The sequence below is a fragment of the Coregonus lavaretus genome, assembly GCF_964263955.1.
Source record: "Coregonus lavaretus genome assembly, chromosome: 25".
In the NCBI taxonomy this organism is placed as follows: domain Eukaryota; kingdom Metazoa; phylum Chordata; class Actinopteri; order Salmoniformes; family Salmonidae; genus Coregonus; species Coregonus lavaretus.
In genome coordinates this window covers 14,445,860-14,590,038 of record NC_140012.1, presented here as the reverse complement: position 1 = coordinate 14,590,038, position 144,179 = coordinate 14,445,860, and the positions used below count along the sequence as shown (strand labels likewise).

The 144,179-nt window shown below is 44.1% G+C and overlaps 2 protein-coding genes across 3 annotated transcripts; one reads left to right on the top strand and one right to left on the bottom strand.

The window, feature by feature from the left end:
* Positions 1-52,702: 52,702 nt before the first annotated feature.
* Positions 52,703-53,732, top strand: LOC311100792 (multiple inositol polyphosphate phosphatase 1-like; the record flags this gene model as incomplete). Its single annotated transcript, XM_084141754.1, has 1 exon — positions 52,703-53,732. The coding sequence occupies one exon, from the start codon at positions 52,703-52,705 to the stop codon at positions 53,717-53,719; it is 1,017 nt and encodes a 338-aa protein (XP_083997880.1). The 3' UTR covers positions 53,720-53,732.
* A 16,083-nt stretch (positions 53,733-69,815) lies between these two features.
* Positions 69,816-132,183, bottom strand: LOC311101061 (wings apart-like protein homolog). Of its 2 annotated transcripts, none has more exons than XM_084142101.1 (20): positions 131,905-132,183; positions 130,594-131,078; positions 111,362-112,088; positions 110,881-111,242; positions 108,290-108,423; positions 97,720-97,812; positions 92,797-92,964; positions 90,070-90,206; positions 89,494-89,605; positions 89,025-89,258; positions 87,595-87,706; positions 85,627-85,724; positions 83,089-83,165; positions 77,417-77,595; positions 76,755-76,870; positions 76,003-76,167; positions 75,610-75,829; positions 74,028-74,116; positions 72,337-72,432; positions 69,816-72,098 (listed from the first exon to the last, which is right to left on the bottom strand). In XM_084142101.1, the coding sequence occupies exons 2-20, from the start codon at positions 131,054-131,056 to the stop codon at positions 72,033-72,035; spliced, it is 3,648 nt and encodes a 1,215-aa protein (XP_083998227.1). In that variant the 5' UTR covers positions 131,057-131,078; positions 131,905-132,183; the 3' UTR covers positions 69,816-72,032. The 2 variants fall into 2 exon arrangements, with proteins under 2 accessions (XP_083998227.1, XP_083998228.1); XM_084142102.1 differs by having other exon boundaries at positions 110,905-111,242.
* Positions 132,184-144,179: the final 11,996 nt, after the last annotated feature.

Genomic DNA, 144,179 nt, shown 5'->3' with positions numbered 1-144,179 from the left:
GCACTCTACCAAACTTCAGACGGGCCTGGACATGTACTGGCTTAAGCAGGGGGACACATCTGGCACTGCAGGATTTGAGTCCCTGGTGGCGTAGTGTGTTACTGATGGTAGGCTTTGCTACTTTGGTCCCAGCTCTCTGCAGGTCATTCACTAGGTCCCCCCGTGTGGTTCTGGGATTTTTTCTCACCGTTCTTGTGATCATTTTGACCCCACAGGGTGAGATCTTGCGTGGAGCCCCAGATCGAGGGAGATTATCAGTGGTCTTGTATGTCTTCCATTTCCTAATAATTGCTCCCACAGTTGATATCTTCAAACCAAGCTGCTTACCTATTGCAGATTCAGTCTTCCCAGCCTGGTGCAGGTCTACAATTTTGTTTCTGGTGTCCTTTGACAGCTCCTTGGTCTTGGCCATAGTGGAGTTTGGAGTGTGACTGTTTGAGGTTGTGGACAGGTGTCTTTTATACTGATAACAAGTTCAAACAGGTGCCATTAATACAGGTAACGAGTGGAGGACAGAGGAGCCTCTTAAAGAAGAAGTTACAGGTCTGTGAGAGCCAGAAATCTTGCTTGTTTATAAGTGACCAGATACTTATTTTCCACCATAATTTGCAAATAAATTCATTCAAAATCCTACAATGTGATTTTCTGGATTTTTTTTTCTAATTTTGTCTGTCATAGTTGACGTGTACCTATGATGACAATTTCAGGCCTCTCTCATCTTTTTAAGTGGGAGAACTTGCACAATTGGTGGCTGACTAAATACTTTTTTCCCCCACTGTATATCATCACTCGCTTTCCTTCTGCTAACAAACACGCTTCTGTTAGCCCCACAAGTTCAGCAAGTTGTGCAGACACAGGCTGTGGTATTACTTCAGCCTTTTCAACAACAAATCTAGTTCCTTGGGCTTTAACTACTGCATAGCCAGCACACAATTTATCTCCCACACGATAACAAGACCCATCAGTCCAAAACTCCAGGTCTGCCTCACGTAATGGAAAGCTTGCAAATCTGATCTAAGCCTCAAGTATTTTTCTGCTTCTTGAACACAATCATGTGGCTCACCATCCTCTGAAGTTGGCAAGTTCTCGGCTGGATTCACCGTATCACACCTCACTAGGGTGACATCTTCCTGCTATAAGAGCCTATGATAGTCTCTGAGCCTAGGCATAGTCAATGTATATTTTCCATAGTTCAGAAGATTTCTGAGACTATGATGGGTAAGAATTGTTACTGGGTAACCCATCGTAACAGATTATGCTTTGTCATACATTGAATATACTCCCACCATTGCTCTGTAGCACAGTGGTAGCCCTAGTTCTACTTCTGAATAGGCATTAGAGTAGTAGGAAATAGGCTGAGGATTCGTCCCTGTACCTGTCGGCTGACAAAGAACTGCACATGCATATTTACCTCCAGTAGAAGTAGACACATATAGCAAAAAATTCTTAGAGTAGTCTGGTAGTGTGAGTGCAGGTGCCTCCTGTAGCCTCTGTTTGATCGTTTCAAATGCCACAAGGCCTTCCTGTGTCCAGGAAAGATTGCTATGGATTTGACCACTCCCAGTATCTTTAACCATAGCTCTCAAAGGTCCCTACTTCATTCACTGCTCTCAAATCATGAACCATACGATAAGTATCATCGGGTTTCTTCAAAGGCAACAAAGGTGTGTTACTCAGAGGATTTTTTATTGTCTTCAAAACACCTGCTTTCGAAAGTCCTTCAATTTGTGGTTCAATCCCTTGGATTGCTTCATCTTTCAATGGATACTGATTCTTCCAAGGAGGTCTGGCTCCTGGTCGAAGTTCAACTTTCACCGGTTGGGCTGATTTCACAAGTCCAATATCGGTACTGTGTTGAGACCACAAACATTCTGGAACTTGTTGCAACATCTCCTCTTTCATAGGGTCTGAGTCCATCTTCGCACTGCAAATAGATTCTTGTGGCTGTCTTGTAGCCACGGCTTGTGGCTGTCCTTGTCCTTGAGCCGAAATCATGATTTTGAGAAATCGCTGATCTTCACTCCTCCAAATTGCCAAATTCTCTTTCATTGGTACGAAAACAGCTTTCTCTGCTTCTGTCATCATTTCTCCTATATGCTTCTGCTCATAGTCTTCAGAAACCAACAAGGTCACATGTGGCACACTCTTCTCTCAAATTCTTTATCCAGATAATTGTCTGTGTTTAGCTTCATAGCTGCTCCTTGTGGTCCTAAAATTATGCAACATGAGCTGACTTGAACTTTCTTTGGTTGATGACTCAACCATTCATTTACATTTACATTTACGTCATTTAGCAGACGCTCTTATCCTGAGCGACTTACAAATAGGTGCATTCACCTTATAGCCAGTGGGATAACCACTTTACAATGTTGATTTTTTATTATTATTATTATTATTTTTATTTTTATTTTTTGGGGGGGGGGGGTTGGAGTAAAGGGTGGGGTGGGGGTAGAAGGATTACTTTATCCTATCCCAGGTATTCCTTAAAGAGGTGGGGTTTCAAATGTCTCCGGAAGGTGGTGAGTGACTCCGCTGTCCTGGCGTCGTGAAGGAGCTTGTTCCACCATTGTGGTGCCAGAGCAGTGAACAGTTTTGACTGGGCTGAGCGGGAACTATGCTTCCGCATTCCTCTGAGTTCGATTGGGCAGCATTCTTGAAATACTTGAGCGTACAATGAAATTGATATTCTGGAAGTCTCGCACCTGGCATGTTTGCCACAATGAATTTCTCCCATATCTCTCTTCTGAATCGCTCTGATCATCATCATCATCATCTTCAAATTCCATCCTCCTGAACTTCACTCTACCCTTAGTTTCCAGACATGTCGTTTTCTTCTTACTTTTGGAGTTTGGATTCATCTTTATGGTCGTTTCTGCTTGTCCTCTCTCTATTATTCGTTCATCTTCATCGCTGATGCAATAATCACTCTCCTGAATGATCATTGGAAGCTGAGGATAGACGTCCTTAAACTCTACTTTTTCCTCATAAGGTGGGGGCCTTTTTGCTGAATCCGTATGTGAGAAAGGTGTATTGACTTCTGCCATTAGTTTTTCTGTTACTTTCGCCTCTTTTGCCATTTTCTCTATACCTCTGTCTCTTTTATCTTTTGTATCTTTTATCAGTTTTTGTCCCTCATTTTCAAACAACTTAAGATCCCCCAGCTCTCTTTGTCTCTTTTCTTTACGTTGTTCCCCTTTTTTCTCCTTCTTTTGATCTGCCTTATACGTCGACACAAGCACTTACATTATCTTGATGACATCTGGGTTAAGAGTCCCTTCCACTGGCCATGGTTGTTCAATGTCAGGCCAACGTTTATTCCATTTTCCAGATAACCTTGCAATACCATTAACTAGAGGATTACTATTTTGTACTACATCAACAGGAGTAATTACTTTCATAGTTTTTATGTCCTTTTCCCCCACTGTAGCAACTATTTTATATTCCTTTATTGTGAATTATTTATTTATTGTATTATTATTTATTTTAAACTAATTAATTTGTAAACCAAAAACTACTTTAAGCTATGTAGCTCATCTTTCCCTCCTATTTTTTTTAAATTATTATTATTAATTTCCTAATTAATATATATATTTTTTTTATTTTAAATAAATTTTTATAATTTTTTTAATTATATATATTTTTTATTTTTTTATTTTTTTATTCTACCAAGTTATTGATTAGTGGCAATCTTACCACATCCGATCAGGAAAGGTAAAAGAAACTAGTCAACTTCAGAGCAATCAAAAAAGAAAGACCTGCAATCCAGCAACACTACAGCACCCACAAACCAATTGCTTAATAAGCACCCAATCACCTTAATTTTACAGAATAATCTCAGTGCTGGATTTCCAACACAACTCTAATCAAAACAACTCATGCACAAAAACAAAAAAAAACCTGGTGTGCAATTCTCAATTACATCAATTGATCAGTCTGTTGCCAAGTCCCTGCTAAATGGTCACAACATGAAATATTATATGCATACACAATGTATCTATTATATCCTGTAAGGGAAAGTAAGTTTGTGGATAGAACAGTACTGGCCTTAATTGGACTGGATCCGGAGCAGCACCTCCTCTCTCTCTGTCTCCTCCTTCTCGTTTCTCACATCACAGAAGAACAAAAGAAACAGACAATAATTTAGTATTTTATGCACTCACTGGGTTATTTCAACCATATAATATCCTTTTAGACATACCTATGTTCACATTCGTGCTAAGAAATAAGCAAACAGCTTAACTCAGGAATATTATAAATAGCGCAATAATATTTTATTTTATTTTTTTATTTTTATTTTTTAATCCGTCAACATAACTCTTAATTATAAATTAAATGGATCTCAATCAAATAGTTTCATAATTAAGCAACAGCCAATTAACAAACAGAATACTTTACCTGTGTGTACTCAAAATCCCCCTTCTTTTTCAGCTCTAACTCTGCGTCTCCCAGCAGCTCAGTGCAGGCAGGGGAGTGGCATATTTGCTCTGTGTAATTCTAAACTCATAAAATCCCACGCATACGCAGCTCATTTGCTAGTGCGATTTCAAGGTGAGAGGAGCTCTCCCGCAAGTAACTTTTCTCTAAATTAAACAGCAGACAGACCAGCTGTCCCTCCGTTCTTTCTAACACAGAACAAAACGCACAAACCAACACAAAACATAGAACACAAATCCTACTTCGAAGTTTCTTATCTTCACTTATTCTAATCTGCAGATTTATAGTTATTTTCTTATCCATTACAAATCATCTCTATACAATCATAACGTCCTCATAGTTTTTTTTTTTTACAATGTTTAAAACGTTCTCTCAAATAGAGACTCATAAGGTTTTAACCGTAACGTCCTCCCGGGGGGCTCATATATTTTTAACAATTCTGGAAATGTTCTCTCAAATGGAGACTCATAAGGTTTTAACCGTAATTAACATATTTCCTTACAAAAACTAAAACCCCTGTTCTCAACCAAAACATATATATGTATATATCTTTAACATAAATCTTATCATAGCATGAGTCGACACACAGCTGAAACACAACAGAGACCTCTTTAATTTTGCGCAAACACACACACTCTCTTTCACTCCCACACACATGAAAAGAATGCATCCATTCATACAGTCCTTACATTTACATTTACATTTAAGTCATTTAGCAGACGCTCTTATCCAGAGCGACTTACAGGAGCAATTAGGGTTAAGTGCCTTGCTCAAGGGCACATTTACGTCATTTAGCAGACGCTCTTATCCAGAGCGACTCACAAATTGGTGCATTCACCCTATAGCCAGTGGGATAACCACTTTACAATTATTATTATTTTTTTTTGGGGGGGGGGGGGGGTAGAAGGATTACTTTATCCTATCCCAGGTATTCCTTAAAGAGGTGGGGTTTCAAATGTCTCCGGAAGGTGGTGAGTGACTCCGCTGTCCTGGCGTCGTGAGGGAGCTTGTTCCACCATTGGGGTGCCAGGGCAGCGAACAGTTTTGACTGGGCTGAGCGGGAACTATGCTTCCGCAGAGGAAGGGGAGCCAGCAGGCCAGAGGTGGATGAACGCAATGCCCTCGTTTGGGTGTAGGGACTGATCAGAGCCCGAAGGTACAGAGGTGCCGTTCCCCTCACTGCTCCATAGGCAAGCATCATGGTCTTGTAACGGATGCGAGCTTCAACTGGAAGCCAGTGGAGTGTGCGGAGGAGGGGGGTGACGTGAGAGAACTTGGGAAGGTTGAACACCAGACGGGCTGCGGCGTTCTGGATGAGTTGTAGGGGTTTAATGGCACAGGCAGGGAGGCCAGCCAACAGCGAGTTGCAGTAATCCAGACGGGAGATGACAAGAGCCTGGATTAGGACCTGTGCCGCTTCCTGTGTAAGGCAGGGTCGTACTCTCCGAATGTTGTAGAGCATGAACCTGCAGGAGCGGGTCACCGCCTTGATGTTAGCGGAGAACGACAGGGTGTTGTCCAGGGTCACGCCAAGGCTCTTCGCACTCTGGGAGGAGGACACAACGGAGTTGTCAACCGTGATGGCGAGATCATGGAACGGGCAGTCCTTCCCCGGGAGGAAGAGCAGCTCCGTCTTGCCAGGGTTCAGCTTGAGGTGGTGATCCGTCATCCATACTGATATGTCTGCCAGACATGCAGAGATGCGATTCGCCACCTGGTTATCAGAAGGGGGAAAGGAGAGGATTAGTTGTGTATCGTCAGCGTAGCAATGATAGGAGAGGCCATGTGAGGATATGACAGAACCAAGTGACTTGGTGTATAGGGAGAAAAGGAGAGGGCCTAGAACTGAGCCCTGGGGGACACCAGTGGTGAGAGCACGTGGTGCGGAGACAGCTTCTCGCCACGCCACTTGGTAGGAGCGACCAGTCAGGTAGGACGCAATCCAGGAGTGAGCCGCGCCGGAGATGCCCAGCTCGGAGAGGGTGGAGAGGAGGATCTGATGGTTCACAGTATCAAAGGCAGCAGACAGGTCTAGTAGGACAAGAGCAGAGGAGAGAGAGTTAGCTTTAGCAGTGCGGAGAGCCTCCGTGACACAGAGAAGAGCAGTCTCAGTTGAATGACCAGTCCTGAAACCTGACTGGTTTGGATCAAGAAGGTCATTCTGAGAGAGATAGCAAGAGAGTTGGCTAAAGACGGCACGCTCAATAGTTTTGGAAAGAAAAGAAAGAAGGGATACTGGTCTGTAGTTGTTGACATCAGTGGGATCGAGTGTTGGTTTTTTGAGAAGGGGAGCAACTCTCGCTCTCTTGAAGACGGAAGGGACATGGCCAGCGGTCAAGGATGAGTTGATCAGCGAGGTGAGGTAAGGGAGAAGGTCACCGGAGATGGTCTGGAGAAGAGAGGAGGGGATGGGGTCAAGCGGGCAGGTTGTTGGGCGGCCTGCAGTCACAAGTCGCAGGATTTTATCTGGAGAGAGAGGGGAGAAAGAAGTCAAAGCATAGGGTAGGGCAGTGTGAGTAGGACCAGCAGTGTTATTAGACTTAACAAACGAGGATCGGATGTCGTCAACCTTCTTTTCAAAGTGGTTGACGAAGTCATCCACAGAGAGAGAGGAGGGGGGGGGGGGGATTCAGGAGGGAGGAAAATGTGGTAAAGAGCTTCCTAGGGTTAGAGGCAGATGCTTGGAATTTAGAGTGTTAGAAAGTGGCCTTAGCAGCAGAAACAGATGAAGAAAATGTAGAGAGGAGGGAGTGAAAAGATGCCAGGTCGGCAGGGAGTTTAGTTTTCTTCCATTTCCGCTCCGCTGCCCGGAGCTCTGTTCTGTGAGCTCGCAATGAGTCATCAAGCCACGGAGCTGGAGGGGAGGACCGAGCCGGCCGGGAGGATAGGGGACACAGAGAGTCAAAGGATGCAGAAAGGGAGGAGAGGAGGGTTGAGGAGGCAGAATCAGGAGTTTGGAGGGAGAAGGATTGAGCAGAGGGAAGAGATGATAGGATGGAAGAGGAGAGAGTAGTGGGAGAGAGAGAGCGAAGGTTGCGGCGGCGCATTACCATCTGTGTAGGGGCAGAGTGAGTAGTGTTGGAGGAGAGCGAGAGAGAAAAGGAAACAAAGTAGTGGTCGGAGACATGGAGGGGAGTTGCAGTGAGATTAGTAGAAGAGCAGCATCTAGTAAAGATGAGGTCAAGCGTATTGCCTGCCTTGTGAGTAGGGGGGGACGGTGAGAGGGTGAGGTCAAAAGAGGAGAGGAGTGGAAAGAAGGAGGCAGAGAGAAATGAGTCAAATGTGGACATAGGGAGGTTGAAATCCCCCAAAACTGTGAGGGGTGAGCCATCGTCAGGAAAGTAACTTATCAAGGCGTCAAGCTCATTGATGAACTCTCCAAGGGAACCTGGAGGGCGATAGATGACAAGGATATTAAGCTTAAATGGGCTAGTGACTGTGACAGCATGGAATTCAAATGAGGAGATAGACAGGTGGGTTAGGGGAAAAATTGAGAATGTCCACTTGGGAGAGATGAGGATTCCTGTGCCACCACCCCTCTGACCAGATGCTCTCGGGGTATGCGAGAACACATGGTCAGACGAGGAGAGAGCAGTAGGAGTAGCAGTGTTTTCAGTGGTCCTTAAAAGCATGCTTACGTCGCTCCTATTTCCTTTATATTCCTTCCTAAATTTCTGCTACCTTGAGTTGCAGATATTCAATGAGAGGCTACATCGGACATATACCTCGTCAACTATATTCCGAGAGGTAACATACAACTGAATGTATATTCTACAATCTCACAGTTCCCAGAACTGACCCGAAAGTCAACCTAGTGACTTTCCTAGGATTTGCGGCCCATCATAATGATCGCCTCATTTGAGGGCTTCCGTAGATCAGCGACGTCCTAACAGTATACGTTTTTCCTTATTTCCTTGTCTTATTCCTTCATTCTATTCCAGGACACTCTTTTAATTTTATTCAAGCCAAATATCCCTGTGCCCAGTGTTATCAATTCCTATAGACACTCCCCCCTGTTTGCGTTGTTTTCAACGCAAACAAATTTAGAAATTTAGAACGGATTGTCATCCCACAGCAAATAACAGCAAGGCGCACACACAAGTTCTCTAACGGTACATCCCCTCAACGCACACACACAGCACACGAACTGACCAGTGCCCAAAGTTGTGAGAAAGCTCACCTTATCTGCCGGCCTCTGTAGCGGGAGTCAGCTCGCAGCCCATGATGAAACATTGAACAGACACAACACGTCCCAAAAATCCTCGTCGCCAATTAATGTGGTGTCAAGACAACGATGCTGATATGCTGTGTAGACAAGGAATCCGCTGACACTGTACCTGATTATAAAGGTTTATTAAATCAAAGGTTCCAGCGTCAATTTACAGATTTCTGCAGAAAACCCGGAGAACAACTAACCCAATCTAAAAATGATTATTCTCCCAGTCCTTTGTTCAAACATGGTATTTATCCTATGTAACATAATGTGGGTGTTTTGAATAGACCAATCCCTGGCTTCCACATATCCAAGTCTCCTCTGTTTCAGGGGGCCCCTATAGTAATGCTTTCCAGATGTTTCAGCAAGGCAAAGTAAAGTTCATCTAACACACCATTTGCAAACGTCAGCCAAAATTATAAACTGTTCAGATACTACACTACTAAATACTAATTGAGTGTATGTAAACTTATGATCCACTGGGAATGTGATGAAATAAATCATTCTCTCTACTATTATTCTGACATTTCACATTCTTACAATAAAGTGGTGATCCTAACTGACCTAAAACAGGGAATTTTTACTAGGATTAAATGTCAGGAATTGTGAAAAACTGAGTTGAAATGTATTTGGCTAAGGTGTATGTAAACTTCCGAATTCAACTGTATGACATTTATGCCGCTCGTAGCATTGAATGCAAGGGAAGCCAGCGAGCATTTGGCCTCCCTTGACAAAAAAAGTATAAAACATTAGCCAATCAGCGTTGAGCTAAACTGAGCGAGCTCAACTGTGAATGGTCCTGGAAAAAAAATATGTGTCAAGGGAAGCCAGCTGGGATTTGACGTCTCTTCTATCAAATTGCTTTGAGAGCATACGTCATTAACAAAATCAACTTGAATTGTTGCATCTCGTTGTGTTGTTGTCCTCCGGTGGCTAGTTAGCTAGCTAAAATTGGCCATGGATGGAGATAGGAATTTGGACTTGTGGTTTTATTTAATTATCTTTACTGGCCAATGATTATAACGGCGATTCTGATCCAACCGTTATTTCATACATTGTTGTGCCCCTGGCCTGAGAGGATGGAAGTTCAATATGTACAGTAGCTAGATGTAGAAGGCTAATGTTAACTAGCTAATGTTGCCCATTAATGGAAGTTAGGCTAGCGAGCAAGCATTTTAACCAGGTAGTGTAGGACAACAAAAAATAAAAGTGTGTACTGAATGACAGAGTGATAGACCGTTTCGTCAACATGAAAGAGAGGATGGCATTGGCGTTTCTCTATAAGTAGTCAAAATGTTTTTCTACTTGCACAAATTCGCACGCACGCACGCACAGACACACGCACGGGCTCAAACAGAAATGACAGCCACATCATATTTAGCTTATGTTGATTGGACTAAATAGTTTTTGGTATCTTTTAGTTGTCACTGTATTAGACTAAGCATAAGTGATTTGATGATGTTGAAATGTTGAAGTTGAAATGGTCCTGGAAAAGTGGAGGCAGCTCCTGTTATGTTTCACTATATTGGATCAGTCCAATATATTGGTAACACTCCGCGGCGGAGGGATACATCCGAGGTGAGGATTTACAGATTTACTCCTGTGTACACCTGTGTCACGGCTGGGGTCCGCCCCTATTTATAGACCCCATGGCTGCAACACACGTTCTCTTTCATTTTCTCGGCGGACATCCGTATGGTTTGAGGTACAAACTTTCTTAAGTTTGCTTGGTAAGTCACTGTTAAGTGTAATATCTTGCGTGGAAGTATACTCACTGGCTGTTTGCAGCCTGGAGCAGCTGGCCACATGGCCAGCCCCTCCTCTTGAGTGCTCCACTCGCTGCGCGCGGTTGATCTGTGTCTTCCGCCCTTGTTTTGTCGTACTTGTGTTTCGTTAGCGTTACACTACGACTACGTGTGCATCCATTATTCTGGTGGCTCTTGCTGCACAAACTGTAATTTACCTTACAGAACTGACTGGCTTGTTCTATGTGTGTGTTGTGAATTGCTTTAACATGCTGGTTCTCTGCTAATTACCCTGTAGGGTTTTTTCTTGTTCTTTCCCCTGCAGAGTGTTAGAGTATCGTAGTGGGCTTTCCACTTTTTACTCCATCATATGGTGCTGTTTTTACTGCTTGGATATTAAACCGGCTAGGTAACATTGCAAAACAAAAACAAAAAATACAAATAAATCAAATTCATTACCTGGTTGCTGTTTTCTTTGTCTTCCTGTTTTTACCACACGTGTCTTCCTGTTTTTACCACACGTGTCTTCCTGTTTTTACCACACGTGTCTTCCCCGGTTTTTGCAGAAGTACTGGGTAATTTATCCCTCACCGGGATCCTATTCCTCCAAACGGTTCACGACATAAGTTCTCCCAGAGTGTAGGACCCCTGCTCTGTGGCCTTGTTGGCTTGGCTGAGCTTATGGTTTCCCTTTGTGACAGGTGTGATGGTGGCATTTATATTTGGATTTCACAAAATAGTCCAAATTGGTGAAGTGAAATGAAAAAAATGACTTGTTTAAAAAAACTCTACAAAATAAATAATGGACAAGTGGTGCGTGCATATGTATTCACCCCCTTTGCTATGAAGCCCCTAAATAAGATCTGGTGCAACCAATTACCTTCAGAAGTCACATAATTAGTTAAATAAAGTCCACATGTGTGCAATCTAAGTGTCACATGATCTGTCACATGATCTCGGTGTATATATACACCTGTTCTGAAAGGCCCCAGAGTCTGCAACACCACTAAGCAAGGGGCACCCCCAAGCAAGCGGCACCATGAAGACCAAGAAGCTCTCCAAACAGGTGAGGTACCAAACAAGTTGTGGAGAAGTACAGTTCAGGGTTGGGTTATAAAAAAATATCAGAAACTTTGAACATCCCACGGAGCACCATTAAATCCATTATTAAAAAATGTAAAGAATATGGCACCACAACAAACCTGCCAAGAGAGGGCCGCCCACCAAAACTCACGGACCAGACAAAGAGGGCATTAATCAGAGAGGCAACAAAGAGACCAAAGATAAACCTGAAGGAGCTGCAAAGCTCCACAGCGGAGAGTGGAGTATCTGTCCATAGGACCACTTTAAGCTGTACACTCCACAGAGCTGGGCTTTACGGAAGAGTGGCCAGAAAAAAGCCATTGCTTAAAGAAAAAAATAAGTGTTCACCAAAAGGCATGTGGGAGACTCCCCAAACATATGGAAGAAGGTACTCTGGTCAGATGAGACTAAAATTGAGCTTTTTGGCCATCAAGGAAAACGCTATGTCTGGCGCAAACCCAACACCTCTCATCACCCCGAGAACGCCATCCCCACAGTGAAGCAAGGTGATGGCAGCATCATGCAGTGGGGATGTTTTTCATCAGCAGGGACTGGGAAACTGGTCAGAATTGAAGGAATGATGGATGGCGCTAAATACAGGGAAATTCTTGAGTTAGACCTGTTTCAGTCTTCCAGAGATTTGAGACTGGGACGGAGGTTCACCTTCCAGCAGGACAATGACCCTAAGCATACTGCTAAAGCAATACTCTAGTGGTTTAAGGGGAAACATTTAAATGTCTTGGAATGGCCTAGTCAAAGCCCAGACCTCAATGCAATTGAGAATCTGTGGTATGACTTAAAGATTGCTGTACACCAGCGGAACCCATCCAACGCGAAGGAGCTGGAGCAGTTTTGCCTTGAAGAATGGGCAAAAATCACAGTGGCTAGATGTGCCAAATTTATAAATTTATACCCCAAGAGACTTGCAGCTGTAATTGCTGCAAAAGGTGGCTCTACAAAGTATTGACTTTGGGGGGGTGAATAGTTATGCACGCTCAAGTTTTCTGTTTTTTTGTCTTATTTGTTGTTTGTTTCACAATTAAAAAATATTTTGCATCTTCAAAGTGGTAAGCTTGTTGTGTAAATCAAATGATACAAACCCCCACAAAAATCCATTTTAATTCCAGGTTGTAAGGCAACAAAATAGGAAAAATGCCAAAGGGGGTGAATCCTTCGAAAGCCACTGTAGGTAGGTTCTGCTCCACTTATTTTGTGGTCCCAAAAAGGGATGGAGGGTTTCAACCGATTCTGGTATTTTGCAACCTAAATGAGTACTTGAAGGTAATGAGGTTCCACATGCTGTGTCCAGCCCACGTGTTGCAGGCCGTGTCTAGGGACCAGTGGTTTGTGACGCTGGACCTGAGGGATGCGTACTTCCATGTTCCTGTTCACCCAGCTCATTGGCAGTACCTCCGATTCGCTTTCGAAGGGACGGCTTACAAGTTCATGGTTGATCCCTTTGGCCTCTCCTTGGCACCCCGCACTTACACAAAATGCATGGACGCTTTCAAATCAAATCAAATCAAATCAAATGTTGTTGGCCACATGCGCCGAATACAACAGGCGCAGACATTACAGTGAAATGCTTACTTACAGCCCTTAACCAACAGTGCATTTATTTTTAATAAAAAAGTAGAACAAAACAAAAAAGTGTTGAGAAAAAAAGAGCAGAAGTAAAATAAAATAACAGGAGGGAGGCTATATATACAGGGGGGTACCGGTGCAGAGTCAATGTGCGGGGGCACCGGCAAGTTGAGGTAGTTGAAGTAATATGTACATGTGGGTAGAGTTAAAGTTACTATGCATAAATAATTAACAGAGTAGCAGCAGCATAAAAAGATGGGGTTGGGGGGGGCAGTGCAAATAGTCCGGGTAGCCATTATTAGCTGTTCAGGAGTCTTATGGCTTGGGGGTAGAAGCTGTTGAGAAGTCTTTTGGACCTAGACTTGGCACTCCGGTACCGCTTGCCGTGCGGTAGCAGAGAGAACAGTCTATGAGTAGGGTGGCTGGAGTCTTTGACAATTTTGAGGGCCTTCCTCTGACACCATCTGGTATAGAGGTCCTGGATTGCAGGAAGCTTGGATCCAGTGATGTACTGGGCCGTACACACTACCCTCTGTAGTGCCTTACGGTCGGAGGCCAAGCAGTTGCCATACCAGGCGGTGATACAACCAGTCAGGATGCTCTCGATGGTGCAGCTGTAGGATCTGAGGACACATGCCAAATCTTTTCAGTCTCCTGGGGGGGAATAGGCTTTGTCGTGCCCTCTTCACGACTGTCTTGGTGTTTTGGACCATGATAGTTCATTAGTGATGTGGGCACCAAGGAACTTGAAGCTCTCAACCTGTTCCACTTCAGCCCCGTCGATGAGAATGGGGGCGTGCTCAGTCCTCTTTTTTTTCCTGTAGTCCACAATCATCTCCTTTGTCTTGGTCACGTTGAGGGAGAGGTTGTTATCCTGGCACCACACGGCCAGGTCTCTGACCTCCTCCCTCATCGTTGTCGGTGATCAGGCCTACCACTGTTGTGTCGTCGGCAAACTTAATGATGGTGTTGGAGTCGTGCCTGGCCATGCAGTCATGGGTGAACAGGGAGTACAGGAGGGGACTGAGCACGCATCCCTGAGGGGCCCCCGTGTTGAGGATCAGTGTGGCAGATGTGTTGTTATCTACCCTTACCACCTGGGGGCGGCCCGTCAGGAAGTCCAGGATCCAGTTGCAGAGGGAGGTGTTTAGTCCCAGGATCCTTAGCTTAGTGATGAGCTTTGAGGGCACTATGGTGTTGAATGCTGAGCTGTAGTCAATGAATAGCATTCTCACGTAGGTGTTCCTCTGGTCCAGGTGGGAAAGGGCAGTGTGGAGTGCAATAGAGATTGCATCATCTGTGGATCTGTTGGGGCGGTATGCAAATTGGAGTGGGTCTAGGGTTTCTGGGATAATGGTGTTGATGTGAGCCATGACCAGCCTTTCAAAGCACTTCATGGCTACAGACGTCAGTGCTACGGGTCGGTAGTCATTTAGGCAGGTTATCTTAGAGTCCTTGGGCACGGGGACTATGGTGGTCTGTTTGAAACATGTTGGTATTACAGACTCAGTCAGGGACATGTTGAAAATGTCAGTGAAGACACTTGCTAGTTGGTCAGCAGGAGTACACGTCCTGGTAATCCGTCTGGCCCTGCGGCCTTGTGAATGTTGACCTGCTTAAAAGTCTTACTCACATCGGCTACGGAGAGCGTGAGCACATAGTCATCCGGAACAGCTGGTGCTCTCATGCATGCTTCAGTGTTGCTTGCCTCGAAGCAAGCATAGAAGTGGTTTAGCTCATCTGGAAGTCTTGTGTCACTGGGCAGCTCGCAGCTGTGCTTCCCTTTGTAGTCTGTAATAGTTTTCAAGCCCTGCCACATCCGACGAGCGTCAGAGCCGGTGTAGTACGATTCAACCTTAGTCCTGTACTGACTCTTTGCCTGTTTGATGGTTCGTCGGAGGGCATAGCGGGATTTCTTATAAGCGTCCGGGTTAGAGTCCCGCTCCTTGAAAGCGGCAGCTCTACCCTTTAGCTCAGTGCGGATGTTGCCTGTAATCCATGGCTTCTGGTTGGGGTATGTACGTACGGTCACTGTGGGGACGACATCATCGATGCACTTATTGATGAAGCCAGTGACTGATGTGGTGTACTCCTCAATGCTATCTGAAGAATCCCGGAACATGTTCCAGTCTGTGCTAGCAAAACAGTCCTGTAGCTTAGCATCTGCGTCATCTGACCACTTTTATATTAACCGAGTCACTGGTGCTTCCTGCTTTAGTTTTTGCTTATAAGCAGGAATCAGGAGGATAGAGTTATGGTCAGATTTGCCAAATGGAGGGCGAGGGAGAGCTTTGTATGCGTCTCTGTGTGTGGAGTAAAGGTGGTCTAGAGTTTATTTTCCTCTGGTTGCACATTTCACATGCTGGTAGAAATTAGGTAGAACTGATTTAAGTTTCCCTGCATTAAAATCCCCGGCCACTAGGAGCGCAGCCTCTGGATGAGCGTTTTCCTGTTGACTTATGGCCTTATACAGCTCATTCAGTGCAATCTTAATGCCAGCATTGGTTTGTGGTGGTAAATAGACAGCTATGAAAAATATAGATGAAAACTCTCTTGGTAAATAGTGTGGTCTACAGCTTATCATAAGATACTCTACCTCAGGCAAGCAAAACCTCGAGACTTCCTTAGTATTTGATTTTGTGCACCAGCTGTTGTTTACAAATATACACAGACCGCCACCCCTTGTCTTACCGGAGTCAGCCGTTCTATCCTGCCGATGTAGCGTATAGCCCGCTAGTTGTATGTTGTCCATGTCGTCGTTTCCTGGCACCTCTCACGTCCCGAGGATTGTTGATCCTCAATTACCTGGACGATTGGCTGATTTGTGCCCCAACCAGGACCCTGGTCATGTCAGACAGAGACACGCTCCTGTCCCACATCGGCGGGCTGGGCATTACTGTTAATGACAAGAAGAGTCGTCTGACGCCCACCCAGAGGCTGGTCTTCATTGGCATGGAACTGGACTCAGTCCTCATAGATCACGCCTGCCCACCAGAAGGGTTCAGGCGACGTTATCTTGCCTCAACCACTTTCGGCAAAGGCAGGTGGTATCCGCCCTGACCTGCCAACGCCTATTGGGCTTGCTGACGGCGGCCTCGTTGCTGATTCCCCTGGGCCTTCTACATCTCCGGCCTCTTCAACGGTGGTTCAACTCCCACCGGTTGCACCCGAAGCGCCACTATCACCGGCAGCTACGGATGACCGCACAGTGCCTCAGGGCATTGTTGAGGTGGTGCTGTCGCTCCTTTCTCTCAGGTGGGGTGGAGATGCTGAGGATGTGTCGCCTGGAGCTGGTCAGCACAGAAGCCTCCCAGATCGGCTGGGGGGGTGTGACCAAGGGCAGGTCGGCCAGCGGATGTTGGCTACCACCTTGGAGCAGCAGGCACATCAATACACTAGAGCTCCGAGCTGTACTGCTGGCCCTGCGGTCTTTCCTTCCACATCTGAAGGGAAGACATGTCCTGGTGAGAACGGACAACACCACAGTGGTGGCTTACATCAACCATCAGGGTGGACTGAGATCCCACCGTCACCATCTTATGGCACGGGAGCTCCTTCTCTGGGCTCAGGGACGTCTAGCGTCTCTACGTACAGCGCACGTACCTGGCATCCTGAATGTGGCAGCAGATATGGTCTCGAGGGAGGGCCCGCCACCTTGGGACTGGAGCCTACATTGGGCAATGCACACTTCCCCCTTTGATTCTCCATGTCGGAGCCACCAGGGCCTCTGGGCTTGGATGCTGTGGCTCACGATTGGCCAGGGCTGGAGCTTTACGCATTCCCCCCTTTTCCCCTGATCCAGGCAGTGCTGGACAGGACCAGGATGGCGGAGCATCGTCTGCTGCTGGTGGCCCCATACTGGCCCAGACGACCCTGGTTCAGCCTTCTCCTGTCCCTGTTGTCTGGGACACCTTGGCAACTGCCCCTGAGACCCGACTTTACGCCTTTACGCCCTGCTGTCACAGGCCGGGGGAACTCTGTGGCCTCAGTCTGTGGGCTTGGCCGCTGAACGGCACCAATGGTCCATGTTAGGACTACAGCAGGGCGTAATGAACACCATGCAGAGCGCAAGGGCACTGGCTACAACCGCGGCATACCAGTTGTGCTGGTGGTTGTTCTGCTCTTGGTGCACTGGTATTGAGGTTGTGCCCGAGTCATGCGGGGTACAGTATGTCCTCCAATACCTGCAGTCTCGCTTGGATGAGGGCTTGGCTGCCTCTACACTGAGAGGGTATTTGGCCGCTATATCTGCCTGCCATGTGGGGTGGATGGACAGGCCAGTGGGGCGCCATCCCTTGGTCTCCAGGTTTATGAAGGTTGCCTGCGTCCAGCTAGAACCCACTCAACCCATCATTGCACACACACACACACGTGTCTCCCAAGTGGCGCAGTGGTCTAAGGCACTGCATCGCAGTGCTAGCTGTGCCACTAGAGATCCTGGTTCGAATCCACGCTCTGTTGTAGCCGGCCGCGACTGGGAGACCCATGGCGCGGCGCACAATTGGTCCAGGGTAGGGGAGGGAATGGCCGGCAGGGATGTAGCTCAGTTGGTAGAGCATAGCGTTTGCAACGCCAAGGTTGTGGCTTCGATTCCCACGGGGGGCCAGTATAAAAAAATTATGTATGCACTAACTGTAATTTGCTCTGGATAAGAGTGTCTACTAAATGACTAAAATGTAAATGCACAGGCACACATGAATGCACACACATGCAAATCATTATTACTGTGTCCTGTACATGCAGAGAGGAGGTGGAGGTTCAGCATTTCATCACATGATGATTGAACCCCATTTGCAAAGGTCAGCCAGTTGGATATTAAAGCTATGATAGCTGCTCATAGACCACACAGCTGAGTTCTTCCTCTCTCTTTTCCCTTTCCCCACACTCCCACATTCCCTCTCCTCATTACTCCTTCCCTCCACACCCTCCCTGTCCTCACACGACTCCCCCTCTCACTCTTCTCTCTCTCTCTTGCTCCCCCCCCCGCTACGCTGACTCATACTCCAAAGCCTGCCAGCCGTGCCACTCTGCCCACACAGGCTCCCTCCGCTCTGCTCTCCTCTTGCCACCTGCTGCACAACCAACCAGGAACACTGCAGCAGATAATTACGGCGACTCCCCAGGCAGAATCCGACTGTGAGCCCAGGTTTCCCAGATAGCAAGCACATGCACAGATAGGAGTGGGATGTAGCTCAGTTGGTAGAGCATGGTGTTTGCAATGCCAGGGTTGTGGGTTCGATTCCCACGGGGGGCCAGTATGAAAAAAAATAAAAAATAATAATAATAATAATGTATGCACTCTGTTGGTGAAACCATAATTAGGAGAGGAAGTACAAAACCATCGACGCTAGACAGAGAGGAATTTGCTTAAGCAAAAGACAGTTTATTAAACACAGAGATATCTGTTACTGTTAGCTAACATGCATGGGATCCTGCTAATTAACATGCATGGACCTAATCATATAGCACTCTATTAGTGTCAGCTGAGAAGGATGGATAAACAGAGTTTACAGCATTACTTATACAATGTAACATAAAGGAAGGGGTCCTTCTTCTAGTCCCTTGATTGGTTCCCGAGGCGTAGGAGGCGGGTCTGCTCTGTCCAGAGCAGATGCCCCATTGGTGCACGGCAGAGTCCTCTGCCCTTGGCACCCGACCAGTAGACAGGGGAGTTGAGAATGAGTGTGCGTCCACAGTGAGATGTGTGTGTGTGTGTGTGTCTCAAGGGAAACTCGTGGGGAGCAACAAGTGATTGTGGCCTGTGTCGTGGGTGTTGTCCTTGGCCACCTGGTAACAAGATATGTTCCTCTGTCCATTGTTCTTGCATAGGAACAGCATTTATTGAAAACAAGCTCCTGACCCTAATAGGTCTTGCACAACATCTTACACAACATATATTCAGATCAATCTATAACAGTTTATATTTACTACGACAACTCACTAACTGTAAGTCGCTCTGGATAAGAGCGTCTGCTAAATGACTAAAATGTAAATGTAATAGGAGTCTGTCTGTGCCGAGCACACACCCCTTTGCCCTCCCACTCGCCAAGTGTCCTTTTGGGTGGTGGTATAAATTGTATTTTTTTGTATACAGTTTTTGTCATTGTTGTTCTGAACCCACTGCCTGCAAGTCCTTGTGACATCGTCAAGTTTGCCACTCCCCACCCCGTCCGTTGGTTGCGCCTGTTGGTCAAGAGGTCTGCCCTGTACTGAGCTTGCGCGCTCCCGGGTTGCAACTGTTTCCCAGTCTACTCTGTACGGAGATTGCGTATGCCCAGTATCCAAACATGCATGGCTTAAGATGCGGTCACCGGTTGAGTGTGTGTAGCTAGCTAACTAGCATATTTACATAAATGATCAACATCAATGATCAGCTGATAGCCCACCCTCTTTTCCCGATGTCAATCATGTCTTTAGGAGGCACGGTAACTAGCTTGCTTACATGCAGCCTTTATTTTCATTTTGACCACATTTTAATTCTGGCGCTGCCCTACCAGATAGGCAGGCTGAGGCAGGCAGGATGCCGAGGTTCTGGAAAGCCCATCTCTGGTCCATTCGGATCCAGGTCTAATGAGTCAATTAGCTCCAGAATTAGCATGATTAAATACCAAAGTGACTAACCAAGCTGGTAGCGCCTAGCAGACCCAGAGTAGCCAAGGGAGGTGATAGGTGGAATTGATGAGGACCCATGGTTGTAGAAAACCCACTACTAGAGTTTTCATGTGAAGTGGCAAAGATACTGTATAAAAGGTTATCTATCAATGGAGCATCCCTCCCTTCATGTCCAATATGGAACAACCCCTTGTTTACTGCAGGGAGAAAGACATTGGCTAATATTATATGGCAACGCCAAAACATCAGTCAGATGGGACAGGTCGTAAGGGATGGTGATATCAAATAAGTTAAAGAGTTGATAGCAGAGTTTGGCCTGAATTATATGGCATTTCTACCCTATTTGCTGCTCAAATCAATAATAAAAGGTATTTCCTCCAGGGGTATTGATGTGGGATCTAAAAGTGTGATAGACAACAAACTGAGGGGTGCTGCTAATGAGAAAGGAACGGTTTCCACCTTATACAGGCTGGTTGGCCTCTCCTCCCCAAACAGCAACATCCCTACTCAGTTATGTTGGGAACAGGACTTGGGTGTATCTCACCGCAGTACAGTGGGATGCAATATGGAAAGCACAACATCTATATCCAGCTGTGTAAGGCATAACATTATTCAAATGAAGGTCTTGCATATGGCTTATATTATACCTCACAGATAGAAAAAAATTGATCTAAGCCTTTCAGATTTATGTTAGCATGGCTGCGGTGTGGTTGGTACACTAATGCATCTGTTATGGAAATGTCCAGCTGTCAAAATATTTTGGACTGAGGTAGATGATATGTTGTCTGGAATTTTGAATGTATGTATCCCAACTGGGGGGGGGTACAGTTCACAATTGAATACAGACAGTTAATATATTAGGCTATGCTCTTTGATCTACATATGTTCTTATAATGTCCCAGAGACCCTCTAGACCATTGTCATAGTCCTGGAGGGCTGATGCCGTCTGTAACCATGTTTGTAAGTGACAGTCTCTTCCCATTCAACTATTTTTGTTCAACAAAATGTTCAGTAATAGACACATGAATCCAGTTCATATTGCGAGGTTTGTTTTCTTTGCGCAATTCTCTCTCTCTCTCTCTCTCTCTCTCTCTCTCTCTCTCTCTCTCTCTCTCTCTCTCTCTCTCTCTCTCTCTCTCTCTCTCTCTCTCTCTCTCTCTCTCTCTCTCTCTCTCTCTCTCTCTCTCTCTCGACTTAAAGAAGAGTAAAGTTAAGACATAAATACCATTAAGTCACATTTTTGTCATTTGAATAATGATTTAGTCAAATCAAATCAACTTTTACTGGTCACATACACATGTTTCGCAGATGTTATTACGGGTGTAGCGAAATGCTTGTGTTTATAGCTCCAACAGTGCAGTAAGATTTAACAATTTACAACAATACACATAATACACACAATCTAAAAGTAAAAGAATGGAATTCAGAAATATATAAATATTAGGACGAGCAATGTCGGAGTGGCATAGACTAAAATACAGTAGAATATAATACAGTATATACATGTGAGATGAGTAAAGCAAAAATATGTAAACATTATTACAGTTTTTCTCGATTGCTAAGACACATTTCTTGAAATCTGCTCTCCTTTTCTCTTAACTGTGAACACAAAACCCAATTTTCAAGCTACATTCACAAAACCACAGACTCTTCTTGCAAAACCAAACTTTCACCTCAAAACAGTTCAATCTGTGCTCAAAACTGAACTATGTTGTCAAATCGTGCCCTGAGTCAATCAAAATAAAAAACACTACTGAACAGTCACTAAACACTACGTAGAAAAATAGAAAACACAATGCTCAGGACATGAAGCTGGATAAATAAATGTTTATTGTTCACTGTAGGCTAAATGCATGTTGCAAAACAAAAAAAAAACCTGTGCATTTAGCACTTGTACAAAAAGACAAAACAGAAATCTTGTGCATTTACATGTAGCACTTGTAAAAACAAACAGAAATCTTATGCGTTTGCCACTTGTGTACAGTAAGCCCATGTAAAAATACAAAAGTACAAAAATATACAAATAAGTGCATTACTCAGCCACAGCATCATGTCTCCGTACTGGGTCAGGCCACAGGACTACATCCACATCACAGGCCACATTTTGTCTGGCCAGGCAACGGGGGAAAAAAACCCTGGCATGCCGTATCCAGGCTTGGCATGCCTCCACACCTATGTCACCACAGGCAAGTCCCATGGCTTGCAGGAGATTTACCCTGGTGTAAGGTTGGCGTTCATATACCTTCCACCGCCATGAGGTGAAGAATTCCTCAATGGGGTTTAGGAAAGGGGAGTACGGTGGAAGGCAAAGATTGATAAAACCTTGGTTCATATTGTACCACTCTCTAACCTGGAGGGCTCTGTGAAAACTCACATTGTCCCAAACAACAACATAGATGGGATGCTCATCCTGCTGCCCTAATAAAGCATCTCGCATGTGATTGAGGAAAATGAGGAGCTGGTGAGTGTTGTAGGGCCCCAGGTTGGCATGATGGTGGACAACCCCATGATTGCTGATGGCAGCACATAATGTGACATTGCCACCACGCTGCCCAGGAACACCAACAATGGCCCGATGGCCAATCACATTACGGCCTCTCCTTCTCCTTTTGGTGAGATTAAACCCAGCTTCATCCATGTAGATGTATTGATGGGGTCTTTCCATTGCATCCAGTTGAAAAACCCTCTGTAGAAATAGATATAGTTTTGTAAGTGATACGGAAAAAGTGATTTAGGCCACTACAGTAAATCACTACTTAGAGTAATCAACATTGAATGTGTCTGGATATATGCCAACCTGTACATACTGGAATCTTTGCTCTTTGACTCTGTCTGAGTTGCGATCAAAGGGCACTCTGTATAGCTGTTTCATGCGCAGTCTGTTGCGCTTGAGGACACGATCAACATTAGAGAGGCTGACACTGTTGATACCCTCAAAATGTAAATGGTCCTCAATGATCTTCTGCTGAATTTCGCTCAGTTTAATGGCATTGTTCTCACGGACCATATCAACAATTAGGGTCTCTTGGTGTGGGGAGAACATACCTGTCCTCCCACCCCCATGTGGCAGTCTTTCAATTCTACAAAAAGAGAACATGGAGTTACAAAAAATATACATGGAATACTAGGCCTACAAACAGTTAGACCAACCCTCCATTACAATACTACAGTACATTGGTACAGTGATGTACTGAAACATATATTTACTTACAGTATACTGTGGTACAGTATATAGTATGTCATACAGTAATTGCTGTCAACATTTACATACTGCACTATAATGTCAAAAAAAGGTAATTACCTGTTCTCTTCTCTAAATCTTCGGATTATGGTGGACACTGTGAATCTACTGATGTTTGGTTGTACCCTTTGTCCAGCCTCCCTCATGCTCATACCATGGACAAGAACATGGTCAATCACAGTAGCTCTGATTTAATCAGATATTACTGTTCTTTGTCTTCGCTGACCACCTCGACCACCTCGACCTCCTCTCACACGAACTCTTCCTCTCAGATTTCTATCCATTGTAGGGCCTCACAAACCAGTGCTCTCTGAACTGGCTTACTGTATATGTTTCCTCACATCATTAGCCACAAGTGTGATCAATTTAAAGTTGTTGTGTTCAAGTGGTGACACCTGTGCTCTAATTGTGTTTGACTTTTGTCACCTATGCTCACCATTATGCAGCACGGGTGCATCACAATGAAAATGTGTTGGCAAGTTATGTCTAAACAGGTGAAAAGTGCTTATGGTTTTGCCAAAAGAGTGATTGATTCAATCAGTGGGTTCAGGCAACTGAGCATTTGGTTCAGACAATAGGGTTTAGTGTTTTAGCAATTGAGAAAAACTGTAAAGTGACTAGTGTTCCATTATTAAAGTGGCCAGTGATTTCAAGTATATGTAAATAGGGCAGCAGCCTCTAAGGTGCAGGGTTACATAACCCAGGTGGAAGCCGCCTAGTGATGGCTATTTAACAGTCTGATGGCCTCGAGATAGAAGCTGTTTTTCAGTCTCTCGGTCCCAGCTTTAATGCACCTGTACTGACCTCGCCTCCTGGATGATAACGGGGTGAACAGGCATTGGCTCGGGTGGTTGTTGTCCTTGATGATCTTTTTGGCTATCCTGTGACATCGGGTGCTCTAGGTGTCCTGGAGGGCAGGTAGTTTGCCCCCGGTGATGTGTTGGGCAGACCGCACCACACTCTGGAGAGCCCTGCGGTTGCGGGCGGTGCAGTTGCGGTACCAGGCGGTGATACAGCCTGACAGGATGCTCTCAATTGTGCATCTGTAAAAGTTTGTGAGGGTTTTAGGTGCCAAGACACATTTCTTCACCCTCCTGAGGTTGAAGAGGCGCTGTTGCGCCTTCTTCACCACACTGTCTGTATGGGTGGACCTTTTCAGATCGTCAGTGATGTGTATGCCGAGGAACTTGAAGCTTTCCACCTTCTCCACTGTGGTCCCGTCGATGTGGAAAGGGACGTGCTCCCTCTGCTGTTTCCTGAAGTCCACGATCAGTTCCTTTGTTTTGTTGACGTTGAATGAGACATTATTTTCCTGGCACCACATTCCCAGGGCCCTCACCTCCTCCCTGTAGGCTGTCTCGTCCTTGTTGGTAACCAGGCCTACTACTGTTGTGGCATCTGCAAACTTGATGATTGAGTTGGAAGCTTGCGTAGCCACGGGTGAAGTCATGGGTGAACAGGGAGTACAGGAGGGGGCTGAGCACGCACCCTTGTGGGGCCCCTGTGTTGAGGATCAGCGAATGGAGGTGTTGTTTCCTACCTTCACCACCTGGGGGCAGCCCGTCAGGAAGTCCAGGACCCAGTTGCACAGGGCGGGGTTCAGACCAAGGGCCTCGAGCTTAATGATGAGCTATGGTGTTGAATGCTGAGCTATAGTCAATGAACAGCATTCTTACATAGGTATTCCTCTTATCCATATGGGATAGGGCAGTGTGCAGTGGATGGCGATTGCATCGTCTGTGGATATATTGGTCCGGTAAGCAAAATGAAGTGGGTCTTAACTAGACTCTGAAAGCACTTCATGATGACAGAAGTGAGTGCTACGGGGCGATAGTCATTTAGTTCAGTTACCTTTGCTTTCTTGTGTACAGGAACGATGGTGGACATTTTGAAGCAAGTGGGGACAGCAGACTGGAATATGGAGAAATTGAATATACCGGTAAACACTCCAGCCAGCTCGTCTGCGCATGCTCTGAGGACGCGGCTAGGGATGCCGTCTGGGCCGGCAGCCTTGCGAGGGTTAACACGCTTAAATGTCTTACTCCCATCAGCCACAGAGAAGGAGAGCCCACAGTCCTTAGTAGTGGGCCGCGTCGGTGGCACTGTGTTATCCTCAAGGCGGGCAAAGAAGGTGTTTAGCTTGTCCGGAAGTAAGACGTCGGTGTCCGCGACATGGCTGGTTTTCCCTTTGTAGTCCGTGATTGTCTGTAGACCCTGCCACATACGTCTCGTTTCTGAGCCGTTGAATTGCGACTCCACTTTGTCTCTATACTGACGTTTTGCCTGTTTGATTGCCTTATGGAGGGAATAACTACACTGTTTGATTTCGGCCATATTCCCAGTCACCTTGCCATGGTTAAATGCTGTGGTTCGCGCTTTCTGTTTTGCACGAATGCTGCCATCTATCCACGGTTTCTGGCTAGGGTAGGTTTTAATAGTCACAGTGGGTACAACATCTCCTATACACTTCCTGATGAACTCAGTCACCATATCCGTGTATTCGTCAACATATCCCAGTCCGCGTGATCAAAACAATCTTGAAGCATGGATTCTGATTGATCAGATCAGCGTTGAATAGTCCTTAGCATGGGTACTTCCTGTTTGAGTTTCTGCCTATAGGAAGGGAGGAGCAAAATGGAGTCGTGATCAGATTTGCCGAAGGGAGGGCGGGGGAGGGCCTTGTAGGCATTTCGAAAAGCTGAGTAGCAGTGGTCTAATGTTTTCTCAGAGCGAGTGCTACAGTCAATGTGTTGGACTTCGGTAGCGTTTTCCTCAAATTTGCTTTGTTAAAATCCCCAGCTACAATAAATGCAGCCTCAGGATATGTGGTTTCCAGTTTGCATAAAGTCCAGTGTAGTTCTTTGAGGGCCATCGTGGTATCGGCTTGGGGGGGGGGGGGGGGGGGGGGGGTATACACGGCTGTGACTATAACCGAAGATAATTATCTTGGGAGGTAATACGGTCTGCATTTGATTGTGAGGTATTCTTGGTCGGGTGAACAAAAGGACTTGAGTTTCTGTATGTTATCACAATCACACCATGAGTAGTTAATCATGAAACACCCCCCCTCCTTTCTTCTTCCCAGAGAGTTCTTTATTCCTGTCTGCGCGATGTACTGAGAATCCAGCTGGCTGTATGGACGAAGACAGTATATCCCGAGAGAGCCATGTTTCCGTGAAACAGAGTATGTTACAATCCCTGATGTCTAGTTATTGTCAAAATAATGAATACAGTGTCCATTTTAGTCAACTAAATACCCTTTCATTTTAGTCACATTTTAGTCACATCACATTTGTATTGCCTCATGAACCAATAGTAAACATAAATCAGTGACTTCCATGTGAACAAACATATATAGCCTTGTCTGACCAACATATTTTTCTGCATAACATCCTATTCTCTGCCCAACAGAATAAATATTATATTATGTTATAGAAGAATTATCTGGCGAGAGAGAGAGAGAGATAGAGAGAGAGAGAGAGAGAGAGAGAGAGAGAGAGAGAGAGAGAGAGAGAGAGAGAGAGAGAGAGAGAGAGAGAGAGAGAGAGAGAGAGAGAGAGAGAGAGAGAACTATGTCTGTGGAACATTGTTATCAATGTTCCACAGATGCCGCAGCCACATTGATGTCCAAAAGTAGAAAGGGGGCTAATGACTTTGAACGGGAGCTGCTAATGACTGTTTCACCCAGTGATGTAGTTGAGTCCAGTGAAGGCTGCTGAGGGGAGGACAGCTCATAATAATGGCTGGAATGGAGTCAATGGAGTGGTATTACCCACATGGAAACCACGTATTTGATATGTTTGCTACCATTCCATTGACTCCATTCCAGCCATTATTATGAGCCGTCCTCCCCTCAGCAGCCTCCACTAGTTGAGTCACTAAACCTTGAGTCCGAATCAAGTCTCCTGTGCTCGAGTACGAGTACAAGTCCGAGTCACGAATGGTCAAATCACGAGTCGAGTCACGAGTCCCTATGGCTGAAGTCCGAGTCCCAGTACTCAAGTCTGAGTCACTGGGTCCACATTAACTCAAAATAAAGTTATTTACCCAGTTAGATATAGCGTGGTTTAAGCATCAGTTGTCAGAGCACCTTACCGATCACTGCACCTGTACACAGCCCATCTGAAATTAGCCCACCCAACTACCTCATCCCTATATTGTTATTTATTTTGCTCTTTTGCACCCCAGTATCTCTATTTGCACATAATCTCTTGCACATCTAGCATTCCAGTGTTAATACTATTGTAATTATTCTGCACTATAGCCTATTTATTGCCTTACCTCCATAACTTGCTACATTTGCACACACTGTATATATATTTTCTGTTGTATTTCTGACTTCATGTTTTTTTACCCCATATGTAACTCTGTGTTGTTTTTATTGCACTACTTTGCTTTATCTTGGCCAGGTCGCAGTTGTAAATGAGAACCTGTTCTCAACTGGCTTACCTGGTTAAATAAAGGTGAAATAAAAAAAATAAAAAAAAGTGGTGGCAAGAGGGATTTAGTCAATAAATTGCTTGCTATCCATTTTCCTTTCTTTCTGTTTGCATATAGGCTACTGGTAATGTTACCAGGGCCACGTTCAACAACCCTGTGTTTGGGCACAGCAGACCTCAGATATGCCCTTAAATATTTGTATGTGCAACCTTTGATGTGCAATTATCACAATTTTTTTTATTTTTTTATTTCACCTTTATTTAACCAGATAAACCAGTTGAGAACAAGTTCTCATTTACAACTGCGACCTGGCCAAGATAAAGCAAAGCAGTGCGATAAAAACAACAACACAGAGTTACATATGGGGTAAAACAAAACAAAGTCAATAACATAGGTTGTAATATGGCTTTTATCCTGGCTTGGCTCCCCCAGTGATTTTACTGCTTTCAAAACGCAGGGCTCCCGGTTTTTCAAATTACTCTATGTCGGGGTCTCTTTGTCGGGGTCTGGAAGCGCAGCCTGGAGAGAGCACACACCTGTCATTTCATAATCTGAAAAGGCTTTGATCCATTTTTTTGAGGTGTAATATTTATTTTTTTACAAAACATTAGGAACACCTGCTCTTTCCATGACACAGACTGACCAGGTGAATCCAGGTGAAAGCTTGTGTCACTTGTTAAATCCACTTCAATCAGTGTAGATGAAGGGGAGGAGACAGGTTAAAGAAGGATTTTTAAGCCTTGAGACAATTGAGACATGGATTGTGTATGTGTGCAGAGGGTGAATGGGCAAGACAAAATATATAAGTGCCTTTGAACGGAGTACGGTAGTAGGTGTCAGGCGTACCGGTTTGATTGTGTCAAAAACTGCAACGCTGCTAGGTATTTCACGCTCAACAGTTTCACGTGTGTATCAAGAAGGACATCCAGCCAACTTCACAGAACTGTGGGAAGCAATGGAGACAACATGGGCCAGCATCTCTGTGGAATGCTTTCGACACCTTGTAGAGTCCATGCCCCAACGAATTAAGGCTGTTCTAAGGGCAAAAGAGGGTGCAACTCAATATTAGGAAGGTGTTCCTAATGTTTTGTACACTCAGTGTATATATTCAGTGAGGGAAAAAAGTATTTGATCCCCTGCTGATTTTGTATGTTTGCCCACTGACAAAGAAATAATCAGTCTATAATTTTAATGGTAAAGGTTTATTTGAACAGTGAGAGACAGAATAACAACAACAAAATCCAGAAAAACGCATATAACATTTTTTATGAATTGATTTGCATTTTAATGAGGGAAATAAGTATTTGACCCCCTCTCAATCAGAAAGATTTCTGGCTCCCAGGTGTCTTTTATACAGGTAACGAGATGAGATTAGGAGCACACTCTTAAAGGGAGTGCTCCTAATCTCAGCTTGTTACCTGTATAAAAGACACCTGTCCACAGAAGCAATCAATCAATCAGATTCAAAACTCTCCACCATGGCCAAGACCAAAGAGCTCTCCAAGGATGTCAGGGACAAGATTGTAGACCTACACAAGGATGGAATGGGCTACAAGACCATCGCCAAGCAGCTTGGTGAGAAGGTGACAACAGTTGGTGTGATTATTCGCAAATGGAAGAAACACAAAAGAACTGTCAATCTCCCTCGGCCTGGGGCTCCATGCAAGATCTCACCTCGTGGAGTTGCAATGATCATGAGAACGGTGAGTAATCAGCCCAGAACTACACGGGAGGATCTTGTCAATGATCTCAAGGCAGCGGGGACCATAGTCACCAAGAAAACAATTGGTAACACACTACGCCATGAAGGACTGAAATCCTGCAGCGCCCGCAAGGTCCCCCTGCTCAAGAAAGCACATATACAGGCCCGTCTGAAGTTTGCCAATGAACATCTGAATGATTCAGAGGAGAACTGGTGAAAGTGTTGTGGTCAGATGAGGAGGAATGCTGCCTATGACCCCAAGAACACCAACCCCACCGTCAAACATGGAGGTGGAAACATTATGCTTTGGGGGTGTTTTTCTGCTAAGGGGACAGGACAACTTCACTGCATCAAAGGGACGATGGACGGGGCCATGTACCGTCAAATCTTGGGTGAGAACCTCCTTCCCTCAGCCAGGGCATTTAAAATGGGTCCTGGATGGGTATTCCAGCATGACAATGACCCAAAACACACGGCCAAGGCAACAAAGGAGTGGCTCAAGAAGAAGCAGATTAAGGTCCTGGAGTGGCCTAGTCAGTCTCCAGACCTTAATCCCATAGACAATCTGTGGAGTGAGCTGAAGGTTCGAGTTGCCAAACGTCAGCCTCAAAACCTTAATGACTTGGAGAAGATCTGCAAAGAGAAGTGGGACAAAATCCCTCCTGAGATGTGTGCAAACCTGGTGGCCAACTACAAGAAACATCTGACCTCTGTGATTGCCAACAAGGGTTTTGCCACTAAGTACTAAGTCATGTTTTGCAGAGGGGTCAAATACTTATTTCCCTCATTAAAATGCAAATCAATTTATAACATTTTTGACATGCGTTTTTCTGGATTTTGTTGTTGTTATTCTGTCTCTCATTGTTCAAATAAACCTTTACCATTAAAATTATAGACTGATCATGTCTTTGTCAGTGGGCAAATGTACAAAATCAGCAGAGGATGAAATACTTTTTTCCTTCACTGTATATATATATGCTCAACAAAAAAATAAATGCAACATTTAAAGTGTTGGTCCCCTGAACAAGAATATAAACGCAACATGTAAAGTGTTGGTCACATGTTCCATGAGCTGAAATAAAAGATCCCAGAAATTTTCCATATGCACAAAAAGCGTATTTCTCTCAAATTTGGTGCACAAATTTGTTTACAACCCTGTTAGTGAGCATATCTCCTTTGCCAAGATAATCCATCCACCTGACAGGTGTGGCATATCAAGAAGCTGAATAAACAGCATGATCATTACACAGGTGCACCTTGTGCTGGTAACAATAAAAGGCCACTCTAAAATGGGCAGTTTTGTCACACAACACAATGCCACAGATGTCTCAAGTTTTGAAGGAGTATGCTGTAGGCATGCTGACTGCAGGAATGTCCATCAGTGCTGCTGCCAGATAATTTTATATGAATTTCTCTACCATTAGCCGCGTCCAACATTGTTTTAGAGAATTTGGCAGTACGTCCAACCGGCCTCACAATCGCAGACTACGTGTAACCACGCCAGCCCAGGACCTCCACATCTGGCTTCTTCACCTGCGGTATCATCTGAGACTAGCCACCCGGACAGCTGATGAAACTGTGGGTTTACACAACAAAATACATTCTGCACAAACTGTCAGAAACCGTCTCAGGGAAGCTCATCTGCATGCTCGTCGTCCTCACCAGGTTCTTGACCTGACTGCAGTTTGGCATCATAACCGACTTCAATGCTAAGCTTCAATGGCCACTGGCATGCTGGGGAAGTGTGCTGTTAACTGATGAATCCCGGTTTCAACTGTACCGGGCAGATGGCAGACAGCATGTATGGCGTCGTGTGGGCGAGCGGTTTGCTGATGTCAATGTTGTGAACAAAGTACCCCATGGTGGCGGTGGGGTTATGGTATGGGCAGGCATAAGCTACAGACAACGAACACAATTGCATTTTATCGATGGCAATTTGAGTGCATAGTGATACTGTGACGAGATCCTGAAGCCCATTGTTGTGCCATTCATCCGCCGCCATCACCTCATGTTTCAGCATGATAATGCACGGCCTGATGTTGCAAGGATCTGTACACAATTCTTGGAAGCTGAAAATGTCCCAGTTCTTCCATGGCCTGCATACTCACCAGACAAGTGTCCCATTGAGCATGTTTGGGATGCTCTGGATTGCCGTGTACGACAGCGTGTTCCAGTTCCCGCCAATATACAGCAACTTCGCACATCCATTGAAGAGGAGTGGGACAACATTTCACAGGCCACAATCAACAGCCTGATCAACTTTATGTGAAGGAGATGTGTCGCGCTGCATGAGGCAAATCGTGGTCACACCGGTTTTCTGATCCACACCCTTGCCTTTTTTTAAGCTATCTGTGACCAACATATGCATATTCCCAGTCATGTGAAATCCATAGAATACGAACTAATACATGTATTTCAATTGACTGATTTCCTTATATAAACTGTAACTCAGTAAAATATTTGACATTGTTGCATGTTGCATTTATATTTTTGTTCAGTGTATCAACACTAACAGTCAAAAGTTTGGACACACCTACTCATTCAAGGCTTTTTCTTAATTTTTTAATATTTTTTACATTGTAGAATAATAGTGAAGGCATCAAAACTATGAAATAACACATATGGAATCATGTAGTAACCAAAAAATATTATATATTTTATATTTGAGATTCTTCAAATATCCACCCTTTGCCTTGATGACAGCGTTGCACACTCTTGGCATTCTCTCAACCAGCTTCATGAGGTAGTCACCTGATATGCATTTCAATAAACAGGTGTGCCTTCTTAAAAGTTAATTTGTGGAATTTATTTCCTTCTTAATGCGTTTGAGCAAATCAGTTGTGTTGTGACATGGTAGGGGGGGTATACAGAAGATAGCCCTATATGGCAAGAACAGCTCAAATAAGCAAAGAGAAACGACAGTCCATCATTACTTTAAGACATGAAGGTCAATACTGAACATTTCAAGAACTTTGAACGTTTCTTCAAGTGCAGTCGCAAAAACCATCAAGCGCTATGATGAAACTGGCTCTCATGAGGGCTGCCACAGGAATGGAAGACCAAGAGTTACCTCTGCTGCAGAGGATAAGTTCATTAGAGTTACCAGCCTCAGAAATTGCAGCCCAAATAAGTTCAAGTAACAGACACATCTCAACATAAACTGTTCAGAGGGGACTGTGTGAATCAGGCATTCATCGTCGAATTGCTGCAAAGAAACCACTACTAAAGGACACCAATAAGAAGAAGAGACCTGATTGGGCCAAGAAACATGAGCAATGGACATTAGACCGGTGGAAATGTGTCCTTTGGTCTGAAGTCCATATTGGAGATTTTTGGTTCAAAACTGCCGTGTCTTTGTGAGACGCGGTGTGGGCGAACGGATGATCTCCGCATGTGTAGTTCCCACCGTAAAGCATGGAGGAGGAGGTGTTATGGTGTGGGGGTGCTTTGCTGGTGACACTATCTGTGATTTATTTTGTATTCAAGGCACACTTAACCAGCATGGCTACCACAGCATTCTGCAGCAATACGCCATCCCATCTGGTTTGGGCTTAGTGGGACTATCATTTGTTTTCAGGACAATGACCCAACACACCTCCAGGCTGTGTAAGGGCTATTTTACCAAGAAGGAGAGTGATGGAGTGCTGCATCAGATGACCTGGCCTCCACAATCCCCCGACCTCAACCCAATTGAGATGGTTTGGGATGAGTCGGACGGCAGAGTGAAGGTAAAGCAGCCAAGAAGTGCTCAGCATATGTGGGAACTCCTTCAAGACTGTTGGAAAAGCATTCCAGGTGAAGCTGGTTGAGAGAATACCAAGAGTGTGCAAAGCTGTCATCAAGGCAAAGGGTGGCTATCTCAAATATAAAATATATCTTGATTTGTTTAACACTTCTTTGGTTATTACATGATTCCACGTGTTATTTCATCGTTTTGATGTCTTCACTATTATTCTACAATGTAAAAAATATTAAAAATAAAGAAAAACCCTTGAATGTGTAGGTGTGTCCAGACTTTTGACTGGTACTGTATATATATATATATATATATATATATATATATATATATATATATATATATATATATACTGTATATTTATAGGCTATATATGTTGAAATTCTGTTTAAAAAAGACCTAGCAAAATAGCCTATCAGAAATAACATCGCCTGTAGCCTACCGGATAATGTAAAGACACGTGTATGAAATTAATTGATGGGGAAAGTCTGAACGGGAGAGAGACACGATTAGGCCTGTATTGCAATAGTGATGAGGAAGACGAAATTGAAAACCATTCAACAAAAATTATATGCCACCTGTCCTGTAGCCTATAAATACTGATCCGTCGTTGATAATTTTTTTTAAAGCAGGTGGTTAAATGTTGACACCACATTTTAATTTGTGTGCGATAGTCTGCTCTGCCCTTGCTCTTTTTCAATAGGTGGAACACTGAGGCGGAGTTTGAATAACGCTGGAATATTTTTAGGCGGGGCACTGATGACGTTAACCACTGAATGTGGTCAGGCTGGCCTGATTGCTTTTACACTGAGCTGAGATAGGAACACAATGCGAGCTCGTCCACCTCTGGAGGTGCTCAGGCAAATCTGCTTACATTCCGAACATACAGTATATGCATATGCAATGCAATGCAATATAATGCAATATTAATTGTGTGCATTTAGACTTGGCATTGACATGCGTTCCTTGTTATGCGAATGCAAATGTAGATACAGTTTGCATTTTTTATGCAAGGTATAAATGGGGTCTAAGACTACTGTAGGCCTAAATGCTAAACAGCATACCTATGAATTACCCCTTTTCCAGCTCTAAACAGAGCCTAACTCTCCCCCTTGGCAGGACTAAGGAGAGTCACCCAGGAAAGCTAACATAAACTGCCTGTACATACAGGATGCAACAAACAAACTGGTATAGAACGAGTTGTAAAATAGTGTTCAACCCTGAACTTTACTTTGTTAATTAGACCAGGCAATACTATGGAAACCATGATATGAGTTAATTGCATTCATTCGTTTAAATGTGCATATTTTAGTCAAGTACACTTTAGTTTAAAAGACAGAGCTGCATCAAAAAGGCTGTGTTTACACAGGCAGCCCAATTCTCATCTTTGTTTCACTAATTGGTATTTTGACCAATTAGATCAGCTCTGAAAAAGATGTGATGTGAAAGATCTGATGTGATTTGCCAAAAGACCAATTAGTGGAAGAAAAATCAGAATTGGGCTGCCTGTCTAAACGCAGCCATTGACTGATACTTTAAAGCATTTTGGATTATCATGTTGTTAGAAAGTACATTTTAAACACATTTAAAAATGGTAATGAGGCCAGGCTATAGGCTGCATCATCACACTTAGACAGCCACTGAAATTGATTTCAGGAAATGGAGTTGGCAGGGCTGTGGCACAGTATGATGGGAATGGAGAGGAGGAGTGGAGGAAGGGGAGCAGGGTAAAAAGAAAATGGGTCTGGATAGAAGTGGAATCATAGTGGCACAATCCAATACCAGAGCTGTTGAATACTGAGTGGGACATCATCACAGAGCCTGTGCCTTCGAATGCTTGCTCGCTAGTCAAATATTCTGAGTGCACTGCCTTTCAAATAGCCTGTCTGCCCCAAATGTAATGAAAATAATGATCACATCCCTGTATTGATTGAGAGAGAGCGATGTGAATATTGCTCTCTCCTGTGAGGAGAGTGCATCTTCTTCCCCTGTGTGTTGTACCATTCCTTTGACATACACAGCATCCATCACACATTAGTTGCAGATGGAGGTGAAAGGAATTATGGGTCTAACGTGTGACAGAGCCTCCCACACCCACACACATTTACAGCAACACTTCAAACAACCAAACACGCATGCAAACATGTAAACACAAACATGCACACGCAGAGACACACACACCTAAAACAACATACATGTACGAACATCCGACAAAACACAAACCTGGACCTAACAATACCTTAACCCTCACCAACTCAAGACATGTTTAGTTCTAAATGATGTATAAGAAGCAGAACTGAAAATGAAATCCTCAAAAACTCTCACAGGCAGTAATTTGGTTGTGAGAGGATCACCAAGAGGTACAGTCTATAGTGGATCATTTACGCATTGGATAATACAGTGCTGTAATCTCTCTCCATCGTCCTAGCCGGATTGAGAATGTATGGGAATTTAATGTATATGAGTGTGATTAGACCGAGATCAAACAAGACCATTGTGAGTGAGGAGCCAACTCCTCCTTCTGCATCTAGGAATTCCTGCCAACTGTGCTAGAGCTTTGGAGCTGTGGAGCGCTACTGCCTGTGTGCATTTGGCAAGGGGATATAGTGTCCACTACTGGCCCCAAAGAGCAATTCAGGAACAACTGGTCCATACCCAGAGGTCTCCTGAATGAGAGGATGGCAAGACCAAGAGGGTGGCAAGAGTGGGCACTCGCAAACTCCCCATCATGTATTTAAAAGGATTGATGTCAGCATTGGCTTGTGGGAGTTTCCACCATTGTTACATCATTGCGAGAAAGTGTGCAAGTGCACATTTCAGAAGAAGGGTGGAAAATGGGGACTCACACCAAGAAAGAGGTCTGTTGTTGTTGGAAAGTAGTGAATGTACACAACAGGTTAGGAGTATGTATTCATGTATTCTTTGATCCACATCAATTCCTACTGAAGGTATTCATTGAGGGAAACCAGTACGCACACGTTATAAGGTGAATAGCAGTTGAAATGTAGTGATGGTTTGGGCAGAGCATTTTTAATGTCTTCACATCACTTCACAGATCTCTAAGGAGTTACTAAGCTACAGTGGTGGAAAAAGTACCCAATTGTCATACTTTACTCAAGTAATAGAAAATGACTCAAGTAAAAGTGAAGGTCACCCAGTAAAATACTACTTGAGTAAAAATCTATAAGTATTTGATTTTAGATATACTTCAGTATCAAAAGTAAATGTAATTGATAAAATATACTTATCAAATCAAATCAAATCAAATTTTATTGGTCACATGCGCCGAATACAACAGGTGCAGACATTACAGTGAAATGCTTACTTACAGCCCTTAACCAACAGTGCATTTATTTTAAACAAAAAAAGTAAGAATAAAACAACAACAAAAAAGTGTTGAGAAAAAAAAAGAGCAGAAGTAAAATAAAGTGACAGTAGGGAGGCTATATATACAGTAAAATAAAGTGACAGTAGGGAGGCTATATATACAGGGGGGTACCGTTGCATAGTCAATGTGCGGAGGCACCGGCTAGTTCAGGTAGTTGAGGTAATATGTACATGTGGGTAGAGTTAAAGTGACTATGCATAAATACTTAACAGAGTAGCAGCAGCGTAAAAAGGATGGGGTGGGGGGGCAGTGCAAATAGTCTGGGTAGCCATGATTAGCTGTTCAGGAGTCTAATGGCTTGGGGGTAGAAGCTGTTGAGAAGTCTTTTGGACCTAGACTTGGCACTCCGGTACCGCTTGCCGTGCGGTAGCAGAGAGAACAGTCTATGACTAGGGTGGCTGGAGTCTTTGACAATTTTGAGGGCCTTCCTCTGACACCGCCTGGTATAGAGGTCCTGGATGGCAGGGAGCTTTGCCCCAGTGATGTACTGGGCCGTACGCACTACCCTCTGTAGTGCCTTGCGGTCAGAGGCCAAGCAGTTGCCATACCAGGCGGTGATGCAACCAGTCAGGATGCTCTCGATGGTGCAGCTGTAGAATTTTTTGAGGATCTGAGGACCCATGCCAAATATTTTTAGTCTCCTGAGGGGGAATAGGCTTTGTCGTGCCCTCTTCACGACTGTCTTGGTGTGTTTGGACCATGATAGTTCGTTGGTGATGTGGACACCAAGTAACTTGAAGCTCTCAACCTGTTCCACTACAGCCCCGTCGATGAGAATGGGGGCGTGCTCAGTCCTCTTTTTTTTCCTGTAGTCCACAATCATCTCCTTTGTCTTGGTCACGTTGAGGGAGAGGTTGTTGTCCTGGCACCACACGGCCAGATCTCTGACCTCCTCCCTATAGGCTGTCTCATCGTTGTCGGTGATCAGGCCTACCACTGTTGTGTTGTCGGCAAACTTAATGATGGTGTTGGAGTCGTGCCTGGCCATGCAGTCATGGGTGAACAGAGAGTACAGGAGGGGACTGAGCACGCACCCCTGAGGGGCCCCCGTGTTGAGGATCAGTGTGGCAGATGTGTTGTTACCTACCCTTACCACCTGGGGGCGGCCCGTCAGGAAGTCCAGGATCCAGTTGCAGAGGGAGGTGTTTAGTCCCAGGATCCTTAGCTTAGTGATGAGCTTAGAGGGCACTATGGTGTTGAATGCTGAGCTGTAGTCAATGAATAGCATTCTCACGTAGGTGTTCCTCTTGTCCAGGTGGGAAAGGGCAGTGTGGAGTGCGATACAGATTGCATCATCTGTGGATCTGTTGGGGCGGTATGCAAATTGGAGTGGGTCTAGGGTTTCTGGGATTATGCTGTTGATGTGAGCCATGACCAGTCTTTCAAAGCACTTCATGGCTACAGACGTCAGTGCTACGGGTCGGTAGTCATTTAGGCAGGTTATCTTAGAGTTCTTGGGCACGGGGACTATGGTGGTCTTCTTGAAACATGTTGGTATTACAGACTCAGTCAGGGACATGTTGAAAATGTCAGTGAAGACACTTGCCAGTTGGTCAACACATGCTCGGAATTTGAAAGTATAAATAATTTCAAATTCCTTGTCACGTTCGTTTACAGGCGGGACGGACCAAGGCGCAGCGTGATATGCCAACATGTTTATTTAACTAAACACACAACAAAAGAAACGTGAAGTCCAAGGTAGCACACAAACAACATACCTTACACGGAACAAGATCCCACAACCCACTAGTGCCAATAGGCTACCTAAGTATTGTCCCCAATCAGAGACAACGAGTAACAGCTGCCTCTGATTGGGAACCACACAGGCCAACATAGATCTATACATACTAGATCCAAACCTAGAAAATAACACATAGGAACATACACAACATGGAAAATCACACCCTGACTCAACAAATAAGAGTCCTCAGAGACAGTACCCCCCCCCCCCCCCCCCCCAAAAGGTGCGGACTCCGACCGCGCCACATAAACATAACAGGGTAGGGGCCGGGTGGGCATTCCGCCTCGGAGGCGGATCCGGCTCCGGGCGTGACCACCACTTACTCTCCACCTCCCTGTTGCGCCCCTGGTCTGGTCTGGACCTCGACGCGCTGCTTCCCCTCTCCTTCCTCCCACGACGTACCAAGCCCTGTCTGGACCCTGGTGTGGGAGACCCCAAACCTGGAGAGGGGCTGACGTCTGGGTCTGGACTGGAACTGCTGACTGGAGCTGGACCCGACGACGGTGGATTGAACTGCTCTGGCTCCGGAGTGGAGCCGCTAACCGGAGCTGGATCAGGCACCGGTGGAGCGGACTGCTCTGGCTCCGGAGTGGAGCGGCTGACCGGAGCTGGACTGGACCCCGGTGGAGCGGATTGCTCTGGCTCCGGAGTGGATCCGCTGACCGGAGTTGGTCCGGACCCCGGTGGAGCGGATTGCTCTGGCTCCGGAGTGGATCTGCTGACCGGAGCTGGACTGGACCCGGTGGAGCGGATTGCTCTGGCTCCGGAGTGGAGCAGCTGACCGGTGCCGGACCAGGCACCGGTGGAACAGGCACGGGCCGTGCCGGACTGGACACACACACCACTGGCTTGGTGCGGGGAGCAGGAACGGGCCGGACCGGGCTGACGACGCGCACCACTGGCTTGGTGCGGGGAGCAGGAACGGGCCGTACCGGACTGGCGACGCGCACCACTGGCCTGGTGCGGGGAGCAGGAACAGGCCGGGCCGGGCTGGCGACGTGCACCACTGGCTTGGTGCGAGGGGCAGGAACAGGCCGGGCCGGGCCGGGCTGGCGACGCGCACCACCGGATCTTGCTGGTGACAGGCACCACTGGCTTGGTGCGAGGGACAGGAACGGGTCGAGCCGTACTGGGAACACGCACCACTGGCTTAGTGCGGGGAGCAGGAACGGGTCGGGCCATACTGGGAACACGCACTACTGGCTTAGTGCGGGGAGCAGGAACGGGCCGGACCGGACTGGCGACGCGCACCACTTGCTTGGTGCGAGGAGCGGTACTGGGTTCCTTTATAAACCCCCACTCCTTCTGCTGCCTAACCAGCTCCTCTCGCCGTGCCTCTACACTCTCCTTCTCCCTTATAGCCTCCTGTAGCGCCTCCCTCTGACCTAATAACTCCTGCTCCCTCTGAACCAATAGCCCCCGTAACCTGGTGGCCTCCTCTCCTAACCTGCATATCCGCACTGTCGCTGCCTCCTGCTGCCTTGTCGTCCACACCGTGTGCCCCCCCAAAAAATTATCTTGGGGTTGCCTCTCGGTTCTCCGTCGTCGGCACTCCTCTTCCCGTGAGGACTCCTCCGGGAGCCCCCACGTTTTAGGGAACAGAAACTCGTCGTCGTCATCCTCTGACTCCTCAGTGTAGTACTGTTCCCACTCCTCTTCCCAAGGTCGTAGGAACCCAATCCAGAACCCAACCGGGTGCAGTGGTCGGGGCTCTTCTCTATCGCTCCCCGACCACCCCTTTAGCCACCCCCCAAAAAATTATTGGGGCTGCTTCTCGGGCCTCCTCCTCGGCCGGCTTCCGTGTTGCCGTTGTTCCTCTCCTGCCTGGGCATGGCCCTTTCCCCGCGAATATCTCCTCCCATGACCACAGTTTGCCCACCTGTGACATCGCTACTCGCTCTTCCTGGGCACGCTGTTTGGTCCTCATTTGATGGGATCTTCTGTCACGTTCGTTTACAGATGGGACGGACCAAGGCGCAGCGTGATATGCCAACATGTTTATTTAACAAATAAACACACAACAAAACAACAAACGAAACGTGAAGTCCAAGGTAGCACACAAACAACATACCTTATACGGAACAAGATCCCACAACCCACTAGTGCAATAGGCTACCTAAGTATGGTCCCCAATTAGAGACAACGAGCAACAGCTGCCTCTGATTGGGAACCACACAGGCCAACATAGATCTATACATACTAGATCCAAACCTAGAAAATAACACATAGGAACATACACAACAAGGAAAATCACACCCTGACTCAACAAATAAGAGTCCTCAGAGTCAGGGCGTGACATTCCTTATATTAATTAAGCAAACCAGACGGCACCATTTTGTTTTTTTATGGATAGTCAGGGGCACACTCCAACACTCAGACATAATTTACAAGCGAAGCATTTGTGTTTAGTGAGTCCGCCAGATCATAGGGATGACCAGGGATGTTCTCTTGATAAGTGTGTGAATTGCACCGATTTCCTGTCCTGCTAAGCATTCAAAATGTAACTAGTACTTTTGGGTGTCAGGGATAATGTATGGAGTAAAAAGTATATTATTTTCTTTAGGAATGTAGTGAAGGAAAAATAAATGTTGTTCAAAATATAAATAGTAAAGTAAAGTACATACAGTGGGGGAAAAAAAGTATTTAGTCAGCCACCAATTGTGCAAGTTCTCACACTTAAAAAGATGAGAGAGGCCTGTAATTTTCATCATAGGGACACGTCAACTATGACAGACAAAATGAGGGGGAAAAATCCAGAAAAACACATTGTAGGATTTTTAATGAATTTATTTGCAAATTATGGTGGAAAATAAGTATTTGGTCACCTACAAACAAGCAAGATTTCTGGCTCTCACAGACCTGTAACTTCTTCTTTAAGAGGCTCCTCTGTCCTCCACTCGTTACCTGTATTAATGGCACCTGTTTGAACTTGTTATCAGTATAAAAGACACCTGTCCACAACCTCAAACAGTCACACTCCAAACTCCACTATGGCCAAGACCAAAGAGCTGTCAAAGGACACCAGAAACAAAATTGTAGACCTGCACCAGGCTGGGAAGACTGAATCTGCAATAGGGAAGCAGCTTGGTTTTAATAAATCAACTGTGGGAGCAATTATTAGGAAATGGAAGACATACAAGACCACTGATAATCTCCCTCGATCTGGGGCTCCACGCAAGATCTCACCCCGTGGGGTCAAAATGATCACAAGAACGGTGAGCAAAAATCCCAGAACCACACGGGGGGACCTAGTGAATGACCTGCAGAGAGCTGGGACCAAAGTAACAAAGCCTACCATCAGTAACACACTACGCCGCCAGGGACTCAAATCCTGCAGTGCAAGATGTGTCCCCCTGCTTAAGCCAGTACATGTCCAGGCCCATCTGAAGTTTGCTAGAGTGCATTTGGATGATCCAGAAGAGGATTGGGAGAATGTCATATGGTCAGATGAAACCAAAATATAACTTTTTGGTAAAAACTCAACTCGTCGTGTTTGGAGGACAAAGAATGCTGAGTTGCATCCAAAGAACACCATACCTACTGTGAAGCATGGGGGTGGAAACATCATGCTTTGGGGCTGTTTTTCTGCAAAGGGACCAGGACGACTGATCCGTGTAAAGGAAAGAATGAATGGGGCCATGTATCATGAGATTTTGAGTGAAAACCTTCCATCAGCAAGGGCATTGAAGATGAAACGTGGCTGGGTCTTTCAGCATGACAATGATCCCAAACACACCACCCGGGCAACGAAGGAGTGGCTTCGTAAGAAGCATTTCAAGGTCCTGGAGTGGCCTAGCCAGTCTCCAGATCTCAACCCCATAGAAAATCTTTGGATGAGTTGAAAGTCTGTGTTGCCCAGCGACAGCTCCAAAACATCACTGCTCTAGAGGAGATCTGCATGGAGGAATGGGCCAAAATACCAGCAACAGTGTGTGAAAACCTTGTGAAGACTTACAGAAAACGTTTGACCTGTGTCATTGCCAACAAAGGGTATATAACAAAGTATTGAGAAACTTTTGTTATTGACCAAATACTTATTTTCCACCATAATTTGCAAATAAATTCATGAAAAATCCTACAATGTGTTTTTCTGGATTTTTTTCCCTCATTTTGTCTGTCATAGTTGACCTGTACCTATGATGAAAATTACAGGCCTCTCTCATCTTTTTAAGTGGGAGAACTTGCACAACTGGTGGCTGACTAAACACTTTTTTTCCCCACTGTATACTCAAAATAACTACATAAGTAGTACTTTAAAGTATTGTTACTTAAGTACTTTACACCACTGCTCAGCTAAATGATAACAAGCTATGGTGAAGAGTCAGTCAATAAAACAATTTACATTACATTTACATTTTAGTCATTTAGCAGACGCTCTTATCCAGAGCGACTTACAGTTAGTGAGTGCATACATTTTCATACTGGCCCCCGTGGAAATCAAACCCACAACCCTGGCATTGCAAACGCCATGCTCTACCAACTGAGCTACACGGGACTATTGAAGAAACACTATGTGGTAAACATATTGTCAGTATATTGCTTATGAGTCGCCTGAAAAGAATAGACCTCCTGGCTTTCACTGGCTCCTATCCCCCTGTATGTAATGGGCCCGGCTTCTCCCACCCTCGCCGTGATTTTTCACAGTTTTCTAGGGACACAGCACCATCCAATGGATAATTGATGAAATCATCCCAGAGATCCCCAAAATGGAGTCCGCGTGGCCTGGGTGTGCCCCACTACACACAACGCGCCATCATAGGAAAAAGGTAAGAAAATGTATACTCTCACTACTGCAAATCATTCTGGATTAGAGCACCTGCTAAATGACTAAAATGTAAATGTAAATCATAGTTTGTGGTCCAGTGACACGCTGGGGCTAAAATTAGACTGTGGCATCCACAGGGTGCCGGTTTTGCCTGACGGCCACACACTGGGGAGTCCAGGATGATGGAGAGGGTGATTACAACACAAAGGAGCCCTGTTAATACTGTATGAGGATGAGTGAGAGAGGGAGAGAAAGGTGGAGCTTGGCTCTAAATGGGACGGTATACACTACATTACCAAAAGTATGTGGACACCTGCTCGTCAAACATCTCATTCCAAAATCATGGCCATTAATATGGAGTTGGTCCCCCCTTTGCTGCAATAACAGCCTCCACTCTTCTGGGAAGGCTTTCCACTAGATGTTGGAACATTGCTGCGGGGACTTACTTCCATTCAGCCACAAGAGCATTAGTGAGGTCAGGCGCTGATGTTGGCGATAAAGCCTGGCTCGCAGTCGGTGTTCCAATTCATCCCAAAGGTGTTTGATGGGGTTGAGATCAGGGCTCTGTGCAAGCCAGTCAAGTTCTTCCACACCGATCTCGACAAACCATTTCTGTATGGACCTCGCTTTGTGCACAGGGGCATTGTCATGCTGCCACAAAGTTGGAAGCACAGAATCATCTAGCATGTCATTGCATGCTGTAGCGTAAAGATTTCCCTTCACTGGAACTAAGGGGCCTAGCCCGAACCATGAAAAAAAGCCCCAGATCATTATTCGTCCTCCACCAAACTTTACAGTTGGCACTATGCATTGGGGCAGGTAGCATTCTCTTGGCATCTGCCAAACCCAGATTTGTCCGTTGGACTGCCAGATGATGAAGCCTGATTCATCACTGCAGAGAACACGTTTCCACTGCTCCAGACTCCAATGGCGGCGAGCTTTACACCACTCCAGCCGACACTTGGCGTTGCACATGGTGATCTTAGGCTTGTGTGCGGCTGCTCGGCCATGGAAACCCATTTCATGAAGCTCCCAATGAACAGTTCTTGTGCTAATGTTTTTACCAGAGGCAATTTGAACTCAGTAGTGAGTGTTACAGACGATTTATACGCGCTACGCGCTTCAGCACTCAGCCATCCCGTTCTGTGAGCTTGTGTAGCTTACCACTTGGTGGCTGAGCCGTTGTTGCTCCTAGACGTTTCCACTTTACAATAACAGCACTTACAGTTGACCGGGGCAGCTCTAGCAGGGCAGAAATTTGATGAACTGACTCGTTAAAAAGGTGGCATCCTATGACGGTGCCACGTTGAAAGTCACTGAGCTCTTCAGTAAGGCCATTCTACAGTCAATGTTTGTCTATGGAGATTGCATGGCGGTGTGCTCGATGTTATACACCTGTCAGCAACGGGTGTGGCTGAAATAGCCGAATCCACTAATTTGAAGGGGTGTCCACCTACTTTTGTATATACAGTATATTGTACAGTCAGGTCCATACATATTTGGACATTGACCAAGTTATTATTATTTTAGCTGTCTACCACAGCGTATTGGAATTGAAATGAAATAATGAATATGAGCTGAAAGTGCAGACTTTCAGCTTTAATTTTAGTAAGCAGATAAAAAGTCTAAAGTTGATTTCAAGTGTGGCATTTGCATTTGGAATCTGTTGCTGTTAACCCTCAATATGAAGTCCAAAGAGCTGCCACTGCCAGTGAAGCAAGCCATCGTTAGTCTGAAAAATCAAAACAAACCCATCAGAGAGATAGCAAAAACATTAGCTGTGGCCAAATCAAATATGTGGTACATTCTTAAAAAGAAAAAACGCACTGGTGAGCTCAGGAACACCAAAAGGCCCGGAAGACCACGGAAAACAACTGTGGTGGATGACAGAATAATTATTTCCCTGGTGAAGAAAAACCCCTTCACAACAGTTGACCAGATCAAGAACACCCTCCAGGAGGTATGCGTGTCAACAATCAAGAGAAGACTTCACCAGAGTAAATACAGCGGGTTTACCACAAGATGTAAACCATTGGTAAGCCTCAAAAACAGGAAGACCAGATTAGAGTATGCCAAAAAACATCTAAAAAAGCCTGTACAGTTCTGGAACAACATCCTATGGACAGATGAGACAAAGATCAACTTGTACCAGAATGATGGGAAGAGAAGAGTATGGAGAAGGAAAGGAACTGCTCATGATCCGAAGCATACCACCCCATCTATGAAGCATGGTGGAGGTAGTGTTATGGCGTGGGCATGTATGGCTGCCAATGGAACAGGTTCCCTTGTATTTATTGATGATGTGACTGCTGACAAAAGCAGCAGGATGAATTCTGAAGTGTTTAGGGCTATATTATCTACTCAGATTCAGCCAAATGCTTCAAACCTCATTGGACGGTGCTTCACAGTGCAGATGGTCAATGACCCGAAGCATACTGCGAAAGCAACCCAATACCTTTTTAAGGCAAAGAAGTGGAATGTTCTGCAATGGCCAAGTCAATCAACTGACCTGAATCCAATTGAGCATGCATTTCACTTGCTGAAGGCAAAACTGAAGTTAAAATGCCCCAAGAACAAGCAGGAACTGAACACAGCTGTAGTAAAGGCTTGACAGAGCTTCACCAGGGAAGAAACCCAGCATCTGGTGATGTCTATGGGTACCAGACTTCAGGCAATCATTGACTGCAAAGGATTTGCAACCAAGTATTAAAACTCACAATTTAATTTATGATTATGTTAGTTTGTCCAATTACTTTTGAGCCCCTAAAATTGGAGGGCTATGTATAAAAATGGTTGTAATTCCTACACGGTTCATACAATAATTTTGACAAAACCCTTAAATTAAAGACGAAAGTCTACACTTAAAGCACATCTTGATTGTTTGCTTTCAAATCCATTGTGCTGACGTACAGAGCCAAAATGATGCAAATTGTGTCACTGTCCAAATACTTATGGACCTGACTGTATCTCTGGTCCTCCCCTGTCACCCAGCTGATGACAGATGGGGGAAGCACTGGAACTTCTTCAGCATGGGCAGTGCCCACTGAATGAAAAGCCCTTGTACTATTATACAGTGTCTCCATAGATTATGTATTGAAATTGTCATGAATCCCGCTTCCTGAGTCTGTTTCTGCCTGTGTTGCCTGTTTTCTGTTCTGGAGTCTGTTTCCTGAGGTTCCTGAACGCACCCTGTCTGGTTGCCAGGCGACGAAGCTAGGCGGGAGATCTCTCTATTACCCGCACTTGCATCTCATCAGCTATCTGCACACCTGGTCCTGATCATCACCTCTCCACTTCATAAGCTCTGACCTGACATCCATTCCCTGCCGGATCGTTAGCCATGAACAGTATGTTGTATCAGCCTCAAGTTTACTAGAGTTAGTTTTGTTCTGTACTTTTTGCTTGCCGTGTACTCACCTCCATTTACTCTGTCTACAGTCATTCTCCCGGAACATTCACCACACCCCTGCCTGGTCGTCGGTGGCTTCTGTGACACCATTGGATCTGCCTATTCACTCCCACCAACTCACCTCCACTGCCCGCTCCGTCTCCTGGATTATTCTGCTTCCACATTTTGAGTCTGTAAATAAATACTCACCTTCGTTCTACTCACCTTGTCCTGGTCTGCTTCTGGGTTCTGCTTTAGAGAATCGTGACAGAAATATAGTAAAGGAATATGCTGGGAGAGAGATTAAAGAACTAATAAAAGTTCTATAGAGCAATCCTTTAAAATCGAACAAAAATGTTAGCTTTAGATTCTTTAGAGGTTGGTATAAAATGCTACCGGGGTTAGTATAGAAATACTACTATTTGATCTAGACAGAACATTTTCTATATCAAGAGATTCACAGATAAACAGGAAAACGTTGGAAATCTGACTGACTGAATGTCTGACTTTCCAGTAATATTGGTATTCTCCACTGTCTGAAAATGTTTGGTCGACACCCTGAACAGCAAACCGTGTTGTTATGAGAAAAAAAAAATGGAGATGAATTTCAAATGAACCCGTCTCCTATGTTTATTGGAGTGAAATCGACAAGAAAACTGGAGAATGAGTCTGGAGGAGGCACACAGACAGACAGACAGACATGTCGGACGGACGGACAGACGGAAGGACGGACAGATGGAAGGACGGACAGACAGACAGAGGTTCACAGAGAAGGGTGTGTTGCTGAGCATGTTTCTTGCTCTTTGGCAGTCAGTGTACCTGTCTCCCTGCTCAACAGGAGTGGTTGAGGCCTCCTCTCACACCAGACAGGGTTGATAATAGGACTTGACGTATATGAGGCACCAGCTCTGAACTCTCTCCCATCTGCCCTAGAATAGGAGGTGCTATGTTCATTTTGGAAACGCAGCAAAACACAGATGAAAGGGTCATTTTATAAAATGAAAACAACCTTTCCAAAAAACAGCTGTCAAACTATTGTTATGCAACAGCTCACTGCATATAGGCAGAGGAATTAACCAGCAGGTCTATGTACTCTCTATTTCTACCACCTACATCTCTTCAGTAGAGTTCTTCCACTGTATCTGTCCTACCCTAAAAACCCATGTTCCACCATGCAACCATAGCTCAGTATGATGTATCCATTTATTTAAAACTATTTACCAACCATACATCTACCCAAAGCACAATTCATCTATTCATTCTGAGTAGCTCATCTATCTGCCCTAAATAACACAGCCCACTTTAGATATTCAGAATATTGCCCATACAGTGCTATGAAAAAGTATTTGCCCCCTTTCTAATTTTCTCTACTTTTGCATATTTGTTATAATGAATGTTATCAGATCTTCAACCAAAACCTAATATTAGATAAAGGGAACATAAGTGAACAAATAACACAACAATTACATATTAATTTAATTTATTTCATAAACAAAGTTATGCAACACCCAATTCCCCAGTGTGAAAAAGTAATTGCTCCCTTACACTCAATAACTGGTTGTGCCACCTTTAGCTGCAATGACTCCAACCAAAAAGCTTCCTGTAGTTGTTGATCAGTCTCTCACGTCGCTGTGGAGGGATTTTGTCCCACTCTTCCATGCAGAACTGCTTTAACTCAGTGACGTGTGGGTTTTCAAGCATGAACTGCTCGTTTCAAGTTCTGCCACAACATCTCAATTGGGATTAGGTCTGGACTTTGACTAGGCCATTCCAAAACTTCCAATTTGTTGCTTTTTAGCAATTTTCATGTAGACTTGATTGTGTGTTTTGGATCATTGTCTTGCTGCATGACCCAGCTGTGCTTCAGCTTCAGCTCACAGACAGATGGTCTGACATTCTCCTGTAGAATTCTCTGATAGAGAGCAGAATTAATGGTTCCATCTATTAAGGCAAGTCGTCCAGGTCCTGAGGCAGTAAAGCATCCCCAAACCATCACACCACCACCAAAAAAAAAAAAAAAAAAAAAAAAAAAAAGTTAATATTCTGTGGTTGTCGTCGTCGTCGGGTGAGGTTGTGTCTCTCTCTGGCGGGAGGTAAGCTTGGCTTATATGGCTTATATGGTGTCGAGTAAAGCTTAAACGATGTAGTTAGATTGTAGTTAGGTGTTGTAGGTAGTTATCGTGGGTTATTGTATGTAATTATTTTAGGTATTGTATTCGGCTGAGCCCGGTGAAGCACGAGGCTAGCTAACCCACTACCTGGACTAGCTAGCGGGTAGCTACTGGTAACTATTAGCAACTGTGGATAGTTGTTTCACGCTTGAGTGTACCTGTAATTACGCCAGCTATCTGCCTACAATAATTACATACAATAATGCTTACCATTCAGCTGTTTTTCTAACCTCATTGTCTGAAGCGTTAACGTTAGGTAGTAAGTAGCTACTGTGCTCGAAATGTAGCTAGCTTGTTGCTACCTGGATAGCTACTAAACAATAGCTGGAACGACCTAGCGAACAGACGCGAACTGGCTGAATCGATTCAGTGGCTAGCGTTGCACTTGGCTAGCTAACAGTAGCTGCTAAGGGTAAGTTATAACCTGCATTTGTGTTATGTTTTTACATACTGGTAGCCAGAGTCATTCAAGGGAATTCGGGACATGGGTGACTAGTTAACGTGGACATTCTCTCTTTTTCCCCTGACCCATCTGTCTATCTCCTCATTTGAATTCCATGCTGTCACAGTCACTAGCCCATTCAAGCTTAACATCCTTATCATTTATCGCCCTCCAGGTTCCCTTGGAGAGTTCATCAATGATTTAACCTCCCTACGTCTACCTTTGACTAATTTCTCTCTGCCTCCTTCTTTCCACTCCTCTCCTCTTTTGACCTCACCCTCTCACCGTCCCCCCCTACTCACAAGGCAGGCAATACGCTTGACCTCATCTTTACTAGATGCTGTTCTTCTACTAATCTCACTGCAACTCCCCTCCATGTCTCCGACCACTACTTTGTATCCTTTTCTCTCTCGCTCTCCTCCAACACTACACACTCTGCCCCTACTCAGATGGTAATGCGCCGTCGCAACCTTCGCTCTCTCTCTCCCGCTACTCTCTCCTCTTCCATCCTATCATCTCTTCCCTCTGCTCAATCCTTCTCCCTCCAATCTCCTGATTCTGCCTCCTCAACCCTCCTCTCCTCCCTTTCTGCATCCTTTGACCCCTATCCTCCCGGCCGGCTCGGTCCTCCCCTCCTGCTCCGTGGCTTGATGACTCATTGCGAGCTCACATAACAGGGCTCCGGGCAGCCGAGCGGAAATGGAGGAAAACTAGACTCCCTGCGGACCTGGCATCTTTTCACTCCCTCCTCTCTACATTTTCTTCCTCTGTTTCTGCTGCTAAAGCCACTTTCTACCACTCTTAACCCTAGGAAGCTCGTTGCCACCTTCTCCTCCCTGCTGAATCCTCCCCCCCCCCTCCCTCTCTGTGGATGACTTCATCAACCATTTTGAAAAGAAGGTTGACGACATCCGATCCTCGTATGTTAAGTCAAATGACACTGCTGGTCCTGCTCACACTGCCCTACCCTATCCTTTGACTTCTTTCTCCCCTCTCTCTCCAGATGAAATCTTACGACTTGTGATGGCCGGCCGCCCAACAACCTGCCCGCTTGACCCTATCCCCTCCTCTCTTCTCCAGACCATCTCCGGTGACCTTCTCCCTTACCTCACCTCGCTCATCAACTCATCCTTGACCGCTGGCTATGTCCCTTCTGCCTTCAAGAGAGCGAGAGTTGCACCTCTTCTCAAAAAACCAACACTCGATCCCTCCGATGTCAACAACTACAGACCAGTATCCCTTCTTTCTTTTCTCTCCAAAACTCTTGAGCGTGCCGTCTTTAGCCAACTCTCTTGCTATCTCTCTCAGAATGACCTTCTTGATCCAAACCAGTCAGGTTTCAAGACTGGTCATTCAACTGAGACTGCTCTTCTCTGTGTCACGGAGGCTCTCCACACTGCTAAAGCTAACTCTCTCTCCTCTGCTCTTGTCCTTCTAGACCTGTCTGCTGCCTTTGATACTGTGAACCATCAGATCCTCCTCTCCACCCTCTCCGAGTTGGGCATCTCCGGCGCAGCTCACTCTTGGATTGCGTCCTACCTGACCGGTCGCTCCTACTAAGTGGCGTGGCGAGAATCTGTCTCCGCACTACGTGCTCTCACCACTGGTGTCCCCCAGGGCTCAGTTCTAGGCCCTCTCCTATTCTCGCTATACACCAAGTCACTTGGCTCTGTCATATCCTCACATGGCCTCTCCTATCATTGCTACGCAGACGACACACAACTAATCTTCTTATTTTCCCCTTCTGATAACCAGGTGGCGAATCGCATCTCTGCATGTCTGGCAGACATATCAGTGTGGATGACGGATCACCACCTCAAGCTGAACCTCGGCAAGACGGAGCTGCTCTTCCTCCCGGGGAAGGACTGCCCGTTCCATGATCTCGCCATCACGGTTGACAACTCCGTTGTGTCCTCCTCCCAGAGTGCGAAGAGCCTTGGCGTGACCCTGGACAACACCCTGTCATTCTCCGCTAACATCAAGGCGGTGACCCGATCCTGTAGGTTCATGCTCTACAACATTCAGAGAGTATGACCCTGCTTTACACAGGAAGCGGCACAGGTCCTAATCCAGGCACTTGTCATCTCCCGTCTGGATTACTGCAACTCGCTGTTGGCTGGGCTCCCTGCCTGTGCCATTAAACCCCTACAACTCATCCAGAATGCCGCAGCCCGTCTGGTGTTCAACCTTCCCAAGTTCTCTCACGTCACCCCGCTCCTCCGCACACTCCACTGGCTTCCAGTTGAAGCTCGCATCTGCTACAAGACCATGGTGCTTGCCTACGGAGCTGTGAGGGGAACGGCACCTCCGTACCTTCAGGCTCTGATCAGTCCCTACACCCAAACGAGGGCATTGCGTTCATCCACATCTGGCCTGCTAGCCCCCCTACCTCTGCGGAAGCACAGTTCCCGCTCAGCCCAGTCAAAACTGTTCGCTGCTCTGGCACCCCAATGGTGGAACAAGCTCCCTCATGACGCCAGGACAGCGGAGTCACTCACCACCTTCCGGAGACACTTGAAACCCCACCTCTTTAAGGAATATCTGGGATAGGATAAAGTAATCCTTCTACCCCCCCTTACCCCACCCCAAAGAAAGATAAAAAAACATATTGTAAAGTGGTTATCCCACTGGCTATAAGGTGAATGTACCAATTTGTAAGTCGCTCTGGATAAGAGCGTCTGCTAAATGACGTAAATGTAAAATGTAAAATGCTTGACCTTTGGTATGATGTTCTTACTGTGGAATGCAGAGTTTGGTTTTCGCCAGGCATTACTGGAACCATGTCGTCCAAAAAGTTATACTTTTGAATAATCTGTCCATAGAACGTTCTTCCAAGAGTCTTGATGATCATCCAGATGCTTTTTGGCAAACTTGAGTCAACTTTTTGGACGAGATGGGTCCCATTATGCCTGGCGAAAACCAAACACTGCCTCCACAGTAAGAACATCATACCAAAGGTCAAGCATGGTGGTGGTGGTGTGATAGTTTGGCGATGCTTTGCTGCCTCAGGACCTGGACGACTTGCCTTAATAGAAGGAACCATGAATTCTGCTCTGTATCAGAGAATTCTACAGGAGAATGTCAGACCATCCGTGTGTGAGCTGAAGCTGAAGCACAGCTGGGTCATGCAGCAAGACAATGATCCAAAACACACAATCAAGTCTACATGAAAATTGCTAAAAAGCAACAAATTGGAAGTTTTGGAATGGCCTAGTCAAAGTCCAGATCTAATCCCAATTGAGATGTTGTGGCAGGACTTGAAACGAGCAGTTCATGCTTGAAAACCCACACGTCACTGAGTTAAAGCAGTTCTGCATGGAAGAGTGGGCCAAAATTCCTCCACAGCGACGTGAGAGACTGATCAACAACTACAGGAAGCATTTGGTTGGAGTCATTGCAGCTAAAGGTGGCAAACCAGTTATTGAGTGTAAGTGGGCAATTACTTTTTCACACAGGGGAATTGAGTGTTGCATAACTTTGTTTATGAAATAAATGAAATAAATATGTAATTGTTGTGTTATTTGTTCACTTATGTTCCCTTTATCTAATATTAGGTTTTGGTTGAAGATCTGATAACATTCATTATCACAAATATGCAAAAGTAGAGAAAATTAGAAAGGGGGCAAATACTTTTTCATAGCACTGTATATCTACCCTTATTACAATTCCTCCATGAACACGACATTTAGTCTTGCTTTGACACGGTTTTCATACTGCTCAGTTGCAAATGCTAACGTTAATTCAAACATACCTGTGATTGCTAATTATTTTGGAACGAAAGGCAGATATGAGGAGATTAACCGCTATCTCATTAATGACATCCTCTCGGTAAACAAATCATTTTTAAAACCGGGATGTACCGATTGCACGGCTATTCATGTGACCGCCATTTTTCGGCATAGTACACGATATCCAACGACCAAAAATATAAAAAGGATGCAATGGCTTTACGACCTTGTTCGAAACGAGGCAATGAACACTGATAAATGGCTGAATTAAATCAAAACCAAGTTGGAAATGTGGTACACTGACGATATGGATGGCAAGCTTGTGGAGAAGGGGCAAGATGACCATAGGCATCTGGCTGTCAGGTTGGCAACATTGTTTCCGTCTCTGATATCCGAGGAAAACCTCAGAGCCCACCATATCCGTTTCATCACTAGCTCTAAACACAGATGCGTGGACAGCATTGTAGCATTCCAAGAGGGCCTGCTCAACCTTTGGAAAGTGACCGAAGTTGGACCCAGCCACAAAATCAACGATGAGTTGATGAGATTCTTTGACCATTGCCAGAAATTTGTTGAGGATGTAGAGAACAACCAAACTGCCCTGGAAGAGGTCCACCTCTTCAAGGCCTCAGCAGAGATGAAAAGAGTGCAGATGAAGATGGCTGACAAGCTGCAAGTTCCATACAATCGGATCACACCACATCTGGTGGAGGCTACATTCTTGTTGTGCTCATATGAGTTTGCCATCAAATCTTTGAACTCCCCCTGGTGCAACCTGTTTGATGAGACTGACGCCCAAGTACTGGAATACAAGAATGACCTGAAACAGTACTGGAAGAGGGGCTATGGTCATGACATCAACCGCAAGTCCAGTTGCACTCTCTTTCATGACCTGTTCAATCGTCTTGATCAGGCTGCTCATGAGATCAGGTTTGGGCATGTATCTGAGGCCGTGACCATCCAGGTGGGCCATGCCGAGACCCTCCTGCCCCTGTTGGCCCTCATGGGCTTCTTCAGAGACGAGACGGCCCTGACTGCTGACAACTTTGACGTGCAACATGGCCGCACCTTCCGCACCAGCCGCATCGTGCCTTACGCAGCCAACCTGCTCTTTGTGCTGTATGACTGCAGCGAAGGCCTCCGGCTGCAGTTCCTCCTCAACGAGACACCTCAGAACTTCCCCGATATAAAGCACCAGGCTCCACTCTACGATACGGTCAGAGAGACCTACAGAGAGCTGCTGCACGGCTGCAATTTTGAGAAGGAGTGCGAGCTGCCCAGACCCAACATAAACTCTGAGCTGTGAACTTGGGGCATGTGAAGGTGGAGGGCTCTCTCTACAGGGGTTGGAGGACTCAAACATCTATGTGTCATGCAAGAGAGGGGTTTTAATGGTTTTGGCCAAAGCAGTTACACTTTGTTAATGGTCTAGCTTTTTTGAAGTAATTCAAGTCAGTGGTTTTACAGATATACAGGTTTCACAGACAGCTTTTACAGGTACACCATTTTTTTAGGTGTCACTTTAGCATTTGAGTTAAGATGATTGCTTTCTTTTCTAGGGTCAGAATCCAGGGTCTTTATTGAACACTCTTTTTAGAGGAGGGAGAGCTTTATATTTATGTCATTTCACGGTTTTGTATTGATAATTTATAGTAAAGCATATTTTTCAGTTGCCTTTTTGTGTTTGCATACAGAATGCATTTTCCAAAAGCAAAAAGAACCACCTACAGTGAGGGAAAGAAGTGTTTGGTCCCCTGCTGATTTTGTACGTTTGCCCACTGACAGGGAAATGATCGGTCTGTAATTTTGATGGTGGGTTTGTTTGAACGGTGAGGGACAGAGTAAGAATGGGGGAATCCAGGGGGACGCATGTCAAGGATGTTGTAAATTGATTTGCATTTTGATGAGGGAAATAAGTATTTGGCCCCCTCTCAATCAGAAAGATTTCTGGCTCCCATGTGTCTTTTATACAGGTAACGAGCTGAGATTAGAGCACACTCTTAAAGGAAGTGGGGCCCCGTGTAGCTCAGTTGGTAGAGCATGGCGCTTGCAACGCCAGGGTTGTGGGTTCGATTCCCACAGGGGGCCAGTATGAAAATGTATGCACTCACTAACTGTAAGTCGCTCTGGATAAGAGCATCTGCTAAATGACTAAAATGTAAAAAATGTAAACACAGTGAAGTATCCATCCACAGCCCGGTCCATCTATCCTTCCACACTTAGTGGTATTGTTCATCTGTCTAGTACCCTAAATATAGTCCATCTCTGCCACAGACATACAGTGCTTGAGGGTATGGGGAAAATAATGTACTCCTCAAAAAATGTATCTGAGCAAATTATCCAGTAGGATGCAAATAGGGGTCCTTGGTGTCCAGCCTCCTTTTGGAAATGATTTGCGGTGGGGGAAGGTGCAGAGGTTTGCTCTGAAATGAATTGTCCTCTTGTGGGAATATGCTAGAGGTGTGCTGCTGATTAAATGTGGGTGGAATAGTGTGTTGTGCCTCCTTTTCAACCCGAGATGAGGATTTCACAGCTTTCCCATTAATTTCCATTACATTGCTGTAGGAATCGTCTATATTGAGCCCTCTGCATATGAGGGGATAATGAAAGCAGAATTTGGTAACCAGGTAGGTGTTGATTCTACCCCAAGGTTGAAGATATGTATATGATTTCAACAGCTAGTAGTTTGAAATTAATTACAACATGGAATCAACAGTAAGGCCTTTCAACACTGAATAGCACATGAGAAACATGAAAATGCAGAATTCAAGGAAAAGTCTGTGGATGAATTGGAGAAGGGTTCCGAAGGGTTCGCATTAACACCTGTAGGTGTTGAATATGGATTAATTTGTTCTGCCCATGACCTGCTTTCCTCTGCTTTCCTGCCTGTCTGAATGGCTAACCTTCCTGGCTAATTGTAATGATATGGCTAATGTCAATAGTTCTCCTGCCTGTCTGAATGGCTAGCCTCCCTGCTAATGTCAGTAGTTTTCCTGCCTGTCTGAATGGCTAGCCTCCCTGCTAATGTCAGTAATTTTCCTGCCTGTCTGAATGGCTAGCCTCCCCTGCTAATGTCAGTAGTTTTCCTGCCTGTCTGAATGGCTAGCCTCCCCTGCTAATATAATTAGCCGTGCAGACGTGTCTGAGGACACTGACAGCCTACTAAACACACTGAACCCAGCTGTACCGGGGCATCACTGTGAGCTGTCAAACACACACACACATCGCCTCCCATCACTTCCTCCCTGTAGAATAGCCCTGTGCTGCACCACTGGAGGGGAGAGAGAGGGGGGGGGGAGAGAGAGAGGGGGGAGAGAGAGAGAGGGGGGAGAGAGAGAGAGAGTGGGGGAGAGAGAGAGAGGGGAGGGGAGAGAGGGGGAGAGAGATGGGGGGGGGAGAGAGAGGGAGGAAAGAGAGAGAGGGGAGAGAGAGAGAAAGAGGGGGGAGAGAGAGGGGGGGGACAAAGGTGTAGCGGCAGATGGGGCAGAGTAGCTAGAGAGAGGAGAAGAAGAAAGAGAGAGAAAAGGGGCGAGGTAAACAGAAGCGCCAGTGCATTCAGAGATGCATCAGAGGATCATCACCTGTTTCAGGCTGTGGGCATCTTTCCTCACAATTAATTTAATGACACATAAACACACACACACTCGTACGTGCGCGCGCACACACACACACATTCAAACACATCTCCATCCCCACACATCAAAACTCCAAAGAAGAGTAGGATTGTACTTTTACACATTTGCATTTGTACAGAACACATGCTATGAAGAGGAGAGAGGAGAGACGAGCAGTTCATGTAATCTCTAGGATTAGTCATCCTCTATGTGCGCTTTGAAAGGAAAAGGCTTGGCTAGCTATCCTGGTGTGTTAACATGGTAGGCCAGCACTGCGGGACACAGACCCCCACCGTGCACCACAGTCCGTGGGCACCAAAGAGCAATGTGTACTGTGTACCCCCCTCTTTGCTCACTCGGCTTCAGATTAGAGCCGAGGGAGATTTGTTGGTGAGCAGAACAGGAGACAGCCCTCCAGTTTAGTATCAGTTTCATACAGCACAGCCTCATGCATATTTAATGCCTCAGAGAGTGGAGCTCAGCTTCAGCGCTGTGAAAATGTGATCGCAGCAAGTCCAATCTCTCTCTTCTATCTAGACAGCTCCAGCCTCTCACTGGGATGCGTGGGCCCTTTTACTTATAGGTACCTGCCTGTGGGTGCGCTCCAGATTGTGTGTGTGTGTGTGTGTGTGTGTATGTGTGAGTACATGAGTGAGTATGCGTATGCATTTGCGTGCACGCGACTGTGTGTATGTTTGGGTGTAAGTGAGTGTGTGCGTGTGGATGAGTAAGAGGACAGTGTGTGTCTGTGTATGATTCCGTAATTAAAGATTGCCATTAGAGAAAGAGCGAGAAGAAGCGGCTTCATGGACAACATGACTCTTAATTAATTTTTAAACAGCCTCCAGAGACCTCTTCGTGAAGCACTTGCATTTATCTGCACAAGACAAATTCACAAACCTTACTGGGGAACAGAAGCCAGTACATTACTAATACACTGTGGACAAAACATTAAGAACACCTTCCTAATATTGAGTTGCTCTCCCCCGTGAACACCTTTGCCCTCAGAACAGCCTCAATTCATCGGGGTATGGACTCTACAAGGTGTCGAAAGTGATCCACAGGGATGCTGGCCCATGTTGACTCCAATGCTTCCCACATTTGTGTCAAGTTGGCAGGATGTCCGTTGGATGGTGGACCATTCTTGATACACACGGGAAACTGTTGAGCGTGAAAAACACAGCAGCGTTGCAGTTCTTGACACAAACCGGTGCGCCTGGCACCTAATACCATACCCCGTTCAAAGACACTTAAATATTTTGTCTTGCCCATTCACCCTCTGAATGGCACACATACACAATCCATGTCTCAAGGCTTAACCTGTCTCACCTTCTTCATCTACACTGATTGAAGTGGATTTAATAAGTGACATCAATAAGGGATCATAGTTTTCACCTGGATTCACCTGGTCTGTCTAATGTTTTGTACTTTCAGTGCATACTTCCATTAATTATTTTAACTGGTAACGGGCTACCTTCAGACGAGTCTTATGAGGCTTGTGGGCGTCCTAGAGCAAAACGTGTTCGTGAGAGTCCCACCTTTCCATAGAGGGGACATATTAGTGTGTAGCCCAAACTGTTCGGACGCTACAGACAGAAGTTGGCAGATTGGTGGTGCCGACTTCAGACGAGTCCCGTGACGCTTGTGGTGGTCCTAGAGCAAAACAGAAAACACCATAATCTCTTGCACACTCAGTGTACATTTCCAGGAATAACGTTTACCAATTCTACGAGATTCAGCTCAGCTCAGTACCCAGCACACTAGTTGGAGAAAGTAATGTGATTCTTATACTCCAGTGCCAGGCTTAAGCCCAACACACGCGAAATGCTAAAGTGTGAAGATAAGAATATTTCCCAAGATATTGTTATTCTATCCATTTTGTGCTTACTCACTGACTGAGCTACCTCACATGATTACTAAAATGACTGCAACTTCTTCACTCAGAAACCACAAGCAGTCAGCCATGATCACACTGTCTGGACCCACACAAACAGAAATAAGGCTACACACCCACACACAAATAGATACATGTACACTCACATGTCTCCTCCACACTTTTTGCCTTCAGGTATCAATTGCTTAATAATGCCATCGATCCACATTGTTACTAATACATGGTCACTGCCATAATAATAGTTTAAAAGCAAGCAGAAATGTGATCCCTGTGGATGATATACAGACTTGAAAAGTGCTTTGCAAATTAGCAACTCCTTGATGCATCCTAAAGCAGATATGATACAGTAATCATGTATGTCTCTCAGGAGTAGATGCAGAGTGAGAGAGGCAGAGAGAGAGAGAGAGAGAGAAAGTAATTTTAAAAAAGAGAAATAGGTGGAGAGATGTGAGGAAAGAGGGGAAAGAGAGAGAGCTACCTCAGAGAGAGAGAGAGAGAGGGAGAGAGAGAGAGAGAGAGAGAGAGAGAGAGAGAGAGAGAGAGAGAGAGAGAGAGAGAGAGAGAGAGAGAGAGAGAGAGAGAGAGAGAGAGAGAGAGAGAGAGAGAGAGAGAGAGAGAGAGAGAGAGAGAAAAGAGAGACCGACCAGTGCATGCAGCAGAAAGAAAGAAGCAGCAGAGCTCTGGTGGATAGAGGAAATATTGATCCCAAATTTAATTGGCTCCACACCATCAGTGAGCAACAGCCTTATGCAACAGCCTTATGCCCAGGCTGGTAAATAAACCCTCCAATCTGGCAACCACTGGCTCTCAATATGCAGTGTTCCCCGTTTATAATACATCATCTTATTTTCATTTTAAATACAAGTCTCTTCTTTAAACTGCAACAGAAATGTGTTTTCAAAGTAGCCTTGACTTCTTTGTGCATAACAGTATGAAACCCTGGTTTTCAAACGTGAAATGCCTCTTGGTCTTCTTTATTTGCGTTTTCAAAGAAAATTACTTGTATTTGATAAATGTACGCAAGCGGAAACAAGAGCTCCAGCCATCATGAAGTCTCATTACTGTGTAAGTAAGACCTTCTGGTCATGTTATTTTTTATTTCTCTCTTTCTCTCTCCCCTCTCTCTGTCTTTTTCTCCCTCTTTCCCCAAAGGTGCAATAACAGTTGAGGTTCATGATGTTCTGAGAGATAACAGAGATGTTCATCTACCTTCTTAGTATTCTCCTCCTCACCACTACTGTTAAAATAATAATGCCCTTCGAATCGTGCAGAAATCACATTTCTTCATGTAAGCCTACCAGCTCTTGGAACTAAAACAACAATACTGAGAAAAATCTTCAGTGTTCTGATTTGAAACCCTGTATCCAAGCCATTGTCTGCATCCCAAATGGCACTTTATTCCCTATTTAGTGCACTACTTTCGACCAGGGCCCATTAGGAATAGGGTGCCATTTGCGACAAAAAAATGTTTCATAATATGCTTGGAAGTAATCCCTATCCCCATTTTTTTGGCAAACTGATAATTCAGTAGTTACTAATTGTTAGAGCTGTGTTTCACACATCATGCTCACACATTATCAAACACCTGTTGCTTACAGATAGCAACAGGAGAGAATGCTGTGCCTGTGTGTAATCTGCTTGTCTAGTGTACTACAGTCACCAAAGCGTTTCTGGGCTGTACTGAACACTGTAGTGCTAGAAAGAAACAGTGCCAGAATTCAGAAAGGGAAATGTTAGATGTAATAAAAGCCTTCCATAAAAAATCAGTTCTCTTGGATCGCCTCCCATCTCTACCAGTCTGATTTGGCTTCATTCATTGTGGTGACGGTGGATAGAAACACATCTCATTTCCCAGCACTGAGGACTTGGCCGGCCAGCCAAACTGTTTCTCCACAGCTGTTTTCTGGACTCTGCTCTTCACTCCCTTTAGCTTGATTTAACTTGAATTTAGTTAGTTCAACGTGCTTTGTCTAAACAGTCCGATATGGTAACAAGTACTGGATGGAGGGATGGAGTGGTGTGGACAGATAAAAGATGAAGAGTGCACCTTAGATGAACCTACATGAACTCTGTACACAATATATAAATACTACTATAGCATAGCATAGAATCCATACAGACATTACACAACCACTCATTGAGAGGGTACTTATTACCACTATGTTATTACCTGGGGTTAGAACAGAACAGGCAGAGCTGAAATAACAGCTAAGAACAACCTGCCTTCCTTGCTGCATCAACCCTAAAGGGCCTGTGTCACCATGAATGGAAAAGTAATTATCTTTCCCCAGAACATGGGGTGCTGTGGGCTGGGAAGGACAGCATGAGGACCAGTGGATAGGAGGGTTGGTCCTCCCCTGATCACCCAGGCACAGTCTCAAAGATCAATCAGGAATTCATCACTGCTAGGCAACACAATAGCATTGCATGGCAGGCTTCGCTACTCAGGCTGCTCATATAGGCTGTACCTTCTACTGGTTTGGTATGCACTGGATGGCCGTCCACACGCGCATCTACAAACACACAGTCACACATACAGACTAGACACATGCTCATACGCTCGCTCTCTTTCTCGCTCTCTCTGTATCTCTGTCTCTCTGTCTCTCTCTCAATTCAATTCAATTCAATTTAAGGGCTTTATTGGCATGGGAAACGTGTGTTAACATTGCCAAAGCAAGTGAAGTAGATAGTAAACAAAAGTGAAATAAACAATAAATATTAACAGTAAACATTACACTCAGAAGTTTCAAAAGAATAAAGACATTTCAAATGTCATATTATGTATATATACAGTGTTGTAACAATGTGCAAATAGTTAAAGTACAAATGGGAAAATAAATAAACATAAATATGGGTTGTATTTTCAATGGTGTTTGTTCTTCACTGGTTGCCCTTTTCTTGTGGCAACAGGTCTCAAATCTTGCAGCTGTGATGGCACACTGTGGTTTTTCACCCAGTAGATAAGGGAGTTTATCAAAATTGGGTTTGTTTTCGAATTCTTTGTGGATCGCTGTAATCTGAGGGAAATATGTGTCTCTAATATGGTCATACATTTGGCAGGAGGTTAGGAAGTGCAGCTCAGTTTCCACCTCATTTTGTGGGCAGTGAGCACATAGCCTGTCTTCTCTTGAGAGCCAGGTCTGCCTACGGCGGCCTTTCTCAATAGCAAGGCTATGCTCACTGAGTCTGTACATAGTCAAAGCTTTCCTTACATTTGGGTCAGTCACAGTGGTCAGGTATTCTGCCACTGTGTACTCTCTGTTTAGGGCCAAATAGCATTCTAGTTTGCTCTGTTTTTTTGTTTGTTCTTTCCAATGTGTCAAGTAATTCTCTTTTTGTTTTCTAATGATTTGGTTGGGTCTAATTGTGTTGTTGTTGTTGTTGTTGTTGTCCTCTCTCTCTCTCTCTCTCTCTCTCTCTCTCTCTCTCTCTCTGTCTCTCTCTCTCTCTCTCTCTCTGTCTCTCTCTCTCTCAATTCAATTCAATTTCAATTTAAGGGCTTTATTGGCATGGGAAACGTGTGTTAACATTGCCAAAGCAAGTGAAGTAGATAGTAAACAAAAGTGAAATAAACAATAAATATTAACAGTAAACATTACACTCAGAAGTTTCAAAAGAATAAAGACATTTCAAATGTCATATTATGTATATATACAGTGTTGTAACAATGTGCAAATAGTTAAAGTACAAATGGGAAAATAAATAAACATAAATATGGGTTGTATTTACAATGGTGTTTGTTCTTCACTGGTTGCCCTTTTCTTGTGGCAACAGGTCACAAATCTTGCAGCTGTGATGGCACACTGTGGTTTTTCACCCAGTAGATAAGGGAGTTTATCAAAATTGGGTTTGTTTTCGAATTCTTTGTGGATCGCTGTAATCTGAGGGAAATATGTGTCTCTAATATGGTCATACATTTGGCAGGAGGTTAGGAAGTGCAGCTCAGTTTCCACCTCATTTTGTGGGCAGTGTGCACATAGCCTGTCTTCTCTTGAGAGCCAGGTCTGCCTACGGCGGCCTTTCTCAATAGCAAGGCTATGCTCACTGAGTCTGTACATAGTCAAAGCTTTCCTTAAGTTTGGGTCAGTCACAGTGGTCAAGTATTCTGCCACTGTGTACTCTCTGTTTAGGGCCAAATAGCATTCTAGTTTGCTCTGTTTTTTTGTTTGTTCTTTCCAATGTGTCAAGTAATTCTCTTTTTGTTTTCTCATGATTTGGTTGGGTCTAGTTGTGTTGTTGTTGTTGTTGTCCTGGGGCTGTGTGGGGTCTGTTTGTGTTTGTGAACAGAGCCCCAGGACAAGCTTACTTAGGGGACTCTTCTCCAAGTTCATCTCTCTGTAGGTGATGGCTTTGTTATGGAAGGTTTGGGAATCGCTTCCTTTTAAGTGGTTATAGAATTTAACGGCTCTTTTCTGGATTTTGATAATTAGCGGGTATTGGCCTAATTCTGCTCTGCATGCATTATTTGGTGTTTTACGTTGTACACGGAGGATGTTTTTGCAGAATTCTGCATGCAGAGTCTCAATTTGGTGTTTGTCCCATTTTGTGAATTCTTGGTTGGTGAGCGGACCCCAGACCTCAGAACCATAAAGGGCAATGGGTTCTATAACTGATTCAAGTATTTTTAGCCAGATCCTAATTGGTATGTCAAATTTTATGTTCCTTTTGATGGCATAGAAGGCCCTTCTTGCCTTGTCTCTCAGATCGTTCACAGCTTTGTGGAAGTTACCTGTGGCGCTGATGTTTAGGCCGAGGTATGTATAGTTTTTTGTGTGCTCTAGGGCAACGGTGTCTAGATGGAATTTGTATTTGTGGTCCTGGCAACTGGACCTTTTTTGGAACACCATTATTTTTGTCTTACTGAGATTTACTGTCAGGGCCCAGGTCTGACAGAATCTGTGCAGAAGATCTAGGTGCTGCTGTAGGCCCTCCTTGGTTGGTGACAGAAGCACCAGATCGTCAGCAAACAGAAGACATTTGACTTCAGATTCTAGTAGGGTGAGGCCGGGTGCTGCAGACTGTTCTAGTGCCCTCGCCAATTCGTTGATATATATGTTGAAGAGGGTGGGGCTTAAACTGCATCCCTGTCTCACCCCACGGCCCTGTGGAAAGAAATGTGTGTGTTTTTTGCCAATTTTAACCGCACACTTGTTGTTTGTGTACATGGATTTTATAATGTCGTATGTTTTTCCCCCAACCCCACTTTCCATCAATTTGTATAGCAGACCCTCATGCCAAATTGAGTCAAAAGCTTTTTTGAAATCAACAAAGCATGAGAAGACTTTGCCTTTGTTTTGGTTTTGTTTGTTTGTCAATTAGGGTGTGCAGGGTGAATACGTGGTCTGTCGTACGGTAATTTGGTAAAAAGCCAATTTGACATTTGCTCAGTACATTGTTTTCACTGAGGAAATGAACTAGTCTGCTGTTAATGATAATGCAGAGGATTTTCCCAAGGTTGCTGTTGACGCATATCCCACGGTAGTTATTGGGGTCAAATTTGTCTCCACTTTTGTGGATTGGGGTGATCAGTCCTTGGTTCCAGATGTTGGGGAAGATGCCAGAGCTAAGGATGATGTTAAAGAGTTTAAGTATAGCTAATTGAAATTTGTGGTCTGTATATTTTATCATTTCATTGAGGATACCATCAACACCACAGGACTTTTTGGGTTGGAGGGTTTGTATTTTATCCTGTAGTTCATTCAATGTAATTGGAGAGTCTCCTGAGTGGCGCAGTGGTCTAAGACACTGCATCGCAGTGTTAACTGTGTCACTAGAGATCCTGGTTCGAATCCAGGCTCTGTCGCAGCCGGCCGCGACCGGGAGACTCATGGGCGGCGCACAATTGGCCCAGCGTCGTCCAGGGTAGGGGAGGGAATGGCCGGCAGGGATGTTGATAGAGCATGGCGTTTGCAACGCCAGGGTTGTGGGTTCGATTCCCACGGGGGGCCAGTATAAAAATAAAAATAAATATGTATTCACTAACTGTAAGTCGCTCTGGATAAGAGTGTCTGCTAAATGACTAAAAAAAAAAAAAAATAAAAAAAAAAAAAAAAAAAGAGAATAAATAAAAAATAATAATAAAAAAAAAAAAAAAAAAAGAATCCAGTCTCTCTGTCTCTCTCTCGCTGTCTCTCTCTCTGTCTCTCGCTCTCTCTCTGTCTTGCTCACACGTATGCACGCACACACTCACAGACACACACACACACACATTCCTATGTGAGACCGGCTGGAGCCCTGAGGAGGCGATAGAGGAGGCAGCTCTTTCATTAGTGGAGTGGCATGGCTGATTAAGCATTCCCCGACCCCCATGCCTGGTTGGCCTAATCGATGATTGGTAATTGGACCTGTAGGGAGGCGACCACTGAGGCGACCAATGACAGGGAAAGGAAGGCCCTCTGGTGTGAAATTAAACAAATGATTATCAGAGGGGGCCCCCGAGGGGGTCACACCACCAGAGAGGAGAACAGGGGGTTGGTTGGTTGAGGATGACCACTCACAATGTCAATGGCTCCTATAACTGAACTCCCCATCCTCTCTGTCTATAGGCCGACTAGGCTGCTACTGTTTCAACACATCAAAGTCTTTGAACTGTTTTGGTTTACAATGACCACAGATGCTAAACGGGCCTTTGAGGTTTGGTTTTTAACAGGGTACCAAGGACGAGCAGTGCTGATTTACAAGTCCAATAGAAAGGAGAACCACATACAATTACTATGTGTAGTTACATTGTATGTTCTTATGGAAAGGGTTCGTCAAATAGTTACAAGTGACAGAAGTGTGAGACATTATGTAAAAAGCAATTCAAATAGCATCCACACCTCAGTGTAGAATGGATAAAGTGATTATCTACTCATATAAGTGGAGAACTCGGAAATGTCCACAGTTCATGATTATGATCAAATTGGAGGGGTTGGAAGGGTAAATGTTTTACATGATAGGCAGACATGTTCTGTACCCACATAGCCTATGGACCACCCCTTCTTCAGTGACCATAGCCTAATCTGATAATAATTGACAGTAGGCTACTGTAAGATGCATAATTACTTTCATGAAGCCTATAGATTGGGTGTCGCGAAATAACAATAAGCCTTCAGGTCAAGTCCATAGTTTAGTAGGCCTTACATTTTCATATTCTATGGGAACCTGACTGAACGTTTTTCTCGATTTAACGCAAACTTTCCTCATCATGAAACATAACTCTGAAACATGTCAAGAAGACGTATCAGGGTGACTAATCTTTATCGATTATGTGGTCTACTTCTGTCTGTGCCTAGGATGATGGAAAGGTATCGCTATCGCCATCTCTAGGCTTGGTAGCCACAAGCACCGACAAGATTAGGCTATTAATGAAGTGGGCTCATAGAGAATGATAGAGTCTTCTAGTGGCCAAAAGGCCGTATTAGCATAGGCAGCGCCATTGAGGGTTTCCACCATTTTAATGAAGTCAACTGGGTGGGACTTCCAACTAAAGGGGCCAGGGTTCCGGCCTAGAAACACGGTTTCGACTGCTCCTACAGTTTTGCTTCGGTACTGCAGTTTAACTGACGCCCTGCCCAGAAAGGCAATTTCTATAGACGGCCACATAGATAAGTCCAATTTGAAAATTCCTAATAAGACTCTTTAGTCATCACCTTTGTGCACAAAACATCCATTGAATTATTCGAATAATTGTCGCTGAGGCCCAAAAAAAATTCATCACTCACAGCCGAAGATATTAACATTTTATAATAATAATAATAATAATAATAATAATAATAATAATAATAATTTAAATAATAATAAACATTTTATATTCATCCAATGTCTGCCATGTTTTTGGATGACGATGACGTTGTCGCTGCTCACACTACTCCCTGAGTGCTAGTGCGCATGTAATTTTGGTCTGTATAAACCGAATGCAACCCAGATATGGAGGGTCCATGTATTGGCTATGCAAGAATTAGTAGATTACCTTGAAAACAACGGTAGGACATCTTGGGTGCAGTCTCCAGTTCTTATTATACTTCAGCACTTCCAACTTCATTGGGTGACCCCTCCTGGTGACCCTGTTGAAATCATGTCCAACCGGGTCATCAGGAGGGATCAGTCAATTGTGAAGAAGAAAATTGACGACTTCAAAATAGAGATTGCCTTAATGGTGAGGCGGATGTGGCACAGATACGAAGATGACTCCTCCATCTATCTCTATAAGTGGACCCCGGATTATAGACAGAATCCAATTTACAACATTTTGACCCTATACAAATGATCAGGTAATAGCCTGGCTAGTTTATATTTTATAAAGGTGTCATATAACCAATGTTCCTTCTAAACTGGGCGCGTGCGCGGCCGTGCACTTCCTCCAGGACTGCCACCCAGAATAAATATCATGCCATGCAGAGACGCAAGATATTGAATTTCACTGAGTTCGCCCCATTAGTTTGCACTATCAACGTTTTTCTGTCATCGAATCAACATTATAACAGCCCCTTTTCAATGCAACAAACCAAAACAAATCTAACTTTGCAAGACTGACTCTTTGATTTTGTTGTAGGCAGAGCCAGAGCGCAACGGAGTAGAATTCAATAGGCGGGGGTAGACCACGAGCGAGTGAATGCGCTTTTCAGATCAGATCAGAGCGCAGAGCCGCGCGTGTGCATATTTGTTGATATTCTTTGCTATTTAGCGAGTTATTAGCCCGGTTATAGATACGTATAGGTCAGCAATGGGGAGTTACTGCTTCCTACAAGAGCACAAAACGTGTATGCTACATTTCAAGCTGTCTTTGAAAAGCCAGTCAGGTAAAAATATTATGTCTTAATTAAAGGGGCAGTGTTGTGTTTTGAGACAGGCTTGAATGTGTAAATAAGCCAATAGGCAGAGGGGTAGCCTACATTGTCTAATTGTCTGTATGGTAATAATAATTAATTTTTATTTTGTAAAGTGGTTTCTTGCATCATACAACACAATACAATGCAGTTTACAGTCATCTACTTGGCCCATGGTGTTACAGACCAAGTAAAAAAGCATTAATTAATGTCAAGCCCTTCATAATGTGAAAACGTTTTTAAAAGTCTAATGCAATGTATTGAACACCACATATAGGCTACTGTAGGCTATATCATAGAAATCAAAAGCTATTTCCATGTGAAATGTTATGGGATTTGCACCATTAGTTTTGTTGGTAGGCCTAGTTAAGCTCAAATAGCCACAATAGCCTATTGGCTACTGTCTAAAACTGTATGGGTACAGCCTCAGTGTTCACTGTAAAGGAGCGCAGGAAGTTGCACAAAATTCTCATAAATGTCAAGTTTCCGCTCACAAGACCTAAAATTTGCTCAGTGCCTCAAAAAATCAGAGAGAACATTGCATATAACCTCTCCTGCAGACAGCAATGACCATGGGTCCTGTTTCCTCTGCTGTTATTAACTAAGTTTATCTCCAATAGGCCTAGATGAATGCCCCTTTTATCTTCTCCCAGTAAAATACTAATTAGGCTGAAGATTAGGCTAATTTGTGAAAATGAAACAAATAAGTTTTAAGAATATAGTTATGTTTTACTTATTATTTGCTAAAAGCAGTGGTTTATTAGTCTGATCTTCCGTGAATAATCAAATCATCATCACAAAATAATTTTTCTGACTCTTGATCTGTCTTAATCCAATAGGCATACGCATTTCCTCAAGTGAATTGTTTGTTTTGGCCTATTAAAATTCACATTTTAGGATTAAATCGAATAGAGTTTGATAATTTACAGTTCAATAATTTGTTCATTAGAATGCCCTTGTTTCATTAGGCCTACTTAACTCGATACGCCGCCCAACTTCATGACTTCTAACAAGCGTGTGCCTCTCGTTTCAACTTGGCTCGTGCGTACGGTTTGCGTCTTTTGTCGTTGATGGCAAACACTGAAAATATATATATTTTTGCCCGTTTTACCCTCCACCTTTAATCCCGTCAGTGAAATTTGGTGTCATTTCTTCTTGTCTTGCTCTGACAGGCATGCATGCACCCCAATTTACCCTCGTCACAGGGGGCTCTAATCTACCCATCCGGCGGGGTTTGATCGCAGGCCCGTGTCCTCGGTTCAATGAGACGCTTCATTAATTTTAATATGCGGAGTGTGCCAACAACTGTCAGGACCTCCTAGGCCTATACCCAACCTCACCACGTGTTCCTGGAGCTCTCCAACTATCCAACTCTTAGACCACTCTACAATATGTATGTAGCCTATTATTCGTTATTTACTGGTTTTTGGAGAAGCGGTGGTAAGAAAAGCGTGGGTTACCGCAGTTCTAATGTGCGCGGAGAAAACAGGGGTCACATTTCTTTAGTGGACACCACTAAACTAATTAGTTTAAGCACTGCTGTTAATGTAGCTTTTTAGATACATTTATTTATAATTATTTGACCCAAGGTTTTCCTCTCTTTTGTGAGCGTGAGGCTAGACCCTTGATTTCAAATATCAGGACTACAAATCACTTTGTGAAGATATAAAGTTATTGTATTTGTAGTCAGGATATCTCATAAAGGCCTATATTATTTCATACAATTTATAATTTTCCATGGTTGCAATTATCAAAAAGGTATTTTTTGACTGTTATTTTATAGCAGAAATAATAAGACATTAGCCTAAATCTTAATAAAATAATGAATAGACAACGAGCTCTAAAAGTGGCCTGATCGCACTCTTCCCCAGAGCCAAGCCCCATACCCCCAGTGATCACTCAGATGAACCTAATCCACTTTTGATGAACTTGGTTAATAGACTTCCTGCTGACATTATCAAAGGGATCCAACTCTATTCATTGTCATTACGTGCACACGACCCTCGCCACGCCCATAGCATCCTCACAAGCTTTGGCGTTTGTCAATAAATTCTCCCCTCACACCCAAACTTTTTTAAGGGACGGGTCTAGAAGTTCAGTTACACATCTGCACCGTTGAATCTATACCCTATTCAGGACAATGTCACGCCGCAAAAGTCTGTTTGTGCCATTTATCTCCAGAGACGCAGACACTGGTGCTGATTTGAAAGTGCAAGCGAATCGTATAGACGGTCCACATGGAGCTCTTGTGCAGACCAGTTGGATAGAAGAGAGGGCAGAGCGCAGGGGCAAGTGTGACCCGTACGCTATTGTGGAGCTCAGATTGCCAGGGCTCAGATACATCGAGCAGGACCCGAGCACCGTCGATAGAGCGCAAAGGCGGCGGCGTATGGCTGCAAACTCCCGCGAGAGGAGGAGGATGCTCGGGCTCAATGTCGCCTTCGACCGCCTCAGGAGCGTCATCCCCAACCTAGAGAGCGAAAAGAAGCTGTCCAAGTCCGAGACTCTTCAGATGGCGCAGATATACATCTCGACGCTCAGCGAGTTGTTGCAAGACAGGCCCTGCGGCACGGAATTCAGCACCACTGAACTTGAGAGCACGGAGCAAGTGCGCACGGCCCCAACGGGCAGGCCAACAATGAACTATACAGCAGAACACTCAACGGTTGAACTAACTGGGCCAGGCACATACGATACGACGTGTAGAGACAGTGGAAACGAGATGCGCGCGCCCTGCGAAGACCAGAAGACAGAGTTTAGAGGGTTTATGAACCTGTGGGAGAGAACTAGTGGCACAAAATAAGACTGGTTTTATTTGTTTGTGCTTTGTAATGGTTTATATTTTCCATACAAAACATGTTGATTCGTGTTTGAAACCTTATGTAGATTATCTGGCTCAAGTAAAAACTAATTTTTCAACATTTTGGCATCAATAGGACTTTTTTTCCCCTCAAAGTTTAGGCTACTTTTGCATGTCTGAAAGTTATAGGGGCAGTTTATGCTGCATAAAAGAGCAATATATTATTCCAAAACATGACAGAAAGTACAGGTGTACAAAAGTACACAAAAAGTATCAGACACAGTAGATTTACTGAAAGTAGCAATTTTTATTAAAATTAAAATTATATACAAGTAACCAAAGACATTCTTGAAATTGGTACAAAGATCATGTTCCTGCATTTGGCTTTTTACACCTTTTTAAATCTGTCTTTCAAATAACACAACTGAAAATGCTGTATAAAATAAAAATAGGATTGGATTCAGAAAAGTAGTCTACCATTTCTAATTTCCAATAGGCAATATTTACAAAAGTATTTACATTGTTCCATTCATTTCCAGATTTGTGAATAAAGCTCTTGTAAACTGTAAAGTGTTAATTAAGCTTAAAAAACAACAACTAATGGTGTGGCTCATGACTATAGCATACATCAGATTGAAATACAAGAGGCTTAACAGCTTAGAAAGTATTGATGAGGGTGTGTGCATGAAGATGGCTTAAGCTTTAATGTTTGCACGGCTGTGGGTGTGTGTGTGTGTGTGTGTGTGTGTGTGTGTGTGTCTTATAACAGCGAAGAGAAACGAAAACAAAACATGTAAATATACAAAGGGGAATAAATGCAACTTTAGAAAATAAAATGGGGAAACTTTGCATCTCCAATTCTGTACATTTTAGCTCCAAACAGCCCACAGCCACAGCACCCACCAACCTCTCAGCATCCAAGCTGGGATATTACAGTTTTATAGGAGAAAACTATGGTAAACAGCATAGGACCGATTCATTAGCTGACGTCATGCAGCCGATAGCAGTCCCAACCAAGCCTAAATTAAACAAAACTGAGAACACTGGCTATGAAACAGGTTATATAATGGGCATCACATTATGAAACTCAGAACGGAGTGAGTATAGCTATAGCAACTGCTAAACTGAGAGGCTCAGTTCATGAACAATAGCGCTCTTATCAATTCAAGTGCTTAATTTCAAAAGTTTGAAAAGCTAAAAATACTGCAGTCTTTTAGTCCAGTTGATTTCTTATTGAGAAAAGCTTAAAGGAATTGAAGCATTGCAGAGGGGCAGAATATAACAATACCAGACTGGTTTGTATTTCTTCAGAAACAGAAAACCAACACTGTAAAGTGTTCTACAGCCTTTAACAGCTAGGTGAAGCAGTGTGGTCATTCAGACCCAACAGTCTCTCCAGCACAAATGAAAGACAAACATCCATACTTTCCTGTTGGCCATAACCAATAATGATAGGGGGAAGCATAGACTAAATTATGTAGTTCTCTCACGTTAGTGAAAACTACAGATGTGGACCATTTCAGGTCTGTTATTGAATAACTACAATCTCCGATAGTATTGACTTGGACAGAGGTGAGGTGCTCACCAAACCAGCAATTATTTATTATCCTCACCACTCCATGTACTTTTAAACGGAAATAAACTCTATTCGTTCATTTCTAAACCTTTTACACCCTCCACTCAACGACAGAGGTTTTTAGAACGCACACACAAAAAAAAAAGAGGACATTCGTGAAGGCAATAAAAGCGCTTCAGTGCAGTGGGGCTATTGGGCTCTGGGGGTTTTCAGCATTTCAAAGCGGGCTGAGAGCTTGAGCTTTTGCTTTGCGTTCTTATTCCAGTTGTGTGGGTCACTGCTGAAAGCTTTCTATGGATTCAGAGGGGGGGAATTCAGGCACACAGGCACTTTGATGACAATCGGAAATAAACAAAGGAGGGAGGCAGGGAGAGAGCCATCTTTTACAGCAGGCAGAAAACAAAACCCAATACAATGGAGGATGTGGCAGATGTAGTAAGAAGGCAGCATATCGATTTGGGATACAAGGAGTTTTTATATAAATGTACAACCTGAATAGCACAAATTGGGGATATCAAATAAAGAAAAAAGGTGCCCCCCAAAAAAATCCACATTTAATGAATATCAATCTGAGTCAAATCATAAATTACAATTTCGTGAGGGAACAGAAAACAATGTTTGGAACACAGAACGTCTAGAATATAACGGAATGTTATTCTTATTTTATTTGCTCCGATTTCTCAGGTTATACCAAAAAGACGTCATAATAGGAGAGGTGGAATGCTGAAACAGTGCTTCAGGCCTCACGTGTCTGAGGGGAGGCCATCCCAGTATGTATAGTGAACGTGGTGTTGACGATGATGAAGATGGGTGGTCGTTATTAGCAGGCTGTGTGTGTCTGGAGTTGGGTCCACACAACTGTCCTGGTCTCTGTGTGAGGCGAGCGGTCAGCTCCCAGTGTGGTCCCGCCCCACAAAGCCGGGCCTCTCTAACAGTGCTCCAGATAGTCAATGACCCGAGAGATGGACTTCTGCCCTGCGGTGCCCACATCACACTGTGGAGAGAGGGAGGATGAGAGGGAGGGAGGGAAAGAGCGAGAGAGCAAAGGTCAGTTACCACACAAACACTCTCCACACAACATCCCTATTCAGATATAAGGCTACAGGGACCAGACAGGGATATTATTCATTAGCCCGTACAAACTCAATGACAGAAAGAGGCCACCACAATAAAGACCTTTAAGCAGACATTTGTAGGCAGACATTTTATATTTTAATGTGCGAGGAACTTACTGTAAGATTCATGAAATTGAGGAACTTCTTGAGCATTTCTGTCATTATTGAGAAATCTCCTTTGGGCAGGTTCTCTCTCACAATAGTCACATTCATCTGAAAGAGAAGACAATGAATCAACACAGAATCCTTTGTTAGTTCTACTCACATTTCCAATCTCTGATGAAATAAACCACAACAGGCAGATGCATAATGTTATGTCAGATAACAGTAATTCTAGTGATAAACGAATTCCTATATCATCTCAGAGGGAAAACAAACCATCACTGTAACCGTAACCATCAAAACAAAGGTTGGTCGTGTGCAGTAGATTACATGCTGGGTGTCAACAAATGGTGGTGATCCATGTAGAATTGTCGGGTAAAATAAAATGATTGCCAATCTTCTGTGTTCAGAGGCGCTAGGACGGCCGGTCCACTGCTTTTAAGTACACTCTGCCGTCCATTGCTCTGGTGTTTCCTCTTAAAAGCAGTATTCAGGCAAGTTTAGGCTAAAACTTCCAAATTCATTTAATTGGAATGTATCCAGTCCTATAGTGAAGTGAAACAGTTTTTGGTTTTATTTTCAAGGAGTGGGGCATCTTACTCCCCACATATTTTTTTGTTTTATTGGAGAGGACAGAGAGTTAAGGTAGAAGAGAGTGCTACAAGAGCAATGAGCCGGATTCGAATCCATGCTGGAAGCGTTCTGCATGTTATAGGCAGCTGCTTAGACCGCTAGACCAGCCAGGCCACAACCATTTTGTTTTAAAGACAAAACAGAAGTCTGAGGTGTGACCTTGCGAGTTAAAACACAGAGCCCTGTGTAGATTAAAGCTACAGTCTGGGATCGGTACAGGTTTATCAGAGAGAGAGATAATGACCGTGGCACATCAATCACAACCTAACGGCCCATTGGGAGAGACTGTGAGAGAGTCCATTACTAGAGATGCACTAAGCTCTCAAGGCATCATTGAATCGCTAATAACATCTTCAAAAGAGAAAAGGCCATTAAAGCGGGAATAAAAATCAACTCAGCTTTTATTTTCCTCTCGACAGTCGGCCGTGAAACTTTTAAGACCGCAATTCTGAAGGAAAACATTGACGGTCCCTGAGAGGCTTTAAAATGACGGATGTTTACTACCGATGTTCGAATGAGGCGTCGCTGGCGAGTCTATTTGTCTTAATGACGATGTGGGTATTTGAAGTTTACGTTGGGCACATTGGAAAAGAACAGCATATTCAGAAACATATACATAATGGGTGACCTCAGCACTAGCCAAGTGCATCTGTACACAATGGATTGTTTAGCCTTACCTACCTCTAGATAAGAGCGTCTGCTAAATGACCAAAATGTAACGTAAAATGTAGCCTAAAATCTGTGTCTAGTGAACAATCCCAAACTAGGTCCATGTCGCCCATTATGTAATGTGGCCTTGTCCCATTGCTTCAACATGAAGGCCTAAATAAGTTCAGGGTTAGACAGTGTTATGTCGAGGAGGGATCAATGACAGAACTGTTATTACAGACAACTTTTCATTGCATCTTTTATTCATATTTTATTGCCTTCAGTTTTTTAAATATTATTTTTATCTGCTTCATTTGAATGACTTACTGAAAAATGCATTCCATTTTTAAATGCACTTGATATAAAGTTAGATTTGATTATATAGAGAAGCCATGGTGCTTAGTGTGTCAGGAGTGTGGCCTTACCGGACTCCCCTGGCAGAGACAGCCCAGTAGCAGTGCAGTGTAGGAGGCCACGATGCTGTCCTCCATGTGCTTCCCAGCATGCTGAAGAGCTGCAGGGGGACAAATGAGAAAGTGTGAGTGGCCAATATTATTACAAAAACAAATTATTACAAATTCAGCAATGCCTAATTTATAATCCAACCATGGATTCTACTCAATCTCTTTTCAGAGTTATCTAATTTCAGTATGGGTCTATTACAGTTGAAGTGGGAAGTTTACATACACCTTAGCCAAATACATTTAAACTCAGTTTTTCACAATTCCTGACATTTAATCCTAGTAAAAATGTCCTGTCTTAGGTCAGTTAGGATTACCACTTTATTTTAAGAATGTGAAATGTCAGAATAATAGTAGAGAGAATGATTTATTTCTGCTTTTATTTATTTCATCACATTCCCAGTGGGTCAGAAGTTTACATACACTCAATTAGTATTTGGTAGCATTGCCTTTAAATTGTTTAACTTGGGTCAAACGTTTTGGGTAGCCTTCCACAAGTTTCCCACAATAAATTGGGTGAATTCTGGCCCATTCCTCCTGACAGAGCTGGTGTAACTGAGTCAGGTTTGTAGGCCTCCTTATTTGCACACGCTTTTTCAGTTCTGCCCACAAATGTTCTACAGGATTGAGGTCAGGGCTTTGTGATGGCCACTCCAATACCTTGACTTTGTTGTTCTTAAGCCATTTTGCCACAACTTTGGAAGTATGCTTTGGGTCATTGTCCATTTGGAAGACCCATTTGCGACCAAGCTTTAACTTCCTGACTGATATCTTGAGATGTTGCTTCAATATATCCACATAATTTTCCTTCCTCATGATGCCATCTATTTTGTGAAGTGCACCAGTCCCTCCTGCAGCAAATCACCCCCACAGCATGATGCTGCCACCCCCGTGCTTCACGGTTGGGATGGTGTTCTTCGGCTTGCAAGGGACCCCCCCCCTCCCTCCTCCCTAGGAGACAGAACGCGTCTCCTTCCTGAGCGGTATGACGGCTGAGTGGTCCCAAGGTGTTTATACTTGCGTACTATTGTTTGTACAGATGAACGTGGTACCTTCAGGCGTTTGGAAATTGCTCCCAAGAATGAACCAGACTTGTGGAGGTCTACAATTTTTTTTCTGAGGTCTTCGCTGATTTCTTTTGATTTTCCCATGATGTCAAGCAAAGATGCAATGAGTTTGAAGGTAGGCCTTGAAATACATCCACAGGTACACCTCAAATTGATGTCAATTAGCCTATCAGAAGCTTCTAAAGCCATGACATCATTTTCTGTAATTTTCCAAGCTGTTTAAAGGAACAGTCAACTTAGTGTATGTAAACTTCTGACCCACTGGAATTGTGATACAGTGAATTATAAGTGAAATAATCTGTCTGTAAACAATTGTTGGAAAAATTACTTGTCATGCACAAAGTAGAATTTTTGGAGTGGTTTAAAAACAAGTTTTAATGACTCCAACCTAAGTGTATGTAAACTTCTGACTTCAACTGTGTATTAGGCTTGGTTAGTTAGTTAACTTTGTTCTTTTATTTAACAAGGTAGGTCATCACCTTTGGTAAGGTCTAGCTCCTCGTTTTCCTCCTCCTTCTTGGCCTTCTCCTTCTCGCTGATGGCGTTGGTGTTGTTGTTCTCCGAGGCCACCCATTGGATCTCGCCACCAGACTCCTGCCACTCGCCGCTCTGGTCCAGCTTGGGTTTGGGCACGTCGTTGATGAAGTCATCCGTCTCCGCCTCCGCCGCTATGGCCGCTTGCTCCCGCTGGAGGAAGAGCTGAGGACACAAACGCATACGGTCAGAAAGGTTTACACTTTCATGTAATCCGTTCATCCATATCTATGCCTATGAGATCGCATAATGCTCACTGAAGTGTACGAGGTCTCTATACAACCTGACCTATGAACACACACACCTTTCACACACATCACATCTGCTTTCTAACCCACCTGCACCAGGGCAGCGATGGCGGTGAGCGATCCTTCCGTCTTGAGCTCCTCTTTGTCAGCCACCAGGACAGAGTTGAAGGGAGCTCCTCCGTCCATCTCCATCTCCACCAGACAGTGGCAGTTCCTGGCACTGTACTCCACCAGGTTGATCAGCAGACCCAGACCCTGCATGGAGAACCATCACACTTGAGACATACACAGACTTATATATATATATATATACACACATACACACCTAGAGTACCATCATCAAGACCCAGACCCTGCAGACACAGGTTGCGTCCCAAATGACACCCTATTCCCTATAATTGGCCCAGATCAAAAGTAGTGCACTTTAAAGGGAATAGGGTGCCATTTGGGACACAGCGACAATTACGCCTCAAAACGGACACACACACACTCCAATATAGTCCCCTACACTTAGAACCTCATCTATCAACTAGGTCGAGCTGAAACATATTTGAGTAAGTTCCTTACAGAGGAATGTTAATGATGCCTGACAAAGAGTGGTTAAGATGCACACGTAATAGAACTGGGGACAAAAATAACAAGAAAAATCATAAAGCGTCTCAGATTGAGTGTTGATCTAGGATCAGTTTTAACTTCCAGATCACAATGAATACAATTACATGGACAGGAAAGAGCTGATCCTAGATCTCCTACTCTGAGACGCTTTATAAATATGGGCCCTGGAAAACCATCTAACCAAAGCCATGGCTACAATGTGATACTTGGTTAATGATGATGCTCACCAGTACTCGGATGTCGAACCTCCTCTCCTGATGAAGGTACTGTGGGACCCGGAGCACACAGTTCAACGCTGTCATGATCATGTCCTCCTGCTCGCCTGTCTTCGTGCTTCCCCACTCTACACACACACGGGGGGTAGAACATAGGGCTGTGACCATACCAGTATCGCAATATTTTCTCCACGGCAAAAATGAAGTAAACCAAACATGGTCCTTTAAAAACCTGTTGTATGTAAAATAGTGTGTGCTATAGCTTGGAAAATAAATAAATGTGAATCCGGATGACAACATAATGATGTTTGTTTCGAACATTAGGGCTGTTTTCCTAAAGAAGTTCAATCCGCTTTGTTATGTTTCCTTGCCAAGCTGCTAACAAGTATGGCGATACTGGTATCGTAAAACAAAGTTACTACGGGGCCTCATCAACAGTTATGTGCGTAACACATTTTTTGGAAGCTGAATGTCTTTAGGGGTCATCTTAAAGCACTTCTATGTACGAGCGGTGAGTGCTGCCAAGTGCACAAGATAGTGTAGGTATGCACATTTTCTCAATACCCATAATTTATGACCACCGCAGTGGCATTGGCCCTGTCTGGTCATTCTATGTCCAGATAATACTGTGTGAGACCCCTTTTGGACACAGTGTGTGTGTGTGCGCCTCTCACCATTGTCGTGGGTGAGGTTGAGCAGCACGCCGATGATGGCCCTCATGCAATCCTCCACGGCCTTACCCACATTGCTGTGGCTGGCATATGGCAGGGCGGTGCCCGCCGAGCACAGGGCACTGTTCACCCCAGTCTCCCGGCTGTAGCGCTGGATCATCTCCTCGCAGTGCCACAGGGCCCTGTCAACAACACAACACACAGGCAATGGGTTAGCAATGGGTTAGCACGTCCTCATGCAGCCGAAGTCTATGCCCCTTTGTCGGTGATTGGTCAACAGTAAGGATTCTTCAATTAGGTGTTTGTTGTCATTCAACGAGAGACTAATTGTTTTCAGAAACATATTTCACTTGAGAAATACTGCACCAAACATCTTCGATACAAAATTGCGCGACTAAGATCACTCAAAATTAATGACATATTTCTTATCTTCGATCAACTCTGACAATTTTAAGGCTATGGTGTCTCAAGATGGCCAAAGTACTATTGCAGCTTTTTTCAAGTTAAGGTCTTTTAAGGGCGTATGCGCGCACACTCGATCGGTTCGCTTAGCCGACACCTTTATTAATTAGTTTATGTATCAAAGCAAGCACAACATCAGTATGGAACTAGAGGTACTTGGCTATATAGCTCATTTCCATATATGGTCCCTTATGCCAATGTCTATTCAAGCTTGATAGATTCTGATTTCGGCATTGAACTTTTAGCCTGCTGATGTTGTGCTGGGAGAGAATAGTCTTCATATTTCATGGGAGGATTGTTTGATTGACAAAGACTGGACTGAAAGTGTATGGAAGCGGGCTCTGGAGGGACTTCACACAGAATTAAAAACACTACCACAACAGAGTGCGTCTGGAAAATAAGCTTTAAAAAATGTTTAAAAAAGGGCAACGTTTCTTCCTATGAGATTGTTGTATTATTCAGACAACGCGATCGTACAAGGAAATGAAAAACAGGCACGCAAAAGATACAAAAGCAATAATACGTGTTTCTCTTCACATATAGACATAGCCCTACACCATTAGTCAGACAGCATCCCGTCAATACATTTGAAAAAGGCAGTGTGCTGCGGGAGAGAACAGAGCGTGAATTTAACCTATAACAAAAGGTTAGCAACAGCCGCGCACGCCGGCAGCATGGCTAACCAGAAGCAAAACAGCTTCATGCAAAATAGCAAAATAATGAGATTAGAGATAATGGGGGTCATTTATTATTAAGGCAGAGAGGAGAGCGGAGGAAGAGTTCATTCATTAGAGTAAGGGAGGGGGGGGCTGTTAATGAGGGCATCTGAGCTGCTGTGTGGCTCGACCCCTCTGATTTCTCCCCCCGTAATTGAATTAGCGCGGCCGGGATGAATGCGGCTAGTGAAGCCACTGTGTGAAATGTGAGAGCGGGTCTTTGTTGACCCAGTCGGAGAGGCCTCCTGGCTGGGGGTGCAAGAGCAGTTCACCAAGGGTGAGGCAGGGGTTAGGAACCAGAGCAGGGCGGTCAGGGTCCCGGCTGCAGTCAACGCACCCTGCCTGGGACGGGGCTAATTCAGTTAAAGACGGAAGAGTTTAAACAGATAAGTGGCTGTGGTGGGACGAGGGTGGTGGGGGACTGGGACATTTGGGGGGTGGCTGACCCTTACAAGGGGAGAGAAATGGGGGTATTGATGGAGGGCTGATAGGTCAGGCAGAGGCACAGAAGTGGCAGAGTTTGCTTTACAGAGGGGCACACGGACAGGGCGAGGGGGGATGCTGTCATTGACATAGTGTTCAAATGTGGAAACAAAACAAAACAGAGCCCTGATGAAAATTGACGTTTCCCCATGTTTCCCATAGAGCTCCATACAGAAAACTTTGTGCATGAATTATCCTTGTGATATAATGTGTCAGTGAGGAGTCAAGTGCATTTCAATCAATCTAAAGGCAAAGAAGAGAAGATCTATGTGAATTCTTGGATTTTTGGGTCGCCTAAGTCCAAAAATTGGGATGGAAGTAAGCTGTGTAAACTTAAACGACTAAAGACATATGAAGTATGTAGAAAAGATAATGGAACTATATATTTTTGTATAATATCATCTTTAAGAACTAACAATCACCAACAATGAATTCAGCAATACAGTGGTGAAAAAAAGTCAATTGTGCAAGTTCCACTTAAAAAGATGAGAGGCCTGTACTTTTCATCATAGGTACACGTCAACCATGACAGACAAATTGAGAAAAATAAATCCAGAAAATCACATTGTAGGATTTTTAATGAATTTATTTGCAAATTATGGTGGAAAATAAGTATTTGGTCACCTACAAACAAGCAAGATTTCTGGCTCTCACAGACCTGTAACTTCTTTAAGAGGCTCCTCTGTCCTCCACCCGTTACCAGTATTAATGGCACTTGTTTGAACTTGTTATCAGTATAAAAGACACCTGTACACAACCTCAAACAGTCACACTCCAAACTCCACTATGGCCAAGACCAAAGAGCTGTCAAAGGACACCAGAAACAAAATTGTAGACCTGCACCAGGCTGGGAAGACTGAATCTGCAATAGGTAAGCAGCTTGGTTTGAAGAAATCAACTGTGGGAGCAATTATTAGGAAATGGAAGACATACAAGACCACTGATAATCTCCCTCGATCTGGGGCTCCACGCAAGATCTCACCCCGTGGGGTCAAAATGATCACAAGAACGGTGAGCAAAAATCCCAGAACCACACGGGGGGGACCTAGTGAATGACCTGCAGAGAGCTGGGACCAAAGTAACAAAGCCTACCATCAGTAACATACTACGCCGCCAGGGACTCAAATCCTGCAGTGCCAGACGTGTCCCCCTGCTTAAGCCAGTACATGTCCAGGCCCGTCTGAAGTTTGCTAGAGTGCATTTGGATGATCCAGAAGAGGATTGGGAGAATGTCATATGGTCAGATGAAACCAAAATAGAACTTTTTGGTAAAAACTCAACTCGTTGTGTTTGGAGGACAAAGAATGCTGAGTTGCATCCAAAGAACACCATACCTACTGTGAAGCATGGGGGTGGAAACATCATGCTTTGGGGCTGTTTTTCTGCAAGGGACCAGGACGACTGATCCGTGTAAAGGAAAGAATGAATGGGGCCATGTATCGTGAGATTTTGAGTGAAAACCTCCTTCCATCAGCAAGGCATTGAAGATGAAACGTGGCTGGGTCTTTCATCATGACAATGATCCCAAACACACCGCCCGGGCAACGAAGGAGTGCCTTCGTAAGAAGCATTTCAAGGTCCTGGAGTGGCCTAGCCAGTCTCCAGATCTCAACCCCATAGAAAATCTTTGGAGGGAGTTGAAAGTCCGTGTTGCCCAGCGACAGCCCCAAAACATCACTGCTCTAGAGGAGATCTGCATGGAGGAATGGGCCAATATACCAGCAACAGTGTGAAAACCTTGTGAAGACTTACAGAAAACGTTTGACCTGTGTCATTGCCAACAAAGGGTATATAACAAAGTATTAAGAAACTTTTGTTATTGACCAAATACTTATTTTCCACCATAATTTGCAAATAAATTCATTAAAAATCCTACAATGTGATTTTCTGGATTTATTTTTCTCATTTTGTCTGTCATAGTTGACGTGTACCTATGATGAAAATTACAGGCCTCTCTCATCTTTTTAAGTAGGAGAACTTGCACAATTGGTGGCTGACTAAATACTTTTTTCCCCCACTGTATATATTTTGTTATGTTTGAGGAAAAGACCACAGCATTAAACATACCAAATGCATAGAATTTCAGGACATTTGCTTTAAAACTGCAAAAACACCGCCAAGATGGGGGCCTCAAATTCTCTAAAATGCAGGCACGACGACAGGCTGACCGCGCCCCCTGCCACAACGACCACCAAAGCCCCCTTTTGATCCAGAAAAACCCCTGATGGCAGCAGTATTCTAAGCCTGTAGCTGTAAAGGCAGATAGGAGTCAGTGGCTCCTGAAGCAGTCAACTGTGGAGAAGGGCGGGGAGTTTCAGCAAACTGATGCATTGGATCAGCACTGCTACCAATCAACCTCAATGATGCCGTCTGGTGATACAGGACTGTGTGTGTGTGTGTGTGTGTGTGTGCGCATATATGTACACTACCGGTCAAAAGTTTTAGGACACCTACTCATTCAAGGGTTTTTCTTTATTTTTACTATTTTCTACATTGTAGAATAATAATGAAGACATCAAAACGATGAAATAACACATATGGAATCATGTAGTAACCAAAAAAGTGTTAAACAAATCAAAATATATTTTATATTTGAGATTCTTCAAATAGCCACCCTTGCACACTCTTGGCATTCTCTCAACCAGCTTCACCTGGAATGTTTTCCAACAGTCTTGAAGGAGTTCCCACAAATGCTGAGCACTTGTCGGCTGCTTTTCCTTCACTCTGCGGTCCAACTCATCCCAAACCATCTCAATTTGGTTGAGGTCGGGGGATTGTGGAGGTCAGGTCATCTGATGCAGCAGTCAATCACTCTCCTTCTTGGTCAAATAGCCCTTACACAGCCTGGAGGTGTGTTGTGTCATTGTCCTGTTGAAAAACAAATGATAGTCCCACTAAGCCCAAACCAGATGGGATGGCGTATCGCTGCGGTAGCCATGCTGGTTAAGTGTGCCTTGAATTCTAAATAAATCACTGACAGTGTCACCAGCATAGCACCCCCACACCATAACACCTCCTCCTCCATGCTTTACAGTGGGAACTATACATGCAGAGATCATCCGTTCACCCACACCGCGTCTCACAAAGACACGGCGGTTGGAACCAAAAATCTCCAATTTGGACTCCCAACCAAAGGAAAAATGTCCACCGGTCTAATGTCCATTGCTCGTGTTTCTTGGCCCAAGCAAGTCTCTTCTTCTCATTGGTGTCCTTTAGTAGTGGTTTCTTTGCAGCAATTCGACCATGAAGGTCTGATTCACTGAACAGTTGATGTTGAGATGTGTCTGTTACTTGAACTCTGTGAAGCATTTATTTGGGCTGCAATTTATGAGGCTGGTAACTCTAATGAACTTATCCTCTGCAGCAGAGGTAACTCTGAGTCTTCCATTCCTGTGGCGGTCCTCATGAGTGCCAGTTTCATCATAGCGCTTGATGGTTTTTGCGACTGCACTTGAAGAAACTTTGACATTTTCTTCTTGACATTTTCCATATTGACTGACCTTCATGTCTTAAAGTACTGATGGACTGTCGTTTCTCTTTACTTATTTGAGCTGTTATTGCCATAATATGGACTTGGTCTTTTACCAAATAGGGCTATCTTCTGTATACTTCCCCTACCTTGTCACAATACAACTACAAATTAACTTTTAAGGCACACCTGTTAATTGAAATGCATTCCAGGTGACTACCTCATGAAGCTGGTTGAGAGAATGCCAAGAGCGTGCAAAGCTGTCATCAAGGCAAAGGGTGGCTATTTGAAGAATCTCAAATCTAAAATATATTTTGATTTGTTTAACACTTTTTTGGTTACTACATGATTCCATGTGTTATTTCATAGTTTTGATGTCTTCACTATAATTCTACAATGTAGAAAATAGTAAAAATAAAGAAAAACCCTTGAATGAGTAGGTGTTCTAAAACGTTTGACCGGTAGTGTGTGTGTGTGTGTGTGTGTGTGTGTGTGTGTGTGTGTGTGTGTGTGTGTGTGTGTTCACGCTCATACAGTACACTCACTTGGCTGAGGAGCAGATAAGCTGAGAGTCCTTATAAGCGATCAGGTAGCCTTGGTTCTCTGGGTTGTGAACAGTTACCTGCAAAAATCAACAAGACAGAGAAAGTTAATACATTGAATTCTCTGTGTATTAACGGTTAATCTCAAATCAAGAGCACACAACTGCACAAAGAGCCCCTCTAGGAGACTCACATTGGATTCACTTACTGAGTTTATGAATAATCTTGCCTCAGCAACCTGCAATCTAAATTTACACTGTACTCTGGCTGAAAGTAAAACCGAGCACAACTGCAGGCTTAGAGGGGCATGGGCAGCTGTTACTAAGATCAATGTTTCCCATCAATAATTTATAACTGACATTAAAGACATGCTCCGGAACTTTGGCGACTAGTAAGTATTTTTTAAACCTCCGGCTTTGGCCTGGATGTGTCAATGTGTAGTTCATACATGCATAACCTATGAGCAGAATTACTGTCTTACCTCACTTAGCCACGAAACCCCTAGTCTGAAAGCGACTGGTTACTGGAAGCTGTGCGGTGCTATTTTCCCTACATTTCCCTTCGAGGTCCAGCCCCCTAGCAATTCGAGTTCCCGCCAATGAGATTCAGCCGCTCGCCATTTGAGTGACAGCTAGCAAGTTGCACACAGCAGAGCGTGATAGAGAGCAATGACGTGGTGCACATATCTGCACGTGACGTAGTACGCAATTTTCGAGGATCACTTTTGAATCATGAGCGGTACTTTCAGAACTACTGGCTAAAAAGTATACAAAAGTACCAGAGAATATCTTTAAATAAGATATAATAAGTGCTATGACTGGGGCTCCTGACCCGGATTATGAATTTGTCATGTAATTACAGCCTTCTAGTGGTCAGAAGTGTTGTCCAACACAGTAGTGTGTGTGTGTGTGTGTGTGTGTGTGTGTGTGTGTGTATGTACACGTTTTCCTACCTCATCAGAACTACAATGTTTTAACAAGTCACCAGAATTAGGGCTGGGCGATATCAAATTAATTTGAATTCATGTTTTAGCACTATGTTCCAAATCTCCTTCTCTCCTTCGGTGCCGTGTGCACTATGCACCTTCCCACTCACACAGACAGACACCAAGCCCCACCCCCTGCCACTCACAACAGCGAGACGAAGAGATCACTTCTTCCTCTCCGACAACAAGCAGTTTCAACTCGCTATTTGAATTGGAGGTTTTGTCCGACATACATCGGTCATATGGACACCCAAACACATTTTACTGTAATAGAGGAGAAGTTAACCTTTGTAACAATGCCCTTTTTATATGTCTCAACTCCCAAAATGTAGAACAGAGCAGACCCTACTAAGACAAGAGTATAAACAATATAAAAACACACATACAAACGTCGACTACATCACACCTGCCTAGACCCACAAGCACATACCCGCATCACTTTACGCCACATGGCTTGAAACTGCACCTTTTTGTTTCTCTCCGTAGCCCACGCACTTTCAGTATTTAAATAATTTGATTGTTCCAGTGTGTTAATGATTACGGATTGATTGAGTTCCACATTTTTAGTATAAGTTAAGACGGGAATATCAATTAACATGATTGTGGAAAATGTATGATCAGTTTGTCGTACACGGCATTGCAGTACCATTTACCGCTAGCAGCATTCTAGCCACAGACTTACGTGCTAGCTATCTAGTCTGTTTTATAAATGTGAAATGAGCATTAAAAGATGCATTTGTATAAGGAATTGGCAACTCGTTCTCATTCTGAGAAGTAAGCATCTGATCCAGGTAGATAGGCCACTTAATTTGAACATATAAACAAAGTGAACAGGCTGTTGTTGTTCAAACTTTTGGAGATGGACAGGAGAGTGTATTCATAAAAGTTCAACTGTTCTACCTCGTTAGCAAGCAAATAGATCCAAGTTGGCTTTAAATATAAAGATTAGCTGGCTACTGACTAGCAGTGGGCTTGTGTTTATGAGATTGTTTATGAGACCTGTGTTCATTTGCTATAATGCCTGCTACCAGAAGTTGGTCATTATTAGTGGATGTGCATTATGCATGGATCTTGTTACATTTGTAACAAAAAGGGCATTTTCATACAGACTTGAAAGCCAAATCAGTGATTATTGCAAAAAAGCAGGTTCAAGTATTTTGATAAAATAACTGAATTATTAGTCGGTCTTATGGTTGAAGGCTTATATTTAGCCTAGGTATAATTTTACAAGCCCTGAATTCATTTGATTATTCCCAACTTTTTGAAACGCAGTGTATTGACATTTAACTATGAAACAAAGATTATTTAGAAGAAGAAAAAGGCCATGTTGCCCAGTCCTAACCAGAATGTCATGACATGGTAGGAAAACAAGACATTTATTTTTTCCATGTCCTGAATTTGTTAAAATGCTTTTTTATGCTTAAGGGTTAGGTTTGGGGTTTGGTGTTAAGGTTTGGGTTTAAGGTTAGGGAAAATAGGTTTTGAATCGGAACACATTTTTACTCCCCAAAAAGTCCTGAAAATTCACAAAAACAAAGATCTGTGTGTACACTCACGCTCTCCAGCACCCGTAGACACCTCTCAGCTCCCCACAGCGATGCCACCAGCTTCTCCTTGTCATCCTCGTGGCTCAGGTTCTCCACACATTCTTTCACTACAGGAAACAAGACACGTCGGTTCAACCATTCAACCCCATCGATCAGGTAAGAGTTTAACTAATACAATGGAAACGATGTGCACAGATCCCTGACCTCAACCCCATCGAACACATTTGGGATGAATTGGAACGCCGACTGCGAGCAAGGCCTAATCGCCCAACATCAGTGCCCGACCTCACTAATGCGCTTGTGGCGGAATGGAAGCAAGTCCCCGCAGCAATGTTCCAACATCTAGTCGAAAGCCTTCCCAGAAGAGTAGAGGCTGTTATAGCAGCAAAGGGGGACCAACTTCATATTAATGCCCATGATTTTGGAATGAGATGTTCGATGAGCAGGTGTCCACATACACTACATGACCAAAAGTATATTTTTGCATCGGCTGAATCTCAATCCACTGCATCCGCTGATGTCGGCCATCCACATATGCGGTGAAAGGTGGCAGAGCTACACCGGTTAGTCAGACCATGAGACATCCCGAAAATCGTTCTACTCACGAAAACATCTGTAGCGTGTGAACGGTTTGGCCTACAAACTAATATGTCCACTATGGAAAGATGACTCACAAACACGATGGTGTTCACCGTTTTGCTCTATGACCCCCACATGCATCACAGGACTAGTCTGAAGTCGGTACCACCGATCTACCAACTTCTGTCTGTAGCATCCGAACTGTTTGGCTCTTGGACGCCCACAAGCCTCGTCTGAAGGTAGCCTGGAACCAGTTAAAACATTTTATGTTTGTACACACAGTGTACAAAACATTAGGAACACCTGCTCTTTCCATGACAGACTGACCAGGTGAAAGCTATGATCCCTTATTGATGTCACCTTTTAAATCCACTTCAAATCATTGTAGATGAAGGGGAGGAGACAGGTTAAAGACATATTTTTAAGCCTTGAGACAACTGAGACATAGTGTATGTGTGCCATTCAGAGGGTGAATGGGCAAGACAAAAGACTTAAGTGCCTTTGAACAGGGTATGGTAGTAGGTTCCAGGCGCACCTTTGAGTGTGTTAAGAACTGCAACGCTGCTGGATTTTTCATGCTCAACAGTTTCCCCTGTGTATCAAGAATGGTCCACCACGCAAAGGACATCCAGCCAACTTGACACAACTGTGGGAAACAGGGCATTAGAGTCAACATGGGCCAGCATCCCTGTGGAATGCTTTCGACACCTTGTAGTCCATGCCACAACAAATTCAGGCTGTTCTGAGGGCAAAAGGGGGTGCAACTCAAAATTGGGAAGGTGTTCCTAATGTTTTGTACACTCAGTGGAAGTAGTTTAGTGCCTAAAAAAGGGGTTAAATATGTGTTTAAAATAAAAACTATTTCCTGACCTTTCTTATCTCTCAAAGATATAGGACAGACACATCTTTGACTGTTTTTCCATGTATGAATCTGTTATTCAATGTGTTTCTATGGGCAAGCCAAATTCAGAGATAAAAAATAAAATGAATATTTGATATTTTTTTTATACCTTAAGGCAGTGGTGTCAAACTCATTCCTCGGAGCGCCTAGTGCCTGCAGGTTTTTGGTTTTTCCTTTCAATTAAGCCCTAAACAACCAGGAGTGGGGAGTTCCTTAATAATTAATAACCTAATTCATCAATCACGTACAAGGGAGGAGTGAAAACCCACAGACACCCGACCCTCCATGGAATGAGTTTGACACCTGTGCCTTAAGGGGTCCTAAAATTCAAAATCAAATGATCCTTGGTATGACCGTCTTAAAATAATTCCATATGTTAGCTTAGTAGAACCCCCCCCCCCCCCGCCGGCTTAGCCTCTAGGGGGTAAACCATAAGTGCTCCAGTAATAAGATTGCCTGCTAAATGACTAAAATGTAAATATCTAGGTCTAGCTTACCTTTATCCACTATGTGGTCCAGGCCTCCCAGAAGCCTAAGCTCCTCTTTAAACCAGTCTCCGGCCCGCTTGGAGGTCAGCGATAATAAGGTCTCCATGGCTAAATGCCCCGTCTGCGCACACACACAGGGAGTAATGAAAATCAATTTACTTCACACACATACAGGGTATAAATAGACATGACTCGGTGTGTTGTGATTCAAAGATGCTAACTATGACAGATGATAACAGGGTGAGGAATTGGAAGAAAAAAATATTTCCTTCCAGTGATGGAAGGAGTCAGGAGAAATCTATATTGCATGCAGGTGGAATTCGTGTCCAACCACAACAATACTGCCATCTCGAATTTCACTGTCGATAGATAGATATGAATTAATTCTGAAAGTGTTAGCTTCTAACATTAAATATTTAAAAACAAACTGTGGCGATCAAACAATAAGCGAACATTCAGTTTTTCAGATTCTCTAATGATTAATTCAACATGGAAGCTAACAGAAATATAAAGAGATTGAGTCCCTGTGATTATTCTGAATCTAAATGAGTTGGGGGGCCTTGAGGCGAATGGTCAGTCTGCTCTCTGAAGAATAGGACTGCATCCCAAATAGCACCCTATTTCCTACATAGGGTTCTGGTCAAAAGTAGTGCACTATGGGTGACATTTGGGATTCTGACTAGAACATCAGTGGAGAGGATATTTATAGAGGGAATCGAAAACAAAAGGCTAAAACCCAGACATCAAAGGCCCTGTCATCAGATCAAACTTGGTTTTAAATGCTGTGCAGTTTGCCAGTCCCAATTCAAATACATTCTTTCCATTGGCTAACGTGCAAAGCCATTGTGTGTCAGAGGCGACTGTTCATCTATCTCTACAAGGGGATATGTTCATATTTCATGTTTTTTTTGATAACTGTCACCGAGACCTCTCAACGCATCAATCAAGCAGTGTTTTTTCCCCAACAATGCTGAAACAATTTTATCCAAAACATGGCTTATAGTGGCGACGGCCATTAGAGGGGCCAAAGCAGGACGATTATTTATGTAAATCCAAGATTACATCTACACAACACCTGCTAATCCATACTGATTTAAGGCCTACATTTAAACCTCTAGTAGTCCATCTGCCGCCAAGCTTTACGTCAGGGGTATCGGACCAAGAGACAGGACAGAGGGGGAGGAGAAGAGTTAAAGAGAGACACGGGGAGACAAACAAAGAGGAGGAAAGAGACAGTCTCAGGCTCTGAGCTGCAGCTAGTCTCCATCCTCTAAGCATAAACCAGGGTTATATTCATTAGGCACCAACCCCCCCAAAAAACTGTCCTGAAACAGGGAAGAACTACCTGAACTTGTCCAATAGGAAACACTAATTTTTGTTTACCGTTGCATGCCCTAATGAATATGACTCAAGGTAGACTATCTCTAGGGAACCCGTACCGTGATGTTCTCCAGGTCCAGGTGCTTGTTGTGCACCGTGTCGCACAGCTTGCGGATCTTCTCCTTGACCTTTGACATCTCCTTGGCAGTGAGCTGGTTGTCCTTGGCCACAGAGTGGTCCCCCTCCAGCTCCAGCAGGCGGATCATCAGGTCTAGACTGGCCCGGTCCAGGTCCATGTTGAGTCTGTCTCGGCTCAGGATGTACATCAGACTGGCCGTACACAGGGAGAGGTTCTAGGGGGAGGGAGGTGGATGGAGGGGAAAAGGGGAAGGAAGAGGGAGGAGAGAGCAAGGATACGTGAACCTGATATCGGGATTTTAAGTTGAGTCACTAACGCAGGTTGTGTTACTAATCACCAAGGCCTTTTGTCCCTTGGCAGGCTTCAGTTAAAGGGTTGAGCTTCAACACTGATCTGACAGAAACCAAGTCAAGTTAGCCACAATCTTTGGAGGAGCAGCCTTAACTTACTGGGTGCTGTGGGGAATCATTGAGCGTCTTGAAGACTTGGGCCACCTTCCCTCTGGCCCGCAGGTGCATTCTGAAGCTGGGCATGGCACATCTGGTGGCCAGGCTAATGATACTGCAGGAGAGGAGAGATGAATCAAGTTTTACTGAATTGAACAGAGGGGAGAGGAGGGAGGAGGGTGGTGCATGGGCAAAACCGTGCTCTTAACCACAGACCTAGGATCAGATTAACCTTCCCTTAATCATTATTTTAAAAGCTGGAATCCTTAAAGTGGAACTCTAGTCCATTTCACCTCATTCACCTGATTTACCTAAAAGGCACATCTCAATAGGTGGTCCAGGTATGTCATGACAGTAAAAGTTCAACAATCGTTGGAGGATGTCTTTAATGGTGAAACTGCCACGTCAGTTTGCAATATTACAACAAAGTTACTGCAAACAAACACTTTTTTCCCCTGACATCATTGCACGCGCGATAGAACAGCTGCGGATTCCATCTTTAACCATAAATGAGATGCCAAAGAACCTGACACTATCAGTAGCTAGGGCATTTATTAGCAGCTAGTCAGCTGGTCTTACCTAAGGCAGCGTGTGTTGAGGGGCTGGCCACTCTTCAAGCCAGTGGCCAGGTACTCAAAGTCATCGGTGAACTCCTGGTTCTCGCCAAACTCCACCACGTCGTTGAAGTGCTTGACATGCTGGACTACTGTGTATAGCTGGAACAAAGAGTTGATACCACGTTAATGCTTGTTGGGTTCATTAAATCACATGGTACAGTGCAGTCAGAAAGTATTCAGACCCCTTGACTTTTTCCACATTTTGTTACGTTACAGCCTTATTCTAAATTGGATTAAATGTTTTCCTCATCAATCTACACAATACCCTGTGAAAACAGGTTTAGACATTATTTACATAAGTATTCAGACCCTTTGCTATGAGACTCGAAATGGAGCTCATGTGCATCCTGTTTCCATTGATCATCCTTGAGATTATTCTACAACTTGATTGTAGTCCACCTGTGGTAAATCCTATTGATTGGACATGATTTGGAAAGGGTCACACCTGTCTATATAAGGTCCCACAGTTGACAGTGCATGTCAGAGCAAAAACCAGGCCATGAGGGCGAAGGAATTGTCCGTAGAGCTCCGAGACAGGATTATGTCGAGGCACAGATCTGGGGAAGGGTACCAAAACATTTCTGCAGCATTGAAGGTCCCCAAGAACACAGTGGTCTCCATCATTCTTAAATGGAAGCAGTTTGGAAACACCAAGACTCTTCGTAGAGCTGGCCGCCCGGCCAAACTGAGCAATTGGGGGAGAAGGGCCTTGGTCAGGGAGGTGACCAAGAACCCGATGGTCACTCTGACAGAGCTTTAGAGTTCCTCTGTGGAGATGGGAGAACCTTCCAGAAAGACAACCATCTCTGCAGCACTCTACCAATCAGGCCTTTATGGTAGAGTGGCCAGACAGAAGCCACTCCTCAGTAAAAGGCACATGACAGCCCCCTTGGAGTTTGCCAAAAGGCACCTAAAGGACTCTCAGACCATGGTCTGATGGAATCAAGATTGAACTCTTTGGCCTGAATGCCAAGCGTCATATCTGGAGGAAACCTGGTACCATCCCTACAGTGAAGCATGGTGGTGGCAGCATCATGCTGTGGTGATGTTTTTCAGCGGCAGGGCTTGTAGCGTCATACCCAAGAACACTCGAGGCTGTAATCGCTGCCAAAGGTGCTTCAACAAAGTACTGAGTAAATGGTCTGAATACTTATGTAAATGTGATATTTCAATTTTTTATTTTTATTACATTTGCTAACTTTTCTAAAAACCTGTTTTAGCTTTGTCATTATGGGGTATTGTGTGTAGATTGATGAAGAAAAAAACAATTTAATCAATTTTAGAATAAGGCTGTAACTTAACAAAATGTGGTAAAAGTCAAGGGGTCTGAATACTTTCTGAATGCACTGTATATGCCCCAAATGGCACTCTATTCACTATATAGTGAATAGGTCAAAAGTTGTGCACCCTATAGGGAATAGGGTGCCAATTGGGATGCAACCATGATAAATCTCCTATAGACTTCATTGTGCAGCAAATGGTAGTGCCCTGGTTCAAGTACTATATAGTATAGTGAATAGAGCGCAATTTCAAACACAGCCCAAGTCCCCCTGATAGTGTACAAACAATAAGGAACCATGCCATCATCACCATATTTCTCTCACATTCTAATCGCATAACACATATCCCTTAATAGTTACGCGACACACTTAAATTGTTAGCACGCTAATGACCAATTCTGATGTGGGGGAGTAGGGTAATAGTTAGTGGATTCGCAGCGAGTGTGGAGCAGGGATGAGGTAGATACTAGATCGAGCTATATAGCTCAATCCTGCTATTCTTAGCATGAGAGCTATGCGCCCGCAGCCTGCCTTTTCGGTCGGAAGCCAAGCGCACAAAAACAAAACAGCAAATGTTAACTTTTGGTGGAGTTTAAGGATGTGGGATGCCCATTACGCTGCTCCTGCTTCTGTGACTGCCCACACTGCAGTTCCTATCGGGGCTAATACTGCTTAGCATGTAAGACACCACACAAATAACTACAGATGGTTACATGAACCATTGTTTAGGAAGGTAGAGTAATCACTTCACGGAGTCTATTTCTAAATAAGATGATTTACACCTGACCAAACCAGGTAAGTATGATCAGGACTAAACTGATTGATCATCCATGAATTTGTTCAAATCCATTTTTAACATTGTAGACCAGGGCCCATATTAAGAAATTGTAAAATTAACTCTGTCCATAAGGTGTAGATAGTAAGTATAGACCGGAAGTAGAGGCCTGGGCGTTGTTGTTCACTAATTTACTCCAAGTAGGGAAAGGATGGTGGGGTTGAAAAGTAATAAAGGGGAATATATATATAAAAAATAAAAATAAACATGGGGGATTGGAAGTGATGCAGACAATTACATTGATAGAAGATACAATCTATCTGCAATATTAAGCTGATCCATTCCCCCGAGAGAAAAAAAAATAAAAAATAAAAATAAAAGAAAGTGTTCAAGGATCAGGTCCCCCTGTCCATAAACATATTCATTTTTATCCGGAAGGGAAAACTCTTCCTAAAATCAGCACACCTACTCTGAGACTTGATAGACAGCCCCAGGGCAATTTCTTGTGTTTTTATTTTATTCAACTTTTATTTAAGCAGGGAGTCACTTATAGGCTGTGCTTTACAGATACCGAGTTCCAGACCACAATGATGGTTTGATGGGTAGAACAGAGTGTTGTTGTGTTGGCGCTCACCTCCTTGTGCTCTTTCCTACATTTCAGTGCAGTGACGATGTCCTGGTAGGGCTCGGTGGGGAACGACACAGACTTGATGACTTTGGGCGGTGGGCATGGCGGCGCTTTGAACAGGCCGTCGTCTTTGTGCGAGTTGGCCTCTTTGCTGCTCCCGCTCGACTGGCTGGCCTGGTAGAGAGAGAGAGAGAGAGAGAGGGGAAGATAGAGGGGGGAAGGGGTTTAAAGGGAGGAAGGGGGGAGAGAGGCAGAATCGGAGAGAGAGAGGGAATGGGCAGAAATAGAGATAGTGTGTCAGAGGGAGAAAAGCAGAACCAAACACCCGCTCAGCACACGGCCCTGCTGCTGCTGCTGGCGATTCATGCTGTTGAACACCAGCCAACGGCCTCCTGCCCCTTACATAAGACCAGATAAGGCGCAGTAAAAACACTCACATGTGCCCACACACACACAGGCTCTGAGTCCCTTCTAGCAGTCCGAGGGAGGAGGGCATTATAGGGCTAACATTATCTTTAAGACTCAGAAGCGTTCAGAGCAGCGCATTCTTAACAGGCTAATTAATTCCAGGGTTGGCAAGGTGCCACAAAGTGTTAAGAAAGTATTTACTAAAATAAACTGAAGTAAAAAAATTAATAAAAATAAATAAATAAATGAAAAATAACAAATAATGAGAGAGCAAGAATAAAATAACAGTAGTGAGGCTATACACAGGTTGTACCAGTACAGAGTCAATGTGCGGGGGCACAGGTTAGTCTTGGTAATTGAGGTAATATGTACATGTAGGTAGAGGTAAAGTGACTATGCATAGATAATAAACAGAGATTAGCTGTTCAGGAGTCTTATGGCTTGGGGGTAGAAGCTATTAAGAAGCCTTTTGGACCTAGACTTGGCGATCCGGTATCGCTTGCCGTGCGGTAGCAGAGAGAACAGTCTATGACTAGGGTGGCTGGAGTCTTTGGCAATTTTTTGCACATACGTAGCACAGACTGCTAGCTAGATACCTTGCTGGCTAGATTGCTAAACTAACTAACATGCTGGCTAGCTAGCCAGCCAACGTTAACTAAGTGAGAATGTGATGAGGACAGGGCTGCTTGCTTGGTGAAGTGTACTTCTGATTATTAACTTATTCAAATACGCCTGCTGTTTTTTTTTTTTTTTTTTCACCTTTATTTAACCAGGTAAGCCAGTTGAGAACAAGTTCTCATTTACAACTGCGACCTGGCCAAGATAAAGCAAAGCAGTGCGATAAAAACAACAGAGTTACATATGGAATAAACAAAACGTACAGTCAATAACACAATAGAAAATCTATATACAGTGTGTGCAAATGTAGTAAGTTATGGAGGTAAGGCAATAAATAGGCCATAGTGCAAAATAATTACAATTTAGTATTAACACTGGAGTGATAGATGTTCAGAAGATGATGTGCAAATAGAGATACTGGGGTGCAAATGAGCAAAATAAATAATGTAAATAACAATATGGGGATGAGGTAGTTGGGTGGGCTAATTACAGATGGGCTGTGTACAGGTGCAGTAATCGGTAAGCTGCTCTGACAACTGATGCTTAAAGTTAGTGAGGGAGATAAGTGTCTCCAGCTTCAGAGATTTTTGTAGTTCGTTCCTGTCATTTGCAGCAGAGAACTGGAAGGAATGGCGGCCAAAGGAGGTGTTGGCTTTGGGGATGACCAGTGAGATAAAGCTGCTGGAACGCATACTACGGGTGGGTGTTGCTATGGTGACCAATGAGCTAAGATAAGGCGGGGATTTGCCTAGAAGTGATTTATAGATGGCCTGGAGCCAGTGGGTTTGGCGACAAATATGTAGTGAGGGCCAGCCAACAAGAACGTACAGGTCACAATGGTGGGTAGTATATGGGGCTTTGGTGACAAAACGGATGGCACTGTGATAGACTACATCCAATTTGCTGAGTAGAGTGTTGGAAGCTATTTTGTAAATGACATCGCCGAAGTCAAGGATCGGTAGGATAGTCAGTTTTACGAGGGCATGTTTGGCAGCATGAGTGAAGGAGGCTTTGTTGCGAAATAGGAAGCAGATTCTGGATTTAACTTTGGATTGGAGATGCTTAATGTGAGTCTGGAAGGAGAGTTTACGGTCTAACCAGACACCTAGGTATTTGTAGTTGTCCACATATTCTAAGTCAGACCCGCCGAGAGTAGTGATTCTAGTCGGGCGGGCGGGTGCAAGCAGCGATCAATTGAAGAGCATGCATTTAGTTTTACTAGCGTTTAAGAGCAGTTGGAGGCCACGGAAGGAGTGTTGTATGGCATTGAAGCTCATTTGGAGGTTTGTTAACAGTGTCCAGTGAAGGGCCAGATGTATACAAAATGGTGTCGTCTGCGTAGAGGTGGATCTGAGAGTCATCAGCAGCAAGAGCGACATCATTGATATACACAGAGAATAGAGTTGGCCCGAGAATTGAACCCTGTGGCACCCCCATAGAGACTGCCAGAGGTCCAAACAACAGGCCCTCCGATTTGATACATTGAACTCTATCTGAGAAGTAGTTGGTGAACCAGGCGAGGCAGTCATTTGAGAAACCAAGGCTATTTAGTCTGCCAATAAGAATGCTGTGATTGACAGAGTCAAAAGCCTTGGCCAGGTCGATGAAGACGGCTGCACAGTACTGTCTTTTATCGATCGTGGTTATTATGTCATTTAGGACCTTGAGCGTGGCTGAGGTGCAGCCATGACCAGCTCGGAAACCAGATTGCATAGCAGAGAAGGTACGGTGGGATTCGATATGGTCGGTGATCTGTTTGTATTTGTATTTGTATTGACCATACACGCAGGCCATATAAAGTGTAAACCAGTGTGGCTGGTAAAAGTGTGAGTAGCCTACTAAATAAATGTAGCCTGTTTATGCAGCCTACAGCGGGGAAAAAAAGTATTTAGTCAGCCACCAATTGTGCAAGTTCTCCCACTTAAAGATGAGAGAGGCCTGTAATTTTCATCATAGGTACACGTCAACTATGACAGACAAAATGAGAAAAAAAAATCCAGAAAATCAGATTGTAGGATATTTAATGAATTTATTTGCAAAAAAAATAAGTATTTGGTCAATAACAAAAGTTTCTCAATACTTTGTTATATACCCTTTGTTGGCAATGACACAGGTCAAACGTTTTCTGTAAGTCTTCACAAGGTTTTCACACACTGTTGCTGGTATTTTGGCCCATTCCTCCATGCAGAGGGATGTTTTGGGGCTGTCGCTGGGCAACACAGACTTTCAACTCCCTCCAAAGATTTTCTATGGGGTTGAGATCTGGAGACTGGCTAGGCCACTCCAGGACCTTGAAATGCTTCTTACGAAGCCACTCCTTCGTTGCCCGGGCGGTGTGTTTGGGATCATTGTCATGCTGAAAGACCCAGCCACGTTTCATCTTCAATGCCCTTGCTGATGGAAGGAGGTTTTCACTCAAAATCTCACGATACATGGCCCCATTCATTCTTTCCTTTACACAGATCAGTCGTCCTGGTCCCTTTGCAGAAAAACAGCCCCAAAGCATGATGTTTCCACCCCCATGCTTCACAGTAGGTATGGTGTGTTCTTTGGATGCAACTCAGCATTCTTTGTCCTCCAAACACGACGAGTTGAGTTTTTACCAAAAAGTTATATTTTGGTTTCATCTGACCATATGACATTCTCCCAATCCTCTTCTGGATCATCCAAATGCACTCTAGCAAACTTCAGACGGGCCTGGACATGTACTGGCTTAAGCAGGGGGACACATCTGGCACTGCAGGATTTGAGTCCCTGGCGGCGTAGTGTGTTACTGATGGTAGGCTTTGTTACTTTGGTCCCAGCTCTCTGCAGGTCATTCACTAGGTCCCCCCGTGTGGTTCTGGGATTTTTGCTCACCGTTCTTGTGATCATTTTGACCCCACGGGGTGAGATCTTGCGTGGAGCCCCAGATCGAGGGAGATTATCAGTGGTCTTGTATGTCTTCCATTTCCTTATAATTGCTCCCACAGTTGATTTCTTCAAACCAAGCTGCTTACCTATTGCAGATTCAGTCTTCCCAGCCTGGTGCAGGTCTACAATTTTGTTTCTGGTGTCCTTTGACAGCTCTTTGGTCTTGGCCATAGTGGAGTTTGGAGTGTGACTGTTTGAGGTTGTAGACAGGTGTCTTTTATACTGATAACAAGTTCAAACAGGTGCCATTAATATAGGTAACGAGTGGAGGACAGAGGAGCCTCTTAAAGAAGAAGTTACAGGTCTGTGAGAGCCAGAAATCTTGCTTGTTTGTAGGTGACCAAATACTTATTTTCCACCATAATTTGCAAATAAAATCATAAAAAATCCTACAATGTGATTTTCTGGAGAAAAAAATGCTCAATTTGTCTGTCATAGGTGACGTGTACCTATGATGAAAATTACAGGCCTCTCTCATCTTTTTAAGTGGGAGAACTTGCACAATTGATGGCTGACTAAATACTTTTTTCCCCCACTGTATATTAGATTTTGGGAAATCCCTCCCTATCGCACTCTTTATTGGAATGCACCGAGTGGAATACTTCTCTCCATAGAATACACAAGCGGACTATGTAAATAGCTAACCCCATAGTAGAATAGTTTCAGATTTTTCTATTCATTACTCGTTTTGTTTGCAGAGGAAAAGTAATTGTGGACTGTTCCAGCATCTTCAAAGTGCGTCTCGGCAGAAATATTTGTTTCATGGTCCATATTTTGGGGCCGTGGCGGCAATGATTTTGCTGTGGCGCAGCGCCCCAGCTAACACTGACGAGCATCATTGGTGGTGGAGGGAGGTTGTGAGTGAGTGAGGCTGAGGAGAATGGGAAGGGTGCAGTGTCCACGAGCTGCAGAAATCTCATACCTCTAGCTAGCTGGGGGTATAGTCTGTGGTGGGCGACACCCCTTGGTGTTGACTAGGAGGTAACTTACGGTTGCAGTGGTTGATCGGGGTACGGGTGGCGGGGGCAGCTCCTCTGGCTCTCTGTTCCAGTGTCTGGCGTTGTACACAGCTTTAGTGGGAGACTGCAGGGGGAACAGGAAAACAACTAAACTTACACCATGATGAGTTAAGTACATGAAGTTACGTCACATTTAAATCACACAAAAACCCACATCAGCCCTTTCTACTAGAACAGTGTTAGAACACCTCAAATGAGAACCATTGATCAACACATACTCCAACCATCTGCAACAGTACCCTGTCTAAAAACAAACAAGCCAATTTAAAGTTTAGTCAATTTCTCCTAATTCAAGGTGATTTCTGATACTGGGAGTGATCAGTGTCTTGGAATATAGCACCTCTTCTTTCATTAGTCAGAGTAGAGTGAGATGATACAGAGAGATAGAGTGTGGGTGGGATAGAAGACATTGGTCTTTCTTGGTTCCCGTAACAAACAAGCCCTGTGGGGAGAGCGCGTCTAAATGAATGCCTATTAAACCACGAGCCAGGACAGCTCAAACAGCAGGAATGATTGGAGACAACAGCCAGCACCGTGTACACACACACACAGGAGTGCACACAAAAACCTTGGCTCCTCTCCTTTCTGCTTAAAAGAAGCCCATTGGCTGAACCTGTTGCTGGGATATTAATAATGAACAAAATAAAATAATAAAGAGAGAGAAAAAACATCGCTGGCTCAGGATAGAGCACTGCAGGAAACAATGAACTGAGTGTACCTCAACTTTCAACCATGATCCTACTCTAAATCAAGTGGACACAGACCGGCAGGTTCACCGCGCCCACGGCAGTGTGAGTCTTGAGAAGCAAGGCATTTTCTGTAAACATGGGCACTATCTGTCACGCAAAAACACACTGTGCACACCAAGGTTTCAAACTCATTCCATGGAGGGCCTAGTGTCTGCAGGTTTTTGTTTTTTCCTTTCAATTAAGACCTAGACAACCAGTTCTTTACTAATTAGTGACCTTAATTCAATCAATCAAGTACAAGGGAGGAGCGAAAACCCGCAGACACTTTGCCCTGCGTGGAATGAGTTTGACACGTGCGTTAGCCGGTAAATACAGGCTTTTGGCCGATAAAACTAATGAAAAGCTGATAAATAGAATTGTTACCGGCCAAATTTTCCGGGAGAAAAGAAAACGATCCATTGCAAAATAACGCTTTTTATTCATTGATGGAAATACCAGTCGTTGTGCTCCGACTTCAAAGGCAAATATACTTCATAGGCTAATAAATCCTCAAGCTGCTGGGAAATTAGTGTTGGACGTGTGTTTCTATTATTACTCACACAAAAGACGCAAGGTCCTCATAAGGGACTTCAGCTAAGTGTACCCCAACTGGGCAAAATTGGCAAAGATTGTGTTGATTATCCCCATTGTGTTGATTATCCCCCAGTGTGCCCGCCGAGAGGGGATTCTTTCTCCACAACAGAGTGGACAAAGTAACAAGGCTGACTGGCATCGCAAGCTGCTCCTAGGAGTTGGACAGTTTTGACTTCCCAACAGTAGCGGCTCAAATGCAAGTAAATTAGAAGCAAATTGTGTTAGTCAGGCCCGGTCCTAGCAGTTCTGCTGCCGCCCTAGGCAAGCTCAACATATGCCGCCCCTTTGTCATGTATTGTATAAAGATTTGGAATGGATTAATAGACTATAGTACATTAATGATGTGTATTATGCGTAATTGGTGCATTTCAGTTGAGTTTATGCAGTAGCACTTGTAAACCAAAAACTGTTGCCAACTATTCACATCGGAGAGTACTATGTTGCAATCACAAGGCAGCCAACTGCCTATAGTAGGAAACAGTTATCAATAAGCTTTGGAAACAAGTGCTTTAATAAAAGTATGGTGCGCGCCTCGTTTCACAGAAGCATCGTAAAATAAGCTCCCTCAATGAACCAGCCTTAACGAATTGTTTATTTACATATCGAATTTGATTGTCCAACATCAGTTTAATAATTCCTTCATTTTGTGGTCACCTAGTGTCCTCTTTCCACTGCTGTGATTCTGAATCGCAGCAGGAGTGTGGCGGGCCGGAAAGGTCATGGCTAGAAGGGATCCAGCTTGTCAAATTAATGTAAAAAGTATATATTTTTTTGCATTTTAGCTAAACTTAACCTTTTTATTTATTAAGCCTAACTAAAATGTTCATGCCTAGGCTAAATTAAATTAGAGGCCTAGATTGCATTTGAAAACAGCAGTTTTTTGTTATTTATTAATTAAAATGTTCATACAAATAGCCTTTAGGACAGGTTGTTCACAAATTATATTATACAAATATTATATTTTGAAGTTGTGTTTTATTCCTGTGTAGGCAGGTGACTTGTTCTTCTAGGATAAATGTTTAAAAAATATATTATATTAATTTATGAAAACTGTCATGTTGGTATAAGAACATCATTCTACTTTATTAGAAATATACAGGCTAATTTCTATTCTGTTAAAATGAATTACAATAATCTAAATGTGATTTTGAGCACCGTGGGTGGTGCCCTAATGCATTACGCACCCAATGCATATGGATGTCCGGTAAATAAAAATCTTGCCGGTCACATTGCCTGGCGCCAAATTTTCAAAACGGAAACCCTGATGCGCACACACACGAGGATTGTTTGTGTGTGTGTGGGACAGATACAAGGCAATGAGCCCTAAGTACACTACTTGAGCTCCCCCTCCCCAACACGTTAATGTTTACCCAAGGCCCTCTTCATACGTCTGAGATGAGTACAAGCAAGAACGTACACACACACAACAAACTACTGTCTTGGACAACAATTCTGACCACCAGAAGGCTGAAAGAGAAAGAGGCTGAGAGCGAGAGAGACAGAAACTTAGCAGAAGACTGAGGAGTAATAATTTACAGCTACAGGCGGGGGACTCATGAAAACACACTGGTGAAACCAAGCCATCAGCTGTTGTGGTCCAACACCACACAAGACGGTAACAGGAGCCCTGCTCTGGCTTTATTAGACAAGCAAACATACTTGTATGACGCATGTCTACACCATTTTACACACACACACACACACACACACCAGGGTTTCCTTTAGCCAGTACTTGCTGGCTTTTGTCCTATCACTCCGTGTGCACACTTGTGCCTGCTGCTGAAGAGAGAGAGCGAGAGAGAGGGGCCTAGGCTACCGATGATTGCAAAGATGGAGGCCTTGTGGCACAAAATAATCAAAGGTCTGACTGCACGGAGATGCTTGGAAAAATGGTTACAACGGTGAATAGGCGACTCCGGGATGCTGACCTAGGCAGACTTACAAAGAAAAAGCCATATCTCAGACTGGCCAATAAAAATAAAAGATTAAGATGGGCAAAAGAACACAGACACTGGACATTTTCTTTGCAACTCTGCCTAGGTCAGCATCCCGGAGTCGCCCATTCACCGTTGACGTTGAGACTGATATTTTGCGGGTACTATTTAATGAAGCTGCCAGTTGAGGACCTGTGAGGTATCTTTCTCAAACTAGACACTAATGTATTTGTCCTCTTGCTCAGTTGTGCACCGGGGCCTCCCACTCCTCTTTCTATTCTGGTTAGAGCCAGTTTGCGCTATTATGTGAAGGGAGTAGTACACAGCGTTGTACGAGATCTTCAGTTTCTTGGCAATTTCTCGCATGGAATAGCCTTCATTTCTCAGAACAAGAATACACTGACGAGTTTCAGAAGAAAGTTTTGTTTCTGGCCATTTTGAGCCTGTAATCGAATCCGCAATTGCTGATGCTCCAGATACTAAACTAGTCTCAAGAAGGCCAGTTTTATTGCTTCTTTAAAATCAGCACAACAGTTTTCAGCTATGCTAACATAATTGCAAAAGGGTTTTCTAATGATCAATTAGCCTTTTAAAATGATAAACTTGGAACACAGGACTGATGGTTGCTGATAATGGGCCTCTGTACGCCTATGTAGATATTCCGTTTTTTTTCTCCTTTTTTATGAGCCATTTCCAGCTACAATAGCCATTTACAACATTAACAATGTCTACACTGTATTTCTGATCAATTTGATGTTATTTTCATGGAAACAAGGAAATTAAGTGACCCAAAACTTTTGAACGGTAGTGTGTGTGTGTATATATATATATATATATATATATATATATACATATACAAACAATGGGGAGAACAAGTATTTGATACACTGCCGATTTTGCAGGTTTTCCTACTTACAAAGCATGTAGAGGTCTGTAATTTTTTATCATAGGTACACTTCAACTGTGAGAGACGGAATCTAAAACAAAAATCCAGAAAATCACATTGTATGATTTTAAAGTAATTAATTTGCATTTTATTGCATGACATAAGTATTTGATCACCTACCAACCAGTAAGAATTCAGGCTCTCACAGACCTGTTAGTTTTTCTTTAAGAAGCCCTCCTGTTCTCCACTCATTACCTGTATTAACTGTACCTGTTTGAACTCGTTACCTGTATAAAAGACACCTGTCCACACACTCAATCAAACAGACTCCAACCTCTCCACAATGGCCAAGACCAGAGAGCTGTGTAAGGACATCAGGGATAAAATTGTAGACCTGCACAAGGCTGGGATGGGCTACAGGACAATAGGTGAGAAGGCAACAACTGTTGGCGCAATTATTAGAAAATGGAAGAAGTTCAAGATGACGGTCAATCACCCTCGGTCTGGGGCTCCATGCAAGATCTCACCTCGTGGGGCATCAATGATCATGAGGAAGGTGAGGGATCAGCCGAGAACTACACGGCAGGACCTGGTTAATGACCTGAAGAGAGCTGGGACCACAGTCTCAAAGAAAACCATTAGTAACACACTACGCCGTCATGGATTAAAATCCTGCAGCGCAAGCAAGGTCCTCCTGCTCAAGCCAGCGCATGTCCAGGCCCGTCTGAAGTTTGCCAATGACCATCTGGATGATCCAAGGTCATGTGGTCTGATGAGACAAAAATATAGCTTTTTGGTCTAAACTCCACTCGCCGTGTTTGGAGGAAGAAGAAGGATGAGTACAACCCCAAGAACACCATCCCAACCGTGAAGCATGGAGGTGGAAACATCATTCTTTGGGGATGCTTTTCTGCAAAGGGGACAGGACGACTGCACCGTATTGAGGGGAGGATGGATGGGGCCATGTATCGCGAGATCTTGGCCAAAAACCTCCTTCCCTCAGTAAGAGCATTGAAGATGGGTCGTGGCTGGGTCTTCCAGCATGACAACGACCCGAAACACACAGCCAGGGCAACTAAGGAGTGGCTCGATAAGAAGCATCTCAAGGTCCTGGAGTGGCCTAGCCAGTCTCCAGACCGGAACCCAATAGAAAATCTTTGGAGTGAGCTGAAAGTCCGTATTGCCCAGTGACAGCCCCGAAACCTGAAGGATCTGGAGAAGGTCTGTATGGAGGAGTGGGCCAAGATTCCTGCTGCAGTGTGTGCAAACCTGGTCAAGACCTACAGGAAACGTATGATCTCTGTAATTGCAAACAAAGGTTTCTGTACCAAATATTAAGTTCTGCTTTTCTGATGTATCAAATACTTATGTCATGCAATAAAATGCAAATGAATTACTTAAAAATCATACAATGTGATTTTCTGGATTTTTGTTTTAGATTCCGTCTCTCACAGTTGAAGTGTACCTATGATAAAAAATTACAGACCTCTACATGCTTTGTAAGTAGGAAAACCTGCAAAATCTGCAGTGTATCAAATACTTGTTCTCCCCACTGTATATACAGTGGGGGAAAAAAGTATTTAGTCAGCCACCAATTGTGCAAGTTCTCCCACTTAAAAAGATGAGAGGCCTGTAATTTTCATCATAGGTACACGTCAACTATGACAGACAAATTGAGAAAAATTAATCCAGAAAACCACATTGTAGGATTTTTTATGAATATATTTGCAAATTATGGTGGAAAATAAGTATTTGGTCACCTACAAACAAGCAAGATTTCTGGCTCTCACAGACCTGTAACTTCTTCTTTAAGAGGCTCCTCTGTCCTCCACTCGTTACCTGTATTAATGGCACCTGTTTGAACTTGTTATCAGTATAAAAGACACCTGTCCACAACCTCAGTCAGTCACACTCCAAACTCCACTATGGCCAAGACCAAAGAGCTGTCAAAGGACACCAGAAACAAAATTGTAGACTTGCATCAGGCTGGGAAGACTGAATCTGCAATAGGTAAGCAGCTTGGTTTGAAGAAATCAACTGTGGGAGCAATTATTAGGAAATGGAAGACATACAAGACCACTGATAATCTCCCTCGATCTGGGGCTCCACGCAAGATCTCACCCCGTGGGGTCAAAATGATCACAAGAACGGTGAGCAAAAATCCCAGAACCACACGGGGGGACCTAGTGAATGACCTGCAGAGAGCTGGGACCAAAGTAACAAAGCCTACCATCAGTAACACACTACGCCGCCAGGGACTCAAATCCTGCAGTGCCAGATGTGTCCCCCTGCTTAAGCCAGTACATGTCTAGGCCCGTCTGAAGTTTGCTAGAGTGCATTTGGATGATCCAGAAGAGGATTGGGAGAATGTCATATGGTCAGATGAAACCAAAATATAACTTTTTGGTAAAAACTCAACTCGTCGTGTTTGGAGGACAAAGAATGCTGAGTTGCATCCAAAGAACACCATACCTACTGTGAAGCATGGGGGTGGAAACATCATGCTTTGGGGCTGTTTTCTGCAAAGGGACCAGGACGACTGATCCGTGTAAAGGAAAGAATGAATGGGGCCATGTATCGTGAGATTTTGAGTGAAAACCTCCTTCCATCAGCAAGGGCATTGAAGATGAAACGTGGCTGGGTCTTTCAGCATGACAATGATCCCAAACACACCGCCCGGGCAACGAAGGAGTGGCTTCGTAAGAAGCATTTCAAGGTCCTGGAGTGGCCTAGCCAGTCTCCAGATCTCAACCCCATAGAAAATCTTTGGAGGGAGTTGAAAGTCTGTGTTGCCCAGCGACAGCCCCAAAACATCACTGCTCTAGAGGAGATCTGCATGGAGGAATGGGCCAAAATACCAGCAACAGTGTGAAAACCTTGTGAAGACTTACAGAAAACGTTTGACCTGTGTCATTGCCAACAAAGGGTATATAACAAAGTATTGAGAAACTTTTGTTATTGACCAAATACTTATTGTTTCTGCAAATAAATTCATAAAAAATCCTACAATGTGATTTTCTGGGGAAAAAAATCTAATTTTGTCTGTCATAGTTGACGTGTACCTATGATGAAAATTACAGGCCTCTCTCATCTTTTTAAGTGGGAGAACTTGCACAATTGGTGGCTGACTAAATACTTTTCCCCCCCACTGTGTGTGTGTGTGTGTGTGTGTGTATATATATATATATAGGGAAAAAAACATATGGGGGATTGGAAGTGATGCAGACAATTACATTGATGGAAGTTACAATCTATCTGCAATATTAAAGCTGATCTACCCCCTAAAAAAATAAAGAGCACGCGAGCAAGAGAGCGAGAGAGCACGCAAGAGCGAGAGAGCATGCAAGAGTGTGAGTAAGAGAGCGCGCGAGAGAGCGAGCACGTGAGAAATAATGCATGAAGCACAACTGGTTATAGAGAATGAAAAAATACAGGGAATTGTTGGATTATTATGCAAAACAGCCACTTTTTTAAAGCAATTTATAAACAAACTGCGATATAAGAATATTCATTGCTAAGAATCAAATGTTTTTGGTTTTTTGGAGGTTTCTTACAGGCTGCTTCCCAAATGGCACCATATTTCCTACAGCACATAGTACACTACAGGCCCTGGTCAAAAGTAGGAACTATATAGGGAATAGAGTGCAATTTGGGACTACACTAAACCAGCAGAATAATGCATTACCGCTGCATGCGTCAAAGTGCCACTTCAATACCCCTGCAGTTAGCCCAGTCGTAATTGAAAGCCCTACCTTTTGACAACTCATGAATACCCCGGTCATTTTGGAGGGCTATCGTTTTTTTTTATGCGTTTAGCTCTCCCATTATGTTACCTGCATGGAGGACATTAAAGGGCTATGGATGAGGACTGAGGAGAAGGCACCTCGGAAGACTTGGAAGGCACATTGGCACTGTACAGGTTTGTAGTAGCCCGAATGCAAAGAAAATCAATTAATGACAAGTTACCTTCACAAACCATCATTATACGAACCATTGTATAAACTATAACCTGCACCTAACAACTAGGGCTTTGACAGAAAAAATATTGCGATATTGGTATCATGGCAAACTATCTCCATAATATACAGTGCATTCCGAAAGTATTCAGACCCCTTCACTTTTTCCACATTGTTACGTTACAGCCTTATTCTAAAATGAATTAAATAGTTTTTTCCCCCATCAATACACACAATACTACATAATGACAAAGCAAAAACAGGTTTAGAAATGCTTGCAAATGTTTTAAAAATCAATTGAAATATCACAATTACAAAAGTATTCAGACCCTTTACTCAGTACTTTGTTGAAGCACCTTTGGCAGCGATTACAGCATCGAGTCTTCTTGGGTATGACGCTACAAGCTTGGCACACCTGTGTTTGGGGAGTTTCTCCCATTCTTCTCTGCAGATCCTCTCAAGCTCTGTCAGGTTGGATGGGGAGCGTCACAGCTATTTTCAGGTCTCTCCAGAGATGTTCGATCGGGTTCAAGTCCGGGCTCTGGCTGGGCCACTCAAGGACATTCAGAGACTTGTCCTGAAGCAACTCCTGCGTTGTCTTGGCTGTGTGCTTAGTGTCGTTGTCCTGTTGGAAGGTGAATCTTCGCCCCATTCTGAGGACCTGAGCTCTCTGGAGGAGGTTTTCATCAAGGATCTCTCCGTACATTGCTTCATTCATCTTTCCTGACTAGTCTCCCAGTCCCTGCCGCTGAAAAATATCCCCACCGCATGATGCTGCCACTAACATGCTTCACCGTAGGGATGGAGCCAGGTTTCCTCCAGATGTGATGCTTGGCATTCAGGCCAAAGAGTTCAATATTGGTTTCATCAGACCAGAGAATCTTGTTTCACATGGTCAGAGTCCTTTAGGTGCCTTTTGGCAAACTCCAAGCGGGCTGTCATGTGCCTTTTACTGAGGAGTGGCTTCCGTCTGGCCACTCTACCATAAAGGCCTGATTGGTGGTGTGCTGTAGAGATGGTCGTTCTTCTGGAAGGTTCTCCCATCTCCACAGAGGAACTCTGGAGCTCTGTCAGAGTGACCATTGGGTTCTTGGTCACCTCCCTGACAAAGGCCCTTCTCCCCCGATTGTTCAGTTTGGCCAGGCAGCCAGCTCTAGGAAGAGTCTTGGTGGTTCCAAACTTCTTCCATTTAATAATGATGGAGGCCACTGTGTTCTTGGGGACTTTCAATGCTGCAGACATTTTTTGGTACCCTTCCCCAGATCTGTGCCTCGACACAATCCTGTCTCTGAGCTCTACGGACAATTCCTTCGACCTCATGGCTTGGTCTTTGCTCTGTGGGACCTTATATAGACTGGTGTGTGCCTTTCCATATCAATTGAATATACCACAGGTGGACTCCAATCAAGTTGTAAAAATATCAAGGATGATCAATGGAAACAGGATGCACCTGAGCTCAATTTCGAGTCTCATAGCTAAGGGTCTGAATACTTATTTAAATAAGGTAACTGTTTTTTATTTTCAATACATTTACAAAATAAATAAATAAATAACTGATTTCCCTTTGTCATTATGGGGTATTGTTTGTAGATTGATGAGGATTTCTTTAAAAAGCCATTTTAGAATAAGGCTGTAACGTAACAAACTGTGGAAAAAGTGAAGGGGTCTGAATACTTTCCGAATGCACTGTACACTTCCATAAATTTTTTAAACTGGTACCAGGGACCTTCAGACAAGTCTTGTGAGGATTGTGGGCGTCCTGGAGCAAAACAACCGACATATACATGTTCGTGAGAGACTCACCTTTGCACAGAGGGGTCAGTTTGTAGGCCAAACTGTTCGGACACTGCAGACATTTTGTGAGAATACCGATTTTCAGGATGTCTCATGGTCTGACAAACACCGCTCTAGCTCTGCCACCTTTCACCGCAGATGCGGAACTGCGATATTGGCAATGGATTGCAAAGAAAACAGATATCTCTAGCTTAAAGAGACGGATTTTGATAGGGATTATCTTTATTATGTTAATACAATTTCAGCGGGCCGTGGATATTGTAGAAGGGTTAAAGATCAGTAGTGGAGCTCTTACAGATCAAGTCCATCTAAGCGATTGGAGAACGGGCATTACTGGTTCTCTTGATAAATAAAAGAGAACCATCTCAGAGACTTCAATGACCGTGCTCATCCCTTCATTCATCCACATATAAAATAATCCAACAAGCCGTTTTGGCCTGGCATCTCTGCAATGCATACAGAGTGTAGTCTACTGATTATCTGCTGAATGTTCTGAGTCTAGTTCATTATTACACTACCTGAACGTGTCCAATGAAAAGTGCACTTTTTTTGTTTTCTGTTGCAAAGCGTTTCGCTACGATGTGCCGTTGTGGCCTGATTAACACGACCCTGGACTAGTGTTCTATAGGAACTCTCTCCGCACTCTTACCTTTTTGGGGCCACTGAAGATCTTCCTATTGGTCTCCCTTCTCTCCTTTGATTTCTCCACCTGTTTTGCCTGAGGTCTCCTGGGCATCTCTAGGCCCACAGAGGCAGAGTTGTCCTCTGGGAAGTCCATCACATCTACAGGGGACATGCCAAATGTAGACGTGTTACACTAGGGCAGGAACATCACAGTTCATTACCAAGTCCATATACTTACAGATAGAATAGTGAATCTCTGTGACCAAGTCATTATTAGACTAAAGTATTTAATTAGAATAGATTATGGAAAATCTATATTCAGATCTATACCGGCATGTATAAATGCATGCGGCGAGATATATATATATCACACACACACACATTCGGAAGTTTACATACACTTAGGTTGGAGTCATTAAAACTAGTTTTTCACCCACTCCACACATTTCTTGTTAACAAACTATAGTTTTGGCAAGTCAGTTAGGACATCTACTTTGTCCATGACAAGTAATTTTTTCAACAATTGTTTACAGACAGATTATTTCACTTATAATTCACTGTATCACAATTCCAGTGGGTCAGAAGTTTACATACACTAAGTTGACTGTGTATTTAAACAGCTTGGAAAATTCCAGAAAATGATGTCATGGCTTCAGAAGCTTCTGATAGGCTAATTGTCATCATTTGAGTCAATTGGAGGTGTACCTGTGGATGTATTTCAAGGCCTACCTCCAAACTCAGTGCCTCTTTGCTTGACATCATGGGAAAATCAAAAGAAATCAGCCAAGACCTCAGAAAAAAAGTTGTAGACCTCCACAAGTCTGGTTCATCCTTGGGAGCAATTTCCAAACGCCTGAAGGTACCACATTCATCTGTACAAACATTAGTATAAACACCATGGGACCATGCAGCCGTCATACCGCTCAGGAAGGAGATGTGTTCTGTCTCCTAGAGATGAACGTACTTTGGTGCGAAAAGTGCAAATCAATCCCAGAACAACAGCAAAGGACCTTGTGAAGATGCTGGAGGAAACAGGTACAAAAGTATCTATATCCACAGTAAAATGAGTCCTATATCGACATAACCTGAAAGGCTGCTCAGCAAGAAATAAAAAAGCCAGACTACGGTTTGCAACTGCACATGAGGACAAAGATCGTACTTTTTGGAGAAATGCCCTCTGGTCTGATGAAACAAAAATAGAACTGTTTGGCCATAATGACCATCGTTATGTTTGTAGGAACAAGGGGGTACCTTGCAAGCTGAAGAACACCATCCCAACCGTGAAGCACGGGGGTGGCAGCATCATGCTGTGGGGGTGCTTTGCTGCAGGAAGGACTGGTGCACTTCACAAAATAGATGGCATCATGAGGAAGGAAAATTATGTGGATATATTGAAGCAACATCTCAAGACATCAGTCAGGAAGTTAAAGCTTGGTCGCAAATGGGTCTTCCAAACGGACAATGACCCCAAGCATACTTCCAAAGTTGTGGCAAAATGGCTTAAGGACAACAAAGTCAAGGTATTGGAGTGGCCATCACAAAGCCCTGACCTCAATCCTATAGAAAATGTGTGGGCAGAACTGAAAAAGCGTGTGCAAGCAAGGAGGCCTACAAACCTGACTCAGTTACACCAGCTGTCAGGAGGTTGGGCCAAAATTCACCCAACTTATTGTGGGAAGCTTGTGGAAGGCTACCCAAAACGTTTGACCCAAGTTAAACAATTTAAAGGCAATGCTACCAAACACTTATAGAGTGTATGTAAACTTCTGACCCACTGGGAATGTGATGAAAGAAATAAAATCTGAAATAAATCACTCTACTATTATTCTGACATTCTACATTCTTAAAAATAAAGTGGTGATCCTAACTGACTTAAGACAGGGAATTTTTACTAGGATTAAATGTCAGGAATTGTGAAAAACTGAATTTAAATGTATTTGGCTAAGGTGTACTTCAGACTTCAACTGTATAAATATGAGATGTCTGTCCTCTACGGAAGCACAGTTCCCGCTCAGCCCAGTCAAAGCTATTTGCTGCTCTGGCACCCCAATGGTGGAACAAGCTCCCCCACAACGCCAGGACAGCGGAGTCACTGACCACCTTCCGGAGGCACTTGAAACCCTACCTCTTTAAGGAATACCTGGAATAGTATAAAGTAATCCTTCTACCCCCCCCCCCCCCTCCCCTCCCATTAAATAAAAAATTTAAAAAAGTGGTTGTCCCACTGGCTATCATAAGTTGAATGCACCAATTTGTAAGTCGCTCTGGATAAGAGCGTCTGCTAAATGATGTAAATGTAAATGAAAGATCTGTGAGTGGGTGAGTATGAGTAAGAGTCTTTCTCAGTTTTCTTATCAGGACTGTCTGGTTTTGTTTGTTTGTGCTGATCCCAAATACTGCCAAAAAAGTAATAATTGACCCCGCTAATGGCCTTACAGACCTGGCATGAAGGTTGAAACAAAACGTTCCTCGCTTTCCTAATTAGCTTTTGACATAACATTAACATTTAGTGAGGCTCGTGTGTAAAGATCTCGATGTTCATGTTATTGACCTTGCCTGAGGCCTAAGTATGCCCTGCAGGTCTGTGTAATCCCGAGGGGGGTTGGTAGTACTGACCTCGGCTGAGGCCCTGTCCCTGACCTGTGTTGCTGCTGGTTTGACTGTCCAGCTCCTCACTGCCTGACAGGGGGATGTCCACCCTCATCTCCATGGCAGCAAAGGAGGCTGCGGCTGCAGCAGCGGTGGCTACAGCCCTCTTAGCCTTCCTCTCTTTGGCGTGGGAGCCCTCGTCTTCGTCGCTGTCGCTGCCGCTCATATCGTCAAAGCCAAAGTACTTAATCTTGTAGTTGGAGCTGCCGGATGCCACGGGGTCAGAACTGCCCTCATCCTGGGTGGCACCACGGCCCGCCTCGTTTTCCTCGAAGCCAAAGAAGTCCAGCTTGGTGTCTTTCTTTGCCTTGCTCTGTGTAGGTCTGAACCTGGGAGAGAGATGCAGAGAAAGAGAGAGAGAAGAATATAATATCATTCAAAATAATATTGTGATATGTAACTATTGATTCCCCTCTCCCCCCATCACTAATAGGTAGAAGGTCGTCACCTGGTGGGCTTGGCCGGTGCTGGTTCCGTCTTCTTTTGCAGTCGGCCAGCCTCTCCCAGGTCTGTCAGCGGGGCAGCCACAGCAGAAGCGGGGTTGTATTCCTCCATGACCCGGTCTTGAATGGTGACGTTAAACATCGACAGGCAGGACGGGTGCAGCACTGTGTAGTCTCTCGTCCTCCCGCGGCCCACTGGCTTGCTGCTGTTCTCTGTATTGTTGGTCTTGAGTGGGCCAGATCCGGGCCCACTACTGAAGGATGTGCTAGTACTGGTGCTAGTACTACTGGTGCTGTCAGAGTCCCCGGCCTGCTTGCCTTTGTTGGGCCGGCGGTAGGTCCGGCAGTTGGTGCTGGCCCTGAGGAGAGACTGGGAGTGGTCCTGGGACTCGGAGGGCTCGATGGGGACTTCAAAGTCCCCCTGGCCCACCTCGTAACTGGGGGTCCGCTCTGGTGATGGCTTGTCCTCCCTGGCCAGACCCAGGCCAAGGCCGTAGCCGCCCGCGCCACCCCACATTGATGAGGGGTTTCTAGGGGGCTCTGGGGTGGGTGAGGTGGGCCCCAGAAGCATCACTGCATCCCAGTTGTCGTAACAGTCCTTGGCCTCACTCTTTAGGGTGGTGGTCTGAGCGATGGGCTTCTTGTCGCTCTCTGAGGCGTTGCTGTACCATGAGTAGCTGTGTTTCTCTGCAGTCGCACCATCGTTAGACCAGCTCGGTTGGCTTGGCTTGGCTGGAGGAGAAAAAGCAATGTATTAGCACCACATAAGTCTTGGCAGTTACCGTCTCTGACAGAGATGTAGAATACAGCAGCTGAAGTACTCTAAAGCAGTCGACGCCTGCCACAATGCGGCATGGGTGCCATTTTCACAGCAGAAAGTGGAGATAACATGTATTAGAGAGTGTTTAGTGCTAGGGCTGTGAGAGGAGCAGCACACCCTTGTAAAGCTTTCAGCAAAGCTGGAAAAAATCTAAATGCTGAGTCAGATAAACATCTCCAACGCCATTGGTCTTAGTCACCACAAACGCAGCAGACTGGATTAGCCTACATGTGAATATAGGGTTGGAACATTGAAAACACTGGCACCTGTAATTATTTGTGCGCACTTAATGTGGGACTGGGTGGGACAGCAATGGCTTCCAAAACAACTATACTTGCAGTTGAGTTCCAATAGGCTGCTACATACCACTTGCATGCAGGCATGCACATTCTGGTGAATCCCCCTCAAAAGGAATAATACACCCCCCCCAAAAAAACATTCCTATGATTTACGGTGTTAAATAACACTAAATATGTGCTAACAATAATGGTTTGTGATTTACTTTATTTTTTGGTCGGTATAATAAGGTTGGGAGTAACGTGTGAAAACCGTTTAGGAAATATTTTGCAGCTCATGTCAGATACCAAACTCACAATGCAATGCGCTCTCTGGGCAGACTGGCTGGCTAGCTAGCTAGAAAGCAAACGTAGCTACACACGATAATACCAAAGTCAATATCAGCATGTGATGTAGCAAGCTAGCTGTAAAATCACCTAAATAAATGGCACTATCCATTTAGGAGTGTATAATCTATAATGTTCAACCTGGTACAGGTAACTGCCAAAATAAAAGGAAACCCATTGAGTAAATGATAGATACAAAGTATATTGAAAGCAAGTGCTTCCACATAGGTGTAGTTCCTGAGTTAATTAAGCAATTAACATCACGTTTACGCTCATGTATAAAAATGCCCAGTTGCCCATTACTTTGGCTACCATGGCTAGAAGAGATCTCAATGACTTTGAAAAAGGTGTCTCAAAGGAGCATAGGGGGTTTAAAGTGTGTGTCTTAGTCACCAAATCTCAACCGAATTGAATACTTATGGGAGATTCTGGAGCGGTGCATGACAGCGTTTGCCACCGTTGCAAAAAATGGTGTCATATTTATTTCTGCCGAGACACGTTTTTAAATGGATAGTTGTTGGCTCAATGACTGGAAGTCTATGGGAACAGCTAGCATGTAATTGTGTGTTGCACAGCTAGTGTTGCACGGTATACCGAAACCTCTGTACTTTTTCGATACTAGAACATAAAAAAACGGTTCGGTACTAGAATGTGTTACTTTCGGTACTTCCGTCAAATTAGTCTGGATCTCTCAAGTGAGGTGTAAAATGGGCATTCCTAATTCACAGAAAAGACGTAAAGAAATACTGTCTATAACATAAAATGGGGGCTTGCCTGATAAGTAGTCTACCGTAGATTTTTTTTTTTTTTTATAAATAAAGATAATAGCAATGTCATTGAACAACATGATCATTGAACCAGAAATTGCAGAGTTTTCTGATGAAAGTGATGGGAAAGAAACGGAGATCAACAGTGTTGTCAAGGAAGAAGTGGACTGAGTTTTGAACTGGAATGCCCGGTAGAAGCAGAGTATGAGAAGGAGATTAATTCAGAAGTTTGATTGCAAATGCGGAGAGAGTTGAAGAGAACTCAGAAGGCTAAGCATAAATCAACTCTCACTGGATTTCATCTACAAGGAGTTCGTCTGCCGTGAAGCATTCATCCATGTATACAGGTAAGAGCCTAACGTTAGCTTCAATTAGTATCTAATTTTGTTATAAAGTCATTTGCATTGCTAGTTAAAGCCTACTGTTAGCTAGCAAGCTAACATGAAAACTAGCTAGCTAATGTTAGTTGCTTGGCCAGTTAACATTATAAATCGTATCTAATTTAGTCAGAAAACCATTTGCATTGCTAGTTATAACCTACTGTTAGCTAGCTGGTTGGTTAGCTTTACCTGCAGATTAATACTGCATCATTTTATGCATGGTGGATGGCTAGCTAAGTGTATGACAAACCGTTTGTATTGCTAAACTGTATGGGTTGGGATCATGGTTCATGAACTTGATTAGCTAGCTAGCTACATGTCTAAACAAAATACTACACTTAGCCAGATGATTACCTGACCCATAAACTTAGCCAGGTGTATATGGGGGCTGGTTTGATATACAGTGTGTTTACCAGAGAATGTGAAGATCATGTTAGGATATAGGCCAAGGACTAGATAGTGTATTTTTACCTGGAGATGTTCCTTATTGTAGGCTACTACTTTCACCCCTTGTTTACTACACTACCTTAAAATCACTAAGTTAAGCAAATGGCCTCACCTGAATACTAAAAGAGATGGGTGGGGCTAAGGCTTAAGAGGGTGTGAACGATGATGAATGGGCATACTCAAAAAATATGCAAGTGTGAAAAACATTAAAAATAAGCATAACTTTCCCATGTTTCCCCCAACTGCAGTGTATGATATACCATTTTGAAGCTCTGAGTCTATACTTTTATAAAAAGTACAAAAAAGGCAATCTTGGAAATGGTACATAAGACTCAATTGGGAAATGTAGTCACAAATGTGTCTCACGGATCAAGCCTGTATCAGCGCAGACTACCCCTTATCATAGCACGCACCGTACTTGCTCCATTTACTCATTGCTAGCCTGCACTGGGAGTCTGGGCTGCATCATGTTAGCTGCCCACTCATGCTGCACAGAAGTTAACACACTTGAATAATCTGACATGGCATGTAGAAATGTTGAAACTTAATTCCTAGTTGCAAAACAATGTCTGTCCATACAGGCTAGAACACTTTACAATGCATGCATACACTCCGATTATTCTAATTAATAGGTCTCTTTATGTGGATAGTCTAGTGAAAATGTAAACTGGCGGCTTCTTCTGAATAATTCAATTACTGGATGCAATGTAGTAGTCTAGTTTACTGTAGGCTATTTGGAATATGAAACAACTGAACTAGGCCTATATGAGCTTGTTTCAGATCTCCATCCCTGACCTAATCCATCAGGACTGACATTTAGGCTACCATTCATTCAACATGCCTTGTTGTCAAGGGTGAACTGACTATTATCACATCATTAGCAGCCTACTGTTGACATAGAGCTACAGTGAGGGAAAAAAGTATTTGATCCTCTGCTGATTTTGTAAGTTTGCCCACTGACAAAGAAATGATCAGTCTATAATTTTAATGGTAGATTTATTTGAACAGTGAGAGACAGAATAACAACAAAAAAAATCCAGAAAAACACATGTCAAAAATGTTATAAATTGATTTGCATTTTAATGAGGGAAATAAATATTTGACCTCTCTGCAAAACATTACTTAGTACTTGGTGGCAAAACCATTGTTGGCAATCACAGAGGTCAGACGTTTCTTGTAGTTGGCCACCAGGTTTGCACACATCTCAGGAGGGATTTTGTCCCACTCCTCTTTGCAGATCTTCTCCAAGTCATTAAGGTTTCGAGGCTGACGTTTGGCAACTCGAACCTTAAGCTCCCTCCACAGATTTTCTATGGGATTAAGGTCTGGAGACTGGCTAGGCCACTCCAGGACCTTAATGTGCTTCTTCTTGAGCCACTCCTTTGTTGCCTTGGCCGTGTGTTTTGGGTCATTGTCATGCTGGAATACCCATCCACGACCCATTTTCAATGCCCAGGCTGAGGGAAGGAGGTTCTCACCCAAGATTTGATGGTACATGGCCCCGTCCATCGTCCCTTTGATGCGGTGAAGTTGTCCTGTCCCCTTACCAGAAAAACACCCCCAGAGCATAATGTTTCCACCTCCATGTTTGACGGTGGGGATGGTGTTCTTGGGGTCATAGGCAGCATTCCTCCTCCTCCAAACACAGTGAGTTGAGTTGATGCCAAAGAGCTCCATTTTGGTCTCATCTGACCACAGCACTTTCACCCAGTTCTCCTCTGAATCATTCAGATGTTCATTGGCAAACTTCAGACGGGCATGTATATGTGCTTTCTTGAGCAGGGGGACCTTGCGGGCGCTGCAGGATTTCAGTCCTTCATGGCGTAGTGTGTTACCAATTGTTTTCTTGGTGACTACGGTCCCAGCTGCCTTGAGATCATTGACAAGATCCTCCCGTGTAGTTCTGGGCTGATTCCTCACCGTTATCATTATCATTGCAACTCCACGAGGTGAGATCTTGCATGGAGCCCCAGGCCGAGGGAGATTGACAGTTATTTTGTGTTTCTTCCATTTGCGAATAATCGCACCAACTGTTGTCACCTTCTCACCAAGCTGCTTGGCGATGGTCTTGTAGCCCATTCCAGCCTTGTGTAGGTCTACAATCTTGTCCCTGACATCCTTGGAGAGCTCTTTGGTCTTGGCCATGGTGGAGAGTTTGGAATCTGATTGATTGATTGCTTCTGTGGACAGATGTCTTTTATACAGGTAACAAGCTGAGATTAGGAGCACTCCCTTTAAGAGTCTGCTCCTAATCTCAGCTCGTTACCTGTATAAAAGACACCTGGGAACCAGAAATCTTTCTGATTGAGAGGGGGTCAAATACTTACTTCCCTCATTAAAATGCAAATCAATTTATAACATTTTTGACATGCTTTTCTCTGGATTGTTTTGTTGTTATTCTCTCTCACACTTTTCAAATAAACCTACCATTAAAATTATAGACTGATCATTTCTTTGTCAGTGGGCAAACGTACAAAATCAGCAGGGGATGAAATACTTTTTTTCCCTCACTGTATATCAAGAGGACAAATCAATAACTGATTAATTAACATAGGCCTACTAATATTTAACAGTCTAACAACTTTCTGTGAAGGATGGTATTAGCGAAACATCTCTCTGCCATGTCTGATCTATGCAGTGCACGTTTCCTTGCTCGTCAATGCGCTCGCGCCTACTACCGGTGCGAAGATCAATGCATGTGGGGGGGGGATCGTGTCATTTACATAATCTGGATATTTTTTGACGATATAGCGTATCGTATTGACAATGTCGCTATATTATTTTGCTTCATAGTTTGTTCGCCATCTTTTTAAAATAGGGAGCCAATTTGTTTACAGCACTTTTATTTACATGACTGATCAAAGCTTGTTTTCTCATGGCTTGCTTTTCCCTCTGCAGCAGACATATGGTGAGCAATATGTTCGGAACATCGAATCACAATAAATTCACAGTGCTCTGCAGCTAAATTAATATAGGGGAAACACTGTTGGCTGATATTAGGGTTGGGTGGTATACCGTATTCTGGGGTATTCAAAATACCCTTAGTATGATTACTTTTATAAAATGTACTTACTTTTTAAATAAATACCTGCAGTCAACTTGTGCACAAGGCAATAGATAAAGCAGATCAAGTTCTTCATCTCGCCTGTTAAATTGTTTTTCATTATAAAGCTTACTGGTATTAGTTTCCCAAAACAGCTGTTTGTAAATAAACATGTGCCTGCCTCAAAGAATGAACAAAACGGGAGCGTTGTGAGGTGAGTCACTCCTGCAGCGCAGCTATACATTTACATTTTAGTCATTTAGTAGACGCTCTTATCCAGAGCGACTTACAGTTAGTGAGTGCATAATTATTTTTTTCTTCATACTGGTCCCCCGTGGGAATCGAACCCACAACCCTGGCATTGCAAGCACCATGCTCTACCAACTGAGCTACACAGGACTATAGTGAGGTGATCTGCGTTTTGAGATACTTGCATAACTTTATGAGCTCGGTTGTTTATATTAGTAGTTAATCCGCTATGGAAATTCCTTAGTACTTGTTAGCATTCTGGTAAGTGACGTTTGGGGCTTTATGTAAAAAAACTTTTAAAAAAAAATACACTACATCTCGGGAATGGAAATCTGGATACCGTCCAACCCTAGCTGACTTGGCGATAGGGAGTGCAGGTAATGTTTCAAAAAGCGTGTGATAGGGAATACATTTATCTCCAGTGATTTCATAGACTACCTAGAAGTTAAATCATGGTGAAAATCGATGTTTTACCAACTCATAGAACGTAGACCAGTCACCACCAACCGATCGTCTGGTCGATCTCCCAGGCATTCCTAGTCGATCTCCAAACATTTCTGTAAAAAACCCAACGATAAATCCTATTTTTATTTATTTGTCTCGCGCTGTTGGCTGTAGGTGCACCCGATTCAGCTGCCCTGCGCGCCAGGTAGGCGAAGTGTTGCCATTTCATGTGTCTGAAAGTACAAACTGCCTTCCCGGCGGGCCCGGAGAGCAAATCAAGTGCACTATAGGCCTACCACTGGCCAATCGGATGGCTCAGATTACCATGTCTGCAGTAATGTAGCAAGCGTAAAAGCAAGCTAAAGGAAAGTTGATACTGTGAAATTTCAAAACCATGACTAGAGAGAACTGTCAACGAATACAGCAAAGAGCTGCTGTTTTTATGAGTGAGTTCATGTTTAAGTTCTTACTCAGCCCTGTCAACACATTTTAAAAACCATAAAATACACAGTCTTCCTACACTCATGCTACAACCAGCAATGCAGCTGTAATGAATGAGAAGGAAAGTGTATCGATAGGCTTGCGTTGGTATTATTAGCGGCTTGGGTATTTCTAAATATCGAGCAATATTTCCCTTTCTCTGTTCATAGGAGTAACATGAATTCGTGCATGAGGCAGAAATAATGCGGTGCGACAAGTTGTCATCCGCTGAAAGACTGTGTCCCTTTTTGGTCAGTGGAGGAAAGGGAGAGCGGAGGGACGTTGAGCGGCGAACCCCCAGTCTGCTGCTCTCTCCCTCCGCAGAGACTGACCATCAGATGAGGGCAAAATAAAATAAAAATGCAAAGCAAATTATTTAAAATGTATGCTCACTCAGCTGTGCCCCACAAGTACTCCAACAGATGCTCAATTACCAGTGTGATTATATAGCCTACCTCAACATATTTAATATACATTTATTTTTATTTTTTTAATGGTCTGAACATGTGCATTGGCAGGGCATTTCAAGCAAAGCCAATGTGGTGATATTGTATTGGGCCTATAGCCTACTGCACAAACCTCATTGCTAAGGTACTGTTTTTAATAGGTTAATGTTGCAAAGGCTTAAATTTTTTAAGTCAAGCATTTTCACTCAGAAAGTAATTGTGACAGAGAAAAGGTTGGTGACCACTGACGCAGACTATCACCAAATTGACAGGAGTTTTATTCTGGAGTGGATTATCCCTTACACAGACTGAAAAATGGCAGATTTGGAAACTGTTAAGAGCCTAAATTGGAATGCAGTGGCTGTACAGTAACATGATATAAATGACATCAGAGCTCAGGCTCTGCGCTTCTAAGCGCTGACTGGATTTTCACTGACAGCTATTCTGAGCACCACATGCAACAAGTTGCCCCCATCCCTCCCGCTAATTGGGCAACTTTTGTGAAATTGTTGTTGTCCGAATGAGGCAAATGCTGTAAATTACGAGGATTCCATGTATTTTGAAAGATGAGACGTTGAGGATTATAATAAAATACTGCTTTGATGTCATACTACAAGCCAAACACCCGTTACCCCAAATGTGCACTTCACATTTCCATATTTCCGTGTCAACGTTCTTGATCACTATGTTTGAATATAGTTACAAGATGGCAATGCGTCATATCCTGGGTTGTTCTGAACAGAATGAGCCCGTTTAACCATTGAAGAAAATTCACCGTGGAACACCCATCACAGTCATAACTCCTTTCTATGCGCTCCACTTTGAAGAGGTGTGGCCATGTGAAGACACCAGTTAGTCCTCTCCCTCAAACACTTATCATACCCCACATTTTCCAGGAATATTCTTATCATGTTACTGAAAGTATCCAAAGTTTTTTTCAGATTTCATTATCAACAAATAAAAGCGAAATGGCTAGCTAGGCAAGGGCTCTCCAACCCTCTTCCTGGTGAGTTACCCTCTTCTAGGTTTTCGCTCCAGCCCCAGTTGTTGCTAACCTGAATCGTTTCATCAACCAGCTAATTATTACAATCAGGTGTGCTAGATTAGGGTTGGAGTGCAAACCTACAGGACGGTAGCTCTTCAGGAACAGGGTTGGAGAGCACTGGGCTAGGCTATATGAACACTGAATAGTTGTGCAGAGAATAAAGCGTACCTTAGGCACTCTCCTCCCCCTGATCATCTCTGACAACACCTAGACGTTTCATCACTGACAAGCGCCATGAAGCCCAAGTCCAAAACGTCCCAAGGAATTTAAAGCTCTTCATCCAAGGGAATTAAGAGAAGTTTAGATGGATATCATACAAAGAAACTAGTCATTTATATTTCTGACATAATTGCTTATTTTTGTGGAACTGACCTTAACTGAGCTCAGTTAGGCCTACTCCATGATTAAGACCATATCACAAGAGAGATGGTACATCCTCGCTCTTTACATCTATGCCTTCAAAATAACTAGTTTGTTCATGGTGTTGTGGTTTTTGCTGTGAATGCCAAGACATTTAATGAATGGGCTGCGTTTGGCATTTCCCTTCCTTCTGTGTAAATTATTTTAATGAGAATGTTTTATTATTTCCAAATCCTTTGCGCTTGAAAAATCATCTGACTGAGAAAATGCCTGATTAGAATCCATCCAGAGCTGTAACAGGCCTGGTTTATTATGCAGTCGGTCCTTTGGAGGGATTTTGAGACTACCCTCTCTCTCCGTGTCTGGGAACTCTCTGACCGCAGAGACGATCACACCGTCGTCACCATCACCGAGCACCTCGGAGTCAACGTTTTTTTTGGGTCCAATTAAGCTTTTAAATAATTAACCACATAAAAAAGGGCTGGGTAGAATGCTATGCTTGATGAGTCCTTAATGGATCTCAATAAGTATTACCATCATTACCAAGTTCTGGCTCTGAAAAGTTTACTTTAATCTCCGGGCTGCTCTGATTAAATTCTCCGCCAGCCAAACAATTAGAGTTTCTACGGGTGAACAAGTGAACACTGGGCCTTGGAGGATATCCTGGGTTTGTGTAGGAACAAGGCAGTGCTGTTGCTAAATGTGCAAATTATTGATAATTTCAGTTCAGTTTGACCGGAGAATATACACAGTGGCCCGTTCACGAAAATGGTTCGCTCCAACAGAGTGAGTCATGTGGCCCGTGGCTTGCTACATAAAGCAGGCAGACATCGAGGTATTCAGTTACTGTTTGATTGAACGTTGAAATGGGCAATACTAGTGACCTAAGAGACTGAGTGTGCTGTTAGTCGGTGCCAGGTGCATCGGTTCCAGCATCTCAGAAATGGACAGCCTCCTGAACTTTTCACACATGACAGTGTCTTGGGTTTACCGAGAATGTGGCAACAAACAAAAAACATCCAGTCAGCGGTAGTCATGTGGGCGAAAACAGCTTGTTGATGAGAGAAGTCAAAGGAGAATTGCAAGAATCGTGTAAGCTAACAGGCGGGCCACAAGCAGGCAAATAACAGCGCAGTACAACAGTAGTGTGCAGAACGGCATCTCGGAACGCACAACTCGTCGGCCCTCGTCACGGATGGGCTTTGCAGAAGACGACCACACCGGGTTCCACTACTATCAGCTAAAAATAAGAAGAGGCGGCTCCAGTGGGCACGCTATCACCAACACTGGACAATTGAGGAGTGTTAAAACATTGCCTGGATTTGCTTGTGGCTATTGTTCCATACCTGAGCCTTATGCTTCAATGCCTATAGAAATTTGTCAAACAAGCCCTTTCTCTAAGTGTCTAAAAGCTTACGCACAACACATTGTCCAGTGCCACTGATTTCAATGACATGGAATCGGTGACTGAGTTTCATCAGGAAGGGCATAGAGGACGTTGTTCCTACTGTGACGATTAGAACTTATCCAAACCAGAAACCGTGACTAGACAGCAGCATTCGCGCAAAACTGAAACGAGAACCACCGCATCTAACCACGGCAAGGTGACTGGGAACATGGATGTGTACAAACAGACCAACTATGACATCCGTAAGGCAATCAGAGGCAAAACGTCAGTACACAGACAAAGTTAAGTCGCAATTCAACGGCTCAGACGAGACGCATGTAGCAGGGACTCCAGACAATCACAGATTATAAAGGGAAAGCCAGCCACGTAGCAGACCCCAACGCCTTGCTTCCTGACAGGCTGAACACCTTCACCTGTTTCAAGGAAAACACAGAGCAGCCAACATGGGCCCACGCCACTCATGGGAACTGTGTGCTCCCGATCTCCGTGGTCAACGTGAGGAAGATATTTAAGCGTGTTAACGCTCGCAAGGCTGCGTCCTCTGAGCATGCGCAGACCAGCTGGCTGGAGTGTTTACGGACGTATTCAATCTCTCACTATCCTAGTCTGTTGTTAACACTTGCTTCAAGATGTCCACCATTGTTCCTGTACACAAGAAAGCGAAGGTAACTGAACTAAACTTATCAAGGACGTCAGCCACACGAGCCACGGCCTGTTCACCCCACTACCATCTAGAAAGCGGAGACAGTACAGGTGCATCAAAGCTGGGACCGAGAGACTGAAAAACAGCTTCTATCCCCAGGCCATCATACTGTTAAAACAGCCACCACTAGACTGCCTCCGCCCAGTCGTCCACTCTGCCCCTCAGTCACTGTCAACAGCCGGCTACCACTGGGTACGCTACCCTGCACCTTAGGTACTGCTGCCATATACAGTGCATTCGGAAAGTATTCAGACCCCTTGACTTTTCCCACACTATTTTACGTTACAGCCTTATTCTAAACTGGAAAAATAATTGTTATTTCCACCTCAATCTACACACAATACCCCATAATGACGAAACAAGACATTTTTGCACATTTATAAAAACAGAAATATTACATTTAAATAAGTATTCAGACCCTTTACTCAGTACTTTGTTGAAACACCTTTGGCAGCGATTACAGCCTTGAGTGTTCTTGGGTATAATGCTACAAGCTTGGCACACCTGTATTTGGGGAGTTTCTCCCATTATTCTCTGTAGATCCTCTCAAGCTCTGTCAGGTTGGATGGGGAGCGTCACTGCACAGCTATTTTCAGGTCTCTTCAGAGATGTTGGATGGGGTTCAAGTCCGGGCTCTGGCTGGGCTACAAGGACATTGAGACTTGTCCCGAAGCCACTCCTGCGTTGTCTTGGCTGTGTGCTTTGGGTCGTTGTCCTGTTGGAAGGTATATCTTCGCCCCAGTCTGAGGTCCTGAGCGCTCTGGAGCAGGTTTTCATCAAGGAGCTCTCTGTACTTTGCTCCGCTCGTCTTTCCCTCGATCCTGACTAGTCTCCCAGTCCCTGCCGCTGAAAAACATCCCCACAGCATGATGCTGCTACCACCATGCTTCACCGAAGGGATGGTGCCAGGTTTCTTCCAGACGTGACGCTTGGCCAAAGAGTTCAATCTTGGTTTCATCAGACCAGAGAATCTTGTTTCTCATGGTCTGAGAGTCTTTAGGTGCCTTTTGGCAAACTCCAAGCGGGCTGTCATGTTCCTTTTACTGAGGAGTACCTTCCGTCTAGCCACTCTACCATAAAGGCCTGATTGGTGGAGTGCTGCAGAGATAGTTGTCCTTCTGGAAGGTTCTCCCATCTCCACAGAGGAACTCTAGAGCTCTGTCAGAGTGACCATCGGGTTCTTGGCCACATCCCTGACCAAGGCCCTTTTCCCTTGATTGCTCAGTTTGGCAGGCCAGCCAGCTCTAGGAAGAGTCTTGGTGGTTCCAAACTTCTTCCATTTAAGAATGATGGATGCCACTGTGTTCTTGGGGACATTCAATGCTGCCGAAATTTTTTGGTACCCTTCCCCAGATATGTGCCTCGACAATTACTTCAACCTCATACCTTGGTTTTTGCTCTGACATGCACTGTCAACTGTGGGATCTTATATAGACAGGTGTGTGCCTTTCCAAATCATGTCCAATCAATTGAATTTACCACAGGTGGACTCCAATCAAGTTGTAGAAACATCTCAAGGATGATCAATGGAAACAGAATGCACCTGAGCTCAATTTCAAGTCTCATAGCAAATACATACTTATGTAAATAAGGCATTTTTGTTTTTTTATTTGTAATACATTTGCAGAAATTTCTAAAAACCTGTTTTCGCTTTGTCATTATTGAGTATTGTGTGTAGATCGATGATTTAATCCATTTTAGAATAAGTCTGTAACGTAATAAAAATGTGGAAAAATTCAAGGTCTGAATACTTTCCAAATGCACTGTAGTATGTACATAGTCATTGAACACTGGTCACTTTAATAATGCTCACAATTTATACATTACTACGGTACTATTTTTTAAAGTTTGGATTGTGTGCTCAACATTTACTGCATTGATTGATAGGAATTAGGAACATAAGCATTTCGCTGCACCTGCCATAAAACCTGCTAAACTGTGTACCTGACCAATACAATTTCATATGATACAGGTAACTGCCAAAATAAAAGGAAACAAACAACGCGTATATACAATTAAAACGTTAGTGTAACAGTTATATTAGTAATAGGCTATAGTCCAGTTACAACTTCTGACAAAGTAGAAAAAAAAAAAAGTGGTGTGGGTGGGTGTGCGCATGGGACAGAGGAAGAGCAGTTCTTACACCATTGTTCTAAATTCAATCACCTTCTTCATCCTCATCATTCAGTTCATTCAAATTCAATTGTGAAATCAAGTGCACAATTATCAGTTTCTATCTGGTTTCAATTACCCATTCACGTCATTAATTTAGTGAGGAAAGAAACATTAGCGCCTGGGTACCAACGCTTAACACCGAACCCAAAAGCATTATCAGCGTTCTAACTCCTCCTTGCGGTGACGCAATGTACCATACTATACCAAAATCTACCTTAATGCGATATAAACTCTAAACGTTTAATTGAGGAACCACTGTACATCGTTTTCATGCTCATCAAACCATTCAGTGACCCCTTGTGCCATGTGGATTAGGGCATTGGCTATGCCGCCATAGGATGACAAGGTAGACAAAATAATGGCCTGCCCAGCATTTTTATACATGACCCCTAAGCATGATGGGATGTTAATTGCTTAATCAACACAGAAACCACACCTGGGTCATTCTCACAAAACTGTCCCCCAAAATATTTTTCTCAAGTGTCATTTTTCACTGAGATAAGAATCTATACTTTTCTATATAATAAATTTTTCTAAAGTTGTTTTTTTAAATCAGATATTATGCATTTTACCAACATTCACAAAATGCTCATTACAAAGTAACAGTTTTCAAAGTCAAAAAAAGTAATAAACAAATCATTATTTATATTTTTTAACATTGATCCCCTAATGAAAAGGCCTGAGTTAAACATAACACTGAAAATTTAAATATAAAATGAAATTATAAAATAAAACAGTGACTTTTCCCCCAATTTGAGCTCTTTAGCCATGTCGTAATGAGATGGCCAAGTGGTGTAAAGGGAGTGTTGGAGAACGAAGAACCTCATTCTGAAGGCATATAAGCGAATAAATTAACGTAACATCATCCTCTACATTACGCATCATGGGTGAATAAACCTATTTTTAAAAACTGACTGGAGTTTTACAGGAACGTGAACGTCCACAAACACCATGTAATTAATATTATAGTTTAATGTAAACTTCAACTAGTATACTATTTTTATGATTTATGGACAAACTACAGTAACATATTTGGTGTTTAATTCAAAAGTTGTTTTGCTGAATATTTTTTTTTTAAATAAAAATGACCAGAAGATTTTATCTGGACGCATTTCTGTAATGAGAATTTGGGGTGAAAATATACAACATTCAGGTGTAAAATGTCTAAGTCCTCAGAATGACAGTTGATTTTTGCAGATTCATCATGGTTTTGTAACTCAATTTGACAAGGACATTTTAAAAACTGGTTTCATGAGAATCACCCACCTGTGTGGAAGCACCCGCTTTCAATATACAGTACCAGTCAAAAGTTTGGACACACCTACTCATTCAACGGTTTTTCTTTATTTTTACTATTTTCTACATTGTAGAATAATAGTGAAGACATCAAAACAATGAAATAACACATATGGAGTCATGTAGATACCAAAAAAGTGTTAAACAAATCAAAATATATTTGAGATTTTTCAAATAGCCACCCTTTACCTTCACGACAGCTTTGCACACTCTTGGCATTCTCTCAACCAGCTTCACCTGGAATGCTTTTCCAACAGCCTTGAAGGAGTTCCCACATATGCTGAGCACTTGTTGGCTGCTTTTCCTTCACTCTGCTGTACGACTCATCCCTAACCATCTCAATTGGGTTGAGGTCGGGGGATTGTGGAGGCCAGGTCATCTGATGAAGCATTCCATCACTCTCCTTCTTGGTAAAATAGCCCTTACACAGCCTTGAGGTGTATTGGGTCATTGTCCTGTTGAAAACAAATGATTGTCCCACTAAGCCCAAACCAGATGTGATGGCGTATTGCTGGAGAATGCTGTGGTAGCCATGCTGGTTAAGTGTGCCTTGAATTCTAAATCAATTACAGACAGTGTCACCAGCAAAGCACCCCACACCATAACACCTCCTCCTCCATGCTTTATGGTGGGAAATACACATGCGGAGATAATCCGTTCACCCACACCGCGTCTCACAAAGACACGGCGGTTGGAACCAAAAATCTCAAATTTGGACTCCAGACCAAAGAACACATTTTCACCGGTCTAATGTCCATTGCTCGTGTTTCTTGGCACAAGCAGGTCTCTTCTTATTGGTGTCCTTTAGTAGTGGTTTCTTTGCAGCAATTCAACCATGAAGGCCTGATTCACACAGTCTCCTTTGAACAGTTGATGTTGAGATGTGTCTGTTACTTGAACTCTGTGAAGCATTTATTTGGGCTGCAATTTCTGAGGCTGGTAACTATTGAGCTTAACCTCTGCAGCAGAGTTAACTCTGGGTCTTCCATTCCTGTGGCGTTCCTTATGAGAGCCAGTTTCATCATAGCGCTTGATGGTTTTTGCGACTGTACTAGAAGAAACTTTCAACATTTCTGAAAATTTCCGGATTGACTGACCTTCATGTCTTAAAGTAATGATGGACTGTCGTTTCTCTTTGCTTATTTGAGCTGTTCTTGCCATAATATGGACTTGGTCTTTTACCAAATAGGGATATCTTCTGTATACCAACCCTACCTTGTCACAACACAACGGATTAGCTAAAACGCATTAAGAAGGAAAGAAATTCCACAAATTCACTTTTAAGAAGGCACACCTGTTAATTGAAATGCATTCCAGGTGACTACCTCATGAAGCTGGTTGAGAGAATGCCAAGAGTGTGCAAAGCTGTCATCAACGCAAAGGGTGGCTATTTGAAGAATCTCAATTATAAAATATATTTTGATTTGTTTAACACTTTTTTGAATGAGTAGGTGTCCAAACTTGACTGGTAGTGTACTTTGGATCCCTTATTTACTGAAGGGTTTCCATTATTTGGGGAGTTAACTGTAGGGCATACAGCAATATGCAGGGATGTAAAATGATGCGATACTGTTTTGTGGTGGACAAGGGCACACACCAGCAAGCAGCATTGCATTGAAACGGGCCCGTAACTAGAGCAACAAGTTGCTGCCTTGATGCAGTAAATTACACTCAGCATGTCTTACTTAAGCCTGTAGCATGCTTCAAAGCCGAAACAGTTCGCGCATATATTACAACGAAATTTGACGTTTTTGTCTGATGGTGTTTAGCAGGGTTTATCTCGAAGTTCGGTAGCCGAAGTCTACGCCCCTTCGTCTGTGATTGGTCAACAGTACTACTACGCCTAGTAGGAGTGGAAACTATGGATGGGATTCTTCATTTTTTCACTTGAGAAATACTGTACCAAACATTTACATTACATTTACGTCATTTAGCAGACGCTCTTATCCAGAGCGACTTACAGTTAGTGAGTGCACACTTTTTTTTTTCCTCAAACATCTTAGGTAGATGTCAAATTGCAAGACTAAGACCTCTGCAAAAACGTACAAATTAATTACAGATTTCTTGATTTATCTTGGATTAATTTTGAGGAAGTGTTTCTGGCTATGTTGTTGCTACGGTTGCTCAAGAGGGACAAACAGCAATATTGCAGCTTCTTTCGTTTCTCAAGGGAAAAGTATTTAGGGAGTATGCGAGGCACAGACGTTTGCTTCACCTAGCCGAGATCGGCTAGGAGCAAATAACCTAATATGCGGGCGCCTTTAGCAATGCTGAATACAATCATAACCACCTGCCACAGAGGAGCCGGCCTCCTAAAACGAGGCTACACCTGTCAAGTGGACTGGTTTCATATTACAGAAGAGCATCAACATAAAGAAGACGTGCTTTGGGTTGTAATCCACGAGAGCCTGCCAGGCTGACTGTTTTCCAAAGTCAAAAGCTAACAGTGTTTGGAAAGTGGTAAACTGCCGCAAGGCAGGGAGTTGCATTAAAATGGCCACTCGTCTGAATCATGAGGTCAGCTACCAATCCGATGGCTAAATCAGATGGGTGGATGACATATGCAAGTGCATCCTAACTGAATAATTGTGCATATTCTTTTGTAATCTCATTAGAAGAACGGTCTTCTTTAATGCTCAGGATTGGCTCACTAAGTCTAAGGACAATCAATATTTAGTACCTATAACTACCTTATATTAATTTACATTAAATTAATTAGAAGAAATAAATCTGTTTCAATAATTGTAACTAAGGATGGCTGACTTGGCACAACATTTGATCTTAAAGACATGCTCCAGTACTTTGGCAACAACTAAGTATTTTTAAACTTCCCGCTTTGGCCTGGATGTGTCAATGTGTAGTTCATACATGCATAATATGTGAACAGAATTACTGTCTTATCTCAATTAGCCACAAAATCTCTAGTTTGAAAGATACTTTTTCTGGAAGCTGTGCTGTGCCATTTTCCCCCTCGTAGCAATTTGAGGTTCTTGCCAATGAACTTCAGCCCCTCGCCATTTGAGTGACAGCTAGCAAGATGCACACGGCAGCGGGTGAGAGAGCAATGACGTGGCGCACATAGAGTACCAGTCAAAAGCTTGGACACACCTACTCATTCCAGGATTTTTCTTTATTTTTACTATTTTCTACATTGTAGAATAATAGTGAAGGCATCAAAACTATGAAATAACACATGGAATTATGTAGTAACCAAAAAGTGTTAAACAAATCAAAATATTTGTTTTATTTGAGATTCTTCAAAGTAGCCACCCTTTGCCTTGATAACAGCTTTGCACACTCTTGGCATTCTCTCAACCAGCTTCATGAGGTAGTCACCTGGAATCCATTTCAATTAACAGGTGTGCCTTCTTAAAAGTTCATTTGTGGAATTTCTTTCCTACTTAATGCATTTGAGCCAATCAGTTGTGTTGTGACAAGGTAGGTGTGGTATACAGAAGATAGCCCTATTTGGTAAAAGACCAAGTCCAAATTATGGCAAGAACAGCTCAAATAAGCAAAGAGAAACGACAGTCCATCATTACTTTAAGGCATGAAGGTCAGTCAATGCGGAAAATTTCAAGAACTTTGAAAGTTTCTTTACATTCTTCAAGTGCGTGTCTTTGTGAGACACAGAGTAGATGAACGGATGATCTCAGCATGTGTGGTTCACACCGTGAAGCATGGAGGAGGTGGTGTGATGGTGCTTAGCTGGTGACACTGTCTGTGATTGATTTAGAATTCAAGGCATATTTAACCAGCATGGCTACCACAGCATTATGCAGCGATACGCCATCCAATCTGGTTTGCGATTAGTGGGACTATCATTTGTTTTTCAACAGGACAATGACCCAAAACACACCTCCAGGCTGTGTAAGGGATATTTGACCAAGGAGAGTGCTCAGTGCTGCATCAGAGGACCTGGCCTCCACAATCACCTGACCTCAACCCAATTGAGATGGTTTGGGATGAGTTGGACCGCAGAGAGAAGGAAAAGCAGCCAACAAGTGCTCAGCATATGTGGGAACTCTAAGACTGCTGGAAAAGCATTCCTCATGAAGCTGGTTGAGAGAATGCCAAGAGTGTGCAAAGCTGTCATCAAGTCAAAGGGTGGCTACTTTGAAGAATCTAAAATATATTTTGATTTGTTTAACACTTTTTTGGTTACTACATGATTCCATATGTGTTATTTCATAGTTTTGAATTCTTCACTATTATTCTACAATGTAGAAAATAGTAAAAATAATGAAAAACCCTTGAATGAGTAGGTGCGTCCAAACTTTTCACTGGTACTGTATGTGACGTAATACGCAATTTTCGGGGACCACTTTTGGCTCGTGAGCGCTACTTTCAGTACTGGCTAAAAAGTCAAAAGTACCGGAGAATCTCTAACAAATGAAAACAGCCAAATTGCAAGGCAGAGGAAAATTCTATGGATGCACAATATTCAGATCCCTTCGACCCTACACCCTCTGGAAGCCAAGGTCTTCTGGCTCCATCTAACATTCTAAAATGTATTATTAGTCCTACTTTGCAACATGAGTGTCCTCCTACCTGTTGTGGGGGTTGTGTTGAAGAACCTGGCTGTGTCCTCGGTGACCCTCAGTTGGGTTCTGTCAATCCCCAGACTAGAGGTTGCTCTACTGGGAGCAAGGCTGGTTCTGCTGCTGGACTCCAGGGAGAATCCTGGCCTCCCTGCCAGGGTCAGCTCTGTGGATGCCGGCTTGACTGGGGAGGCCTTTGTCTGTGGGACGCGAGAGGTGACCGTCTTGGACTCCTCATCGCTGTCAAACCCAAAGGGGTCCTCTGAGCTCTCGTTGGAGAGTTTGGGCCTCTTGGGCTGCTCTGCCACCTCAGTCTTCTGGCCGGGGCGCTTGGAACTCACCTTGGCCTTGTATGTCGTCTCGCCCCATTTGGTACTGAGCGTGGCTCTCTTGTTGGACAGGACCTCGTCAAACTTGGATGATGAGCCGTCGCCTCCCTTACGGCTGTAGGTTTTACCAAATCTGGACGTCATTGTGACACCTGTTTCATATTCTCTGTGATGGGTACAAAATATGAAATGCATTAGTTGCAGTCATCATAGGCAATTTCTCATCAAACCAATCACAACATTGTGGTTGAAGTTCACTTTTACTGTAATGTTTTGATGTAATAAATCTGGATTATTGAGGTTTTAGTTCATCACTACCCAAATGTTATTTGGAAGGTGTCCTTTCACCACAATGATTTTGGACCGTGTGATCTTCATTATCAGGTTCAGTAAACTGAGACTCCGACTGCTCTGGAAGTGGCTAACTCAATGTGCACAGTTAGCTACAATACATCCCCATTAGCTTAGACACTATAACATTAGGTAACTAGTTAACTAAATCAATCAGCTGACGTTATTGAAGAATAGTATGTCTAACGTTAGCAGTAGGACATATAAACGAAGTTTACTAACGTTAGCTAGGATAATATACTAACTAGTAGTATGTAGCTACTAATTGAGTGTTCAACAACCAAAACAGACCCATATGACTAGCTAGTTACGACGTTAGCTAGGTAGCTAGATCAAGTAGCTAGATAGCTAACGTTCGCTGGCTAACTAGCCGCTAGCGTCATGTAACACAGTGGGGGTTGACTTCCTAACTAGGTACATAATAATTATTGCGAAAAATCTAAAATAATGCAGCCAGTTACAGTAGCTAGCTAACGTTAACTACTTGGCTAGTAGCTAGCTAACTAGCTAGCTGGCTCAGGCTAACAGACGCAACATGATTGATGACATCACATTTTCACATTGATTTTAAGGTTTCAAGTAGTTTGAAAATCAGTGTATATTTCACAAAATTGCATTGAATATACAACTGCCTCACTTACTTGGTGCGCTAAAAGACCGAACCACTCAACAACACACTCTGAAGAAGGCGGCCGCTTCCCGCACCAGATAGGGCCTCCCTGACCCTGTTCAAAGCTCGCTTGCACAACAATATAAACAAGGCTAAACTGCCTTTAGTAATGACAGATATAGGACAGTCAAAGACTGTAAAAAGTTCCGTGTGTCCTGGGTAACAATGTTATTTTGATAATGTTGGTTTTACGTCTGATATATTCATTTTTTCAAGCTATATCAAACTCGATTGTCTCCTCTGTGTTGCACTGACGGCTTCCAACAGCGTTGAGGGAGTTATTTTACGATGTCCCGGCTTGAACCGGTCAATGGCCCGTCACGTCATCGGGCGAAAACTGGGAAGGAGGAGCGCCCTTCTCAAATCGAATAGTAATCTGCGCCGCTAGGTCATGTTATCAACATGACAGCTATGGTGCATCTTTTCCATAAAATAAATGTTTGAATTTTCCCAAAAAAAAATCATTGGGAAAGCAGATAATGCGTTTTTGTCAAAAACAATATTTTGCATGGGAAAACACAGAATCTTACTAATTAATACACGTGCTTGATTACGTCACTTTTGTTTTGAGCCAAATTCGCCGTTGTACAGAGCGGGGCACCTAGCTCACGGCCGGTAGGCAGCACGGTTCCAAATCGAATGCAATCAACTTTCAGCCGGTGCAAAACACGCTTACACGGGCGCCCGGGCGAGATTAATCGAGTCACCTCGCCGCTAGTACAGTGTGGTCCAATCAGGAAGATCGATCTTTGAATGTGACGATGAACTAGCGCTGCGAAGCACTATTCTTCCTTGTGATTGGTTCGAAAGCCGAGAAGAACTGAACTGCTACTTATTTCATTGGACTGTGGAAAGTGCTATCTGGTATCCGTGGGACGTCCCTACCCTTAACCCTAACTCCTGCCCTAACCCTAACCCCTGCCCTAACCCTAACCCTAACCTAACCCGAACCTTAAGTCCTAGTGCAGTCAAAAACGTGATTTTTCTGTGTTTTATATTTCCACACAATGAGTTTGGAATACTAGGCTACTGTGAAAATTATGATAATGCCCTTTGTAGGAGCTGTCTTAAAATACCGACTTCAATTTCAGCCTGTTTTGGTGGGATGGAGTTTTAGCCTGCCTTGTGACATCACAACGGAGTCTCCAACAACTGGATGTTCCGGTTTTCAGGAGACTTCTGCTTTTGGACAAAGGCAAATCTCCATCTTAACTCCTCTTCCACATTTACTGGATTGGTTGAATAGTGCAGAAGAGAACCTCCCACTACAGTTTTTTTCCTTCTTCTAATCAAGACAAGTATGTAGGGGATCTAGTTTCAGACATTTATTTTATGCCTACTACATTAGGTTATTCCCAGACAGTCCCAGCAAAAATCTTACTTGAGAAATTGCTCTTTGCTAAGAAGCTATTTTTGTTTCTTTTTGACAATTTTAATTTAAAACAATCACATTAAGGTACTCAATTGTTACCCAGAAATTATTTGATATTGAGATAAAAACGGCTGCATTGAACTTTTAACCCTTAACTTAACCATTTTAAATTTAAACTTCAATGGGGTAGGGATGTGCCAACGATTCTGGATAGCAAGGACCATTGGACTGTTGGTGAGAGGTGTCCTCTTTGGGGGTGTCGAAGCTAGTGGAATTAAATAAGTATGGTAACTGTAGTGAAATTGGGTTCTGAAATAAATGAATAATAAATCAATCAATCAAATTGCATTTATATGGCACTTTTGACTAGGTGCTGGCCTAGATCCCAAAGTAACAATTAGCCTACAATGACAAGGAGAAAACAAAACATGAAGACCCTATCAATTGACAAAATTAGCCCCAAATAAAGTGCATTCTAAAGTGAAAGACACTATACCATAAAGTAGTTGAAAATGTTTCCACCTGTCCTAGAGAAGTCTATAGGCCTACTATCAAATAAGGGATGGTTTTATGGAAAGGCATAGTTTGACGGACCAGTTCCATGAAATGATGCCTCCCATCAGAACATGCGGACCCAGATACCTCGTCAGAGTATCATTCCTCTGAAAAAACAGTCAGTGTCATTTTTTAAATGTTTGGTTGATGGTCATGTGGGCGGCTGAGTACGTTTTAAACATAAATATTTACTGTTGTAGGTTCCCATTCACCCGGATAGATTTGTAGGCTATATATTCTGTGATTCATACATGTAGCCTACACATGAGATTATTGCTTACATCTTTGATGTGTGAAGTACATTTTGTATACAGTAACTATGTTGTGTTGTAGGCCTATCCACACCCACTATTCATGTGGTTTGAAATGTGAATATATTTGTGTACGTGTGCACTTCTGTTTGACCTGATCAAGTTTCAGCTAGCTAGGCGGTAATTCTGTTATTTTCAAATGGATTGATACCCAGCTGTGATTGACTTGGACATAATATCTCTCACTTAATTTCTGTCCTGACTGGAGTTGTTGGGCCCACATAGTTTGTGACATGAAGTTGAGAGTAAAATAAATTCACTGCTATCTACTGGAAAGGCTTTTTGACGTGGGGCCTAATGTGTAGTCCTAGACATGATCCCTATAATAATATGGTCACACAGATCAATTACATTTCAATGGTCAAGGAATGGAACCGTGCGCTGTTCCTTGCGTGCGTAATAATCACCTGTCACTATTAGAACATCTTGATTCTCTGTCCATATCGGAGAGAGTTTGCTCATTTTATGTCACCCAAGTCACACTTTCTTTTTCTCTGTCTCTGGTGTGAAGGGGAATCCTTAGGGCGAAGACGATGACGCATATATTGCCAATGGGTGGGTGTGGATGCAGCTCGCGCAACTCCATGGGAAAATTCTTCGGAAACCGTTTATCTCATAAGGGTGTAATGTATGGCTTTCAGCCCATGTAATGTGGTCAAACGTTTTGAGAATGACACAAGTGTTGGTCTTCGCAAAGTTCGCTGCTTCAGTGTTATGAGATATTTTTGTCAGATGTTACTATGGTATACTGAAGTATAATTACAAGCATTCAATAAGTGTCAAAGGCTTTTATTGTCAATTACATTAAGTTTATGCAAAGAGTCAATATTTGCAGTGTTGACCCTTCTTTTTCAAGACCTCTGCAATCCGCCCTGGCATGCTGTCAATTAACTTCTGGGCCCCATCCTGACTGATGGCAGCCCATTCTTGCATAATCGATGCTTGGAGTTTGTCAGAATTTGTTGGTTTTTGTTTGTCCACCCGCCTCTTGAGGATCGACCACAAGTTCTCAATGGGATTAAGGTCTGGGGAGTTTCCTGGCCATGGACCCAAAATGTTGATGTTTTGTTCCCCAAGCTACTTAGTTATCACTTTTGCCTTATGGCAAGGTGCTCCATCATGCTGGAAAAGGCATTGGTCATCACCAAACTGTTCTTGGATGGTTGGGAGAAGTTGCTCTCGGAGGATGTGTTGGTACCATTCTTTATTCATGGCTGTGTTCTTAGGCAAAATTGTGAGTGAGCCCACTCCCTTGGCTGAGAAGCAAACCCACACATGAATGGTCTCAGGATGCTTTACTGTTGGCATGACACAGGACTGATGGTAGTGCTCACCTTGTCTTCTCCGGACAAGGTGTTTTCCGGATGCCCCAAACAATCGGAAAGAGGATTCATCTGAGAAAATTACTTTACCCCAGTCCTCAGCAGTCCAATCCCTGTACCTTTTGCAGAATATCAGTCTGTCCCTGATGTTTTTCCTGGAGAGAAGTGTCTTCCTCCAAAAGCCTTTGCCTCACTGTGCATGCAGATGCACTCACACCTGCCTTCTGCCATTCCTGAGCAAGCTCTGCACTGGTGGTGCCCTGATCCCGCAGCTGAATCAACTTTAAGAGACGGTCCTAGCGCTTGCTGGACTTTCTTGGGCGCCCTGACGCCTTCTTCACAACAATTGAACCTCTCTCCTTGAAGTTCTTGATGATCCGATAAATGATTGATTTCGGTGCAATCTTACTAGCAGCAATATCCTTGCCTGCGAAGCCCTTTTTGTGCAAAGCAATGATGACGGCACGTGTTTCCTTGCAGGTAACCATGGTTAACAGAGGAAGAACAATGATTTCAAGCACCACCCTCCTTTTAAAGCTTCCAGTCTGTTATTCTAACTCAATCAGCATGACAGAGTGATCTCCAGCCTTGTCCTCGTCAACACTCTCACCTGTGTTAACGAGAGAATCACTGACATGATGTCAGCTGGTCCTTTTGTGGCAGGGCTGAAATGCAGTGGAAATGTTTTTTGGGGATTAAGTTAATTTTCATTGCAAAGAGGGACTTTGCAATTAATTGCAATTCATCTGATCACTCTTCATGACATTCTGGAGTATATGCAAATTGCCATCATCAAAACTGAGGCAGCAGACTTTGTGAAAATTACTATTTGTGTCATTCTCAAAACTTTTGACCACGACTGTAGGAGTGAATAGGGATAAGAAGAGCATGGATGTGCTACCTAACATTTCTATCATAACCATGTGGTCATCATTTTTTTCTCTCTATCTAATCGATTTTGACTGGTTATGTGTGTCCAGCTGTCTGCCTTGTAACATATGGGTCGTCAACAGAGACAAGCAGGCCACACCAACCGAGACAAGCAGGCCACACCAACTGCTGGCAACTGTGTCACCCTCTTGGCAGTGACCTGCTGGGGCAAGCACAAGCTGAGAGAGCCGTGAGAGTGGGCATCAACACATCACTCAGGACCATAAGGACAGGTGTGTGTGTCCGTGGCTGTGACCTATGTCTACTGTGTGACAGAAGTGTTGACATTTATTATCCTAAGATGGTCTTGAAGGGTACAGTATGGAGATTAGTTCAGGTTGGCAGAGGGCCTTGGTTCTTCAAGGTACCACAGAGTTCTTAGCCAGCAGAAATCTGTACGTAGCATGCTGTGTCCGGAGTGCCAAAGTCAGTGTACCCCAGCCAAGAGCCGTGCCTACCAGGAGGGGTGCTAGACCCGATCGGTGCCAACCACGCCAACCTGGTGTTGAGAAACTGGCAAAGTTGTGGGGAGATTGGCACCTGGAGAGATCTGACAGCAGTCTTTTTCCAACGAGACTGGCAGTGCCATCCCAGAGACAGTTAGGCCTTTGACATCTTCCAGATACGCTGTGCGCATCTGTGAGAGCAGAGGAGAGTCACAGGGGGAAATGATCGCAGAGAAATGTAACTATTATGAATACTTTGCGAAGGTTACGATGGGATGCAAAATACTAGATCAAGTTGAAATTATACGTTTTTAAACACTGATCATTTGGGAGCTTTTACATTATCACAACAATTTCAATGCAAATCCAACCTCCACCTCCTTCTGTCTGTTTTCCAGCTGACTCTTCACAGCCCCGCACGCATGATGAACCCCCCTGCCACAGCTTACCCTCCCAGCGGGCACCAGCCTGCCCAGCAGCCCCAGACACTGGTACGCTGCCAGGCCCTGCCAGGCCCACAGGGGCACACACTGACAACCATAGAGAAACAGAGACAGAGGGAGGACAGTTGATCAGACATTTGGGACACATCTCCCACCACGGGCCTGCTGCCAGCTGCATGCAACCAGTATGGAGCAGGCTGCTTGCCACATTGGAACATGACTATCTTTAATTTGGTCTGCTTTTGTGTGGAGTACAATGGCCACCATAAAGGGGGCTGAGCCACCTGTAGAGTTAGTGAAATGGTCACGCTTGGAGCATTTGGGCTGGACAGGAGGAGTGACATGATGGTTGTGTTCTGAAGTGCTCACCTTGTGTTCGTTTGTTTGCTTTTTCAAGTCACAGACAAGAGTTAAATAAGTGTTTACAGTTTTGAGTTTTCAATATGCATGTGTATGCTTATGATGTTTCTTTGTTTGTATGTGTTATGTAGTGTGACAGGTCATCCCAGCAAGGCTACTCCAGAGGACCTGTTCTACCTCCTGTCATGCAGGGTTGTCCATAACAACCAACCAGGTTTTAATTTGTCCGTCCGTCCGTCTGTCCGTCTGTTCTCTCTTTCTCTTTCTCTCTTTTCCACTCTCTAGCTTTCTCTCTGTCTCCTCTCCATGAATGTTGTTTTCATTTTTTTCCCTCACCTCTTGCTCCTTTTAATTAAGTTAAATATTTACAATGTTGAAAGTAAAGCAACAAAATGCTTGGAAGGTGCTGCCTCACTGAAAGGTTGACGACCCCCAGTGGAAAAATGTGCCATGAAAGGTCATGATACCGTAGCAGTGGGAGCTGTCAGAAAAAGTAACGTAAACAACAACAACAACTCGCCTGGCTCAGTGTGTTGTCTGTCTGTTTGTTGTCAATATGTTGCCAGACGTGGTGTTGGAGTGCCTGGGGAGCCAGTGGGAGCTGCACTGCCCTCATCTCACCAAGTCAGGCACCCTGAGTGACCTCTACATGTCAGCCAGGCAGAAGAGGGCAAGGAGCCTTCAGGACAGTGCAGGTGCACTGCTTAAATGTGTCACCCCATCTGCCAGAGTTTATCTGAGTACAGTATCTCTGCATCTCTTACTGACTTTGCCACAAAATTCAGTTGAGTAAATCATGACAAACTAAATTTAAACATTTGGTCACAGCTGACACAAATTACTCCCATGAATGTGAACCTCTTCCGCACGTGTGCAAAACCTCTTTGCACAATTGTTCAATCAGCAATCAGTCCTTATTCATGCATAAAAGAGGTCACCTCTGAGATTGCTGTTTGCAAGAATGGACCAAGTAAGAGGCATAGGACAAGGACAAAGGAGAGGGAGAGGGGCCCATAGAGGAAGATAGTTCAGCTCTCAGTTAAAATGGAAAAATATCAAATAAAGCCTTTTTGTTTATGGATATGCATGCTCTTGAGTGACATTCTTTCTGCTTTGGTCATCTTTGGTAAAATCATTTTAGGTAAAAAGAATACAGCCGTGATAATATGTTTACTTGCCTTTTATAGTGCATACTATAATTATGCTATCAACAAATGGCACAGACATTGTTAGGGTATATTGATAGTTGTAGTTAGTATTTATTGGGCCATTGTGTAACGATTGATTGAAATAACTCTTCATTAGATAACAAGTTGTATATTTTGATGGACGTAGTTGATTTTGTGTCATGTATTTAATGGTTTGAGAGTCTTCATGCATTTTGCAGTTTGGGGCTGCGTGTTAATTGTTTAGAAAACGTTTAGAATTCTGTTTGGACAAATGTGCTCAAGCAATCGAGAAAGACTGTATCTGTGCTGAGTGTTGGAGATAACAGTATTAGAGCCCTAATGTCTCTGCATCCTATCATTGGTCCTATCTGGTGTGGGAGACAGACAGGGCCCTAGTCACATAAGTTATTGCCAAATGTTTGTCCTCTGATAACATTTTGAGGAAATGTGTTTTATAGTGTGTGATGTCACGAGAGGCTGTGTCCTGGAGGGACGTTACATCCCCCTGAGATGGCTGCAAACCCAGACAGCTATGGCTCCATCTGCTGGTATGGTCGGGAACTCCACCCCTCTATGGCCAATCTTCCCACGCAGCTGAAACAGATCAGGAGCTGATGAGCTGGAGGTTTTGAAGGGAAGAGACACACTGAGAGTGAGTGTGTGGGTTGTGAAGTAACACAGTCTCCAACCTGGGCTCTCTGGAGGACAAGAGTGCTGCACGTCCACTTCCATGAGGAATATAAGGATTTGGAGATACTTACCTTTGGGAAATACTCACCTTTGGATATATTCGCCTGTGGAACTACGGGAGAGACATTGGGAAGGACTTTTTGCTGGGTTGGCCACTAGCTGCAACGTGGACTACAGTAAGGCTGGGGAAAAGTTATCTGAGCGAGTGAGAACTATGATTTTGGATGTGGAAGAGACATCCCTGAACTGTTAACCCTTAAAGAGCCACAAGAGAACAGAATTTGGTTATATTTTCGTTAATTTCCCAAGACCTTTAATAAAATCCTTGTTTTGTTTGAACCTTGTCTCCTTGCACTACTTGAGCAATCCCGCTGAAAGCTGTGTAGCCTCTCGTGACGTCACAGATGGTGGAGAATACGGGCAGCTCAAGCGTTAATAGTGCATGTCAGAGGAGGATACCGAAGGTTTGATCACCCAGTTTTCCAAGTTGGCCGTAGGCTCCCCGCCGACTGAAATGGAGGACATATTGAAAGCCCTTGTTGCTGGCCAGCAAGCCCAGATGCAAGCAAACGTGGCTCTCTTGGAGGAGCAAAAGAAAGCCAACCTTCTGAAGGCAGAGGAATTGCAGTTGCAGAGACAGAGGGTTGTCCAAAATACCCGCCCAATAAAGGCAAGTGACTTTATATCTAAGATGGGAGCTACCGATGACATTGAGGCATACCTGCATGCATTTGAGGCCACGGCCACTAGGGAAGCCTGGCCCAAGCAACAGTGGGTTGGTCTGTTAGCCCCCTTCCTAACCGGGGAATCGCTGAATGCTGTCCGGGACCTGGGCCCTGACCAGGTTACTGACTATGATGCCCTGAAGTCTGAGATCCTCAGCAGATATGGACTCACAAAGTTTGGTATGGCCCAGCGCTTTCACAGCTGGACCTTCCAACCAGACCAACCTCCTCGGGCGCAGATGCATGAACTTGTCCGAATCGCAAGGAAATGGCTGGATCCGCAGAGGAATACAGCAGCAGCGGTGGTGGAGGCCGTTGTGGTGGATCGTTACCTACGCGCCCTGCCTTATGAGGCAAAACGGTTCATCAGTCAACAGGCCTTGACCACGGCTGATCTGACCGTGGAAGCTGTGGAAAAGTACCAGGCCACAGCGGAGATGCTGAATGCTTCCCGAAAAGACCCCAGGAGTGCGGCCCCACCACAAATGGGAAGAACCCGTCCAAAGGACCCCAAGGTCTCGAACCCAGCCACGTCAGGACTTATCCCGGCTCCAGGGGGAGCCAGAAACCAGGCGGGTTCAAGAAGAGTACACCAGGAGGGGGAAACTCGACAGTGTTACCGGTGTGGGGAGATGGGACATATCTCCTGGCAGTGTGGGAAACCAGCCGATGAACCTATGCCCACTGCGGAGTCCTCCAGCTCAGCACCCACACACCGTTTTGCCTCGCTCGTGGGAGTCGTAGATGGCGGCCCAGATCGACCCCCCACCTGCCCGGTAACTGTGAATCACCATGATGTGGAGGCCTTACTGGATTCTGGTAGCCGGGTCACCCTGGTGCGTAAGGATTTGGTGGGCCCAACGTGTCTGACCCCGGGGAAAGTCCTCCCAGTTTCCTGTGTCCATGGAGACACCAGAGAATACCCCATTACTGAACTTACAATGACCAGCACACGGGGAACCATACACACGACGGCGGGGGTGGTTGATTCCCTCCCCGTCCCTGTCCTAATTGGACGAGACTGCCCAGCCTTTTACCCACTCTGGAGAGAGTCTCAGGAGAGGATAACCCGAGTACCTCGGAAACGGAGAGGCAAGACTCATCCTGGGAAGGCTCCGGTGCAATCCTCCGAATTACTCACTCCCGCCCGGGCTCTGATAGGGATGGCAGGTGCCCAGACCGACACAGAGACTGGTCCGGATACGGGAGAAGAGAACGCAGCCCAGGAAAGTGCTCCGTTCTCCAGTGAAGAAGACGTCCCAGGCACCCAAGAGCTTCCCCCTCTCACAGGCCAGTATGGTACGGCTCAATTACAAGATCCTACTCTTGCAAATGCCTTAAGAAATGTGCAGGTATTAGAAGGTGTAGTGTTAGGTGATAAGACAAACCCTACTTACCCCCATTTCGCAGTAAACCGGGGGTTAGTATATCAGATAGTCAAGAAAAATGATGAAGTGCATGAACAGCTCCTCGTGCCACAGCCCTATCGGGCCACAGTACTCAACCTAGCACACACACACCCGCTAGGGGCCCACTTGGGGGTAGAGAAGACTAAGGAAAGAATCATGCAACGTTTCTTTTGGCCAGGAGTACACAAAGAGATAGAGAACTACTGCCGTAGTTGCCCTGAGTGTCAGCAGGTTGCGCCAAAGCCCACATATAGAAACCCGCTCATTCCCTTGCCCATTATCGAAACTCCTTTTGAGAGGATTGGATTAGACATAGTCGGGCCCTTACCGAAAAGTTCCAGGGGACATCAATACATTCTGGTCATTCTGGACTATGCATCCCGGTACCCGGAGGCAATTCCGCTGAGGAAGGCTACATCCAGACAAATCGCCAAGGAGCTGTTCCGTCTCTCAACTAGTCTGGGAATCCCAAAAGAGATATTGACGGACCAAGGGACTCCATTCATGTCCAGGGTGATGAAAGAACTCTGTGCTTTACTGAAAATCAAACAGCTGAGAACCTCGGTCTACCACCCCCAGACAGATGGTCTAGTCGAACGTTTTAACAAAACACTAAAATCCATGCTGCGGAAAGCGGTAGGGGAAGATGGGCGCAACTGGGATCAGCTGTTACCATACATATTATTTGCGGTGAGAGAGGTACCTCAGTCTTCTACTGGTTTTTCACCCTTTGAGCTCTTGCTTTCCTACAGACCCAGAGGACTGCTCGACATCGCCAAGGAGGCCTGGGAGGAGCAGCCATGCCAACAGCGGACACTGATCGACCATGTCGGGGCTATGAGGGAGAGAATGAAGGCCATCTATCCCATGATGCGGGAACACCTGGAGGCCAGTCAGCGGCAACAGCAAGCCGCCTACAACAGATCTGCTCAACCCAGGGAGTTTAAGCCGGGGGACAGAGTGCTGGTCCTGGTGCCAACCGTTGAGTGTAAATTCCTGGCAACCTGGCAAGGACCATATGAGGTCATTGAACGCGTGGGAGAAGTAAACTACAAGGTGAGGCAACCAGATAAAAGAAAAACTGAGCAGATTTATCATGTTAACCTTTTAAAGAAGTGGCACGCCAGAGAGGCGATGTTCAGCTGTCTACCCCCCACAGAGACCAAGGAACCGGCGCGAGAAGAGGTTCAGCTGGGTCCAAATCTGTCCCCACATCAACGACAGATGGCCCTGGAACTCGTGGAGCAGAACCAGGATGTCTTCTCCTCCCTTCCCGGTCACACAGAGGTGGTCCAACATGAGATCCGCACCATGCCTGGACGAACGGTAAACCAGCGCCCGTACCGCGTGCCAGAGGCTCGTAAAGTGGTTATACAGAAGGAGGTAAGGAAGATGCTGGAGTTGGGAGTAATCGAAGAGTCCCACAGTGCCTGGGCAAGTCCCATCGTACTAGTTCCCAAGCCAGACGGTTCAGTACGATTTTGTAATGACTATCGAAAGTTGAATGAAGTGTCTGAATTTGATGCATACCCAATGCCTCGTGTCGATGATTTAATAGACTCCTTGGGGCATGCTCGTTTCCTAACCACTCTTGATCTCACAAAAGGCTACTGGCAGGTACCCCTGACCCCGGCGTCCAAGGAGAAGACAGCCTTTGCCACCCCGGAGGGGCTCTACCAGTATACCCGACTTCCGTTTGGTCTCCACGGGGCACCTGCCACGTTCCAACGCCTGATGGATAGAGTCCTTGCGCCCCACAAGAGGTACGCAGCGGCTTACTTGGATGATGTTGTTATACAAAGTCCGGATTGGGCCAGCCACATACCCCGGGTACAAGCGGTGCTGGATTCGCTCAGGGAAGCAGGGCTCACGGCAAACCCGAAGAAGTGCAAGCTGGCCTTCAGTGAGACAAACTACCTGGGGTACACCATTGGGCGGGGGTTGGTCAAACCACAGGAAGCCAAACTGCGGGCCATACAGGACTGGCCGCAGCCCATCACCAAGAAGCAAGTAAGGTCATTTTTGGGCCTCGCTGGCTACTATAGACGCTTTATTGCAGATTTTGCTACCATAGCTGCACCGTTGACGGAGCTGACGACCAAACGCCACTCACGAATGGTGAAGTGGAACCCTGCGGCGGAGGCGGCTTTCCTCAACCTGAAGCGAGCACTCTGCTCCAGTCCGATCCTGGTGGCACCAGACTTCAAGAAGGAATTCATTGTCCAAGCGGATGCTTCGGAGGTGGGTCTGGGTGCTGTCCTCACCCAGGCACATGACGGTGAAGAACATCCCATTCTCTACCTAAGCAGAAAGTTACTTCCCAGAGAGAAGAACTATTCAACGGTGGAGAAAGAATGTCTGGCTGTAGTCTGGGCCCTGGAGTCCCTTCGGTTCTATCTCCTGGGCCGACGTTTCATGGTGGTATCTGATCACGCCCCTCTGCAGTGGATGGCCAAGAACAAGGAATCAAACAGTAGAGTAACCAGATGGTTTTTGAGCTTGCAACCGTTTAAC

What these genes read in the sequence shown, in the direction of transcription:
- LOC311101061 (XM_084142101.1), bottom strand. Translation starts at nt 131,056, where the DNA reads ATGACGTCCAGATTTGGTAAAACCTACAGCCGTAAGGGAGGCGACGGC. An exon ending in TGGACCTGGAGAACATCACG is followed by an intron (nt 87,707 to 89,024) that starts GTACGGGTTCCC and finishes GTGTGTGCGCAG; the next exon opens with ACGGGGCATTTAGCCATGGA. An exon ending in CAACCTCACCCACGACAATG is followed by an intron (nt 76,871 to 77,416) that starts GTGAGAGGCGCA and finishes GTGTGTGTGTAG; the next exon opens with AGTGGGGAAGCACGAAGACA.